General features: G+C 41.0%; 5 protein-coding genes and 1 long non-coding RNA gene across 10 annotated transcripts in view; 3 read left to right on the plus strand and 3 right to left on the minus strand.

Annotated features, from left to right (window-relative positions):
• Positions 1 to 542: 542 nt before the first annotated feature.
• On the minus strand, positions 543 to 11,075 carry xk (X-linked Kx blood group (McLeod syndrome)). Of its 2 annotated transcripts, XR_012098929.1 has the most exons (4): positions 10,596 to 11,075; positions 7,887 to 8,149; positions 5,788 to 6,973; positions 3,394 to 3,527 (listed from the first exon to the last, which is right to left on the minus strand). XR_012098929.1 is itself a non-coding variant. In XM_073045575.1 (3 exons), exons 1-3 carry the CDS (start codon positions 10,838 to 10,840, stop codon positions 2,734 to 2,736), a joined length of 1,302 nt encoding a protein of 433 aa, XP_072901676.1. In that variant the 5' UTR covers positions 10,841 to 11,073; the 3' UTR covers positions 543 to 2,733. The 2 variants fall into 2 exon arrangements, 1 of the variants encoding a protein (XP_072901676.1); XM_073045575.1 differs by lacking the exon at positions 5,788 to 6,973 and having other exon boundaries at positions 543 to 3,527; positions 10,596 to 11,073.
• On the plus strand, positions 10,306 to 66,771 carry LOC140727801 (gamma-aminobutyric acid receptor subunit rho-3-like). 2 transcript variants are annotated; one of them, XM_073045574.1, is made up of 12 exons: positions 10,306 to 10,957; positions 13,565 to 13,675; positions 16,551 to 16,678; positions 28,945 to 29,023; positions 31,406 to 31,512; positions 43,365 to 43,432; positions 43,690 to 43,913; positions 46,059 to 46,141; positions 47,619 to 47,759; positions 49,956 to 50,108; positions 56,625 to 56,821; positions 65,972 to 66,771. In XM_073045574.1, exons 4-12 carry the CDS (start codon positions 28,950 to 28,952, stop codon positions 66,272 to 66,274), a joined length of 1,350 nt encoding a protein of 449 aa, XP_072901675.1. In that variant the 5' UTR covers positions 10,306 to 10,957; positions 13,565 to 13,675; positions 16,551 to 16,678; positions 28,945 to 28,949; the 3' UTR covers positions 66,275 to 66,771. The 2 variants fall into 2 exon arrangements, with proteins under 2 accessions (XP_072901675.1, XP_072901674.1); XM_073045573.1 differs by lacking the exons at positions 10,306 to 10,957; positions 13,565 to 13,675; positions 16,551 to 16,678 and having other exon boundaries at positions 28,457 to 29,023.
• LOC140727805 (uncharacterized) lies at positions 14,460 to 30,880 on the minus strand. Its single transcript, XR_012098930.1, has 2 exons — positions 30,717 to 30,880; positions 14,460 to 17,768 (listed from the first exon to the last, which is right to left on the minus strand). It is a non-coding gene; the product is annotated as an uncharacterized lncRNA (long non-coding RNA).
• A 14,947-nt stretch (positions 66,772 to 81,718) lies between the features above and the next one.
• On the plus strand, positions 81,719 to 97,948 carry tiprl (TIP41, TOR signaling pathway regulator-like (S. cerevisiae)). 2 transcript variants are annotated; one of them, XM_073045576.1, is made up of 8 exons: positions 81,719 to 81,821; positions 87,394 to 87,513; positions 88,011 to 88,190; positions 88,485 to 88,581; positions 89,394 to 89,525; positions 90,954 to 91,049; positions 95,156 to 95,218; positions 97,148 to 97,948. In XM_073045576.1, the coding sequence occupies exons 2-8, from the start codon at positions 87,410 to 87,412 to the stop codon at positions 97,322 to 97,324; spliced, it is 849 nt and encodes a 282-aa protein (XP_072901677.1). In that variant the 5' UTR covers positions 81,719 to 81,821; positions 87,394 to 87,409; the 3' UTR covers positions 97,325 to 97,948. The 2 variants fall into 2 exon arrangements, with proteins under 2 accessions (XP_072901677.1, XP_072901678.1); XM_073045577.1 differs by lacking the exon at positions 81,719 to 81,821 and adding an exon at positions 82,366 to 82,810.
• An 11,010-nt stretch (positions 97,949 to 108,958) lies between these two features.
• Positions 108,959 to 134,402, plus strand: riox2 (ribosomal oxygenase 2). 2 transcript variants are annotated; one of them, XM_073045579.1, is made up of 10 exons: positions 108,959 to 109,027; positions 112,309 to 112,736; positions 112,820 to 112,939; positions 113,374 to 113,502; positions 116,386 to 116,489; positions 119,847 to 119,949; positions 122,540 to 122,708; positions 130,070 to 130,158; positions 132,624 to 132,725; positions 134,103 to 134,402. In XM_073045579.1, exons 2-10 carry the CDS (start codon positions 112,311 to 112,313, stop codon positions 134,259 to 134,261), a joined length of 1,401 nt encoding a protein of 466 aa, XP_072901680.1. In that variant the 5' UTR covers positions 108,959 to 109,027; positions 112,309 to 112,310; the 3' UTR covers positions 134,262 to 134,402. The 2 variants fall into 2 exon arrangements, with proteins under 2 accessions (XP_072901680.1, XP_072901679.1); XM_073045578.1 differs by lacking the exon at positions 108,959 to 109,027 and adding an exon at positions 109,109 to 109,193.
• Positions 134,403 to 135,239: 837 nt separating this feature from the next.
• LOC140727807 (uncharacterized) overlaps positions 135,240 to 143,969 on the minus strand; it is an 81,236-nt gene continuing 72,506 nt past the window's right edge. The window contains exons 20-22 of the mRNA XM_073045580.1: positions 138,219 to 138,377; positions 137,625 to 137,781; positions 135,240 to 136,061 (exon numbers count right to left, since the gene is read on the minus strand). Of these exons, the coding sequence (XP_072901681.1) occupies positions 135,970 to 136,061; positions 137,625 to 137,781; positions 138,219 to 138,377 (408 nt within the window). The 3' untranslated portion in view covers positions 135,240 to 135,969. The remainder of the gene's footprint in view (positions 136,062 to 137,624; positions 137,782 to 138,218; positions 138,378 to 143,969) is intronic.

The raw sequence follows: 143,969 nt of genomic DNA on the forward strand, positions 1-143,969 counted from the left end.
AAGTGCATGGTGTCTGATTTATATTTCTTCTCTCCTGCTGGCGATGGCTCACACTCAGCTGAGCCTTACTGCATGCTGCAAGGAGAGTTACAGAATTACCATTCCCTGCCATTGAATTATTTCAAACATTACACAACATTACAGGAGCTCTTCATGCCAATGGAGAAAAAATATGCTGAGTTCAATTGGTATTTTTCAAAATTACAGACCTCCTCAATGTTCAGGGATTGACTCCAGCTGAGATTCCATACGCCACAAGGCAAATGATCTAATTCAAAAAATGTGATCGGTGCAACAGGTAGAATATTTCACCAGTTAGTGCATGTTACGCTGGGCCCATGTTTTGCATTTTTGAACTAAATTCAATTCAGTAGGGTTTCATGCTGTTTCCACCTGGAATGTAACTTGAATAATCCTAACTGCTGTTGTAGCACCACTGATTGGAAGTTTGCTGCTATGATGGGTGTGGGGAGAGTTTTCAGTGCAGCTGCAGGATTTAGTATCTATCCTTACATAAAATGTATCTAAATAATAATGCAAAATCATTATGCATCCATTTATTTAATATCATTGTCAAGCATTTGCTACATATAGAAACTTCAGAAACACATAAAATAATATCCTTAAATAAAATACAAACTTAATCATATTAATATATACAAATTTCATTCACAATTCACTTCTGTTCCACCGCAAATATGTACAGGCTTGTTTCGTTGCCTTTGAAATGATACGTTTTCACAGATGTGTTGAAACCTTGCACTTCTGTACCTTAAGGTTGAAGTATTTAAGTTTGAATTTATTTCAAGTAATTTAGAATTATTTTTAAGGTAATATGTAATGAAGATAATGTGAAAAGATTTTCAACCTTTTTTCTCATAATATTGATTCTGTTTTACTCTAACTTGTTAATGCACTGGTTTTCCCTTGTACTGGTGATGAGTCAGGTCACTGCCCACTTGTCTGACTTGTGCAGCCCATTTCAGTAAACACAATCTAATGATATCTGGTATGTTCAACCCAACAACACGTGAAGATCTGTTGAAACATAATCTGCTAGGCAATTAGTTTGGCACACTGATGCTGCTATCATGTCAGATGTTTTACATGTGTGCAGGTCATGGAGAGCCATCAAGTAACAGTCATATAATACACACACACAGTTCTTTTGGCACCATGTCTATGCCGACTATTAAGTATGTAGTCTGCAGTCTTCCAGGAGCTGGCCATTCAAGTGCTTGCTTAAACAGTTTTTAAAGGTGTTCCAGATTTCAAACATCTTCTGGGTGAAAAAGATCTTCCTCAGATCCCCTCTAACCCTCTTACCTCTTGCCTTAAACCAACACCCATCAATTTTGGGTATCTCTACTCTAGGAACTGTTTCCGTCTATTTAGCCGATCTACACTCATAATTTCCTCCACCAGGTCTTTCCTCAGCCTGCTTTGTTCTATGGAAAACTTGCCCAGTCTCTTAGTCATACCCATAACTGAAACACTTCTTCCTATGTAACATCATAATGAATCTCCTGCAAACTGTTCCAATATAATCACATATGTAGGTGCTACTATTCACTGTATAGGCCTTAAGAGTCTTCCCGAACTGCATCACCTCACACACATCAGGATTAATTTCCATCTGCTTTTGCTCTGCCCAACAGATCGATATCATTCTGTAGTCTTGGACTATCCTTCTCAGTATGAATACTACAGACTTCCATGTCATCTGCAAACTTACAGATTATATGACCTATATATCCAAACTGGAATAGATATATGTATTCAAGTGAGAGTGTTGACTCAAATCAGACTTACCTCTCATACACAAACTCATACACAGAGACAACAAACAGTTGTGAAGTTACATTCTGAAGTTTGATTGCACTTTGATAATTAATTACTTTTTGAAAATAAAATATAATTAATTTACTTATTATTGAATGCACTTATTGTTCTACTGGAAAGCATATACTGAAATTACAAAACCTCCCTTATTATTTAGGATTTATTCGAATATTCCTTGAAGAACTTTGGCATGGGCTCTCACATTTTAATGAGAACCTTAAACAACAGTCCAGAATAAAACTACATACTTCTACTTATTATTTTAACTAAGTAAAATAAAAGCTAAGACTTATGTTGAAGATAGCAGAAAGACAATTATCAGAGGATATATAATTTTAAAGAGAATGTTTTCCAGAAATCAAGAAATATGTTCTCAATACAATTGTCATAAATACTGTACACAATTAAAAGTCAGCATTTTCTAATACTGACACAAAGAGCAGAGAAATACTTTCTCATTTATTACTTTTGTCATTAGCAGTAGTTCACTTTTTGTGAGCATCTTTAAAATGAAAGATGGATGTGGCATTATAAATATTTTGGCCTGCAGGATAGCACCAGAAGAACAAGTTATGGAAACCGAGGACACATCACAGGCAATTTCTACCTGTTCTACCAAATACGTCTGGGTGTAATAGACCCCTCCTTTTGCAAGTAGGGCTTCAAGCTGGAAAGCTGGTTTTGAAAAGTTTTCCTTAACGTCTCACTGAAATGTATTTGCAGTTGAAACGTGGCAAAACGCTCACCTTTTACGGGAATTATAAAAAACAGATTCTGTCTCAGGCACATCTGTTATTTATATGTTTACTATGTCAAAACAAAATGGATATATATATATACACATATACACACTAAAGAAATGGTCATCTCTTTTGCAGCTTAAGGTTTCATCTAACTCTGAGATTCACTGATAGGTTCGGGGCCCTGTTCATGATCATTAGCATTATTTGGCTCCAAGCCGGCCTTTTCTGTGGATCCAGAAGATTTGCAGCAGTCACATCTCAAACAAGTAAAGTGAATACAAGCCAGTAATACTTTGGAAATACTGGAGGCAAAAAGTTTTTTACATGGGTGGCAGAATTGGTAAAATACAAGCATAAAAAATATTGCAATGCAGTAGCCTACTAACAACTGCATGACCAACAGAGGGGCACATATGTAGCTATAAATATCAGTTCTGTATATATACCACAGGAGAAGAAGAACAGAATTTTCAATGAATCGAAACATATAGTAGACAGCTTGTCTATACCAGTTCTGTGACTTATTGATTAAGTCTGCATCACTTAACTTGAGTTGAACTGCAGACCAACAAAACATATTAATGCCAGCATAAAGAAATGTAAGGCAACATAATACTATAGTTGTACCCACTCTGGTAAATGCTTTTTCTATGTTCTCGGGGAAAGGGGACTTGCTCCTCCAGAACAATATCCATGGATAGAGGAAAAATGTGAAAAGGTTGAGGAGAACCACAGGAAGGATCCAGATCTGTAGGACAGAGCTGAAAAGTACCAAAACAACAACTCTGGTAGCAATCTCAAAGCTTCTCCACAAGAATATGCAAACATAGGCTGCAGGCTTCATATGCACCTCATATTCATCATACTTGATTTTGATAGCAAGGATATTGCACCGCAAGGCTCCATACACAATGGTGAGCAGGGAAATAACCATTAATACTCCTAAAAGTGAAAGAGGACATGCAATATTGACATCATGCTAACAGGCAGAGCACCAATTTACAAGGATTACAAGAATCAATTTTCAGGTAAATGTACGAAAGTCTTATCTGTCAAATTTCATAGAGTTCTTGAGGTAACAACAGCATGCATTGATGCAAGAAATACAATCAATAATCTACATTTTTTCAAAAGATAAGGCACTAGATTAAAAAGGCATTCAGAGGTAAAATCTCATCTGTTTTTTTCCCACTGGAACTTTAGGCCTAACCATACTTAAGTTTATTTCTGAGAATTTTGCACTGCATCTGTAGCTCTGATGGACAGTCATAAGAATCATCACAGAATTTTACCCACCAAAGAATTAAAATGTACAAGGAATAGACATAGGAGACGAGGAGTAGAAGGATGACCCGATTTGTAACTTACCTTTGTTTGATTTGCTGGTTACACTTTAATTAGAACATGGAACAGTATGCACTGTACAAGCAATTTGGCCCACAGTGTTGTGCCGAACTTTTAACCTGCTCCAAGATCAATCTAATAACTAAATTTCAAAATAGCAGAACAAAATCATCATTAAGAATTCAAAGTTCTGCTTTAATATATATTTTTTAGTTTCTTCAAAGTGGCCCACAAAAGAACTGCTCCCAATAAAGGAGGCTACTAGGATCACTAATAAAGAATTGTATGAGCCTTGGAGCGCTACGGAGGAAGCTATTTGTTCCAGCAAGGCTACATCATCCCTCTGCCAGACCAATCCAGTCAGTCCCATTCCCCAGCTCAGTCCCTATAACCTTCTTCTCCATTAAGTATTAATCAATTCTTTTCTGTGTCCATCGTCTGTTCAGGCAGTGAGTTCCAGATCATAGAGTCATACAGTCAGCACAGTAACAGGTCCTTTGTTCTGACTGCTCCATAGAGTCATACAGTCACAGAGTCATGTGGTGCAGTAGTAGGTCCTGACTGGTCCATGCCAATCAAGATTCACATCTAAGCTACGGTAGTTCTATTTGCCTGTTGTTTGGCCAAAATCCCTCTAAACCATTCCTCTCCACATATCTGTCCAAATATCTTTTAAATGCTGTTAATGCCTGTCTCATCCATATACGGACCACCCTCTGGGTGGAAACACTGCCTCTCAGGTTCTGATTAAATATATTCCTTCTCACCTTAAACTGACAGCTTCAATTGTTTTGATTCCCCAAGCCTGAATAAAAGACTACGTGCATTCACTAAGCTCCTCATAGTTTTACTGTATGCACCTCTATGCGATCACCCCTCATTCTCAAACACCCCAATGAAAAACGTCCCAACTTGCTCAACCTCTCTCTGTAATTCAGTTCATCAAGTTCAAACAACATCCTCATACATGTAAATCTCCTCTGCACTCTTGCCAGCTTAATGATATCTTTCCTGTAACATGGCAGCGAAAACTGAACACAGTATTCCAAATGTGGCCTCGCCAGTGTCTCGAACAACAGCAAAATATCATCTCAACAACTGCAACATATCATCCCACTATTTCATGACTCCTTGCAATGGGATAAAGCCTTCCCTCAAACCACCATGACTTTTTTTTTGTTAATTCTCTATTTCTGCCAATGGGAACATTTTATATTTTTGTTCTATTTATTAGGAGTTTTCATGATTTTGAACACCACTATCAAATCACGTCACTATTTTTGTATGCCTAGGAGAACAATCCCAGCCTCTCCACTATGAGCACGTGACTTACAGTATCATTCTTGGGACTATTCCACCGAACATTTTCTGTATCCTCTCCAGAGCCTCCACTTCCTTCCTATTGCACAATGACCAGAACTGGCCAAATTAAACTCATGAAAAGCTGTTTACAATACCACTTTTTTCATTGCAACAATCCATTAGTTCTTGCTTTTCAAAAGCAATGTATTAATTTTGTTAAAAATGCAGCCTATTTTTAAGTGTCATGTTCCTGTCCTGGCTTCTCCTTATAATAAAATCATAATTTGCTCAGTGTCCATTTCTCAGTTCACTTACATCATCAATAATAGGTTGCCTGGCCCAGCTGGTCCTACCTGGCAAGTGTGGCTACCTGGCAAGCACCTTTTTCCATTGCGGAATATTACTATATCCCTATTGTGGTAGAATTCAGTTATTAGCATCTTCAATGATGGATTTTTCTCTGGATCCCACTTCAGCATTCAGACTCAGGGCTGAAAGTACAAAGCATAGAGCATCCAGGGTGAAGACTACCATAAATTTGATGTGATTTACATACCTGAAGCAAGCTGCTGATGGGTGTGTGGGCCCTGTCAATCTATAAGTAATTGAAATTCAATAAACTACAGATGCTGGAAACCTGAAATAAAAACAGAAAATGCTGGAAGCAGTAAACAGGTCAGGAGAATCTGTGGAAAGAGAAACAGAGTTAACATTTGAGGTCAAAAATCCTTCATCAGAATTTGCTTTGATATTTCATGGAGTTCTGGTTTTGTGAGTTCCTAGTCCAGCTCAAATTACCCTACAGTAGAGGCTGAAACTCTGTCCAAACCTAATGGGACCCAACTGCATATGCTGGCTTCAGGTTGGGCCCCATTGTGTATCCAAAAAAGTTCATTCTTAGAGCTTTCTTGGGTTGGGCTGGGTTATAACTTCAAGCCTAAACAGACCTCTATGCTGCAGGTTTTAGTGACACAACAGGCTTCTGAAAGGACACATGCTTTGTGACTACTGCAGTTGTTGAGAGTAGCCTAAATAGTGAGACCGTGCAGGGATCCCAACTCTGAGCTACTCTGTAAAATTTGTTCGGTTTCAGTGTCTGAGCAGGTGGCTTGGAAAGTTAAATGAAATAATGGCATGTCTTCATCCTCACTGTCTTCATTCTCTGTCCTTGTTACCAGCTATATCAATTTAATGTCAATCATCTAAACATGCAATTGGTCATCTTGCTTTAGCTAATGCTTCTGAGACCGGAAAGTAAGAGTCACATATTATCTTCATAAGATACTTCGGAGTAACTACGTGAGTTGCATACTCTGTCCTTTACCTCCTCTCTTCAAATTGTCCAGGTGAAACCAGAATTCACTTACTCTTCTTCCAGTTTAGCATTTGCTGCTCACAATGTGGTCTCATCTACAATGGGGAAGCCAAACGCTGACTGAGTGACAGATTAGTAACAAGAGGTCTTTGACCTCAAAAACTGACCCTGCTTCTCCCTCCATAGACCTAATGAATGTTTTGGGCATTTTCTGTTGCAGATTGGGTGACTCGTTTTTGTGCAACTTCTCTCATCTCCAACTTCTTCCCGTTCTGATGAAGTAACAAACCTGAAAAATAAACCCTGTTTCTTTCTCTGCAGATGCTCTTTCCTCAGCTGAGTAGATCTGGCATCTTCTGTTTTAATTTCAGATTTCCAGCATCTAAAATAATTTGCTTTTCCTGAAGTTATTGTTGCCTGTATTATCCTGGAGGAAATTAAAAGCAATCATTAGTAAAACATGGTCTGGACCAGAAGACCCAAAATGTGATTGTCTAAGACACAGGGTGGTCACAAAGTGTCATAATAATGGGTGCAATTGATATCTGTCTGTTATGTCCTTGTTATTGGGACATTGCACACTATTGAACAGGCCTCATATCATTCAAGGGCTTTCCTTCTCACACGCCATTACTGTGAGGCACCCAAAGGAACTGACACAAGTCTGGGTCTGGGTCATGTTGCAGGATTTATGAGGAGAGAGGGGGCAGGGAGTTGGAGTTGTTGGGTGTCGTATCAGTTGAGGATGAGATCAGGTAGAAGGATTTGGCCATATAACCAGGATAGGTGGAGCAGATAGGCTGGCTGTGTTGACTGGTAAGGGTTGGGAGAGGCTTGGTGAGAGTTGGGTACGGAGATTGGGACAAAGGTTAGGCTGTGAGGTCAGTGGAAAAGGGTGAGGTCAGGCAGCTGGCCAGCGATCGGGGCAAGTCTACAGCAAGTTAATGATTAGGAGTTGGAACTTTGGGATTTGTGTCTCCAGGAAATTGGAGAGTCGCTGCATTTTTTTTAAAAGCACGTACGTACATATTATTCCTTAAAGAAACAATGATTAAGAAAACCTATTTGAAGCAAGTTGACAGCCTTAGACTGAAACCTGCTCATTGACACGTTATGAATACCTGTTTCTACCGGCAAAATTTGCATCTTGATTAATTTCCAGTAGCTATGTTTAGTTTAGTGCTGAAACAGCTAATAGATGTCCATTGTCTGTATTTGCATACCTTACCATGGAGCTCCCAACCCCACGCTTAATGATAGTAGTCCACAGCATAAAAGAGTTTGGTAACCCCCACCCTACCAAATAAAGTAATCCTTCAACTGGCCCAAATGATACCCACCTCTCCCAGGAGTGACTATCTGTTGCTTTATGCTAACATACAGCTGAAGAGTAAGTTGAGGTGCAGAGCCTATGAAAGCCTGTATCACTGACGTCCGGTTAAAGGCAGCTCTGTGTGTGAACAGTTTGCCTTCAGCTTGGCCCACTTCTTTCTCAATTTCTTCAGAAGAGCCATTTTTCTTCATCTGTTTCTTTTTGGTAATACTGACGTAAGATTCTTCGACTTTACCGACATTTAGGTAGATGCAAAAAGCTTCAAGACATCTGAAAAATATTAAACAGAAAGTACATTAGAACTTCATCAATTTTGAAAAACCTTAGAAAATCAAAGCCTGCTCTGTTTTCCACTGTCAGTGAAAGACCTCATGCGGCACAGCTGTTGAATAATTACTGTAATACCCTGCGCGGACTTAATTAGATGCTGACTAAATGACGCCAAAAGTGCAGATTCTCCAGTGGACTGTCACAGCCCTGCCAATCATTGCGTTTTGCTAATGATCCAGAAATTTTAACAGCATTTAGCAGCCTCCCATCTTCACAAATATTTCCCTCTAAAATATGACTTACTTAATACTTATTTCTGCTACAACATTGTTGGTTTTTATCAGCTTATTCTATTCATATGTGCCATCTGTAAGCAGTGGAAGTTTAATACTATCAAAGTATTTTTCTTGCCCGTGAGATAACAGATTGTGGTCCACGATATCTCAGCTCAGATACAGATCTCTATACACAAGCCTCCGATTCGCTGGTTTATTGCAAATGCATTTCACCGGATGGGTGTGGGTGCATAGATTCACTCTATTATTATTTGTAGAAGACTTTTCCATTTTGGTGAGCTTCAATTACAAGGAATCATTAGAATGATTTAAAATAGGAATATTGCTGACATGGTCCAAGTGACACTGACTGCGGAGTGATTGTTGGTGCCAGGTAGCGTGGTCTGAGTATCGCACAAACTGCTGATCTCCTGGGCACTTTCACACACAACAGTCTCTAACGTTTACAGACCTGGCACAAAACCGCCCCCCCCCAAATAAAACGTGAGTGGCAGTTATGCCTTGTTAATGAGGGGTCAGACTTGTTCAAGCTGACATGAAGGCCCTGTTTTACATCACTGGTATGCAAAGGAGCATCTCTGAATGAATGAGGAACCTTAAAATGGACGGGCTACAGCAGCAGAAGACCACGCTGGGTTCCATCCCTGTACTGAATAATGTGCCCACTGTACATGTAATAATAGGTTTATTAACAGGCAATATGACCTATACTTTTTCTGGTATTTTCGTGTTTAACCATTTTTTTCTGGTGAAGATGTGAACTAATGCCCCTTTATAATTAATATTTGTTTTTTTTTCTCAGAGCGGGAGGATAGGGTTTATAATTCTACAGCGATCCACTTTTTCACCACTACTGTTACGGACAAATCCCACAATTTGCTCATTATTACTCGTACCCCGATTCAATGCCAGGCATTGAGGATAATGAAATATTGGAAAAGAACAATGTCAGTTTAACCCATTCCGTCAGAATTAAGCCAACGCTGGCAGCTGAGGGCGAAGGGAACTGCATGTCGGAACGCGCCGTGATGGCTGCCCAACACAACGTGCGCATCTTGCGGAGTAACACACAACAAAGACCAACTGTGGACGGAACAGAAACGATCAGTTATTTTGCATTACTGCCTAATATTGACGCCAATCCCTTCATTATATGATATTTTCAGTGATCTATTACAGAAACATATTTTTCTATTTAATAGTAGGCTTTCTTAAAAACATTCGGAATAAGGTTCTTTGTGCTGATAATGGTTGAACTGGATAATGGTTAATGGTCAGTTCTGAAAAGGATAAAGACATTGGTGTTGAAAAGTACGGGAACACCGTGACAAGTCTCTTAGCAGGCGGAAGAACGGAATTAATTCAGAATTTTAGCGGTAATGTTTTTTAAAAAAAAAATCAAAGAAAATGCCGAATGTAATGTTTCGGTAAATGGTACGACAGTTTGAAACACCCTGCATGCTAGATCACTGTTCTGCCGGCTGTGTACCGTTCATTACTCGGGTTTAAATCGCTAGAATGAACAACAGCAAATGATTTAGTACATGGGCACTTCGTACTTCTGCTGTTGATAATTTTTAACGCAACTTTTAATACACGCATTTAAGAATCTAGTTGTTAACCTTCCCCAATTTGTCTAAAGGTCGCTGAAATTTAAAGGGATTGAAGGCAGGGGCGACTCCAGTGCGTTCGATGATACACATCCACCTCCCGCATCACCCCACCCCCGTAAAACAATTGCCATTCGTCCTGTGATCTTCAAAAACAAGATTCAGGTGACCACTCTTTTCCCATTGATGACCCTCCCCTGCGGTCTGCATGAGCTGCTGTCATGACGCGACAGAGGAAAATGCGTGGATTTGGTTAGTGAAGCCTAATCTCGTCACACAGTTTCGGATTAAATGCTAATTACCCACCTATTCAGACATTTTCGGTCGATGATGTGAATTCTCTTCCCAATTAATTAACATTGATACGGAGACGTTGGAATACAAGAAACTGGAACACTTGACGGCCCCATAATTACACTGTGATCCACGGTATCCCGGCCCATCCCCAATCACATCGCTGATACTGAGAGAGGCTACCGTCCCCTACAGCTGGCCAACATCCGTAAATAAAACTGATAGCCAGCTGGTTGGAAGGCCTACCTGACGAAAGGTCCCAATTGTAGCAGGTGAAGAAGGAGCACCAGCGGTCGATCCCTACTCACATCCCGATGGACGAAGGTTAGCGTGAACTGGACCAGGATCGATGGCACCAGGGCGAAGACAAGAGTGAGCCCCTGCCATATTCTGTCCCCGGCCGATCTGTAGGTGCTGCTCAGATACAAGGCTGCGACCATCTCAGCAGCGAAGAGAAACACCGACACGAAAATTCCGCCCGGGGGTTTCATCCTCAGAGCGTTCGTTCGAAAGAAATGGGGATCAAGGAAATGGGTTTAACCGCGGAAGAAGCAGAATGTTTCCATTGTCTCCAGTGCTGTTTGCCGCTGAACTACTGCAGACAGAAGGTGATTCGACAACCTCATATTGATTGTGATGTTCCACTAGAGGGAGCCATGGAGCCTCCAGACTGTATTGGACGGGACTTCGCTATGCGTTTCATTGTTATCAGTTAATAGATTAGCGATGACAATGATAAAGACCAGAGATAATCGTATATAAGAATATTTTAGTAAATCTAGAGTGCTGGCGAAAGACCAGTCTTGTTTATATTGTGCAGATTTCAATGCATTGCCTGTGGGGTTTGCAAGTCGTGCGTTACTCATATGTGCAAATATTCAGCATTTAACTATGACAGGAGTCAGGCAGAATTTTTCTTCCTTGTGCAGTTACTTAAGAATATAAAAAAATGGAACTCAAAGTATATGCACGTACTGCGTGCCATCTGGATTTGTATATTTCAGAGAGTCTGGTTTTCTAATGAAAGATCAAAACTCTTTGTTTTGCCTAATATAGCAATTTCCACAAATAACAAAAGCAGCCAAACAGTTTGTGTGTTCACTTCCACAGTCTTACCTCCAGCATTCCTCGGTGACGTTTTTGGACCTACATTTTCATTTTATTTATTTCATCACAGTTACATCTTCCAAAGCCATTTGGATGCACTGCATGCTGCTGATTGATGTCAGCCCTTTATACAGGGCTAGTACTGTGCTGGCCGCTCGTTTGCCAGGCATCTACAACCATAGGCCACGGTAGTCTCCAATTCAAGTTCAAGGCAATTAAAGCTAATATTTTCAGTGTCAACTTTAATTTTTTGTTGTCACACCCTGCAAGCCTCTTCTCACCTACTAAATTACACTAAATCAGATTGTAAAACAGGGTGTTAACCCAGCACCGAGATTCAATGGCATATATGGTTCATGACCAAAACTGCCTTTAATTTCTGAAGCTATCATTTCTTTCTTTTTTCCATTCTGATTTTAGCAATCACTGCTGAGAAAAAAAATGTTCTGTTAAGTTGTTAGGAGATTTTTATGGCACCTATTTAATGAACGAAAATTGGGATCACAAATCAACAATTTTAAGAATTATACCTTTCCTTTCAAAGATATCTGAAAACTATTCAAAGCTATAATCGTGGTCAAATTAACTCAAGTGGCCACCTTTATGAAAAATCGGGCCTTTTTTGTTTTAAGTCTCAGAGGACGATGCACGAACAGAGGGTCAGCTCTGCTCACGCTTCCTGCAATGAATGTTGTGGTGCAGGTGAAATCCACCCCTCCCCCTCCAGCTTCCGTGGAGATCAGAAGTGCAGGTAGTTCCCCCATTACCTCCCTCAATCCACTTCATATCATTCCTGGGAGCTACGCTAAACCTTTTTCTCCCTTCTCTCCCAAGTTACCTGAGGGCTCTTTCCAATGAGACAAGGAATTTTTCTACCTAAAATATGCATGATGCTGCTCAGGGTATCTTAGCTAGCTTCAACTCAAGACACTTACTGAAATAACTCACAAATTCCAACTGCTCCTGCTTTATGTCCCACCAAAACTTTGGGCAATAAATGCTAGATTTGCCAGAAATGCCAAGCTTCCAAAAAATGCATTAAGGACATCCATTTGTCAGGAATTTCAATTCCCACTTTCTATTCTTTGCTCACTTACAGAACTGCATCAGTTCCCTAGTTACCCAAACAGTGAATATATCCTTATAATCCAGCACATGCTGTTTTTCCCAAGTCCGTGGTCCTTGCCACTAAATTAAAAATTATTCTTCACAGGTAGGAGCCCACTGGACTTTGGTCAGTTGACTAGCTGGGCCGTGAGGTTACAGCCTTATGCTGCAGTTTAATGAGAATATTAAGCAATATGTAAACTGTGGATTGTTATTTAAAATTGCCTGAATATTTTCACATATGAGTAACGCCTGATGGAAAGAATGAAAAGAATCATCCTATGCCAATGTTATATAGGAGATCCCCCCTTTACAAAGGTAGAGCGTTCCTATGAAACCTTTCTTAAGCTGAAATGGCGTAAAGTGAAGAACCATTGATTTATATGGGAAAAATTTTTGTAAAAGCAAAAATCCTCTTTGTAATGCGAAAACAGGTTACTAACGTAGGTCTTTTGTAAAAGCGAAGTGGCGTAAAGCGAACATTGGTAAAGCGGGGGAAACCTGTACATGGAAATGGGTTACTTCAGTAAAAGGTCAGAAGTGTTTTCTTGGTAGTTTTTTATATCCAGGGATATTAGAATATTTTTCCTACTTTATTTGAAGTTGTTGTCATAAACAAAGAACAATGCTGCTTCCATGCAATAAAATGTTGAAATTACTCAAATCTCTATTTCAATCAAACAGTAATATTCAATTCTTTAAACAAAATATCCAGAGACCAGATGCAAACAGAACTGTTATAAATATCTTGGAACCAGAAAATAGCAAAGAAAGCTGACCAGCAGTTATGAAATGCCACACATTGCTTGGGTGATTGACTGTGCTCAACGCACAGTATGGCTCTGTTTCAGTGAGGCTGCTATAAGGTTGACACTAGACTGCTAGTCTCCAGCACCTCAGTGAATTTCACGTTCCCCCAGAGAGGCAACTAGACCATTTGTAGGTTTAAAGCTGTTTAAGTCTTCATAATATAATTTTGCTGATTGTTACTTTTGTTTCAGGTTCCATAAGATGCAGCATTGGTCCCTGTGTCTCGCTGTGCAAGCTGTATCACTGGAGGGTCAGCAGAACCATTGAACGATTTTGTTTATTTTGTCGCACAATGCCCCTTGGTGAGTGGATATCAGTGGAATATTACCTGAACATCATTGGAACCTCGGGCCTTTTGCTGAGTGCTCTTCACCAGTCCTTTCCTTCCTCTCCATCAGCTTTCCCTGCTCACCATCTTCCTTCCCATTCCCAAACATGCTGCATCCTAAGGCCAATAGTAACAAAAATTTCCCATGTCCAAGAGCTAAAGGCTGTGGCGGGGCAAAATTCTTGCTCCTGTCATGCTTTATTAACTTCGAAAGTGGCTGTAGGCCACTGTGACAAACCTTTACTTTTACTTTTCAGTATTATCTCTTACCATTTATCATAATTTCATCTTGTTGGAACTAAATAAAAACTAATGGGGACAAATGAGATTATGACAAATAGAGATACAATTGGAAAATAAAAGTCAAGGTAATTTTAAGGAATTTTAAGAAAAAGTGAATAATATTGAAAAAATGAAGTATCAGTATAAAATAATTTGTTCAATATCAGGTAGAATTTTTAAGAGGAGAGAAATATCTGTTGGAGATAAATGGAAAATCCATATTGAAATCTGCATGTGAGAAGGTCATTGCAGAGGTTGGAAACACATGCAGTTCTGGGCATGGGCAGGGCTGGTGGGGGGAGAAGGACAGGAAGTTACAGAGTATTCATGTTTCATAGAATTTTACAGTAAAGAAGCAGGCTATTTGGTCTAAAATGAAAATAAAATTGCTGGAAATGCTTAGCCATTTTGTCAGAATCAGTGAAGGCAGACATACCTAACCTGTCAGGTTAATAACTTTTCTTCAGAGCTCCAGCATCTATAACATTTTGCTTTTATTGGAAGGCTCGTTTATCTTACAACATTCATCAGCTGCACTGATTATCTTCATAAGATTTGAAGAAGCACATGAATTTTGAAATACTCACATTTAGAATGTGGTGGGGCTCTCTCCAGTTTTTTTCTGCATAGAAATGTACTAACTGAACAGCATTCCAGTAAAAAGCTTCAATAATATATTTGATGTTATGATATTCAGCAACCTAACCAATGTGACAATATATTGCTGCCTGGGTGTATCCATTGTAAAGAACTTCCAGCTAGTTGGTGTGAAATGATGCAAACCATTCTGGATTCCTGTGAAACATGACAACTTCTGGGGTGAATACTTTTTATAGTCACTGTATTCTCTATTATTCATCTATAGAATTATGTCAAATTTTTAGATGACATGATGAATTTATACATTTACGCAAACTTCTAAGGAAGTTTGTCTGATGTCCAAATGTAGTAAAATTTTCCTGGAACAACCCCATGTTCCATCATTCCCACAATATCCAAAACTCAATCACTCTTCTTCTTGAACAGAAAATGTACCTTTATGTCTTTCTCAGGTAGAGAACTTCACAGATTCACTATTCTCTGAATGATGAAATGCCGTTTTTAGTTCAGTTCTGAATGGTGGACCTCTGTGGTTGAGTCTGTGAGCTCTGATTTCAGATAACCAGTCAGGTCCCTGAATCTACTCAGTCAACCTATTGGAATTCCACGGTGTCAAAAAGGATTGCCTCTCATTTTAAATTGAAGATAATGTAAGGCCAGTCTGCTTACTCTAATCTGATAGGACAACACCTCATCCCATCCAATCATCCCCCAGTGCTTCTGGTGCACTCCTTCTGTTCAAAATACATTCTTCCTTGGGTTCAACTTGGCTGAGAAGTCCCAATTATATTTCCAAATATGCTGATGATACCAAACTAGTTGACTATGGAACAGGATGCAAAGGGGGTTCAAGGGGATATGGATAAGCTTAATGATTGTCCAGAGCACAGGAGATGAAACATAATGGAATGTGATTCTTAGATATTCAGAAAGTCAAGCGATATGAGGTTGGTGCAGGAAAGTAAGAATGATCCATGATTTTATTGAATGATGAGGCAGGTATGCAAAGCCAAATTGTGGCTGGGCAGTCACTCTTTACAGAAGGACTGAGCTCGTGCAGCTGCTCTCCTTAAATTCTGACAGAGGGATGTTTTCAATATTCTGAGAATTATGTGATTTATTTTGGACTGTACTTTATATTGGTGTCCTTCAGTTTTTGGCGTTTTCTTTCTTGTTGCCAGCTGGTGGGTGGGCGATATGTTACTTTTTGTGGAGTTGGGGTTTGATGTTCTAGTTAGCGTTTTCCAGTGTGGTTGATATGTTAGTTTTCTGTGTGTGTGAGAAGGATTGGGGGTTCGATGTTATTGTTGCTTTTTCTGTGAGGGACAGAGTTTGGGGTTTTTGATAATATTGAATTAGAATTTGAAATATGCTTTGCAAATAATTAGGTGTTGTCTGTTTCCAACATTTTCTATTTTATGAGCCAGATTACTATGGTGTTTGGTGGACATATTAATAATGCAATACTTCATGTAACAAATGTTCTTGATTTCAATCTTCAAGGATAAGAACACGTCTACAAAGACTGTGCTCTTGGCCCCTCAGCTGCAGTGAGACACAGAAAGCATTGCAAGACATTTAAAAAGGACATAAAGTGGAAATCATGAAGCCTTAGGTGTAAGGAATTGTAGAGGAGGCTTGGTCCAAATGCAAAGTAGTGGATACGATTTAGCGGTGAGCAGTAATCTTACTACTAAACTGTGAAATAACAAGATATGAGGGGGCACAAAACAAGAGAGAACAGATACCTAACACAACAAGGCAACAAGGTAGCTGAAGGCTAGGAACAAATGGTTGAGGCTGGCTGGTTTTTATGTGTGAACAAAGGTCTGTGGATGAGAGCTGGGTTTAAATAGGCTGCAGGTGATGCGTTGGATGCGAGCCGCAGGTAACTCCTGTTACCTAGGTGATGGCTGGGAGGTGCCGGCCTGTGCATGTCTGACAGGAACCCGCCCTCTCCCCCACAGGTGGCACCCGACAGCCCTGGAGAATCTGGATGAGTCCGGCTGAACTCCTCGATGAGCGAAGGATCCGAGATGGAACGGAATAGCGACTAAGACTTCTCCTCTGGGCTGGACCCTTCCCAGTTGACCAGGTAATGCACACCCCACCCATGACAATGTGAATCCACAACTGGCAAACCCTGCACACTGGACCACCTTCCACCATCCTTGGCTCTGGAGGTAACAGGTTCAGGTGTGTTGAGGGTCCATGGACAATATGTAGGACATGTGGAAGGTAGGTACGATCCTGAGGGATGATGGCGGCTGGAGACGGTAAGTAACTGGGTTGATGCAATGGGTAACCTTAAAGGGACCAGTGAACTGGGGCAAGAGTTTGTGGGAGTTGGTGTGGAGGGGCATAACTCAGTGAGTTCAGCCTGACAAGGTCCCCAGGCCAGAATTGTCTGGCTGGGTGCTAACAACCATTAGCCTGGTGCCAGTAGGTACAGTTGGCAGGTAGGATGGCCCTCCATCCCCTCTTTCAAGCATTCTGGCATAGGCGAACCAGAGGTCTGGTGGATGGGGCCTCCACCATTGACTTCTCCATGGGGTACCATGGGGTTCGGTAGCCATGAAGAATTTTAAAGGGTGATATATCCATGGCCGAGGAGGTGTGTAAACTGTGGGACAGCTCAGCTCAGAGCAGATACTTATTCCAAGGACTCGAGGTGGCGAAGCATTCAGAAGCTTCTCCACTTGCTGATTGGCTCTTTCTGATTGACCATTGGTATGCAGATGATAGCCAGAGGACAAACTCTCTGAGGTGCGGAGGAGGGAGCAAAAGGCTCGCCAGAAGTTGGAGATGAATTGTGGGCTTTGGTCTGACACAATGTCCTGAGGGAAACCGTGGAGATGAATGACATGTTGACGTGTTTGACGATGTTAAACACTGTTAGGGGATGCCAATGAAGTGGGCCACCTTGGAGAACTGGTCTACCACTGTCATGATCACTGTGGCCCCATCGGAAAGTGGAAAACCCTTGATGAAATCCATAGTGATGTGGAACCATGAGGCCTTGAGTGACTCGTAGGGGCTGCAGGAGCCCAGAGGGATGCTATTTCGAGGAATTAGACTGGGCACATTGAGGGCAGGCAGCAACGAACTGATGTACATCTGCGATCATGGTGGGCCAGCAGAACCAGTATTGCAGAAATTCCAGAGTCTACCGTGCATCTAGATGGCTGGAGAAAGGTGAGAATATGTTAACACAGTTATCAGACATGTTGGTTTTGAAATTTTTTAATACAATAAAATATGGGTTGAAGGGCGACTTCCTGTTTCCTGGAAATTAGTAGTTGTTGTCCCTATATTGAAACCTCCGAAGAATCAATCAGATCCTTCCAGTTATAAATCTATTTCACTCACTGCATACATACGTATATAAGAATGGAATGAATGGTTATAGCAAGGCGTTCTTATTTTGTGGAAAGTCATAGAAAATTAGCTATATACTAATATGGACTTTGAAAAGAGAGAATGACCATGGATTTAGTGTTAAATTTGGAATCCGATATCTGTGAACCAAAAGTTAATCAAGATTCAGTGATACCAATATTCTTTGATGTAGAAAAAGCTTATGATATGTTATGGACACAGGGATTGATGCTTAAGCTGGAAAAGATGGGATTAGTTGGTAGAATGTTCAATGTGATTCAAGATTTTTTATGTGATAGAAAAATAGAAGTTAGGGAGGGAACAGCATTCCCTAAGGAATATGAGATAGATAACGGGAATCCTTAGGCGAGTCTGTGTAGCCCACTCCTTTTTAATATTATGACAAATGATATCATTTTCTTAAACGTTGGCATAGACATTTCCAAATCATTATATACTGATAATGGTGCAGTGTGGAAGAGAGGCAGGAATATAAATGATATCGTTAGGAAAATGCAGACAGCTATTAATGAAGTAGAGGAACGGGGATGTCGGTGGGGGGTTAAATTTTCAGTTGCAAGGACTTAAGTTATTTGTTTTTCTGAAAGAAAATCCATCCACAATTGATCTCAAGTTATATGGTACTGGTAAAGTTTCTAGGTACGTGGATAGGCACAAGGTCAACATGGAAGGTATATGTGAATAAAATTCTAGCTAAGTCTATAACAGCCCTTAATGTGGTCAGGTATTTAGTTGGGTGTGATTGGGGTGCAAATAGGTAGTCACTTAAACAGATGTATATTGCTTTAGTCAGTTCAGTCTTTGATTATGTTTCAGTCGCACCATCAGTCTTAAAACCCCTAGATAAAGTTCAAGCTCAAACATTGAAGTTATGTTGTGGTGCTATTGAAGCATCCCCAATTTCAGAATTTCAGGTAGAAATGGGTGAACTACCTTTACATCTCTGCAGGTTAGCAATGGTTTATTGGGTTAATGTAAGAGGTCATAAAGTTGGTTATCTAATATTGGCAACATTAGCAGAGTGTTGGGAGCACTATATCAATAAGGCCTTCATTTCTGAATGGATGGGAAATGAGTGGGCACAGAATCTTGGGTTGTTTAATGTGGATTATGATCTCAGTTTACCTCTTTCTGTCACCCTTCCATGGCTTTTCCCTTTTGCCTGAGGATTTGGGCCTTGAAGAAAAGGTCAAGATGAGGAGTCCATTTCACTGCCCGATTTATTGGCGGACAGCGGGGAAGCTGCATGGCTTCAGTCGTGGCGAGGACTAGCCCTCGAGCCACAGTGTTACTGGTTTACAGACGCTCAGGAGAGAAGTGTCGGAGTTGGTGTGCTCCACAGTAGTGCCGGGGATTGGGATGGGGACGGGGTGGGTGGTGGTGGTGGTGTGATGTGGTGTCCAAGCTGGAGTTGGTGCTGCCCCCCAGTGTTTACTCGGCAGAAGACACTCAGTATTGTTCAGCAATGTACTGAATGAAAGGCAGATACAATGGATTCTTACATATCTACACAGATAGTTCAGTGACAGGTTGTACAAGTGTTTCTGTTTATGTTCCAAAGTTTCAGGTGACTATAAAGAAAAGGTTATCAAAATATCAGTATTCACATCTGAAAAGTTTGCTATTATTTTAACCTTGGAATGGGTTGAAGAAGTATGCCCTGGTTTTGTACTTCGGTGCTCTCATTCATTCTCAGTCTTGACATCTATTAAAACAGGTGCTTCAAATTCCAGCCAAGAAATTACTTGAAATTACAGATATAAACATAGTGGTGCCTTTGCATAAAGAGGAGATGAAAGCCATAATTAAAAAGTGAATTCAATCATTTTGGCAACAAAGTTGGGATAAAGAAAGGATGGCATTTATATAAAATTCAGAGGATGGTAGGTATTGAACTGGGAGATGGGGATAAAAGAAGAAGTTATATTACACTTTTACATATTGGACATACCAGGCTAACTCCTTGTTCAGAATTACTGCAATATGCACGATACTGGCATCTGCAGGGAGTGCACTTCTCAAGAAATGGTGCAGCACATATTTTGTTTGAAAGCCATTCCTATGAGGTGCAAAGGAAACATCTGATTGCTAAATTGAAATCTTTGGGACAAACACAGTTTAACACAGAAAGTTTGTTAGGATATCACTGCCATCGTAATGTACATAAGTGTGTATTTGACTATGAAAAGCACTGATGTTAGTGGAGTGTTTGTAGGTGTGTGGGTATTTAGTGGGCATAGTTCCTGCCTCTTTGCTCCACACTCCAACTCAGTAGGTGACAGTAAGTGCACCTTATGTTGGTCTGCCAACGGCCATTAAACATTGCAGGAAGGAGCTTGATAACTGGATAACTGGACAAAAAAGAAATCTCTTTTTCCTCAGGTTGGCAGACCATGACCAGTTGGGTACTGCAGTGATGGGCACAATCTACACAGCTGGTTGAAGGGGCCAAATACTGATGAATCAAAAATTGGGAATTGGGTGGGATTGTGAGCAGGGAGGAGATTGTGAATATACTTCAAATGAGTTGGAGAGACTATGACAGATGGAAAGTCACGCCATTAATGCATAAAAAAAGCAAAAGAGTGTTTAGGAACCCAAAGTTTAAAATGAGCAAGCGATTAGGAAGATGGTCCTTATTATGAGTTCTAAAATAAAGATGCTGTACTCTAATTATTTAGGGCCCTGATGGGTTCAGTTTTTGTCTCCTTACTTGAAGAAAGGATGTACTCAAATGGACCAGGTGCAAGAAAGATTTACTAGATACATTCCTGCAATAGTGGGTTTGGTGCAAAAGGAGAGATTCAGAGGTTTAGATTTGTACTGTCTTGAATTTAGACAGCAGGGAAGCTGCAAGAAGTGTCATCACATTAAAATTGATAGGGCAGGTGGAGGGAGGATGTTTCTCCTAGACGTAGAACCTAGAAACAAAGCATAGCTTCAGAATAATATCTAACCCATTTAGAACCGAAATAAGGACAAATTACCCCAAAGGTGGAGAATCTCTGGAATTCTCTACCTTTAATGGTCTGTGGTTCTCATTCAAAACCGAGGTTGATGGATTTCTGGATATTAAAGAAATCAAAGGATATTGCATCAGTGCAGAGAAGTGGAAGTACGATAATTTCTTTAAAAATGTCTTCAGAGTCAGAATCTGAATGGTTTATTATCAGACATGTTGTGAAATATGTTGTTTTGCAACAACAGTACCGTGCAATACATAAAAATTACAATAGGTTACAAAAAGAAATTGAAAATAAATAGTGCAAAAAGGAAGCAAAACAGTGAGGTAATTTTCATTGTTTCATGGACTGTTCAGAAATCTGATGGCAGATGGGATCTCTCTCAGTGTCACAAATACAAAGGAGCTGGTTGTGGACTACACGAGGAATGGAGACAGGCTAACCCCTATAGACATCAATGGATCTGGGGCTGAGAGGGTGAACAGCTTTAAGTTCCTCGCATGCACATCACCAAGGATCTCACGTGGTCTGTACATACCGGCTGTGTGGTGAAAAAGCCATAACAGCGCCTTTTTCACCTCAGATGGGTGAAGAAGTTTGGCATGGCCCCTCAAATTCTAAGAACTTTATAGGGACACAATTGAGAGCATTCTGACTGGCTGTACACTGCCTGGTATGGGAACTGTACTTCCCTCAATCGCAGGACTCTGCCAAGAGTGGTGTGGATAGCTCAACACATCGGCAGATGTGAACTTCCCACTATTCAGGGCATTTACAAAGACAGGTGTGTAAAACAGGCCTGAAGGATCATTGGAGATCTGAGTCACCCTGACCACAAACTGTTCCAGCTGCTACCATCCAGGAAACAGTACTGCAGCATAAAAGCCAGGACCAACAGGCTCCGGGACAGCTTCTTCCACCAGGCCATCAGACTGATTAATTCATGTTGATATAATTGTATTTCTATGTTATATTGATTGTCCTGTTGTACATTCTATTTATTATAAGTTACCATAAATTGCACAGTGCTCACTTAGATGGAGACGTAACCTAAAGATTTTTACTCCTGATGTGTATGAAGGACGTAAGTAATAAAGTCAACCCAAGAAGCTGTTCCTAAAATGGTGACTTTACTTCTTCAGACTCTTTTACCTCCACCCTGATGTTCGTAAAGGGAAGGCTGCACATCCTAAATGGTAAGGGTCCTTAATGATGGACACTTCCTTCTTGAGGCATCACTCTTTGACGCTGTTCCTGTTGGTGAGGAGCCTAGTTCCCATGCTGGAGTTGGCTGAGTCTATAACCCTTTGCAGTATTTTCCGATTCTGTGCACTGGAGCCCCCCATACCAGGCGGTGATGCAACCAATCAAAAGGCTCTTTACAGTATATCTGTAGAAATCTGCTAGTCTTTGGTGACTTATGAAATCTCCTCAAACAAATAATGTTAGAGTAGGTTCCAAAGGCTAGATTCTGATTTATTATGATGTTGGATGGTGAAGACGATCAGCTGAACCAGTCATCCTTCAAAAGCTACTTCATGTGCAACTTTGCACATGTGCATATACTTTTCATGATGTCATATTAAATGTTCAGATTTGAAGATGCTGCAAGCATGCAGGTTTGCAGGCTACATAAAGGTGTTAACACAAAGGTCTATTGTTTTCACACTTAGAGGTTTAAGCAAGTTACTCTGATAGTTCAAAATAGTTCTGAAGAGGACTCAGGCTGAATGATGTAAGTACGATTGTTTAAATATGGTTTGTGAAATCTACATTAATAATGCTGACATTTTAATTATTTGTATATGGGAAATTACAAAGGACAGGTAGTTATGTTTGTAAATAAATGCCTGTAAAGCATTTAAAATGTCAACTGTATTATGCCAAGGTACATACAAATCAGTTGTCATCAAAGACATATTTTATCACTGCTCATTTTTTAAAATGAATTTATGCCTTTTAAGAGATGTTTGGATAGGTACATGGAGCTTAGAAAAATAGAGGGCTATGGGTAAGCCTAGTAATTTCTAAGGTAGGGACATGTTCGGCACAACTTTGTGGGCCTGTGCTGTAGGTTTTCTATGTTTCCATGTTTCTATATCAGAGAGATTACAAATAAACAGCACCCTGAATGAACCTGCTGTAAACCTCCTTCCAGGAAAAGTTTTAATTCACAGATGAGTGAATGCTCTGTAGATCTGGAAAATGTCAGGCTATCTACAGAGCCACTAATAAGGCTTAGGTGGGTAAATATGAGATTGTTAATATTTTTAATCCACATTTTAATTACTACTTACCAACATGGAAACAGCAAGCGTTATGAGTAACAGTATGTGTTCCATCAGAAAATTAAAAGAGGACATACAATAGTGTGCTTAGATTTCAAGTGAAATCAGATTATATGGAAGCAGAAATCACAAGTAATTCTGTTTAATGACCCAGCAAAACCTACACTAAATAGCTGTGCCCATGAAGGAATTCTTATTGACTTAGCCTTCTACAAAAATCTATGATATTCTAATTTGCTGAGAAGGAATTCTTGATGCATTGAAGAAAGGTCCTGAGTAATATCCTAAGCGATGTGCAGCTTGCAACTTAACAAATTTTAAATTACTTGAAATAGAAAAGATGCATAGAAAGTTAATTAATGCACCAAATTTGTTTAAAAACTGCATTCATGTCTATTATCAGGCACTTGCCTTTAACGTGAAAGACAAACATTGGCTTTGCTGGAAAAAAAATAGATAATTCTGGAAATAACTGATCTGAAATGTTAACCTGTTTCTCTTTTCATAATGGGTGCTCGAGATGCTGACATTTTACATTCCTGTTAAAATATAAACTCATATGATTCCACCACATAAAGTCATACAGCATTTTAGGAGGCATTTTGTTCCAGATGTCTATTCCCAGTTCTTTGGCAAAACTATTCACTCTCCTTCTACCACTGCTGCCTTACAGACCCACATTTCTTTTTATTTAAAACACATCTGGATTTGTTTTTTAAATCTCCTTGGAATCAGATCACAAAACGTGTAAACTCCTGTGCATACACCGCCCACTTATTACAACAAAAAGGAGGCCACTCGATCCATCAGGGCTTGCAGCAGAGCCTTATTTCCCTTCTTACGAAGATGCTACACAGAAGTCTAATCTTTTTCATTCGCGCCCATTAATTCCCCTGTGATTCCTTAGTCATTTACTTCACGCTAGATGGAATTTACAATGACCATTTCACTCATTAGTACACCTTTGAGGTGTAAGAACCACCTCGAACACCTGGTAATACCTCCAGTGACATGGAGAAGATGAAACAAAGGAAATTCTGGAGATGTTCGAAATACTGAGCGACACACACAAAATGCTGTTAGAATTCAGCAGGTCAGGCAGAATCTATGGAAAGGAATAGACAGTTGTTTCAGGCTGAGACCCTTCATCAGGACCGAAAAGGAAGGGGGAGGTACCAGAATAAGAAGGTAGGGGGAGGGGAAGGAGTACAAGCTAAAAGGTGATAGGTGAAGCCAGGTGGATGGGGGAGGAAGGAATGAAGTGAGGAACTGGAAGATATAGGTGGAAAGGGTAAAAGAAGAAGGGATCTGATAGGAGGGGAGAGTAGACCATGAGGGAAAGGAAAGGAAGAGGGGCACGAGGGGTAGGTGATAGACAGGAGAGGAGAAGAGTAGTGATAAGGAAGGAGCAATAGTGAGAACTGGAAGAAGGGGAAGAGAGAGGGGGGAAAATCAGAATCAGAACCAGGTTTATTGTCACCGGCATCTATCGTGAGATTTGTTAGCTTAGCAGCAGCAGTTCAATGCAATACATAATATAGAAGGAAAATAAATATATACATAAATAAACAAATCACAGTATATGTATATTGAATAGATTAAAATCGTGCAAAAACAGAAATAATATATATAAAAACAGTGAGGTGGTGTTCAAGGGTTCAATGTCCATTTAGGAACCAGATGGCAGAGGGGAAGAAGCTGTTCCTGAATCGCTGAGTGTGTGCCTTCAGGCTTCTGTACCTCCTACCTGATGGTAACAGTGAGAAAAGGGCATGCCCTGGGTGCTGGGGGACCTTAATAATGGACGCTGCCTTTCTGAGACACTGCTCCCTGAAGATATCCAGGGTACTTTGTAGGCTAGTACCCAAGATGAAGCCAACCAAATTTATGACCCTCTGCAGGTTCTTTTAGTCCTGTGCAGTAGCCCCGCCCCCATACCAGACAGTGATGCAACCTGTAGTTTTTGAGTGTTTTTGTTGACATACCATATCTCTTCAAACTCCTAATGAAGTATAGCCACTGTCTTGCCTTCTTTATAACTGCATTGATATATTGTGACCAGGTTAGATCCTCAGAGATCTTGACACGCATGAACATGAAGCTGCTCACTCTCTCCACTTCTGATCCCTCTTAAGAGGATTGGTATGAGTTCCTTCGTCTTACCCTTCCTGATGTCCACAATGAGCTCTTTCACCTTACTGACATTGAGTGTCAGCTTGTTGCTGCGACATCACTGTACTGGTTGGTATATCTTGCTCCTGTACACCCTCTCGTCTCCATCTGAGATTCTACCAACAATGGTTGTATCATCAGCAAATTTATAGATGGTATTTGAGCTATGCCTAGCCACACAGTCATGGGTATAGACAGTGAAGCACACACCACTGAGGTGCATCAGTGTTGATCATCAGCGAGGAGGAGATATTGGTCTTCTAGTTAGGAAGTTGAGGATCCAATTGCAGAGGGATGTACAGAGGCCCAGGTTGTGTAACTTGGGAATGATGGTGTTAAATGCTGAGCTATGGTCAATGAACAACATCCTGACTTTTCCGGACTCTGAAATCACCAGACTTTAGAAATATCAATGTTCATGCTATCAGGTTGGAAGCTACCCAGACGGAATTCCTTTTAGATTCTTCTGACTTCTCCAACAGGCACCTGCATAGGCCCCAGCTATGCCTGCATTTTCCTTGGCTACATGGATCAGTCCATGTTCCAAGCCTTCACTGGTTCATTGGTAATGCTCTTCATCTCTTTGTGTTACATTGATGGCTGCATTGGTGCTGCTTTATGCACTCATGCTGAGCTTGTCAATTTCATCAACTTGTCTTCCAACTTCTACCCTGCCCTTAAGTTCACTTGGTCCATTTCTGACACCTCTCTTCCTTTTCTTGATCTCTCTGTCTCTATCTCTAGGGGCAAACTGTTCATTGATACCCTTTGTAAAACTACTGACTCTCACAGCTAACTATATGTGTGTTCCTCTTCCTACCATGTCACCTGTAAAAATGCCTTTCTCTTTTTTAAGTTCCTTCATCTCCACCTCACCTGTTGTCAAGATGAGGGTTTCCTTTCCAGGACATCGGAGATGTCCTCTTTCTTCAAAGAATAGGGGTTCTCTTCCTCCACCAATGATGCTGCCCTCACTGACATCTCCTCCATTTCCCAGGCATCTACCCTCACCCCATCTTCCCGCTGCCTTAACAAGGATAGAGTTCCTCTTGTCCTTACCTACCACTGCATCCAGCACATCATTCTCTGAAACTTACACCATCATCAAAGGAATCATACCAGCAAACACATTTTCCCTCCCCCCACTCTCTGCTTTCCACAGGGCTTGCTCTCTCCACGATCCCCTTGACAATTTATCTCTTGCCACTAATCTCACACCTGGTGCTTATCCCTGCAAGTGTAAGAAGTGCTACAACTGCCCATTCACTTCCTCTGCTCCTTCATTCAGGGCCCCAAATAGTCCTTCCAGGAAATCTGGTGGAGTCATCCCCTGTACCTGGTGCTCCTGATGCGGTCCCCAGTGTAAAGGAATCTGATAGATTGGGCACCGGCTTTGTCGAGCACCTTCGCTCCATCTTCAGCAAGTAGAACTTCCCAGTGGCCATCCATTTTAATTCCAATCCCCACTCCCATTCTGACATGTTGCTTCATGGCCTCCTTTACTGCCAAGATGAGGCCACTCTCAAATTGGAGCAGCAACACCTCATATTCCATCTGGATAGCCTCCAACCTGATGGCATGAACATCAACTTCTCTACCTTTTAGTAATTTTCCCCCTCTTCCTTCCCTCTTCTTCCACTCCCCACTCTGGCTACTCTCTTAACCTCCTCTCCTCACCTGCCCCTAGTTCCCTTCTTCCTTCCCTTTCTCCCAAGGTCCATTCATCTCTCCTATCAGATTCCTTCTTCTTCAGCCCTTTAAATTTTCTACCTATCATCTCCCAGTTTCTCACTTCCAATCCCCTCCTCCACCCACCAGACTTCTAGCTTCTCCTCGTTCCCCTGCCTCCACCTACTCATTCTGGCTTCTTCCCTTTTCCTTTCCATCCTGATGGAGGGCCTTAGCCCGGACTGTTCACTGCTTATTTCTCTCCGTAGATTCTGCCTGAGCTGTTGGGTTCCTCCAGCATTTTGCATACGTTACTCTGGATTTCCAGCATCTGCAGAATCTCTTGTGTGTACGAGGAAAACTATACAGTACTTCAAAGCACTTTGGAACACCGATGCACGAAAGGCGACATTTAATATTCCGTCCTTTCTTTGATTAAATAATCCTATTTCTTTTTTTTATTTGTTTCCCTCTACTCACACACAGCTGAGCATTAAAAATCTACTTCTGTCCAGCATTTATATTTTATTTTATTCAATGCATCTCTCACAGATCCATTGCTGGTGTAGTCTTTTACCTCACCTTTTCATCTTACTGCTACCCTCTTGCCGTTCAGCAAGGCTTGCCCGCTCTGACTCGGTTTCCATTCGGAGCAGTTTGTTCAGAACCTCCCTGTTTTTTAAAGTTTAAATGTGCTGAGCACTCCAGTGGGCGATTTTGGGGAGAGAAGTGTTTACCCACAATAGTCAAGTGCGACTGCAGGATTCCGCTTCTAATGAGCACTTATTCTGGACTGAGGAATATTTCCTCCTCACCAAGCCACTGCGTGATAAGCTGATTATTAATTCTCATTTCCAAAGGATTGGGAAGATCTGCAGAATTAAATCAGTTTGTCCCAATTCCCTGTCGCATGGTGAAAGTTTACCTTTAGATAATGATGCCAGGCTTCTAGTTAACACCCTCCCAATCATCATGAGTAAATAAATTTTCCCAATTCTGAAGATTTCAAGGTCTTCTACATCCATGATTATTAGGAGCAATTGCCTCATTCCAGTTTTAGTCTCAGAGATTAGTACTGCCATAAATTTATTTACAGATCAATGTCAACATGACATTATTATGGATATAATAACACAATTTATATTGTTACATTTATAATTTTTTCTGATAACATCACAGGAATATTTGATAAGATATATAAATACACTAGTCCAGTAAATATTAAAATGAACTCTTCCCAATGAAATACTTGACTGAATAGTGGTTTTCTAAATGGGGAGGATCCATTTGATGGTTCTAATCATATTTGCAAGATCTTTCGTGTCCAAATTTTCCCAGCTAGGAGCACAGTGAGCTTTTCTAGCAACTCCTCTTCAGCTTCATCAGATTTCACTGTTACTGGACTCTTTTCGGCATCGTATTTGGATGACGATAAAGAGGATTAAAATGAATTAAGGTCATTCCTTTTCCCCTCATTTTCTGAAATGCATTTTGCATGCATTCATTTTCAGGAATAGCACCAGAGTCGGATTTTAAAATGACTATCGTCATACAAAAATGGTAAGCCTGAATCATAAAAAAGGCCGATTCCAGCCGGGCATCAGAACAGGTTAATCCTACAAGGGTAATTGATTTATCTTGTATTTTAAGAATAAATTTCCCTGCCGGACTAAAAGCAGATCCAGAATTGAAGAATAGAAAGCAAGAAGGGGAAATGTGCCCCATATTAAGACCGACTGATACACTTCTGATGGATCTGTCGTGCAGTCTGTTTACATTGACATGACGCCTTGGTTGTCTCTGAACAGAAACCTGTGCAGTAAAAGCTATGTTTATCTTTTGTGAGCTTATATTTTTCACTCTGCTGCCAGTTGCAATGGAGATTGGAAATGCCCGTCACACCAAGGAACAGCACCAGCAGCACACAGCTCAGGCAGTCGAGCGAGAAAGGTAAGTAGCCTTTTGTGAAAAGAAAATGCTGAAGTATTTGATTTCCCATTTTGGCTTTTTTTTTAAACATGAAAAAGGTCGTTATTCTTGGTTGCAATTATTTATTCAGTTTTGCAATTTGTTTTAGCAGAATGATTTGATTTTGTTTATTTTTGTCACAGTTGGTCCGCATATTCAGTTCTATGAAGACTGTCTTATGTAAACTGTTTACCTAGAAGCTCATTTCATTTACTTGGAATAGCAATTGAGGATAGCTTTCTGATGGGGTTGTTTTATTTTCTCTTATATAACTGTCTTCATCATTCTGAACAAGTATCTTGAAGGATGCCTCTCCAGCATGGCACTTTACTACCTAACTCTGAACAATACGTGTCCATCATTAACTCTGAATCTTGCCAATCTGGTCTCCATCCTGTTCACTGAAGTGTACCCCAGCTGAATTGCAGTGCTTTAGATCATCAATCTCATTGACCTACAACTTGACTCAATGTCTACATATTCCATCGTTCTTTCATGAGACAACTCTAAGGTAAATCTTCCAAAATAAAGATGGAAGAAACGTGTGCACAGTTTTCTTCAAGAACAGTCAACTCCATGGACTAGAAATAATGGAAAGACCAACAGTCCTTTATTTTATTACCTGTCATTAATACAATTGGCTCAGTAACTTCAGCTCAAATGTAGAATTATTTTGCCAGAGTGGCTTAACCAGATATCCCAAACCACCTTTAGGTCCATGAGAGACAAGGGCATTGAAAAGCACAGAACGGCATAGTGTTACATTAACTATGTAATAGATAACTACTAAACTTTGAGTTTTGCCCAAGGGGTCTTAAGGGAGCCTACAAAAATGTATGTCTTAATTACTTCATTGCAAGCTTCATGTAGAACATATATAGAACAGTACAGCACAGTACAGGCCCCTCAGCCTATAATGTTGTGCTGACCTACTATAAGATCAACTTAACTCTTCTCTCACACATAACCCTCTCTAAAACTTCCAAATTCTTCCAATAATGAGCTGACCAGAACTGAACACAATACTTCAAGTGTGGTCTAACTTGAATTTTATAGAGCTGCAAAATTACCTCATGGCTCCTGACTAATGAAGCCCAACACTCCATACTTCTTCTCAACCACGCTTTCAACTTGCACGACAACTTTGAGGGATCAATGAATATGGACCCCAAGATCCTTCTGTTCCCCCTTACTATTAAGAATTGTACCATTAACCTCGTACTCTTCCTTTAACTTTGCCCTTCCAAAATGCATCACTTCACACTTTTCTGGATTGAACTCCATCTGTTTCTTCTCAGCCCAGCTCTGCATCCTACAAAAACCTATGACAACCTTTTACACTATCCACGACACCATCAACCTCTATGTCACCTGCAATACCCTCAGATTTTAAATATAAATGGATAATTAAAAAGGTAAAACATAGAAGTGCTTCTGTTTTTTTGTCTCTTAACCCTTTTAATCAAATCTTTCTTTCTCCCAATTTTACAGGGTTAACAATTCTGATTCACTTTCTGGTTTAGACTGTTCGGTATTTATTTGTCTTCTTAAAGAGACCACAGTTGCTTGCTCTTTTCATTCAGGTCAGAGAATCACAGAGTTATATAACACATATGTAGACACTTTGCCCAACTTGTTGAATCTGACTAAGGTACTTCACTGAGTTAGCACTTACCTCTCATCTCCTTGATGCACCATCAATAACTCTCTGAGACGTGAGGCGAGGTATAGGCTTTTATTGACTGGAAGAAAGAACAAGCAGCAATTGACCACCATACTACATCCTGGAGACTGAGGGCAGGGCTCAGGCCCCAATCGCCTTTATACCGGGGTCAGTGGGAGGAGCCACGGTCAGTGGGAGGAGCCACAGGTGCAGTCAGCGGGGGGGGGGGGGGGGGGCGTGTCCAGACAGGTATATGTAGTTCACCACACTCCTTAACCTTCCTTATCCATGTACCTGTGTCAAATGCTAATATCATGTGAATGTTTCATTAAGTTCCACGAGTGACCCTTTCATAATGATATTTTGCTCCTCGGAGAGCTATCAGTGAGAAATGTTTGCATAAACAAACTGCCTTCTGCATGTATGATAAGCTGAAGGAACAGTCAGCAAGGGATCTCAGCAGATTAAAGGTTTCATTTTCACTTGTTCCATCCTATTCTGTCAGTCTCAGTTATTAATATCACTTGCACACCCTGCAATCTTGGCCTTGTATTTGCAAGGATTATTTAAAATATTGGTGCTTTCTAATTATTTAAAAATCCATTTCTTTTATTATAATAACTGACATCCGAAGCTTCTGAATAGAGTTTGTTTTATATTTTATTCATAACATTGTAAAAACTTGTTTCACTTTCCTTCAGTCGACCAGAAAGCAAGAGATCAGATTCAACCAAAAGTCACTTAACGAAATCTGAACAACTCCTACGAATAGACGATCATGATTTTGCAATGAGACCCGGATTTGGAGGTAGGTTTATAAAAAAATAAATGAGACAAGGAAGTCTGCAGATGCTGGAAATCCAAAGCAACAGATGCAAAGTGCTGGAGGAACTCAGCCAAACCAGGCAGCATCCACGGAAAAGAGAAAACAGCCAATGTTTTGATCCGGATGAAGAGTCTCGGCCCAAAATGTCAACTGTTCACTCTTTTCCATAGATGCTGCCTGGCCTGCTGAGTTCCTCCAACATTTTGTGTGTGTTCCTTGTAAACATGGTTTACAGAATGTTAGGAGTGGCCGATGTAAATGGTAATTGTGAACTTCCCAGACATGAGATGAAAATGACCGGATTTGGGGAAAATGGTTTATCATTGGAATACAATTTACAGAGCATGTTACAGCATTTGAAGGGTGGTTTAAACAAAAGAAACCTTTCGGTATTTGGACCCATTTGGGTCAGGTAGTTTTAAGTTCAAGTTCATTCAGACAATGGGAAAACATAAATCCAGGCCTTCCTTACAGTCTGTTACAAAAGTGGCTATAAGCACGGGGAACTGTATTGCCTCCCTTCCTGCCTACCCTATATACCTCAGAATTTAGATACAGCACTGAGTCATGTCATCTGCAGAAATTCTCTGATGACTCAGCAATAGTTGGATGTATTAGGGGAAGATGGGAAGATGAATACAGGGCCCTGGTGGAGGACTCTGTCAAATGGTGCAAGCTGAATCACCTGCAGCTCTAGACAAAGGAGATGGTGTTGGACTTTAGGAAGACTAAGCCTGCACAGCTCCCTGTTACAATTGATGGTGAGGACTTGGGTGTAGTGAGGTCCTACAAGTACCTGGGGGTGAATGTGGATGATAGACTTGAGTGAATCACCAGCACAAGAAGGGCCAAGGTCACCTCTACTTCCTGAGGAGACTGATGTCCTTTGGAATATTTAGGCCTCTCCTTTACATGTTCTACTAGTCTGTTGCCGCCAGTACAATCTTCTATGTGGTGGTGTGATGCAATGGCATCAACACAGGTGAAGCCAACAGGCTCAATAAACATATTAGAGAAGTTGTCTCTGTTATAGGAGTCAAACAGGACACACTGGAGGCTGTGGTAGAACTAAGGACCTTATGGAAACTCCTGGCAATTTTGCATGCCACCTTTGCTAAACAGAGGAGCATTTTCAGTACTAGACTAAGATAGACAATAGACAATAGGTGCAGAAGTAGACCATTCGGCCCTTCGAGCCTGCACCGCCATTCTGAGATCATGGCTGATCATCTACTATCAATACCCGGTTCCTGCCTTGTCCCCATATCCCTTGATTCCCCTATCCATAAGATACCTATCTAGCTCCTTCTTGAAAGCATCCAGAGAATTGGCCTCCACTGCCTTCTGAGGCAGTGCATTCCAGACCTCCACAACTCTCTGGGAGAAGTTTTTCCTTAACTCTGTCCTAAATGACCTACCCCTTATTCTCAAACCATGCCCTCTGGTACTGGAATCTCCCAGCATCTGGAACATATTTCCTGCCTCTATCTTGTCCAATCCCTTAATAATCTTATATGTTGCAATCAGATCCCCTCTCAATCTCCTTAATTCCAGCATGTACAAGCCCAGTCTCTCTAACCTCTCTGCGTAAGACAGTCTGGACATCCCAGGAATTAACCTTGTGAATCTACGCTGCACTTCCTCTACAGCCAGGATGTCCTTCCTTAACCCTGTAGACCAAAACTGTACACAATACTCCAGGTGTGGTCTCAGTGCCCTGTACAAATGCAGAAGGATTTCCTTGCTCTTGTACTCAATTCCCTTTGTAATAAAGGCCAACATTCCATTAGCCTTCTTCACTGCCTTCTGCACTTGCTCATTCACCTTTAGTGAACAAGGACTCCTAGATCTCTTTGTATTTCTCCCTTACCTAACTCTACACCATTCAGATAATAATCTGATTTCCTGTTCTTACTCCCGAAGTGGATAACCTCACACTTATTCACATTAAACATCATCTGCCAAGTATCTGCCCACTCACTCAGCCTATCCAAGTCACCCTGAATTCTCCTAACATCCTCATCACATGTCACACTGCCACCCAGCTTAGTATCATCAGCAAACTTGCTTATGTTATTCTCAATGCCTTCATCTAAATCGTTGACATAAATTGTAAACAGCTGTGGTCCCAATACCAAGCCCTGTGGCACTCCACTAGTCACCACCTGCCATTCCGAGAAACACCCATTCACCGCTACCCTTTGCTTTCTATCTGCCAACCAGTTTTCTATCCATGTCAATACCTTCCCCCCAATGCCATGAGCTCTGATTTTACCCACCAATCTCCTATGTGGGACCTTATCAAATGCCTTCTGAAAATCGAGGTACACTACATCCACTGGATCTCCCTTGTCTAACTTCCTGGTTACACCCTCGAAAAACTCCAATAGATTAGTCAAGCATGATTTGCCCTTGGTAAATCCATGCTGGCTCGGCCCAATCCTATCACTGCTAATAAGCCACTATTTCATCTTTAATAATGGACTCTAGATAACTCCAAAGAGTGCTATATGAGGTCATTTTTACCCTTGGCTATTAGGCTCTATAATGAGTCAACCTATAGCCAGGGAAGTGATGACCTCCCTTCTGTTAGACTGTTTGAGAACCATAGAACCATAGAAGATTACAGCACAGAAACAGGCCTTTTGACCCTTTTTGGCTGTGCCGAACCACTTTTCTGCCTAGTCCCACCGACCTGCACCTGGACCATATCCCTCCATACACCTTTCATCCATGTACCTGTCCAAGTTTTTCTTAAATGTTAAAAGTGAGCCCGCATTTACCACTTCATCTGGCAGCTCATTCCACACTCCCACCACTCTCTGTGTGAAGCCCCCCCAATGTTCCCTTTAAACTTTCCCCCCTTCACCCTTAACCCATGTCCTCTTTTTTTTCTCCCCTGGCCTCAGTGGAAAAAGCCTGCTTGTATTCACTGTATCTATACCCATCATAATTTTATATACTTCTATCAAATCTTCCCTCATTCTTCTACGCTCCAGGAAATAAAGTCGTAACCTATTCAACCTTTCTCTGTAATTCAGTTTCTCAAGTCCCGGCAACATCCTTGTAAACCTTCTCTGCACTCTTTCAACCTTATTAATACCCTTCCTGTAATTCGGTGACCAAAACTGCACACAATACTCCAAATCTGGCCTCACCAATGCCTTATAAACCTCACCATAACATTCCAACTCTTATACTCAATACTTTGATTTATAAAGGCCAATGTACCAAAAGCTCTATTTACTACCCATGTACCTGTGATGCCACTTTTAGGGAATTTTGTATTCCTAGATCCCTCTGTTCTACTGCACTCCTCAGTGCCCTACCATTTACCTTGTGTGTTCTACCTTGGTTTTTCCTTCCAAAGTGCAATACCTGACACTTATCTGTATTAAACTCCATCTGCCATTTTTCAGCCCATTTTTCCAGCTGGTCCAGATCCCTCTGCAAGCTTTGAAAACCCTCCTCACTGTCCACCACACCTCCAATCTTTGTATCATCAGCAAATTTGCTGATCCAATTTACCACATTATCATCCAAATCATTGATATAGATGACAAGTAACAATGGACCCAGCACTGATCCCTGTGGCACACCAATATTCACAGCAAGTTACTTATTAGATTAGATTGTGAGGACACTCAGTCCTAGTTTATTGTCATTTAGTAATGCATGCATTAAGAAATGATTCAATGTTCCTCCAGTATGATATCACAAAAACACAAGACAGACCAAGACTAACTTACAAAAACCACATAATTATAACATATAGTTACAACAGTGCAAAGCAATGCCGTAATTTGATAAGGGCAGACCATGGACACGGTAAAAGAAAGTCTCAAAGTCCTCGATAGCCCATCATCTCACGTAGATAGTAGAAGGAAGAAAAACTCTTCCTGCCGTGAATCTCCAGCGCCGCAAAGCTTCCCGATGCAGCCTCTGGAAGCATCCGACCACAGCCAACTCTGAGTCCGTCCGAAAAACTTCGAGCCTCCGACCAGCACTCCGACACCGAGCACCGAGCACCATCTCTGCTGAGTGCTTCGACCTTGGCCCCGGCCACCAAGCAACAGGCAAAGCCGAGGATTTGGGGCCTTCCTCTCTGGAGATTTCTCGATTGCACAGTAGCAGCGGCAGAGAAACAGGCATGTCAGAAGTTTCACCAGATGTTCCTCCGTGCTTCTCACGTCCGTCCCCATCAAATCAGGATTGTGCATGGCCCCTACTTACAGATAACAGATATTCATTCCTGGAGTGGCTGCGTGCACTGCCGTCGCGCCGCCATTTTCTCATAATAATATTTTTTTATTCCTTCTTACTTCTCTTATAATATTTGTATATCTATGTACTTGTAATGCTACTGTGACTCTGTAATTTCCTTTGGGATCAATAAAGTATCTAACTATCTAAGGAAGTACAGCACTGTTGGAAATGCTGTCTTTTAGATGAAATATTTAACAGTGATCCTGTTTGTTATTTTGCAGGGATTCCATATAACTATGCTGTATAAACAATAAACAATAGAATTATGACTGGTTTCCTTTAAGGAATACTGGTCATTTCATGTTATTTTATATGAAAGCATGGATGCAATAGACTGCGGTTTCCCATACTTTAACAGTGTTTACACTTCAAAAAGCACATTAAAATATTTTTCTTTGTAGAATTATAGAACAGAAAAGATTTTTAAAGAATATTGATATGAACTTTTCAATGCTATTATGTTATATTATATAATCCAATTCATAGTCTCTGATACTAAATGCAAATGCATTTTAGTTCTGATATAAATCGCAAAATGGTGCAAACTAAATTACTTATGTAAATTCAGACATATACAGTATACTCAAATGATGAAGAAAAATAGATACATTATAAATTATTTGGTTTTCTTCATTTCTCCAATTTTGTAAAATTACTTTTGAGCTCAATTCCATGAGACAAAGGAGCAGAATTAGGCCATTAGGCCCATCGCTCCAGCTCTGTCATTTCATCATGGCTGATCAATTTTTCTTCTCACCCAATTTCCTGCCTTCTCTCTGTATCCTTTCATGCACTGACCAATCAAGAATTCAACCTCTATCAACCTCTGCCTTAGATATCCATATAGCCTTGGCCTCCACAGCTGTCGATGGCAATGAATTCCACAGATTCACCACTCTCTGGCTAAAGAAATTCCTTCTCATCTCTGTTCCCAGGAAATTTCTCCCTAGTAAACTAACATCACATACTTCATGACCCCGACATCTAGAACTTCCACCACACTGCTAGTGTCTTCCACAGTGACGACTGATGCAAAATACTTATTCAGTTTGTTAGCCATTTCCTTGTCCCCATTAGTACCTCTTCAGCATCGTTTTCCAGCAGTCTGATATCTACTCTTGCCTCTTTCATATTCCATCTTTACCTTCTTATTGACTTTTTAAATTTCCTTCTGTCAGTATTTAAAAGCTTCCCAATCCTCTAACTAACCACTAAAATTTGCTCTATTATATACCCTCTCTTTGGTTTTTATGTTGGCTTTGACATCTTAATCATAAACCTTTTAAAAAAATATTATTTGCAAATTTAAGATTTGGAATTCCACTCTCTGTTAACATAGTGCTGATTCTATTTCCATTAATTATTAAGGGTTAATGTTTTAAGCACACCTTAGAGGCCTGAAATCTATTTTTTTAAATTATCAAAATAATACTGGAGCCATTAGCTTGACTTTGTAGGGGTTTCAGAGGTCTGCTTCTCAAACTTTTTAAATGTTCTCAATGCCTGAATTCAAAGAGCTCAAAGAATGGACAAAATGGGTTGAGTAGGCAAACTCATAGACTTATAGACTTGGAAGCTATACTAATGAAGAAAATTAGAGTTTTAGTTAAACTCTTATTGAGGTAAGTGATGATTACCATTCTGTATGCTTTGCCTCAAAGTACATTTGCTTGAGCACTTGACAAAATGGACAAACTTTTCAACTTCATAGGTTTCGAAACTAATTGGCATTGTGCAAAGTTTGAAAGGGTGATCTTCATTATAAACAAGTGCAAAATGGCATTAGCAGTGGTGACAAAGCTTTTCATTTGGCATCAGTGCATTCATTCCCATCCAACTTCAGAGCAAAATGTGACAGTCAGTTAAAGGAGAAAATTTCAAGGAAATTTTCATGGGCCATTAGCATGAGGATGAAGTTCTATGGATAGTCAAAGAAGAGTCTTTTGAGGATGAACTTAAAGGAAAGCTGGGAAGAGTTGCATGACCACATGACTAGCTCATGTGATAGACGACTGATCTTTTTAAGTATCTGTCCCACCATAAGTTGCCTATTAACCATAAGACTATGAAACTCTGTAGATCAGCAACATGGTGCATCATGTTCATGCAATGTCATCTACATGTAATATTTTTTTCTATTGCATATTAGTATAATGCTACTTGTATATTTTTCTAATATACAAGGAATAGTTGTTTCGGCTCAAGATCCTCCATTAGGGAGGTATAGGATTGATATCAGAGTAATATTTAGGTAAGGCTTCAAGAAATTCAAGCATCAATATTTACTGAGGAGAAGGACATGGAGGGTAGGGAGATCAGTCTGGATAGTATAATTTGCTTGGGCTTTTCGAGATAAAGGAGCAAGTGTTGGGACTCTTATAAAACATTAAGGAACATAGATCCCCAGGACCTCATGGGATAAATCTCAGGTTTTTTAAGAGAGGTAAGAAATGAGATTGCTGGGGCCTTGATTAATATTTCATGTCCTCCCCAGCCTAAGGCAAGATCCTTTAGGACTGGTGAGTAGCAAATGTTGATCCATTATTCAAGAAGGGAAATAGTGATAATCCTGGAAACTATAGACCAAAGAGTCTCTTGTCAGTGGTAGGATGTCATTGGAAAGCACTGGTAGGGACAGGATTTGTGAGCAATTGGGAAATCATTGCCTAATTAGGGACTGTCAACATGACTTTGTACAGGGATTCAGTTCTTTGAGGAGGTGTCAAAAGTCACATTTTAAAGTCTCCCTAGCAGGGACCGCTGCTCTTTGTGATATACATAAATGGTCTGGATGAAAGTGTAAATACCTGGGTTTGTAAATTTGCAGATTATACAAAGATTGGTGGTGTTGTGGGTGAAGTGTTCTACTTTGGGCAACCAAACGTGAAGTAATGATACAATGTCGATAGCAAGACCCTTAACAGATCTTGGGGTCTAAGTGCATACTGCCTGAAAGCGGCTATAGTGGTTGGAGTGGTAAAGAAGGCATATGGCATGCTTTCCTTTATTAGTCAACAAGCTGAACTCAAGAGAAAGAAATTTTAGGTTGCAACTTTGTAACACTGTAGTTAGGGCCAATCTGGATTGGTGCTGTTACGTACCCTGTAACTGGGTGTCAGACCAGCAGAGAAAGAAGAATCCGTTGGAGTCTGGTGGTACCAAACTAAAGGTGTTTATTAGTAAACTACACAATACAATATCAAAAATGCAAATATACATATAAAACAAGTTAGCAGTAATAAACCTAAAAGTGTGGGAATAATAATAATCAATAATAAACAAATAAACAAGCTCTATCGATGTCTAGGGGTAAATGAATTGTCATAGGAAAGTATAGAGTTCAGTTCATAAATGCTGATGTAGTTATGGTTGTTGTAGAGAGAGAGAGCGAGTGAGATGTAACAGCAACTGCTGCGGCAGGCAAACCTTTTGTGGCTTTCTTAATCCGTCGTATCATTGTGGTCATTCAGTTATGACCCCTCTGGTCTTCAGCTAGACCATTCTTCTACGGTGGACTCATCACTCTGGCATGAGTGGACACACACACAAGTCCCCACCGGCCCTGCTGTAACACTGTGAGTTTAACTGACCGATCTCCTGGTTTGGTCTCTGAAGCCCCCACCTTTCTGTGGGTTCCCAACACTCAGTCAGTGTCCACTGGTGTGTCTGAAGGGTGTCTCTCCAGACCTGTCTTTTATATCCCCACTCAAGGGGTCTCAGCTATCCATCAACTCTGAATGACTGTGTCCATCAAATCAGGCCACTCCTGCTGTCTCGTAAGGAATATTAACGAACAAAGTAAAGTCCTTGTAGTGGAAGGTAAATAATCCAGGTAGAGTCATAATACAGTAAATCAACAGTCTCTCTTCCCCTCTTATCTGTAGCAGATGTTCTTGCCTGGGCTTTATCTCTCTCTCTCAATAGCAGTATAGCAACAGCAATAGTTCATAGTTCTCAGGAGGCGGGTTGGGAATGGTTAACTCTGCACCCCATTGACCATCAGGTCTGTTCATCACTCATAACAGTGCATTCAATTCTAGCCACTCCATAATAGGAAGGATGTCGAAACATTGGAGAGGGTTAGAAGAGTTTTACCAGAATGCTGCCTTGAATTAGACGGAATTTGCTATAAAGAGAGTTTGGGCAAACGTGGGTTATTTACTTTTCGGAGTGGCAGAAGCTGAGGGGAGATCTGATAAAGATTTATAAGATTGAAAGGCAGACAGTATTAAAATGTTTAATACTAAAGGGCCTGCAATTAAGATGGGGGTGGTGTAAGTTCAAAGGAGATGTGGGTGAAGTTGTTTGTGCAGGGAGGTTGTTTATGCGGGAATGTGCAGGCTGGCGGAGGCTAATGACATAGTGCTGCTCAAGAGACTCTGAGTTAGGCAGATGAACAGGCAGGAAATGAAGATACATTGAACATTGTATAGGCAGAGGGATTAGCTTAGTTGGCGGTTTGATTACTACTTGAATTAATTCAGCATAACACTGTGGGCTGAAGGGTCTGTTGCTATGTGTACTGTTCTATGTTCTACCTTCTAACTTACGTTAGCTAGAACAGCGGCCCTTTTACAACTAGCTTAAGATTGAACCACAGAGGATTTTCTCTTCTGAATGCTGGTACATTGGCTACAGAAATCATGAACATCAGTTTGCATGAGGCATGATTGATATCCTCGAATCAAATAGGAGAAAACTCCTCAGGGGAGAAAATAGGTTTCTCTTCTTAGCAATGGCCAAGGACTCTTGGCCAACAGATTTTTAGGTATAATGCTGAAGAAGAATCTGATAATCTAATAGAGCAAGGATGGTCATATGGCCATCTGATTGATAGGGTACCTGGCTGAGCACGGAAAACCTGTTCTGATCAACTGATTGGGGTGTTCACTAATATCTTTAACCTCTCACTTCGGCAGTCTGAGGCACCTGTAAGATCATAAGATATAGGAACAGAAGTAGGTCATTCAGCCTATCGAGTCTGCTCTGCCATTCAATTATGGGCTGGTCCAATTCTTCCAATTATCCCCACTCCCCTGCCTTCTCCCCATACCGTTTAATGTCCTGGCTAATCAAGAACCTATTTATCTCTGCCTTAAATGAACCCAATGACTTGGCCTCCACAGCTGCTCATGGCAACAATTTCCATAGATTTACCACCCTCTAACTAAATTAATTTTTCCTTATCTCTGTTTTAAATAGACGTCCTTCAATCTTGAAGTTGTGCCTTTTTGTCCTACCATGGGAAATAACTTTGCAATATCTAATCTGTTTGGGCCTTTTAACATTTGGAATGTTTCTATGCAATCCCCCCTCATTCTCCTGAACTCCAGGGAATACAGCCCAAGAGCTGCCAGACTTCCTCATACAGTAACCCTTTCATTCCTGGAATCATCCTTATGAATGAAACACCCACCTGTTTCAAGCAGGCTCCAATTATATGGGTGCTCAAGAGCAACATGGTAACCTGCCTCAATGACTATCATCCACTAGCACTTACATTTACTGTGATAAACTGCTTTGAGAGGTAGATGTTGAAACATATCAACTCCTGCCTGAGGAGCGAGTTGGATCTGATCCAATTTGCCTACTGGCAAACAGGTCTACAGAAGATGCCATTTCTTTGGGTTTTCACTCAACCCTGGAACAATTGCACATTGAAGATCTGGACATCAGGTTTCTCTTCATTGATACAGCTCTGCGTTCAATACTAACATCCTCTCAAAACTAATCAATAAGCTTCAAGAACTATGCTTCAATACTTCCTGGTGCAACTCAATTTCCTCACTTTCAGACCCCAGTCAGTTCAGATTGGCAACATCTCCTCCACAATCACCATGAGCACAGGTGCTCAACAAGACTGTATGCTTAGCCTTCTGTTCTACTTGCTTTATACTTATGATTGTGAGGCTGAATACAGCTCCAGTGCCATATTCAATTTTGCTGATGACACCACTGAGGTTATCTGAATCAAAGATGGTGACAAATCAGTATTTAAAGGGGAAATTGAAAATCTGGCTGAATGGTGCCACAAAAATAACTTCTCACTCAGTGTCAGCAAGACCAAAGAGCCAATTATTGACTACGGGAGGAGGAAACCAGAGGTCCATCAGCCACTCCTCATCTGGAGATCAGAGATGGAGAGAGTTGACAGCTGTAAGTTCCCCAATGTTATCCCTTCAGAGGATCTGACCGGGGTCCAGCACAAAAATGGAACAACAGTGTCCCTACTTTGTTAGAAGTTTGAGAAGATTCAGCATGTCATCTAAAACTTTGACAAATTTCTATATATACATGGTAGAGAGTATACTGACTGGTTGTATCATGGCTATGCATGGAAACACCAATGCCCTTGAACGGAAAAGATGACAAAAAATAATAGATACAGCTCACTCCATCACAAGTAAAGCCCTCCTCACCTATGAACACATCTACAAGGAGCACGGTTGCCAGAAAGCAGAATCCATCCACGAGAACCCTCCACCATCCAGGTCATGTTCCTGTCTCACAGCTGTCATCAGGAAGGGTGTACAGGAACCTCAGGGCTCACCCCACTAGGTTCAGTAAAAAGTTATTATCCCTCAACCATCAGGCTCTTGAACCAAAGGCAATAACTTCACTCAAACCAACACTGAAGTTTTCCCACTACCTATGGACTCACCTTCAAGGACACTTCATCTCATGTTCTCAATACTTATTGCTTACATATTTTCTTTGTGTTATTCTTTTTTAGTTGCACAGGATGTTGTCTTTTGCACATTGGTTTTTGCCCGTCTTGTTATGTGCATTTTTCATTGATTCTATTGTTTCTTTGTATTTACTGAGAATGCTTGCAAGAAAATAAATCTCGGGGTATATCGTGACATATATGTACTTTGATATTAAATTTACTTTGAACTTTGATAATACAGGCAATTGCTTTGCAGAATCATGTGAAATTCTTCACAGACAGACTCCTCTCAGAGATGAAGAACTGAATGATTATGAGGAGGAATAGGCAGCAAATTTAGTTTCAGAATTCGATATTCAAATCTTCTACAGATCTATTTTCTGCAAATGGTCAACAAGCTCTCCAGTACTGCTGAGGACAACTAGAATCAAATCAGCATCATCCTCTTTCATCTGGTTGAACTTGATTTTCCTTTGAACAATATTTCCTTCCACACATTTCTTCCAAATTTAAAAAAAAACTGTTGTTCTGGCAACCCAATTGTTCCTAGTAATGTGTGCCTTTCCCTAGATTGTCTGGGCCATACTTTCTGCCTGCTGTATTTATATCTCGTTCTTTATCTCATTTTGTATTACACAAGCACCAGAGTTATTAAATTTGTTCAAAATTGAAAAGTTTATCAAATTATTCTTCTTTATATTGATGCTCTCTGACATATTGTATTTTTTTACCATTTATGTTTTTATTTCAGATTTCATGCACCTGTATTTGTTTATGTTATTAAGATATCCAAAACACACACTGTAGGTCAAAAACTGTTTTTGGAACATGGGGAATTAAAATATTTTTTTTAAAGTTAAATTACAACTTATTTGTTTTTAATTGTTTTGTTTTTAAGGACCAGCAGTAAGAGTTGGTATAGATGTCCAGATTGAAAGTATTGACAGCATTTCTGAAGTTGATATGGTAAGCCTAAGGTTCAGTTATTTGCAATAAAACAATAGTACATAAATACATTGGACAGCACAATGAACTTCTCTTTTCTTGTACAATTTGCATTTGATTTAGACTGATGGATATAAGGAAAAGGTGATTGTTAAAAAAATATTGATAATCATGTTTCTCTGCTGATTATCCCCATCTCCATTAGATGGATCAAGCATTAGCAGTAATAATCTTTATTTCTTACAGTCTTTATTCACATATTTGGTTCTTATCCTCAGGACTTTACAATGACTTTATACCTGAGACATTACTGGAAAGATAGCAGACTTGCTTTTCTGAGTTCCAACAACAAAAGTATGACATTTGATGGAAGATTAGTCAAGAAAATTTGGGTTCCAGATGTATTTTTTGTTCATTCTAAGAGATCTTTCATACATGACACCACCATGGAGAATATCATGCTCAGGGTATATCCAGATGGCCACATACTCTACAGTCTAAGGTAAAATATTAATTCAAAATTTGCTTGTTGTTTTGAGGACTGATTTGTCATATTAAGATTTCATATGTTTTTCTTCTACAAATGCCGTCCAAGTGGTTTACCCTTTGATGTTGAGAACAGAAACCCTGTCTTCTGTTAATCACTAGTCTCATAATACAAATGTTTGTATTTTATCCCAGATAACATTCCCACTACACAAATTATACTACCATTATAAAACATTACATAATTCCTCTTATTTCCACAGTTTTTCAAATTTCAGTAGTAATTATATAACTTCTTTTAACTTGCTCTTTCATTATAGTGCTTCAAATCAGTCCTTAAAATAATTGCAGATTAGGTTAAAAGTAAGGAATTGCACCATTTCCAAATTTAGAAAATGCTAAACGTCCAACTTTTGATTCAGAGAAAAATTGTGGAATAGCATTGGTCCAAAGTGCAGGCACACCTATGTTCTTTTTTTTTAATGACCAGCAGAAAGAGTTGAGATAGATGTCCAGATTGAAAGCAAGAATCAGACTTTGCAACCAGAGCCCTATCTCTTCATTTGGCTAGTTTCCAGCTAAAAGGAAAACTTTCCCACTGAACTTGATCTGTCATGCATTTGATAAGGGGTTGCCTTTAAGAGCTGACAATAGCATATAAAGTCCGGCAATACTGCACAAATGAAATTCTGGTGGAGATGGAGAATGAACCAATGGTCCACAATAACACAATGAAGACATGTGGACAATGCTGAAAATTGAATTCTCCAGTGATGCAAAGATATTGAATAACATCTAGAGATAAAACATTTGTAAGAGAAATAGAAGAGTGATATTTTAATGTTTCCTGCTATTGTTGCCACCCCTTGTCACCTGCCAAGCATAGTACCAATCTACGGCAGGGACCCATACACCGTCTTTGAGATGCATTTGGATCTTTTGTGAAATAGTATTCAGAATTGTTAGAAAAACTTGCTTGGTTTTAATAGCCTAGGCAGCAGTTTGGCTTGGCATTTGTTAAGGAGATGATTGGTTAGTATGTACAAATGTTTGTATTATTTGTCATGAATATCTCGTCATATTTCACTGAATATAGTAAAGCTTTTGTTCTGAGAAAATAATAAAATTCTACTATTCCAAACAATCTGATTCAATATGAAAAACAAAATATATAGAAACATTTGAATGATACAAAATACACAATATTTTAAATTATCTTGGTTGATTCTACTTTGTGTGACAGAAATTATTACAACAGCACTCAAGATGCATTATTCCATCCAGGGCTTACTGACACTGGCTTATTCACATTGAAATTAGTAACATTGTTGAAATATACAGAATACATGAGGAATTTGCCAGGCAAGTACTGAGAAGAAGGTTCTGCTTGTGGAGAAATCCAGAAGCTGGTTCCATTTTTTTCATAATATGATGTCACCCACTTAAATTGGAGATGAGGGGGAATTTCTTCTTTTTGATGGTAATGCATCGTTGGACATCTCTACCACAGGGAACTCTAGAGGCTGGGGCTTTTAATTTATTCAGGGCTGAGAGAGATGGATTTTTAGCTTATAGGGGAGTCAGGGATGATTGGGAACAGACAGAAAGGTTGAGCTGAAACCAGGAGCAGATCAGTCATGATCTTATTGATCCATGGTACGGCATGGCTGTAGTGTGCACTCTCTACTAGATGCACTGCAGCAACTTTAGAAGGCTTCATTGAAGTTAACTCTCAAATGCCCAGACTCTACTACTCACAAGAATTAGAGAGAAAATGGTCTAGGGACATCATAACCTACAACTTTCCTTTCAAGTCAAACACCATTCAATTTTACTAATTATTCACTGATACTGGACTGAACTCCAGACAAAAGAGCATTATAATTTCAACGCACAGAAGGTAGCATTTCAAGAGACCACACACCACCACCACATTCACAGGGACAATCTGTGATGAGCATTAAATACCATAGATAACACTTAACAAATTGGCTATATTGACAGTAAAAGGCAAAACTGGATAGATCTGTCAGGGCTAATTAATCTTGAACTTTACTGTCAAATATAGCATGCATAACTCAAGATAGCTATAAGTCTGCTTTTCAAATTGTTTTGATGTTTATGAAATAGAAGTCTTATTTATTATGAATATTTTCTATAGGACAACTGTTACTGCCACGTGTTCAATGGATTTTAGCAACTTTCCTCTTGATATTCAGAACTGCTCACTTGAGCTTGAAAGCTGTAAGTAACTTTTATTCAGCTAACTTTGCATTAACTAGCATTGCTAATTCCTTCAAAACATTTAGATCAGTCCCAAAATATAGGTTTTGTTTCTAGTTTGATGCAGCCGCTATAGACAGAAATATGTGTTCTTTCTTTTACTGCTTTTTATACTTTTACTCCCAAACAAATACTGGAAAAGTCAAAAGATACCAACTTAAATAGTTTGTTTTTTTAAATTAATTCTTTTAAAGGGAGTCAGTGTGATATAAATCATATCAAAATGCATGGCTCTTTGCTGTTTCTCTGTGTGTGCATTTATTTTCAATGGAGAGATAACAGAAAGCGAATTAGAGAAAACTCTAAATTTGAAGCACGAGCTAAATAAACATCTTCAAGAGCTTTCATTGTATGATGAATTTTCAAAAAATATATTTATCTTAGCATTATTGTGGTATCATTAAAGTCGAGGCAACTTTTCTCTCTAAAAAAAAATTGACTCATTCATTATTTGTGATCTGTAAGGAATAGCAGGTACATTGCTTCCATATACATCTCTTTTATCTAAATATCCAAGTTTGAGAATGAAATCTACTTACATTGATATTTCCTTCTGTTGTGCAAGGCCTCTCTTTGGTTTCCTACCCTGAAAAACCCAGTTAATTTGAGAAACTTAGGGAAGGCACTTACTGTGATCCAAAGTCTGCTACTCTGCAGACCAGCATGCCATTACACAAAGACCATATACCAGCTGGCACTAAAATTCTAATTAAACTTAGAAAATCAGGACTCCTACAAAACCAGTGAATAATAAGCATTAAAAAGTAATGCCCTATTTGTAGTGAACTACACTGTGAAGATGGGGATGCTTCGAATGTTTTAGGAAACACTGTGATACCACAAAAGCTGCCACTAATCCCACTGTCCAAAATATTCCAGATATAAAATTTGTCAGCCCAAGGAAGGAACATTATTTCATTTGGGTCTGGCATTCTCAAATATATCAGTAATTATTTTCTATAACCAAATATTTTTATTTTGGTTTCCTTTCTAAAAACACTTGCATAAAGGGATATTTTAGCTTTAACAAATATCTGTTACAAAGTTTATGTTAAATAAATGCTCTTTTTGCCTAATTATGTTTGTATTGGTTATGATATTTTATGAAAGTGGTTTAAAACAAGAACAGTAAACACATTCTGGAATAGTCAGTTTTTGTCAGGTTCACAAATTGTTTGAATTTCAAGGGAAAGATCTAGAGAAATATATGAAAAAAATACAACATCTACCCTGAAAGTTTTTATGAAGATCTAATGAATACCCTTCATATTAGATCAAACTTTGCTAATCATGTACAAATGGTAATCCACCCAGTACCTCCATGCATTGTTGTCTTGATTGTTGGGGATTGATGAAAAAGGCAAAATTATTCTCAGGCACAGTTTGTAACCTTCTTAGTGAATTGTGGTTTGATCATATTTGTTTGTTTTTCCTGCAGATGCCTACAATGAAAAAGATCTACTGCTTCACTGGAAGAATGAAAATGAACCACTTAAAACAGATGAGCAGATTTTACTTGCTCAGTTTTTCATTGAAGAATTCCGTGCTTCGAGTGGACTTGCTTTTTATAGCAGTACTGGTAAGTTTCTGTCATTATTATAAATATATTTTTTATTCAGAATCTACATCACATCCATCATAACATCTTCAGTCCTCACCATAGTAACCCCATCTGTTTCATACTCTTGCTCTGGTAACTTTGCACTCTAGTCATTCATCTCTCTGTGCTCCTCCCCATCACTCTGATTATCATTCTCAACTTCTGACAAGGAAGACAACACAAAACAGTCATTCTTTGGGGAGAGAAAATCTGCAGATGCTGGAAATCCGAGCAACACACACAAAATGCAGGAGGAACTCAGCAGGCCAGGCAGCATCTATGGAAAAAAGTACAGTCAGCGTTTCAGGTCCTACCAAAAAGTTTTGGCCTGAAACGTCTACTGTATATTTTTCTATAGATGCTGCCTGGCCTGCTGCATTCTTCCAGCATTTTGTATGTGTTGCATTGATTGGGGAGTATAATTAACATTTGCTATGTGTTAATGGTGCATAATAATAACTGTTATGAGACTTCTACAGCTGTTTTTAAAGTTAGGGTTATTGAAAATGCAACTGGCTAATAGAGAAAGAAAAAGGTTGCTCATAAACCAGGTCCTTGTTCACAGAATGACATAAATAATAGGTTTTGAAAAGACTATGATCAAGGAAATCAATGAGCTAGCAGTATGAAGATAATGTAACCACAAGAATCTAGGCAATGGAATAGTATAACATCAGAAGTTCAATGAAACAGTGCAACTTGGTGCAGGAAGCCAGTAAGCCAGTAGAGTTCATCACAAGACAGAGCGATCAGTGGACTTTGGCAACGAGCTGATAAAGCAGCAGAAACTTAAATTCAACAAAACTTCTGTTTAGCATTTAAAGCAAACACCAGTAAACTGGAAAGCTATTAAGAACATAGCAAATAGGAGGAGAGAATTCTAAAGGTTCAGTGCCTCTGAGAAGAGAAATTCCATTTGAACTCAATTCTAAATGATTGACTCCTTAGCCTGAGATAATGCCTCATGGTTCTTGATCAGTTTCACCGCAGCTCCCAGCCCAAATGCAACTGCCTAAGAGAGAAATATCCCAAGGATTTGCAGGAATATTGCCCACCACTTCAGTCTAACTTCATAATTAAATTAATAGCTTGACTGTGGTGTATAAAACCAGGGATAAAGATTTAGGTTAATTAGTAGGAAGCTTGGGCTAACTGCAAGGAAGTTCTTGTGTTCTGTTCCTCTCGTTATTGTGGAAGGAAGATTACTTATTGCTAATTAGGAGATTATAAGCTGAGTAGAATTTAAATGAAGAGATTTTGGCCCACTGAAAAATTTGCTGGGATAGTCACACTAGCCTCATTCATTTGTGTTTTAAACAAATTTTACAATGCAATAAAAACCTTTCACCATAATACTTTAGAATAGGGGCTTAAGAATTCTGTTTGCCTCTCAGAACAATAATTTATCCACTTTTCATTGCCCTGGGTTAAAGCAATGAGTAATTAATTTATAAAACTGCCCATTTGTTATGGCCCTTTGTAACAATATTTTCTCTTCCACTTTGTTAATCTCTTTAAAGTCTGTTATAGTTCCCTTTCTAAACACACAGTATGTTATTGCCTTTAAACTGGCTTCATTATTTACCTTATCTACCACTTATAAGAACTGTAATATTTATCACATATCTTAATTTATGCCTTTTGCATCATCTGCATACTTTTGATAAATGGTAACTGATCACATAAAATTTTCTTCATGGTTTTTCCTACAATAGATTTTAGACAAAACAATTGACAGATTCTTGAATGTGTTTGTCATTCCTGTTTTGATTTGACTTTAAAAAATAATTGATAGAAGTTCAAATTGTATTATGAATAAAGTTAGTAATACCTCATCATTCTCGGTGTAATTACAACAGAACGGGAAATATTCTGTAAACCTATGTTAAAAAAAATGACTGACTGGCAATTATGTAAGTGATTACAGGAGAAGTCATTAATTTATTTTAATTTTATTGTATACTTTTGCTGTTTGAAACAAATAAAATTGTTGATTTATATAATAAGACTAACAATGATTATCATCTTTTACAGAGGTGTTTCTAGTAATTGTGCTGTATTAGTTTCTTGTAAGCAATCAAACCTTTAAACTTACTTTAATAAATTACTTCAGGAATATTATACAGGAATGTGTATGAGAGGAAAACTTTACCATAATTTATTTTTTTTCCTCAGGTTGGTACAACAGATTGTTTATTACTTTCATCCTAAGGAGGCACATATTCTTTTTTCTTTTACAAACCTACTTTCCAACCATGCTAATGGTCATGCTATCTTGGGTTTCCTTCTGGATTGACAGAAGAGCAGTCCCAGCTCGTGTTTCATTAGGTAATTTATTTTGTTTGCTTTATTATTCTTGTCTTTATCAAGATAAAGGATATCAACGTGGTCAATGTCAGCATGGCGAATAGACAAAAAGTGCAAGAACTTATCTCAAAGAATTACAAGGAGCCTTCCCACAATACTGGCTGTGATTTTCCCATTTATCCCATCAAGCATATTTTAAATTTTAATGCCAGTGGGTTCTAAATTATAACCAATTGTGTGATGGATGCCGACATTCATTAGAAATAGCACTGAGACTGATCTCTGCAGTCAAACTGATTTCAAGTAATTGGACCACTTCTTATCCTGTTTCCTGATTCTTATTGCATAAGTGAAAATCTGAAAATTAGTTGGAGATGAGGATGGAAGAGGGATCTTGCGACAAGGATAAGGTCTTAGAAATGATACAAATGTTTGGGATTAAGTAAAATCAGAAAGTTGAATGCATGACTCAATGATTGTATGAGAGAAATGGGCTTCAATTTGTAGGACACAGGCAAATGTACAGGGGAGATAGGAAGCCCTTTTGTTGAAATGGGCCTTACTTGGGTTGAGCTGGGGTCAGTGTTGAATTGAAAACAAAATAATGGAAGAGATGTGGGGGAGTTATTGAGATAGCACTTTTAGAAATTTAAAGTGAGAGGGCAAAGCAATAGTGCAAAGCGGAAAAATAGTATGATAACTAGAATCGTTAAGGAAGGGTCTGTATTAACAAGCATCGGAGTACATCTCCAATCAAGAAAAATAGTAAAAAGGCAGAACTGAAATTTCCTCAAATAAGGATGTGAGACTAGAAAATGAAAATCTACATTTGATATATAGGGGAGCCGACATGGCTAGCTTAGATCTGGTATTGTGTAATCATTAAGGGCTTTTGGGGGGGGGGGAACAAATCCTTTAGGAGGCAATGAACATAATGACAGAGATTTATTTAAAAATTGAAACTGATTCAAGCTGAAACTAAGATATGGCAGAAAACAAGCAACATTTTTAAAAGAATTAATATAAAGCTTAAAGCTATCCAAAAGGGAGGGTAGAACGTGAAGGTAATCTGGTAAGAAACACATAAGCAGGCCGTAAAAGCTTCTAAAGATAAGTGACTATGGGTTCATCACAGACTGAAATTCCATGGGAGGTATATTGGGAAAAAGGAAATGGTAGAGAGGTTAAATAAATATTTTGTATCTATCTAGAGATGACTCCTTTAAACTCCCAGATAGACTGACAAGGTACAGATGGAGAGTAAGTGAAGAGCATTTAAATAAAAGAAAACATTTGAGAAATTAATGTGACTAAAGAGCAATTGACTTCCAGTTCCTGAGGATCTGAAGGAGGTGGCTGTTTCAATAGTAGATGCACCGCCTGTCACCTTCCAAAATCCACAAAAATTCTGGAATAGTTCACGTAGATTATAAAGTAGCATATGTAACTCCACTATTTAAAGGAGAGAGAGGGAAGGAAGGCATAAGAAGATGATAAAAATATTAATATCTATTATTAGGGAGGTGATTATAGGACACTTAGAAAATAATAATAAGAATGAGCAGAGCTAATATGTAATCATGAAGAAGAACATCTGCATCTTCTCTATTTTTCCTGTACATCTGTTCTCACTCCATCTTCCCATCATTGTAATAGTGATAGATTCCACCTTGTCCTTACCTCCCAACCCATCAGCCTCCACATCCAACACATTATCCTCCACAACGTTCGCCATCTCCAAATGAACCCTACCCCTAAGCATATCTTTACTTCCCCACCCCCGACTCCACTTTCCACAGGGATCACTCCCTCCGCAATTCTCTTGTCTATTCGTCTCTCCCCACTAATCTCCCTCCAGGTACTTAACCCTGCAAGTGGCCTAAGCACTACACCTGCCCATACACCTCCTTGCTCACCTCCATTCAGGGCCCCAAATAGTCCTTCCAAGTGAGGCAGCACTTCACCTGCAAATTTGTGTGCGGTGTTCCCAATGTGGCCTCCTCTGCGTTGGTGAGATCTGCCATAAATTGGGAGCCGCTTCAAGTACCTCTGCTCCATCTGCCTCAAGAAGGACTTCCTGTTGGTCAAACATTTTAATTCCCATTCCAATTACAGTTGCAATGTGTCCACTTGTTGATCCATGGCTTCCTCTTGTGCCAAGATGAGGCCACTCTCAGAGTGGAGGAGCAATAGCTTATATTCCATCTGGGTACCCTCCAACCTGATGGCATGCATGTTAATTTCTCCTTCTGTGAACAAATTCCACTCACCTGCACCAGATGGTGTACACTCCAGGGTTTTGAAAGAGGCAGCTGAAGAGATTGTGGAGGCATTAGTACTGATACTTCAAGAATAACTAAATTCTGGAATGGTTCTAGTTCCAGACAACTGCAACATTCCAAATATCACTGACTCTTCGAGAAGGGAGAGAGGCAGAAGAAAGGAAACTAGAAGCCAGTTAGTCTGACCTTAGTGTTTGGGAGTATGTTGGAATCGATTATTAAGGATGAGGTCTCAGGATACTTGGAAGCACATGATAAAATAGGCTGTAGTCAACATGGTTTTCTCAAGGGAAAATCCTGCCTGACAAATCTGTTGGAATTCTTTGAAGAAATAACCATCAGGATAGACAAAGAAGAATCAGTGGATGTTGTGTACTTGGATTTTCAGAAGGCCTTTGACAAGGTGCCACACATGAGGCTGCTAAACAAGCTACAAGTCCATGGTATTACAGGAAAGATTCTGGCATGGATTAAATAGTAGCTGATTGGCAGTATGCAAAGAATGGGAATAAAGAGGGCTTTTTCTAGTTGGCACCCAGTGACTAGTGGTGTTAGACAGGGGTTTGTGTTGGGACAGATTCTTTTTATGTTATATGTTAATGATTTGGATGATGGAACTGATGACTTTGTTGTAAAGTTTGCCGACGATATGAAGTGGAGGGGCTGGTATTTTGGAGAAAGTAGAGAGGCTACAGAAGGACATAGACAGATTTGGAGAATGGGCAAAGAAATGGCAGATGGAATACAGTGTCAGGTCATGCCCTTTGGTAGAAGAAATTAAAGAGTTGACTACTTTCTAACTGGAGAGAAAATACAAAAAAAAGAGGCATAAAGGTACTTGGGAGTCCTTTTGCAGGATTCCCTAAAGGTTAATTTGCAGGTTGAGTTGGTGGTGAGGAAGGCAAATGCAATGTTAGCTTTCATTTCAAGAGCAGTAGAATATAAAAACAAGGATGTAATATTGAGACTTTATAAAGCATGGGTGAGGTCTCATTTGGAATATTGTGAGCAGTTTTGGGCCTCTTATCTTGGAAAGGATGTGCTGGAACTGGAGAGGGTTCAAAAGAGGTTCACAAAAATGATTCCAGGATTGAGTGGCTTTTCATATGAAGAATGTTTGATGGCTCTGGGCCTGTATTGACTGGAACTCAGAAGAATGAGTGGAGACGTCATTGAAACTTACTGAATGGTGAAAGGCTTCAATAGGTTGGATGTGGGGAGTATGCTTACTGTGATGGAAGAGTCTAAGACCGGAGGACATAGCCTCAGAATAGAGGGGTAGCCTTTTATAATGGAGATGAGGAGGAATTTCTTTAGCCAGAGTGGCGAAGCTGTGGAATTCTTTGCCATAGGAAGCTGTGGAGGCCAAGTCTTTATGTACATATATTTAAGACAGAGGTTGATAGATACTTGATTGGCCGGGGCATGAAGAGATACGGGGAGAAGGCAGGAGTTTGGGGCTAAGAGTAAAATTGGAGCAGCCATGATGAAATGGTGGAGCAGACTCAATGGGCCAAATGGCCTAATTCTGCTCCTATATCTTATGGTCTTATGGCTTGAAACATCAACTGTTTGCTCTTTTCCATCGAAGCCGCCTAACCTACTGAGTTCCTCCAGCATTTTTGTGTATTAAAGAGGAAACCATGTTTTAAAAAAATGATTAGTTTTTGAGATTGTTCTAGCATAATAGGGAAGGTTGAGCCAGTTGGTATGCTGTGATATGCATGGACTTTAGGAAGGCCATTAATAAGGTACCATATAAGAGATTTTTATCAAAATTAGAGTGCATTTTTTTGGGTCATACATCAACATGGATTGAGAGAAAGTTAATGGATAGAAAACAGAGAGTGGAATAAACTGGTATTTTCTGGGTTTGAGATGTTGTGAGATGCCCCAGTGTTTGGTGCTGAGGCCTCAAATGTTAACCATCTATACTAATGATTTGCATGAAGAGATCAAGTGTAACATATCCAAGTTCAACTATGAGACAAAGATAGGTGGTAGTGTGGGTGGTGAGGAGTTGCTGACAGACTTTGGGAGGATAAACAGGTTGAAAGAATGGGTAAGAATGTGGCTTGCATTTCATAATGTTCTTAAGCATTAAATGTTTGGGTTTTGGATTGATGAGGAATCAGAAAAATATGTATTACTGAATAAGAGAAGAATGAAGCTGCTCTCATTTAGCAAATATACTTTGACAAAATAATAGTCGAAGCAAAAAGGTCCTGAATAAAATTCAGCTTTAAACCCCTTTTGTTATGTATAGTTTGAGAATTAATGAAATTAAAGTTAAATTCCAGATTTGTATTCAATGACAAGTCTGATGTTTGAACTGAAGTTTCATAAAACTTCATTATAAGTGAGTGTGAAGGTGTTCCAATGCTAGTCTGCTGGGTCCTGATCCTTTCCTTCCTCATTAAAAGTATTGTTTTAAAGGAGTATTATATTTTCTGTTACTACCTTTCATTAAGCTTACTATATAAAATTATTATAAAATCACACAAAACATTCGACATCAAACCATAGATGTCCCCAAGAGTGAGTCCACAGCCATGAGCCGCCAGGGTGAGTAAAGGCAGTCCAGGAGCCGATGGCAATGGCCGCAGCCACCGAGTCAGTCAGATCAGTGCTGTGTCAATGGCTTCATACAACAATCACAGATCCAGTTCTGCCCTGAAGCACCACAATCAAATCACACAAATAGTAAAGCAAATTCAGTGCAGAGGACATCAAACATCAAATGACAGCCAAAAAGGAATCTATAGTCGAGAGTAACGAACCACCGAGGTGATTGAACCTTGCTGCGTGCGGCCCGAGACCCCTGCATCTTCCGCCGGCAGCAGTGACAGGGAGACCAATCAAATGCAGGCAGACGGCACTGAACACCCGTTCATTTAGGGCTCTCCTCCTCGCCGATTTTAATCTTGGTTGCTGCTTTAATCGGTACCGAGTAATGCAGCTGACCACAGGTTCATGGTCCACCATTAGGAATTGACCATTAGAAATTGACTCAGCATATAACCCCCCGTGATGGTCATAGCTGCACTCCACACTAAATCACCCAGGAGAACACAGAAGCACCTGATCGTTCAGTCGGCCCATAAATACATTCTAAAGAGGGACAGTAAAGGCTGTGATCTATCAAAGTTCAAAACAAGAAGATGAAGTATATTTCAAAAAAGAAGAAGAAATAACTGAATAACTGAGCTGAAACTGAATATTCCAGGACTGTTTTCGTTGACTTTGTGGTTTGATGTTAGATATTCTGTTTTTTTGCTGTTTGCATGATTTGTTGTTTTTTGCCTGTTGGGGGTTTGATGTTTCTCTTAGAATGGGTTCTGTTTTTTTCTTTGTTTCATGGCTGTCTGTGGGAAGACATATCTCAGGGTTATACACCACTTACGTACTTTGATAATGAATATACTTTGAGTATCCAGTAGTTTGGTAAGCTGTCTGCGAGATGTTGCCACTGGTCACTGGACATTCACTAGATATGCTGATTTCTAGAGCTGATGGGTTGTTAGTGTTTTTCTTTGAACTAAGATCATCACCCTATTTAATCAAAGTGCTGTCAATCTCAATGACACGTGATTTTTCAGGCTTTCACATTTCCAACTGCTCCATGCACCATCTGAAACGGTTTTCCTAATTGCAAACTCCTGCATTGAATAATAATGGAAAAACGGCAGCAGAGGTAAAAGATTTTTAGAATAAGTTATCAAAATTAAGTAAAAATGTGCATATTCCACTCCCTCTACTCTGTATGCACTGCAGGAAATTTAGACATAACTTTGCAATAAAGAACATTGTTGCAGAAACCAATAAATGTCATGGTATAGGTGGCTTTGGGGAACTCCCATGCATTTGCACCCAAACTAAATGATATTATTATTTATATTAGTACATTAGCCAGAACTGTCTACAATTTTAACTGATTCAATAAACTTTTGGAAGAGCTCTTTAGAATTACTATACTCTGTGCAGATTCCATAAATATGCTTAGATTTTTATGTGTATATTCTGGCTGATCACACAAGATTCAACACCATCTTGATTGTGGCAGTGTCTTAACTGGCACTATCATAAACTGTTTGATCAAAAAAGGACAAAATCCAAAAAGAACTAGAGATTCAGGCAATTGGTGGATTCTCCGCACACTCCCTTCTCCTGATTCAACCCAGGGTTTAGACGCAAGTTTGTTTAATCAATAGTGGCTTTGTACCATTAATAATCTTTGTATCTTCTTCATTTATAGGAATTACAATTATTCTGACAATGTCGACAATTATAACTGGAGTGAATGCTTCGATGCCTCGAGTATCCTATGTTAAAGCTGTGGATATCTATCTCTGGGTCAGCTTTCTTTTTGTTTTCCTTTCTATAATTGAATATGCAGCTGTAAATTATATAACCACTGTTGAAGAAAGGATGAAAATGAAACAGAGAGAGAAGGTAAGATATTTGACCTTAATTTGAAAATAGTGTATGCAACATAGATGGAGAAAGTACTTTAAATGTAAATTTCATTAATTGTATTTAGATATACAATCCAGTATATGCATCCCGTTGTGTGGTGATTTTGACAAAGTGCATCAGGATTGTTTTCCCAGTGGCAATACATTTGGAAGAAACAGCAAAAAGTAAATGGAGTTCTGCAGCATCTATTTTACTATATTAATTATCTTTCAAATCAATTCTATAAATTCCATCAGTCTTATCCTCAGTTCATTAATTTCCATTCAAATAGGAAACACCATTACTAATTGTCTTACACACAGGGGATCTTTTTTAAAAAATAATGCAAATAAAAGAAATGCATGATTTTTTTTTCTTCTTCAAGTTTTATATGTCTGGCTTAGTATTTGCTACAGTCAGAAATACACATTGCTGTTAATGAATATATCATTTAAAGTCACCACCAAGTACAGAATTTTATAAGACTGCGAAATTAATCAACTAAAGTTAACCAGTAGCACGGAAGAACAGGAAAGAAAATTAGTAAGAAAGGGGCCATAAAATGATTTTGAGTTAAACGAAGTTAGTGTGAAGAAAAGAAGAAGAATCAATATAGATCTCTGGAGTCGGGATAAACAAGTTGGAACCTGGAATTGGGGGCAAAAAGAGAGATGAGACCTTTCATTTTGTGAGCTGGAGAGGGAGGTGGCTAAACAAGTAGTAAAGAGTTTGAGGTTGAAATTGTATTTTCTGATTCAATCTGTTTTGTGGCAAAGCTGATAGTAGAGGAAAGTGAATCTAAAGCAGATTGGTCATGAGGACGATATCTGAATCTGGCTGAAATCTACCCATGGGGTGGAATCATAACTCACTTAGAAAAGCAATTTTGATTTTTAAAGGTCAACTATCACTGCAACAAGATCTCTCTTCAGGGGCTCCTTCATGCATTATCCTGGGCCCAGTCATTGGTTGCTGCTTCAAAAAAATATCTTAAGGACAGAAGAGAGAATGTTCGCAGGTGATTTTATGATGCTCAATACTTTTTGTACCTCCATTACCGAATCAACCACCTTCAACCTCTCAGGGCTGTAATTAACCTGAAATTTAACTACATCAGCTGCATAAATTGCTTAGCTAAAATGGCAGGGTATCCTGGGGAGAGTAGCTTACATCACTCAGAAGTCGAGAGTGTGATAAAATTCTCTCCACTTGTCCGAATGAATGCAGTTTGACAACGAGAGGTAGCTAACTAAGCTGCTACCTCACAGCACCAGTAACCCAGGATTCAAGTCTGACCTTGGGTAGAGACCTGCACCTCAATTCCATGCTCTCTTTAAGATGACTAAGTCCTGTTTCCAACACAACCTGTAATCCCACATAGCTGAGAAACTTATTGTGTAATTATGCAACATTAAAAATAACAGAATTAAAATTTATTGATGGTATTAATAGGAATAACATGCAATAGTAGTCCGGAAAATTTGCTTATCTAGCATTTATCAAGGTTCCAAGCTTATCAGATTTTATAATGGTAAAACACCATTATAACATGCAATAAACTCATTACTATTTAGAAAAGAACAATTCACTTGACTGGCAGCCAACTACCACCATAAACATTCACTCATCCATGACAGGCCTGTACTGTTCACTATCTACAAGAAGCATCTAGTCACCAAATCTACACTAAAGCACATCCCAAATTCCTTAGCCCTATCATCAGGAAAGACATAGTAAGCGGACTTGGAAACACCATGTTCTACAGGTGTCTCTTCAAACTTCTTGGAAATATGTTGCTGTTGTTTTGTCATCATTGGGTGTAAACTTCCTATCCAAGGGCATGTTCACAATGAAAACTGTAACTGATATCATCACCTTCTTGAAGGTAATTAGGTATGGGTAACAGTGCCAGTCCTGACGGCAATGCCCAGATCCTGTCAACAAGAAACTAAGTTCCATGCAGGAATAAATCTAAACAATGACCATCAACCAGATGCAAAGGGCAGAAATGATAAACAATAAGGATAGAGAAATACAAATAGCAAAATGCCAGATTATCAGAGTTTTATTATAGCAACACACAAGAAAATCAGCACTATCCACAGAAAGAGCAGGTCTCTTGACTGGCAGTCATCTACCATCCACAACGCCAAAAGAGGGCTGTGTTTTCACTGTATACAAAAATCCACTCATCAAATGTGAAAATGAAATGCAGATAATAGTGAAACACAAAAAAAAAGATTTAAGATACAATTATTAAAATATTAAGAGTATACTAGCCATCCACTGGGCAAAAAAAACCAGAAGAGTCATTGGTACGTGGGGCAAAAAAAGAACAGTTGCGGAAATACTGATAATCATAACAGAAGATAAAAGTTGAAAGAAGATTGTCAGTCACATGCAAAGGATATTAACTAGTCAAATGCATACAGATTTTGGTTGGAAACTGATGTCATTTCTAGCACTATTCTTCTAAAATTAAAGTAGAAATCTATGAAGAAGATGAAGATAATTCACTCCTATTAATTTCTGTTCCTGTTCAAGAAGTGAGCATTGATTTTTCGATCCATCCATGGACCAGAATGCAGGAACATGAAACCAGTTATCTGAATGGCTTAACCACTTCTTCCAGAGATGCTCTGGGGAGCAGTATAATGGTAATTATAAAAGAAATTGTGTTTGATACTGGCAATTGTCATATTACAAAATGGCACCAGCGACCAATGGTGTCATTTTACAGACAGCTCACAAACTACTAGATACTCGAGTAAATATGCTTCTTCTGAACTGAGATTGCTGAAGTCTGCAGCCCATAATTTCCCTTTTAAGGACGTTCTATTGAACCGACTGAATGATCTGGCGCTCTTGCGATCCCCGGAGGATTTGGTTATTTGATTAAAGTTATTGAGGACGAGAGCAGCAAATGAATAGATGTTCAACATCATCTGCCTGCATCTGACCAGTCTCCCTCTCTTCCTGCTACTACCATCAGGTGAGAGGTGCAGGATTCTTGGGTCCCTCACCACCAGGTTTGGGAGCAGTCGTTGCCCTGTAGCCATTGGGCTCCTGGACAGGCTTCACTTCCCTCAGTACTGCAGCTGTGGAACACTTTTGAGGACTCTACACTTCATGTTCTGTGTGTTTTTGTTCAATTTTTTAAAACTATTTGTGCAATTTGATCAAGGCGTCAAGGCTACGGGCAAAGGATGAACCAGTGTCCAGGTCTCAACTCTGTGAGGTTTTCTCACTTCAGCACTGAAATGACTCTGCTGCTGTGGTCTACAACCACTGGTACTCGCCTTGGCACTGAGCTGGTTCTGTGGCTACGGCCTGCAGCCATCGAGCTCCGAGACCGGCTTCGCTCACCTCAGCGCTGAACTGGTTCCCTGGTTACGGCCTGCAGCCATCGAGCTCCCAGACCGGCTTCGCTCACCTCAGCGCTGAACTGGTTCCCTGGCTACGGCCTGCAGCCATCGAGCTCCCAGACCGGCTTCGCTCACCTCAGCGCTGAACTGGTTCCCTGGCTACGGCCGGCAGCCATCGAGCTCCGAGACCGGCTTCGCTCACCTCAGCGCTGAACTGGTTCCCTGGCTACGGCCTGCAGCCATCGAGCTCCGAGACCGGCTTCGCTCACCTCAGCGCTGAACTGGTTCCCTGGCTACGGCCTGCAGCCATCGAGCTCCAAGACCGGCTTCGCTCACCTCAGCGCTGAACTGGTTCCCTGGCTATGGCCTGCAGCCATCGAGCTCCCAGACCGGCTTCGCTCACCTCAGCACTGAACTGGTTCCCTGGCTACGGCCTGCAGCCATCGAGCTCCGAGACCGGCTTCGCTCACCTCAGCGCTGAACTGGTTCCCTGGCTACGGCCTGCAGCCATCGAGCTCCGAGACCGGCTTCGCTCAACTCAGCGCTGAACTGGTTCCCTGCAGCCATCGAGCTCCGGGACCGGCTTCGCTCACCTCAGCGCTGAGCTGGTTCCCTGGCTACGGCCTGCCTCCATCGAGCTCTAAGACCGGCTTCGCTCACCTCAGCGCTGAACTGGTTCCCTGGCTACGGTCTGCAGCCATTGAGCTCCAAGACCGGCTTCGCTCACCTCAGCGCTGAACTGGTTCCCTGGCTACGGCCTGCAGCCATCGAGCTCCAAGACCGGCTTCGCTCACCTCAGCGCTGAGCTGGTTTCCTGGCTACGGCCTGCAGCCATCGAGCTCCAAGTCCGGCTTCGCTCACCTCAGCGCTGAACTGGTTCCCTGGCTATGGCCTGCAGCCATCGAGCTCCCAGACCGGCTTCGCTCACCTCAGCACTGAACTGGTTCCCTGGCTACGGCCTGCAGCCATCGAGCTCCGAGACTGGCTTCGCTCACCTCAGCGCTGAACTGGTTCCCTGGCTACGGCCTGCAGCCATCGAGCTCCGAGACCGGCTTCGCTCACCTCAGCGCTGAACTGGTTCCCTGGCTACGGCCTGCAGCCATCGAGCTCCGAGACCGGCTTCGCTCACCTCAGCGCTGAACTGGTTCCCTGGCTACGGCCTGCAGCCATCGAGCTCCAAAACCGGCTTCGCTCACCTCAGCGCTGAGCTGGTTCCCTGGCTACGGCCTGCAGCCATCGAGCTCCGAGACCGGCTTCGCTCACCTCAGCGCTGAACTGGTTCCCTGCAGCCATCGAGCTCCGGGACCGGCTTCGCTCACCTCAGCGCTGAGCTGGTTCCCTGGCTACGGCCTGCCTCCATCGAGCTCTAAGACCGGCTTCGCTCACCTCAGCGCTGAACTGGTTCCCTGGCTACGGCCTGCAGCCATCGAGCTCCGGGACCGGCTTCGCTCACCTCAGCGCTGAGCTGGTTCCGTGGCTACGGCCTGCAGCCATCGAGCTCCGAGACCGGCTTCGCTCACATCAGCGCTGAACTGGTTCCCTGGCTACGGCCTGCAGCCATCGAGCTCCGAGACCGGCTTCGCTCACCTCAGCACTGAGCTGGTTCCCTGGCTACGGCCTGCAGCCATCGAGCTCCGAGACCGGCTTCGCTCACCTCAGCGCTGAACTGGTTCCCTGGCTACGGCCTGCAGCCATCGAGCTCCGAGACCGGCTTCGCTCACCTCAGCGCTGAACTGGTTCCCTGGCTACGGCCTGCAGCCATCGAGCTCCGAGACCGGCTTCGCTCACCTCAGCGCTGAACTGGTTCCCTGGCTACGGCCTGCAGCCATCGAGCTCCAAAACCGGCTTCGCTCACCTCAGCGCTGAGCTGGTTCCCTGGCTACGGCCTGCAGCCATCGAGCTCCGAGACCGGCTTCGCTCACCTCAGCGCTGAACTGGTTCCCTGCAGCCATCGAGCTCCGGGACCGGCTTCGCTCACCTCAGCGCTGAGCTGGTTCCCTGGCTACGGCCTGCCTCCATCGAGCTCTAAGACCGGCTTCGCTCACCTCAGCGCTGAACTGGTTCCCTGGCTACGGCCTGCAGCCATCGAGCTCCAAGACCGGCTTCGCTCACCTCAGCGCTGAACTGGTTCCCTGGCTACGGCCTGCAGCCATCGAGCTCCGAGACCGGCTTCGCTCACCTCAGCGCTGAACTGGTTCCCTGGCTACGGCCTGCAGCCATCGAGCTCCGAGACCGGCTTCGCTCACCTCAGCGCTGAACTGGTTCCCTGGCTACGGCCTGCAGCCATCGAGCTCCGAGACCGGCTTCGCTCACCTCAGCGCTGAACTGGTTCTCTGGCTACGGCCTGCAGCCATCGAGCTCCAAGACCGGCTTCGCTCACCTCAGCGCTGAACTGGTTCCCTGGCTATGGCCTGCAGCCATCGAGCTCCGAGACCGGCTTCGCTCACCTCAGCGCTGAACTGGTTCCCTGCAGCCATCGAGCTCCGGGACCGGCTTCGCTCACCTCAGCGCTGAGCTGGTTCCCTGGCTACGGCCTGCCTCCATCGAGCTCTAAGACCGGCTTCGCTCACCTCAGCGCTGAACTGGTTCCCTGGCTACGGCCTGCAGCCATCGAGCTCCGGGACCGGCTTCGCTCACCTCAGCGCTGAGCTGGTTCCGTGGCTACGGCCTGCAGCCATCGAGCTCCGAGACCGGCTTCGCTCACCTCAGCGCTGAACTGGTTCCCTGGCTACGGCCTGCAGCCATCGAGCTCCGAGACCGGCTTCGCTCACCTCAGCACTGAGCTGGTTCCCTGGCTACGGCCTGCAGCCATCGAGCTCCGAGACCGGCTTCGCTCACCTCAGCGCTGAACTGGTTCCCTGGCTACGGCCTGCAGCCATCGAGCTCCGAGACCGGCTTCGCTCACCTCAGCGCTGAACTGGTTCCCTGGCTACGGCCTGCAGCCATCGAGCTCCAAAACCGGCTTCGCTCACCTCAGCGCTGAGCTGGTTCCCTGGCTACGGCCTGCAGCCATCGAGCTCCGAGACCGGCTTCGCTCACCTCAGCGCTGAACTGGTTCCCTGCAGCCATCGAGCTCCGGGACCAGCTTCGCTCACCTCAGCGCTGAGCTGGTTCCCTGGCTACGGCCTGCCTCCATCGAGCTCTAAGACCGGCTTCGCTCACCTCAGCGCTGAACTGGTTCCCTGGCTACGGCCTGCAGCCATCGAGCTCCAAGACCGGCTTCGCTCACCTCAGCGCTGAACTGGTTCCCTGGCTACGGCCTGCAGCCATCGAGCTCCGAGACCGGCTTCGCTCACCTCAGCGCTGAACTGGTTCCCTGGCTACGGCCTGCAGCCATCGAGCTCCGAGACCGGCTTCGCTCACCTCAGCGCTGAACTGGTTCCCTGGCTACGGCCTGCAGCCATCGAGCTCCGAGACCGGCTTCGCTCACCTCAGCGCTGAACTGGTTCTCTGGCTACGGCCTGCAGCCATCGAGCTCCAAGACCGGCTTCGCTCACCTCAGCGCTGAACTGGTTCCCTGGCTATGGCCTGCAGCCATCGAGCTCCCAGACCGGCTTCGCTCACCTCAGCGCTGAACTGGTTCCCTGGCTACGGCCTGCAGCCATCGAGCTCCGAGACCGGCTTCGCTCACCTCAGCGCTGAACTGGTTCCCTGGCTACGGCCTGCAGCCATCGAGCTCCGAGACCGGCTTCGCTCAACTCAGCGCTGAACTGGTTCCCTGCAGCCATCGAGCTCCGGGACCGGCTTCGCTCACCTCAGCGCTGAGCTGGTTCCCTGGCTACGGCCTGCCTCCATCGAGCTCTAAGACCGGCTTCGCTCACCTCAGCGCTGAACTGGTTCCCTGGCTACGGCCTGCAGCCATCGAGCTCCGGGACCGGCTTCGCTCACCTCAGCGCTGAGCTGGTTCCCTGGCTACGGCCTGCAGCCATCGAGCTCCGAGACCGGCTTCTCTCACCTCAGCGCTGAACTGGTTCCCTGGCTACGGCCTGCAGCCATCGAGCTCCGAGACCGGCTTCGCTCACCTCAGCGCTGAACTGGTTCCCTGGCTACGGCCTGCAGCCATCGAGCTCCGGGACCGGCTTCGCTCACCTCAGCGCTGAGCTGGTTCCCTGGCTACGGCCTGCAGCCATCGAGCTCCGAGACCGGCTTCGCTCACCTCAGCGCTGAACTGGTTCCCTGGCTACGGCCTGCAGCCATCGAGCTCCGAGACCGGCTTCGCTCACCTCAGCGCTGAACTGGTTCCCTGGCTGTGGACTCTGTGGTTAATGTACTGTGTGTTATTTGTTTACTTTTTTATCGTTTGCATGATTTGTTCTTCTTTTCCGCACATTGGGTGTTTGGTGGTCTTTGTTGTGTGGGTTTTTTTCTTTGTTTTGTGGCTGCCTGGAAGACGACTAATCTCAATGTTGTATACAGTATACATACTTTGATAATAAATGTACTTTGAAATAAGTAAATATTTAAAGGATGTATAAAGTTAAACAATGGCCTTGTTTATAAATATACAAATATATAAGTATATAAATATTTCTAAGGCATCTGTGAGCCTTTTAAATTGCTATTGGAGGCAAACATTTTGAATAATGATGGAGCAGTGTGGACCTTAATATTTTCCATTGATGACTGATGCATCAGAGGTATTTATGCATGAAATAGTTGACAAGGATGCTTCTTTATTATAGCTCCAGCTGATAGAGGTGGTATGGAACAGTTGCATTTTAGACACAATATGACAAGTTGGATGGATTATGAGCATTATACAAATTAACACTGTCTGCAGCACTGCATGTTCCAACACAATGATATTCATCCTGAAAGATGCAATTCAATGTTTTGAGGTGAAAGTTGTAAATGACTCAAAAGGACAGAGTGGTTATTGAACAGATGACAAAAATTTCATGTTTGCCAGCAAGAAAACCAGAACTTGTGCCAGTATGGCAGTTCGTGCTCTATCCATAAAACTCACTTGAAAATGTTTCACAGAGAAAACAGCCCCACTTTGAGCTTTGCCAACTGTCACAATTGCCGTGCTTCTATTTGTCTTGTCTCCATAAGCTAGTATTAAATGAACATGTAAATTTAAAGCCCATAAAGCATTTTCAATAATTAAAAACCTTAAGTCTAACAGAAATAATTGAAGAAAATGTAACTTTCCTCATGCAATTTTTCTTCCTTGTAGTGTTAAAATCACCATACAAATGAAGGCACTAAGAAATGCAGCACCATGTCTAAGCCAATGCAAAACTGGACATTAAAATCCCAGAGCTAGATTTGGTGCATTTTGGCAAGTGGTAGCCTTGAATTTGTTAGCATTCATTAGGATATGTGGCTGCAGTTCAGTGAGTAAATGCCAACAAAATCTAGACCTTTATGTTTAATCAATCTATTAGAATTGGCCCTAATTATCTGTCACCATTTAAACAATCCCTTTGAGATCTGATCAACAATATACAGAAATATGGTTCTACCAACATCTGATAGCTAACCAGGATCAGTTCTCAAGAAATTTCATTACATCACTGGCCAGAATCCTTTTGAATGGACTTAAAACATAAGCGGAATTATATTTCTCTATTATATGGAAAGTAGGAAGGAAGTGGATTTTAAATAAAGCTGGAAAAACTGATTTTATTGAAGTGAATTTATAGATTTGAAGATTTTTGATAAATTTAAGTGTGCTAAATAGATTTACAATTCAGAAAAGGATTACTGAATTCAAATAATTAAGCTTCCACAGTTGTCTCGGTTCTTTGTGATTCATGAAGGGATTATTATTTTTCAGTTTTCAGATTCCTTTAGGTTGAATCAGACGCAGATCATGGCTTTTGACGGTTGCTACCATGATAGTCAGCTGGATCTGTCCCACTACGCTGATGCTCACTTAAATGTACCAAACACTGAAGGCAGTGAATGTGCATCCAGCACAAATCCAGGTGGTCAACAAATAAGAAGAACTAAGTCTACAAAGGGGAACATTACCGCAATTATTATAAGGAACAATCATGCTATTGACACTTACTCAAGGGTTTTATTTCCTGCAGCATTTCTTCTTTTTAATTTCATTTACTGGTGTTTATTTTCATGAACTTTAATCAGACCCAATCATTTATTATTTTTGGATTGCAGAATTCTAGAAGTGCAATACCCATTTAAGGCTGCTCCAAAATTTCTTGATCATATAATGCTATATTGAACTAATGATAGGTACATCATACAGGAAACAGTGCTTCACTTTATAATATTTTCTGGCCCGTTCTGAGAAAATACTGTAGTTTTTAGGAGGCTGCCATGTTACAAACTTTTTATAAGCTTTCATTCTTAAAAGGATCTGAATCTATTATAGAACTTGATGGAAAATCACATGTAGACAAGTGCATGACAGCACGGAGGACAAAACAAACAAATTAACTTTCATTTGTATTTAAATCAAATACAGTTGATTTTACTGATATAGTTATACTGGAAAAAAGAACAGAATGTCAGCTTGAACTAAATTCTGTATTGTATTGTATATAATATGAATATTATTTCAAATTTCCTGGAGACTTTCTTAAATTAAAGGATAAATTTCAAAGCATAAAATACTTTATTGTATTTCTTACTAAAGGTTAGCCGATTATTCTTACAAAGGTTTTAGTTAAATATTTGCATTTACAGAACTTCTTAAGTCATCTGTACCAACCAAAGCATTCTACAAAGTTTAAAATAAAATTTATTATCAGAGTACATACATGGCACCACATTCTACCCTGAGACTCTGTTTCTGCGGGCAAACTCGGCAAATCTATAGAATAGTGACTGTAAACAGGATCAATGGAAAACAAATTGTGCAAATAAAAATGTAAATAAATAGCAATAAATAACGAGCATGAAATAACAAGATAAAGAGTCCTTAAAGTGAAACCATCGTTTGTGGGAACACCAAAAGTAGGATGAGTGTAGCTGTCGCCTTTAGTTCAAGAGCCCGATGATTGAGGGGCAGTAACTGTTCTTGATCCTAGTGGTGTGAATCCTGAGGCACTTGTACCTTCTACCTGTTGTAAAAATGACCTCTAATAACAATGATCAGTGAGGCACAAAGAGATATATACATCTACCGACAAATACCTTTATTGCTTAAACTAACAATTACATGAGTTCATACTCTAAATACCTTGTACGCACACCCGCTAAGTATCCGTGGCTCTGCTGAATAGTCAAGGAATAGCAAAGGTATTACCTGAGCAAAGGAGTCTACGCTGGCCAGGTGTTCCTTGTAATCTCGCCACGTGTCTCACGCAGGGTTGCTCATATTTGTATCTGCGATAGTTATTCTTTGAAGTTACCGCTGCCAGCACACCCAAAACATCCACTTTTATATCCATTCCTTATCAATTCAAATATTGCATTCCAGTGTCATTAGCCACAGATCATGTGTCTGACCTTTAACACCTTGTTATAGGCTCTTCTCCAAGCCTGCATCCATTTATTGCCCTCTTCCAATCAAGTTATAGTCAATATGGTTGTTGTTCTCAATCAGAAACAAGCTTGAATCACTCCAGGCAGGCACCAACCCCAACATTCACAAACCAGCATGTTATATCCAACCAAAGAACATCTCACAAATAGCTTCTTATTTGGAAATGATCTCCAGTCTAGCAGATTACATGAAGTATCGGTGTCTTCTTTAAAACATTGATCAAGCCAAACATGTCAAGCTCACAAAATGGAGAATAGAGTGTCTTCACAAAATGGCAGCCTCCATTCCCAAGCACGCGGCAAGAACAAAGACAATTAGTCTGTCTGCTTCCACTGTCCTTGATTCATTCGAAGTCACTGATTTATAGAATGTAGTTCTTTCTGGCCAACATACCTGATGGCAGCAGCGAAAAAAAAACACGGTTTGAGTGGTGAGGATCTTTGATGCTGCTTTTTGACAGCAATGTTTCATGTAGATGTGCTCAATGGTTGGGAAGATTTTACCCGTGATGTATTGGGCCAGATCCACTGCCTTTTGCAGGATTTTCCACTCAAAGGCATTGGTGCTCCCATATCAGGCCATAATGCAGCCAGTCAGCACACTTTCCACCACACATCTTCAGAAGTTTGCCAAGGTTTTTGATGACATGCCGAATCTCCATAGACTGCTGAAGAAGTAGAGGTGCTGTCGTGCTTTCTTTGCAATTATATTTATATGATGGGTCCATGACAGGTCCTCTGACATCCAGGAATTTAACGTTACTGACCCTCTCCACCTCTGATCCTCTAATGATTACTGGCTCATGGACCTCTATTTTCCCTCTCCTGAAGTCTACAATCAGTTCCTTGGTCTTATTGACATTGAGTAAGATGTTGCTATTATACCACTCAGCCAAATTTTCAATCTCCCTCCTCTATGCTGATTCATCACCACCTATGATACAGTCCACAACAGTGGTGTCATCAGCAAACTTGTATATGATGTTGGAGCTGTATACAAGCCATAAGTTGGTTTTGAAGTTGGTTCCTGTCTTTAGCAAAAAATTGCAGTAGATTTCTTTGCATCAAAGTCCCAAAAAGTTAGATGGAAGATTAGTTAATCTGTTTTTGTTGTAGAGGTTGAGGCCATTGAGAACATGAAAAGAATTTATAACTTCTTTGAAAAGTGCAAAATAGTTTTCATCTCTACCCAAAAAGAGACAGACTATTAAAAGAATTGAACCTACATACATCATTTAACAAAAGACTAAAGCTTAGAGAATAAGAGTAAAGGGGCAGATATCCAAGTCAGAGTGAAATACTGCATCGAAGTAAGCTCTTTTGCTCACCAAATGACCATCTGAGTTTAAATATTTAAGGAATTTTTTCACAGGTATACAAAAACAAAGTTATTGAATGTGTGGTAAACCACCCAAAAGAGGTGTTTAAAATGGTACATCATGCCCAATATCAACATTTTCCATATCGTTGTTTGAAATTACACATACATTAAAAAGTTTTACTTACTGTATATTTCACTATTCACAAAGTAATAGAATCCTAATAATTTTGCAGATGTAATAACAACAATTAGTTAAACTGTTGGTCTTCCCTGAAGGGTCCCTCCACAGTTATGTCTTATTGTCCCAATGTAACCAAATTAGCAAATAGGAAGTGCTTTGCAGTTACTTAGATTTATTTTTATTTCCCATTAGTGTAGGAGGCAATTAGTAAAATGTACATGCATCTCAAAGTTTAACATTAATTCATTTTTATCAAAGGAAGGATTCTATTATATCACAGTTCTATTGATGGCATGCTAGTCACGATCTTAGCAAACAATTCAACAATTGTCTAATTGTAGACTGGAATCAAGCAAAATTGATTCATCACCCCAATTTTCTCAATGTAATACTGCATCTTACCTCTACAGCATAAATGAGAAACTGTCCAATCTGTGCTATCCTCAATCCAGAATCTAAGTCACTCTAAACTCAGTCATGAAGCTGTAGCATACGGACAATGTTTACTTATGCATACATTCAGAAGCATGTCTATTATTCATAAGACCATAAGATATAGGAGCAGAATCAGGCCATTTGGCCCATCGAGTCTGCTCCACCATTTTATCATGGCTGATCCATTTTCTCTCTCAGTCCCAATCTCTTGCCTTCTCCCTGTATCCCTTCATGACCTGACTAATCAAGAACCTATCAACCTCTGCCTTAAATATACCCAATGACTTAGCTTCCACAGCTGCCTGTGGCAGGGAATTCCATGGACTCATCACTTTCTGACTAAAAGAATTCCTCTGCATCTTCCTTCTAAAAGGACACCCCTCTATTCTGAGGCTGTGTCCTCTGGTCTTAAACTTTCCCTACCATAGGAAACATCCTCTCCACATCCACTCTACCAGGGCCTTTCAATGTTCAGTAGGTTTCAACGAGGTCACCACTCGTTCTTCTGAATTCCACTCAGTAGAGGCCCAAACTCTGTCTTTCAATACCTGCTTTCTGATGGCAGCAGGGAGAAGAGAGTGTGTCTTGGAAGCAACTTCTCAACAAAGGCAGTCAAAGATGATGTAATTCACCACAGTTTGTATTACACTAACACAGCCTTTGAACATTTATGGAAAATAATGTATAAAGATTAAGATCTCAAACTTATCTCAAACGAAACCCAATTTCCCTCGGAATCAATAAAGTATGTCTGTCTGTAGTCTACTAGACAAGAGAGATCCTAACCTTCTTGTGTGCTTCTGAATCACGGACTTCCTACACCAGGCCCCTGATGCACCATCAATAACTCTCGGAGACTGGAAGTGAACGATAGGCTTTTATTAGCAGCAAAAAAGAGAGCCCACTACATCTCGGAGACTGAGGGAGGAGCAGTGCCCCAATCGCTTTTATCCAGGGGTCTGTGGGAGGAGCCACAGGAGCAGTCAGCAGAGGGGCGTGTCCAGACAGGTATACATAGTTTACCACATTCACCCCCCCCCCTTTGTTTTAAAACAGAGACCCCACGGGCGAAGTTTCTGACAAGTTGTGGTGAACTACATATACCTGTCTGGACACGCCCCCTGATGACTGCTCCTGTGGCTCCTCCCACAGACCCCTGTATAAAGGTGATGGAGGTCTGAGCCCGGCCTCTCTGTCTCCAGGATGTAGTATGGTGGTCACTCACTGCTTGTTCCTCCTTCCAGTCAATAAAAGCCGATACCTCGCTTTTACGTCTCAGAGTGAGTTATTGATGGTGCATCACAAGTATATTTACAGGTCAAGCCGGTCGAGTCTGTCGCTGCGATCTACGTAGCACCGGCTGTGATTGCACTGGTGACGGTGGTTGTGCTGGTTCTGGCCTGACTTGAGGTGTCAGCCCGTGAGGCATCAGTAATCCCTCATGCGTGTGCATGGCGCCCGGTATGGGAGGGTCGTGTGGTGTCTGTGTAGGGCTTGGTGTGCGCGGTGTCTCATGGGTATACACCTCGGTGGGTACAGGGTTCATAGTCACCATGGAGTGTTCGGGGTAGTGGTCTGCTGCTCCTGCGGGCGCCAGGTCGCGGACGGAGACCGTGTCCTCCCGCCCATCAGGTAAGACCACGTAGGCATACTGGGGGTTCGCATGAAGTAGGTGAACCCTCTCGACCATCGGGGAGTATTTATTGCTCCTCACATGTTTCTGGAGCAGCACTGGCCCTGGGGACGTCAGCCAAGCCGGTAGGGTGGTCCCAGTGGCAGACTTCCTGGGAAAAGAAAAGAGTCGCTCATGAGGGGTGGCATTGGTGGACGTGCATAACGGAGCGGATAGAGTGGAGTGCCTCTGGTTGGACCTCTTGCCAGTGAGAGACCGGCAGTCCCTTTGACCTAAGGGCTAAGAGTGTGGCCTTCCACACAGTGGCATTCTCCCTCTCCATCTGTCCATTTCCCCGGGGATTATAGCTCGAGGTCCTAGTAGTAGCAATACCCCAAGCCAGCAGGTACTGGCACAGCTCATCACTCATAAACGAGGACCCTCTATCACTGTGGATATAGCGGGGATATCCGAACAGTGTGAAGAGCTGGCGCAGGGCTTTTATGACGGACGTGGCAGTGGTATCGGGGCAGGGGATGGCAAAGGGGAACCGCGAGTACTCGTCAATTATGTTAAGAAAGTACACATTGCGGTTGGTGGAGGGAAGGGGGCCCTTAAAATCGACACTCAGTCACTCAAAGGGGCGGGTGGCCTTGATAAGTTGTGCCTTTTCAGGACGGTAGAAGTGCGGTTTGCACTCAGTGCAGACTTGGCAGTCCCTGGTCATTGTCCTGATGTCCTCAAGGGAGTAAGGCAGGTTCCGGGCTTTCACGAAATGGAAAAGCTGGGTGACCCCTGGGTGGCAAAGATCTGCATGGAGGGCGTATAGCCGGTTGAGCTGCGCGCTGGCACATGTTCCCCGGGATAAGACATCGGGGGGCTCATTGAGCCTTCCAGGCCGGTACAGGATGTCATAGTTGTAGGTAGAGAGTTCTATTCTCCACCTCAAAATTTTATCATTTTTGATTTTGTCCCGCTGTTGGTTGCTAAACATGAACGCAACTGAGCGCTGGTCGGTCAGCAAGGTGAACCTTTTGCCAGTGAGATAGTGCCTCCAGTGCCTAATAGCTTCCACTAAGGCCTGGGCTTCTTTCTCCACCGCGGAGTGTCGAATTTCAGGGCCTTGAAGGGTACGAGAGAAGAATGCTACCGGCCATCCTGCCTGATTGAGGGTAGCAGCCAGCGCAAAGTCGGAGGCGTCACTCTCTACTTGGAAGGGAATGGTCTCATCCACCGTATGCATCGTTGCTTTGGCAATGACCCCTTTAATGCAGCTGAAGGCCGCGCGGGCCTCGGCTAAGAGGGGAAATGTGGTGGACTTGACCAGGGGGCGGGCCTTGTCTGCATAGTGAGGGACCCATTGGGCGTAATAGGAAAAGAAGCCCAGGCACCGTTTGAGGGCTCTGAGGGTGTTGGGAAGAGGGAGTTCCAACAGGGGGCGCATACGGTCGGGGTCAGGGCCAATGACACTGTTCTCCACGACATACCCAAGGGTAGCAAGTTGGGTGGTTCCGAACACACACTTGTCCCTGTTATAGGTAAGGTTAAAAGCTTTGGCCGCTTGGAAAAATCGTTGGAGGTTGGTGTTGTGATCCTGCCAGTCGTGACCGCAGATAGTGATGTTATCCAGATATGAGAACGTGGCTTTCAGTTGGCACTGGTCCACCATCCGGTCCATTTCCCTCTGGAAGACAAAGACACCATTCGTGACACCGAAGGGGACGCGCAAGAAGTGATAGAGCATGCCACCTGCCTCGAAGGCGGTGTAGGGGCGGTCCTCTGGGCGGATGGGGAGCTGATGGTAAGCGGATTTCAGATCTATTGTCGAGTACACCTTGTACTGAGCTATCTGGTTGACCATATCCGCGATGCGGGGTAGGGGGTACGTGTCAAGCTGCGTGAACCTATTGATGGTCTGGCTATAGTCCACGACCATCCTATTTTTCTGCCCGGTCCGAACAACAACCACCTGGGCCTCCAAGGACTTGTGCTTGGCTCAGTGATCCCCTCCCTGAGCAGCCGCTGCATCTCCGACTTAATGAAGGCCCTGTCCCCCGCGCTGTACCTCCTGTTTTTAGTTGCCACAGGTTTACAGTCGGGGGTCAGGTTGGTGAACAGCGATGGGGGAGGGATCTTGAGGGTGGAGAGGCTGCAAGTGGTGTCAGTAGCGCGGCTGTTGGCATGGTGCTGGGTGGGATGTGTGGGTCAGTGTGTGTGTGTGGTCAGTAGCGGGGTATATGATGAAGCCCCACAAAACTGAGGATTTCTGACAGTGATTGGTGGGAGGGGCCAGTCATACTCCATTGTCAGACTTTTCAGGTGGCTCTGGAAGTTGAGCCCCAATAGCACAGGGGCACACAGTTGAGGCATGACCAGTAGTGCAAAGTTCCGATATTCTGTGCCCTGCACCACCAATGTCGCTACACAACCCCCTGGGATGTCTGTGGAATGCAACCCAGAAGCCATGGTGACCCTCTGGGTTACCGGCCGTGTCACGAGTCTGCAGCGTTACACCGTGTCCGGGTGAATAAAACTCTCAGTGCTGCCCGTGTCAAACAGGCAGCTAGTCCTGCGCCCCTCCACCAGGATGTCCATCATTGACCTTGCGATTTGGTGTGGAGCACTTTGGTTGAGGGTCACAGAGGCCAGAGCTGCATTGCCGTATTGGTGCCCGGTAAGTACCCGTGGGTTGGAGGCGGGGCAAGGTGGCACCGACAAAGATGGCCGCCCCCATGTCTCACACGCGGTGGGCAGGCAAGATGGTGGCGACCAAGACGGCGACCCCCATGCCTCGCACGTGGCGCTGCTCGTGGTTTGGACTTACAGGCCTTGGTGAAGTGGCCCTTCTTTCCGCAGCTGGAGCAAGTAGCTTCTCGGGCCGGGCAGCGTTTTCGGGGTGCTTTTCGAGTCTGCAGAAGTAACACTGTGCGGACTTGCGACTGGCAGCAGCCGAGGTCGATTCGCCGGTGGGTCGCGGGGACTTCACGGGCTTGCGACTGGCAGCAGCCGTGGTTGACTCGCCGTCGGGTTGCGGGGTCTGCGGCGTCCATGAGGCCGGCGGGAGATCGCGCACCTGGACAGCATCAGCGTTGTGCAGAGTGGCCTCCAGCGTGTCAGCCAGCTCGATCTCCGACTGTAAGGTAAGATCGGCGTGTTCCAGCAGCCACTGGCGCACGTACACTGACCTGATCCTCATAATGAAGGTGTCTCTTACTAGGAGCTCTGCATACTGTTCCACCGTCAGTCCCCTGCAGTCGCAGGCCCGCATGAGTGTCTGTAGGGCTCGGACAAACTCAGTGCTCGACTCTCCGGCCCGCTGCCGCCGTGTCACTAAACGATGTCTTGCGTAGACGGTGTTCACCGGCTGCAGGTACTGTCTTTTGAGGGCATCCATTACACTCCGGTAGTCCGTTTGGTCTCTGATCATGGAGTAGACCCTCGGACTGATTCTGGAGAGTAGAACCCTGCGCATCGTGGCAGGATCGCTCACATGAATCTCCTCCAGGTACGATTCGAAGCATACTAGCCAGAGTTCGAAAGCGTCACCGGCTCCCTGGGATTGAGGGTCGAGATCCAATCTGTCGGGTCGTAAAATGCTCTCCATGTTTTAAAATTGCTGCTAATAAAATTGATGCACCATCAATAACTCTCGGAGGCAGGAAGTGAACAATAGGCTTTTATTAGCAGCAAAAAAGGGAGCCCACTACATCTCGGAGACTGAGGGAGGAGCAGTGCCTCCAATCGCCTTTATACAGGAGCAGTCAGCAGAGGGGCGTGTCCAGACAGGTGTACATAGTTTACCACAGCCCCTCAATGCACTGGACAGGTAACACCAAATTAATCTTTGAAAAATGCTTCAAATTCACAGACATAACTGAATCAAAAGAAGCAGCCCCAGCATGAAGGCTCCATTGCAGTCAATCGGCTCTACTGGATGGGTCTCATCACCTGTAGAGATACACACCAGAAGTCCGAAGGCAGACACTTTATAATGGCAAGAGTCAACCAGGTGGAGAGGGATTACAAGGAAGTCAAAGGAAGTAATTCAACGATGTTCTAAAAACTGCTTTGAAGAAGTATAACATCCCCATTGAGTTATTGGGAATTTCTAGCTCATAACTGCCCAAAATAGAGAAGGAGGGCTTGGGATGGTATTGAGACTGTCAAGTCTTTTGTTCGGAGTATACACTAGTCCAGTATGAATGGCAGAAGGAGCCTATGACTCTCCAAACTACTCAACGACCTGGCCTGCCAGTGCTTCTGGAACCTGTGGCTGATAGCAATTATGATAAGGAAATTATCTGTAATGCTACAAATGGAGGAATGAGAGTAAGGACAAGCATTATCTGAAAAGCAATGAGCAAACTCAACAGCTACCACTCACCACAATTAAGGCCACGATTGATTTTCTCTTCACATCCTCACAAAACCTCTCATTCTCCAAGATTTTTACTCAGAAGAGTCCATTTTCAATGGGTCAGGAATGTAGAGTGCTTTGTGAAAGTATTCAGCCTCCAACCTATTGTTCACAGAAATGATTATTACTGATGCGCAATATTAGATTTACACCACGTGTACTGCTTAGAGTTGAGGCCAAGAAGTTCCACTTAAGTCTCATCTGACCTCAAGACCTTCTTCCAAATCTTTACAATATCTCCTAAATGATGCTTTGCAAAGTCTTTACAGGCAAGGATGTGCTTATTTTTTTAGCACTAGTGTACTGTACCTCTAATACTGTGTATCAGCCAGGCAACACCATCCCTACTGTAGAGTATGGTGGAGGTAGCATCATGCTGTGGGGAAGTTTTTCAACAGCAGGGACTGGAAATCTGTTCAGGATTGATGGAAAGATGAACACTGCTAAATGCAAAGAGACCCTGGATAAAAACCTGTTAGCCTCTGCCAAAATAGCTTAAACTGGGGAAGAAGTTCACCTTCCAGCAGGATAGTGACCCAACAAACACTGCCAGACAAACATGGAGTGGCTTTAAAAAAAGCAAAGCTGAAAGAGGCTGATGCAAAAGGACTACTGGCTGTTTCTGCGAGAAGTAGCTCAACTAAGTACTGAGCAAAGAATAATAAATAGGTTTGACATTTCAGTTTTTGGATTTTTAGATTTTCATGCTATACAATTTTCCTTGTTTTTTTTGGGAGCATGTGATTCAAAACTAAAAATTCCCAGTTAAATTGATCAAGATCGTTGGTTGTAATACTCATTTATGTGAACAAAGGATGGGGGCTGTATACGTTTTTCAAGGCTCTGTATGTACCTCATTTCTTAAATCCCTGATTAAGGCAATTGTTTTGAAAACATCTCTCCATATTAACAATGCAAAAACCAACTACACATTCAGAAAATCTGAAATCAAATAAAATGTACTGAATATACTGAACAGCATATGTAGAGGGAGGCAAAGAGTAATACAGTTAATGTTTTCAGCTAATAACATTTTTACATCTCCATTTCAATACTCCTGAATTGTTCGAATAACAGAACAATGTTGCATCTGTACAACTACATATCAAATAAATAAAGGCAAGCACTTGGGAGATGAAGTTAACGTGTTTATTTACTTTGCAGAGAGAGCAACAGATCAACGCACATGGGAAAATTATCAGTCAATAATTAGTGCTAAAGTCATTGTGCTAAAAGAAGTAGGCCATACCCTATGCTTCCTCCCAATTTAGATTAATGTAACATAAAACTGTATATATAACAAAAATTCTATTTCCCTTTAACAGACTATGTTCAATTAAACATGCTTTCACTATAACAGTCCATAACTATACTAAAGGGTCAGTCTCTTGGGCAGCACTCTCTTTCCTTCAGGATAGTGCCTCAGGGCCTGTAGAGTGGCATCAGGTTTGGCTGGTCTCTTGTCAAAGACAATTTTCTCTGTTGCAGATGTCACGTGGGTGTTAGTGACATGATCATCATTGAGAGATAAGTCAGGTGGATGCAATGGGTCCATCTTGTTCCAGGTGTGATCTTTGGCTGAGCATCCTGTATTTGATCCACATGACCTCTCCAAGTATGATCTCCAACATCTGCTGTGTCCATTAGTGGACTGGTTCTGGTAGCTGTCCTACTGGTGTCCATTTGTGTTTCCGGGAATCACATACTAGGACTTCCTATCCAATCTCAAAGCTCTCTATGTCGGGTCATTTCTTGTTTCTCTTTTCATTTCAGAATTTATTACCAGCAGCTGGTCCACTAACGCTGTGTGGAACACCTCTGCTAGGTCACAGAATGAAGAGTTTTCTTCTTTAGTTATCAACAGTGACAAGCCGTTAGCATTGCTGTGTTGCTTGATACCCTTGAACTCTATGCCATACGAGTGGGTTCCTCGGAAAAGTGCCCAATGTTGCATCATTGGGATTCCCTTCCTGAGATTGAAAATGGACACAAATGTCTGGTGGTCTGCCAATAGAGTAAACTTTTGTCTGTACGGGTAGTGATGGAACTTCTTTACTTCCCATACTAGACTAAGGGCCTCTTGGTCAAACTGTGCGTAGTTGTGTTCTGCATTCATCAGTGATCTTGAACCAAATGAAATTGGACGTTCAGAACCACCTTTCATAGTGTGTGACAAAACAGCACCAATGCAATAAGGGATTGAGGGTGGAGATCCAAGCACTAGGCAGTGGTGAGTCATAAAGGGTGAGCAATTCACCTGAAGTTATTATCTCTTTGTTTCCTTGAATGTTTTTTCACATCTTTCTGACCACTCCCACTTTGCTCCTGCCTGCAATAGTGCATTCAAGGGTGCAGCACTGAAGCGTGATTTGGGAGAAACCCATACAGGCCCAAGTATGACCTGAGTTGTGACACATTTTCCAGTTTGGGCGTCTGCAGTACTGCTTCAATCTTCTCTTGGGCCTTATGTAAGCCATGCTTGTCAATGACATGTCCACAATATGAGATTTCATTCTTGAAAAAACTCACGTCTCCCTCTTTGTGTGCAGACCATGCTCACTCAGCCTGGTGAGCACCTTACCAAGGTTCTGGAGGTGCTCTTCATCATCCTTGCCAGTCTTGATGATGTCATCAAGGTCACATTGTGTTCTGGGATATCTTGGAGCACTTGGCCCGTTGCTCTTTGCCAAATTGCTGGAGCTGATGCGATGCCAAAGACAAAATTATTAAACTGGAACAGTCCTTTGTGAGTGTTGATTGTGAGGAACTTCCTACTTGACTCCTCAATCTCCATTTGCAGATAGGCTTGTGACAAGTCTATCTTTGAAAATCTCTCCCTGCCTGCCAAAGACGCCAAAATGTCTTCTATTCAGTGCAGGGGATACTGCACACTACGCAGCACAGCGTCGATGCTCACCTTGAAGACCCTATATATGGACAGCTCTGGCCTTCCCTATCTTTATCACCAGGACAATGAGCATGGCCCAATCACTCTACTCAACCTTGGAGAGAATACCAAACACCTCCAAGCTCTAAATTCAGCATCCACTTTAGGCACGCTTTATGGAATTTTGGTGTTGCTGCTTCATTCAGTTCAATTCTGACCTTCATGCCTTTGAGTTTACCAATAATGTTCTCAAACACCTTCTCATTAGCATTAAGCAGCTTTGGTTAGTGGTACCATTTGGGCTACAGTTGCCTTTTGACGCCACATTGAGAGTTTTTAATGAGTGCCAGTCTAGTTCGATTTTTCTCAACCATCCAAGTCCGAAAAGTGCTGGCCTTCCACTTTTCAACACATAAAGCTCTGACTGCTGTGTTTTGACTCTGTACATCACATTCACTTTCAGTTTGCCTTTGTGAGACACTTTTTTACCTGTGTAGATCATTAGCATCACTGAGATCTTTTCTAATGGTAGCTTGTATTGTAGTCAGCCTCTGATATTACACACAATGTTGACCCTGAATCCAGCCCATTTTCCATTTCACCAGATACATCTGTTGTGATCCATATTGTAACACCTGTGTCACTCCAGCCTTATCGTGTGTGACTAGTCGTCACACTCTTTAGAGAAAATCAGATTACACTAGGTGTTCATGGGCCATCAGAAGAATCCAGGTATCGGAAGAAGGCAATGAATAGAAACCACAGTGAACAGAAAAAAAACAATTTGTACAAAATATTTACATGAGCAAGAACAATTTAAAATTCAAACATTCTGTTTACGTTCCAAATCTTAGATATCAACAAAAGCCAAACTCCTGTTTAGTCGAATCAGTTATATTCATTAGAATAACCTTTGTTACTCCAATTTCTCTAACTAATTAGATCTAGTGTTAATTCCTATTTAAAAGTTTACAGACAAACTTTCCTTTTTACTTATCCCTAGTTCAAAAACCAAATATAATTCCTATTCTCAAGTATTATAGTTAACTTCAGTTTCAGTTCCAAGCAGTATATCTACAAGTTTAAATTAAAATTCAAAAATTATATATTCAGTTTAACTCCTTTCATGACAATTCTCCAACATCTCAACTCATCTCATTCAGTAATTTATCAAAGTCTGTGCAAAAACAAATCAATTTTTGTAGAAAATCAAATTCAGATTCTTCGAATGAAAATAAACTTATACATCCAACCATATTACCGGTAAATCCTTTGCATCATTACACATTTCATTCCCGCACTGGTTCTTCATCTTGGGTGCTCGCCATCTTGGTTCGTTGGATGAAATATTTTATCATCCACAGTAAGTCAATTCACAAACTTGTACAAAATTTGACCAAATACCTTGATATGATTTTGCAGAACTGATTCCCAACTACACAGTAGGGACTTTGGACACTAGTCTCTGCCGATATTGTCCCATTAAAACTACTGCATTTTATAGCTGTAGCTTCAATAAATCTTTTATCGCTATTGTCTATCCTCCAGGGGTTTCACCCTGAGGGTTTCAAGTTAGTAGGGTAAAGATACTCATTACTAATACCACTTTTAACAGCTCATGTCTTCAGCTTCTAATCGACACTGTGTTTCTCTCCTTGTCCATCGTGTCCAGCTCGCCCCTTCCTTGCATAGCGTTTTTTTCAAAATCTTTTTTTAATATCGGTAAACTTTGTTCAATAGCAGGTACCATTGCAATTTTGGGTTAAATTTACCTTGGTTACAATATGATTTTGCAATCTGCTTCAGTAACGCTATGCAGTTCTAGGCATGATGGCTCACCTTTGTCAAGACTGTTGTCTAATTCAGTTTCACATTCAGTCAGTTTATGCATTTGTTTAGTTTTGTTTGAATCTTCACTCTGTGTGTTTTTTCTCTTTAGTTGTGCTTTTTGTTGGGCTTGCACACTCTCTCTATGAGGCCTTGTCTGTGACACTTTTAGCAAACTTTTTCTTTGAACCAACAGTCATTTGCATCATGGGAGGATTTGCCACATTGATGACATTTTTGGCTTTTTGCACCATTTAAGAACATTTTGTGTGTTTACATTCTAAACTCTTTTCCTGTAATTCTGATGCATCCTTTGCTGCTGTCTCCATTGATATTGCAATGGTCAATGCCTGTTCTGAGGTTAGGTCCCTTTCTAACAGTAGCCTCTTTTGAGTGCTTTGACTATGTATGCCACATACAAGCCTATTCCTTAATACAGCAGAAAGTCCATCTCCAAAGTATTCAGAAATGCTTTCATCCTTTGACTGGTTCCTTTAGTGAAATATAAATCTCTCAGCTTTTACTAGAAATTTGGGGCTCGTGATTTTAAAAAATTTCAACAATTTCACCAAACGTCTTGTTTGCTGTCTTTCAGAAGTTACTAAGTTGCGTAAGAGACTGTACATTTTAGCACCCATTAAGCTAAGAAGTGTGGAGACTTTCTTTTCCTCATCCACATCGTTAGCATTATAATACAGTTCAACCCTCTCGATATACGATTCTCAGTCCTCATTAGCACTATTAAGTATGTCAACTTTCCCGACTAAGGCCATCATCATGTTATTTTCACTTCTGTTACACTTCTGTACATCTCTCACTATGTACTGTGCACAGTCACTCACGCATCCTTGTGCTAGCATCCGTGATTGCCTTCTCTGTACTGGTTCACTCATTCCTCTCGCTGTCTCTCCCCCTTCCTCCGTGTTCTGTCATCTTGTTACTGTCGGTGCAGTTGGTGATACTCGCTGACATTCAGGTTTGTACTCATCGCCAATGTGTTCAGTCTGTGCAACTACATATCAGATAAATAAAGACACACGGCCAGTGGTGGTTAACTTGCATATTCACTTTGCGGAGAGAGCAACAAATCAATGTTCATGGGTAAGTTATCAGACAAAAGTTAGTGCTAAGGAGAGTCATTGCACGGAAAGAAATAGATCTGTATTCTATAGCCATCTCCTGGATTTTATCACAAACATTTTTTTCTCTTTGATTACGGTCCCAACGGACACTTTAAGCAGAAGGACCTCGGACAATTATTGAATGTTTTTCATAATTGAAATCACAAACAGGAAAAAGCCAAGAGGTAAAGTGTTTTGAATATTTTTATTAATTTTATGATGAAGTTGTCCTCTTTGTCCCGAGGGACTGTAATGTGAGAAAGCGGAACTCTCTGTCGGGAAGGGGGTGATACCGGGCTGGAATCACGTCGGACCCGGCCTCGAGAAAACACCAGAGCAACGGCGGCGCGTCGGATCTGAGCGCAAGGAGGCGGTGAGGCGAGGGGAAGGGAAAGAGGGTGACGGGCGAGGCATGAGGAGAGGAGGGGAAGGGAAGGGAAGGAAGGTGACTGGTGAGGCGAGGGGAAGCGGAGGAGGGTGACGGGTGAGGCGAGGGGAAGGGAAGGAGGGTGACGGGTGAGGCGAGGGGAAGGGAAGGAGGGTGACGGGTGAGGCGAGGGGAAGCGGAGGAGGGTGAGGGGTGAGGCGGAGGGTGACGGGTGAGGCGAGGGGAAGGGAAGGAGGGTGACGGGTGAGGCGAGGGGAAGGGAAGGAGGGTGACGGGTGAGGCGAGGGGAAGCGAAGGAGGGTGAGGGGTGAGGCGAAGGGAAGGAGGGTGACGGGTGAGGCGAGGGGAAGCGGAGGAGGGTGAGGGGTGAGGCGAAGGAAAGGGAAGGAGGGTGACGGGTGAGGCGAGGGGAAGGGAAGGGAAGGAGGGTGACGGGTGAGGCGAGGGGAAGCGGAGGAGGGTGAGGGGTGAGGCGAAGGGAAGGGAAGGAGGGTGACAGGTGAGGCCAGGGTAAGCGAAGGAAGGTGACGGGTGAGGGGGTGGTCAGGGTGTGCAAGGATCGGGGAGCAAAGGAGTCAGAAAAGGGAAGGAAATAGGAAGATGGAGGTGTGTGAAGGGGAAGGATTGGTATGATTTGGGAGTGATGGGGAAAGTGGAGAAAAAAAGATTGGGTGGTTACCAGTACATCAAAAAAAAACTGCTAGTGATAATAGGACATTGAAAAAAATACAGTAGACATAAAGAGATTGGGGTGGCATTAGAAGGGGCAAAGATTGTCCAAAGGAGACAGGGCACTTTAAAATTATTCAAGTGAATTAAACGAGTGAGTAAATAAGTTGGTAGAAGATTATGGAATTGAGTGTGTGATTTCAAATAAAACAGAGAAGTTTGTTGGGTAAAATTAGGATAGTGTGTGGTAGAGTCATATCACCAGGATAATAACATTGGTTACGAGGAGAACAGAAGATAGATTGGTAGGTGCTATTCGTATGGAGACTGAGTGATAATATTCTCAATATGGGTAAATTTGCAGCAATTGTTGGATAGTATTTGGATGATGATGAGTCCAGTAGTAGCTGGATTGGGAACGACTGTGAAGAAAGTGGATTGGAATGAACTCTGCTGGCATGGTCCCTGGATATGACATTGGACAGAGTCCAGACTGCAATATGGTTTAAATATCCCATTGATGAGGTTTTTTAAGTTTTTGTGAATATACTTACTCTGTTTGGTACCTACAAATTACAATGCTGTCACTTGGGATATTTCAATACAGAAAAGTGTTGCAAGTCCATAGCCATCAGCACCCTTATTTTCCCAATCTTTTGCTACTTGCCTACCTTGAGGGTTAGTTTACTGTGATCTGCCAGCTTGTCTTTGGAAAGTGGTAGGAAATGGAGCATATGGCAAACGTTCAAAGTAGGTTCATTATTAAAGGCCTTTCATTGATTCTATTAAGTTTCTTGGATTTACTGTGTATGCCCACAAGGAAATGAATCTCAAGGTTGTATATGGTGTTATAAGTACTTTGATAATAAATTTACTTTGATCTTTTGAACTTTGAAATACAAATGTCGCCATACTCAACCCTAAGATTCATTTTATTGTAGGAATTCACAATACATACAAAGAAACAACAATAGAATCAATGAAAAGCTGCACACAACAATATGGACAAACATCCAATGTGCAAAAGACAATAAATTGTTCAAATACAAAAAATAAAACAAACAAAATAATAATAAATAAATAATAAATATCGAGAACTTGAGATGAGTCCTTGAAAGTGTGACCATGAGTTGTGCAAACATTTCGTTGTTGGGGTAAGTGAATTTATCCCCTCTGGTTCAAGAGCCTGATCGTTAAGGGGTAATAACCATCCCTGAACCTGGTGACGTGGGTCCTGAGGCTCCTGTATCTCCTTCTTGATGGCAGCAGTGAGAAGCGAGTATGAGTGGGGGGGGGAGGTCCTTGATGGATGTTGCTTTCCTGTACTTGTTGATATGCTATGTTCAATGGTGGGGAGGACTTTACTTGTGATAGACTGGGCTGTATCCATTGCTTTTTGTAGGCTTTTACGATCAAGGGCTTTGATGTTTCTATACCAGGTTATGATGCAAACAATCAGTAGACTCTCCACTGTACATCTACAGAAGTTTGTCAAAGTTTTAGATGACATGCTGAATCTTCACAAACTTAGAAGAAAATGGAGGCACAACTGTGCTTTTTTTAGGTTGGCAGTTAGGGTCTGGATCCAGGACAGAGCTTCTGAAATGGTAATGCTGAGGAACTTGAAGTTGCTGATCCTCTCCACCTCTGACCTCCTGATGAGGACTGTCTTAGGGACCTCTGGTTTCCTCCTCCAGAAGTCAATACACAGCTCTTTGGTTTTGCTGACATTGAGTAATAAGTCGTTATAGTACTACTCAGCCAGTTTCCAATATCCTTCATTCTGCCTATGACAAGGTATCTAGTAATTTCATCAGCAAACTTGAATATGGCATTGGATCTGTGTTTAGCCACACAGTCATAGTTGTAAAGAGAGTGGAGCAGGGGGCTAAGCACACAGCCTTGTGCTGCTGATAAGAAATCGTAGAGGAGATGTTGTTGCCAATCTGAACTGACTAAGGTCAGCAAGTGAAAAATGTAGGATCCAGTTGCACAAAGGAGATAATTGTGGTTTAGGTCTTGGAGCTTATTAATTGGTTTTGAGAGATGATAATTTTGAATGCTGAGCTGTAGTCAATGAAGAGCATCATGATGTATGTATCTTCACTGTCCAGATGTTCCAGGGTTGAGTGAAGAGCCAATGAAGTGGTATCTACTGTTGACTTGTAGGCAAACTGGAGCAGATCAATGTCACTCCTCAGGCAGGAGTTGATATGTTACAATAGTGTAGTGTACGTTATATTGTAATTCTGATTTCCTCTTCCGGTTCTTACCCCTTCCCCCACTCTGATAGTGACTAGGGGTGCCAATTGTGCAGGTGGTAGCACCGGCTCCCGTTGAAGGTTGTCGGTGGGAGTTCCTTAGGAAATGGTGCTTCATAATTATTATAACCGTATCTAGTAACTTCCTCCCCCTTTCAGATCCAAAAGCATATAGTATTCCTATTTGTGCAGCAAGTTGGTCCTGGAAGTGTAGTATCTGATTTAAACACTTTGCAGGATTGCTAGTGTTACTCTTCCTTTCCTGTGTTGATTTCTGAATTGCTTTCATAGCCATCTTTACACTGTTTCCTTAATCCTTCCACTTCATCTTTTGCAGCTGCTTCCTCTTGTTTACTTTCTTCTTTAAGTAATTTCTCACACTTCAACTGAAGCTGGTTCATATGCATCGTCCATATCTCTTTGACCCTGTAAATCAGTAACACTTTCTCTACCTCCTTTAGGATCCTTTTGTGTTCTTCTAACCCCTCCTGCTCGGTTTCACCTTTATGCTGGTTTTCTAGGATTTCTGTCGTAACCTACCTCACTTGGCTTCTGCTTTTTGCTGATATCGTAGAATTTCCTGTTGTAACCCATCTCATTCAGCTTCTGCTTCATGCTGATATTCGTTTTCTGTTTCTAACCTTTGCCTTTCTGTTTTGTCATTCTGTCGTAATTCAATCAAATCCTCAGTTAAATAGCCAACTGCTACTAGTGTTTGTAATTGTTTAAGCTTCCTGCCCAACAGCTTCCCTTGGGCAATTTTCCAACGGGCATCCCCAGCAGTTTTCCCTTTGCAGCCAGGTGATTGACAGACTCCTCATATTGCGGCTGCTCCCCCAACACACATTTCTGGAGGTATCCCCCCCAATCAAAACAATTAAGTCCTTTGGATTAGCAGAATTTCCTGAATTCTTCATCCTGGATAAGTAACAGCTCATCATCCAGCCCCAGATCTCTCTGTACCTCACTCACGTGGTCCAACTCGAGTCTCCTACTGAACGAAGAGATTTATCCTTAAACCCCCAACAAGGGCACCAATTCTGTTACAAGAATCACCCCTTGTAATAATGATCAGAAAGGCATAGAGAGAATCTGAATTTACCGACAAATACCTTTATTGTCTCAACTGAAGAACGTGTGTACTTAGACAACCGATACCTGTGTGCACACAGTTTTCCTGACCTTTCATGAACAATTGAAGAACAGAAAATATAATACCAGTTAAAAAGGAGTTTCTACTGCGGACCATCTATTACTCATAGTCCCATTTTGAATCTCCATGTGTCTGTGGGGAAGCTTACATCCACAATAGTTGGTCTCCTACAGTGTACACGAACGATGAATAAATGATTTGTATTGCCGTACATAAAGAAGGTTTCGGAATTGACAGCAAGCTGCTTCAGCAACCCAATATCACAGTTGTTTACAAACTGACAGCAACTTTGAGGAGGAACCTATCAAAACTCAAAGCGCAACAAAATGTGACTGACCGAACAAATGTTATCTACAAAATCCAATGTAGTGACAGGGACAAATACTACGTCGGTCAAACAAGAAGAAAACTATCAACTAGGCTATGTGAGCATCAGCTAGCGAGCAGAAGGCACGACCCACTCTTGCTAGTATCAGCTCATGAAAACGAAGGACACCATTTCAACTGGACGACAACCAGTGTTGACTCAAGAACCAAAAAAGAGCGAAAATTTCTCGAAGTGTGGTTCTCTACAGAAGGATCCATTTACAAATACATCAACATAGATCTGATATATGAGCTCTTATGGAGAAAGGAGAAACAACAACATTAGCAATCAATGAATTGCCAGTAATTGTGGGGTCTGGACAGCAAAGCAAACACTTTCAATGGACCTCCCTCGAAGCTAGCCAATCAGAATCTTCTGCTGAACTAAAGTGCTTTGAACCAGCCGGTCGGATCAAGATGTCTAATCAATATCCATTCGGACTCTGAAGGAGTATATAATCCGGCATTCTGAGGAGACAGTACTCTCAACTGCGCACTGTTGATGGCTTCTCGATTGGAGCTGGAACATTTGCAAACATTTTGCCAAGCTTGGTGAACAAGCAAACTTCCAAATAGCCAACCTGAGCTACTAATATTCTGCAATATTTCAAATTTTACATAATAAATAGCTACTCATTTGAGAATGGTTTCAAGTTTAGCAGGTCATTACCCAAGCGCCTTGTGTCCAATCTGATTAGATTATCACAGAGCAAAAACAAGTTCAGAGTTCACAAACTGGGGAAACAAAGACAGTTAGTTTGACTGCTTCCCTGTCCTTGATTCATTCAAATCTACTAGTTCCTTTTGTCCAACAGCAGTCTGAAATTACATTTTTGGAGCTCTCGGAGTAAGTTGAAGTCTATTGCCTGATCAGCTTCTTCACTTAGCTCTCAGAAAAGAAGTTCTGCAAAACCTAATAAGTCAGATACAATTAATATTACATCAAAACTATTTTGGATTACAAGAATCTTACTGATCTCAATGTTCATTGCTGTAATCATTTAACAGATGTTTAGGTACATAATTTACTAATTGCATTATTATTTTGCATATGTGGTATAGCTGAGATAAATCAAATAGTAACTGTGATTTTTTTCTTTAATTTTAGCTGACACTTTGCCATTATGACAACGCAAAGTTTCAAAAACAGCAAACAAGAATTTAACTTTGGACCATGGAAGCTCACTGCCAACAAAAGTCATATTATGAAATCAAAGGATATTGAGAAGTAATAAATTAGAACCATCTTTCATTTTTTTAAACTGAATGTATTTATTAACTTATGGTATTTTAATATTCTGGATCAGTGTATTCAATTATTGATGAATGTAGTATGTTATTCTCCTCAATTTTCAAGAAATCTATAAACTTATCCACAATGATAAATGATCATTATCTTATATTCTTTATTTTCCATGCTTGGTGGTATGTGCTTAAATTTGAATTCAAATATAGAACAAAATTCAAAGTAAATTTATTATCAAAGTACATATATATCAACATATACTGCAGAGATTCATTATCTTGTGGACATTCACAGTAGATACAAAGTAACACAATATAATCAGTGAAAAGCAACACATGAGAAAGACCAACAACCAATGTACATACAAAAGATAACAAACTGCAAATACAAAAATGGACAAATTTGTGAGTTTGTACAGACTCTTAAACTTAAATGCATTTTATTGTTAAGCTTTTTCATAATGTAATCTGAACCAACAGGTTAGCTGAAGAAATGAAGATGCATTCCCTTCCAGAGATGTTGTTTGGTGATAATGTTTTAAGGGTTCAACATGCTGGTGGATTCGGCATTGTATTTAATGCAACAGATGCCTTGAGGACAGTGGATAATGGACATGGTACAGTTAAAGTAGCATGTGCAGAGGCTTGGCAGGAGAGCAGGTGAGCAAATAACAGTGCAAATGATGAACATTGCTTTCGGAACTAAACATGTTTTTGGCAGTATGGTGATTGTTCAGATATTTGATTAAATATATCTGGATTTACCTTTTGGAGTTTCTGATTATTTTTCAGGCATTAAAATTTGATTTTAATTATGAGGAATTTAACTAAAAATGTATCTTATGGATTTCATGATTATTCTAGTTCTCAGAAGGGATATTTTGAAATCTGATTGCTTATTAAATGATTATATTTTTGCATTATTTTAAAACTGCACAATTATTTTAATCTCAGGGCGGATTCTGAACACTCAAAGATTGTTAAACCTTATGACTGGACATTTACCACACACTATAAAGGAACATTATTTGGTGATAATTTAAAGCTGAAGGTAAGCTGTTAATTCCACTCTCCTTACTATGTCAGTGATCTTTAAGGCTTTTTTTAGAGGAGTATACTTGGCCAAATGAGCAATCGTTAAATATGTGTCATTTAATGTGATACAAAGATAATAGATACCTATTCTATGAGAAACCATCAATACTTTTTCTTTCCACAGATGTTGCATTACCTTCTATGTTTTGCCAGTATTTTCTGCTTTGAATAACTGCCTTATTCTTTGACCCTTCCTATTTCTCATCATTGTGAAGCAGAAAATTAGTTTCCTCAGGATATTCAGCACCACCATAATGGAAAGAGAATCCATTTTATATGGTACTCACTGCTACTCCATACTATAGCTATTGGAAGCTGAACTAAGTTGTTCAGTGTGTTATGTTACTTTTGATTGAGATGAGCTTTGGACTGTGCATTTAAGCTATAACATATTCTGTATTAAAATTCATCCTCAATGCCCGTTTCGTCTGAGCCAACCTTTAAATGAACTTTTTAGTCCAAGTCTCTTGAATCTACTCTCTCTACCTTTTAGCTGCCAAGTCCCCAAACTCTGTTACCAATTCCCCGCCACCTTCTTCTGTCCAACAAATCTATCTTTTTGAACACACTATTGACCATTTTTCCTACTTTTTTCCTATTGACTACTTTTTCCTTATTGTGTGGTGTCACATTTTGCTGAATTATTTCATCCTTTTGAGAAGCAACTTAAGATGTATTGTAAGTTAAAGCTGCTACATAAATGTAACCAGTTAAACAATCAATTGTCATTCTTCTTTTGGATGAATTGTATATATTCATCTCTTGTAGGTCACTCCCACAACTGAACGCATTGATTTGGAGAAGTTGAAAACAAGAGAGCAAATCATGTATTTTGAAGAAGTTCTGTTGTTTGAAGATGAACTTCATGATCATGGTGTTTCCATGCTGAGCGTAAAAGTGGTAAGATGTATCATATGTCAGTTTCCTCTTGAGGAAAAATAGTACCCATCCCTTATTGCAAAGCAAGCTAAAATAGAATTATTATTCAGCTAAGAGCATCAGAACAATGAAAACTATTTATTAACTAATAATCCACTAAGCAAATGTTGAAAATGCACTATGATAATTTTGTGATGCTTTATTGGTAGAAATTATTTATATCATGTCCATAAACCATATGGAGTTGGTGTTAACTTGCCTGAGGTGTTTTAATAATATGTCCTTCAGTGTGACTTAGTTATTGCAGCCCAGGCCTTTTATTTTGATACTAGAAATCTGAGGTCCAAAGGGACTTGGGAGTTTTGTGCAGGGTTCCTTAAAGGTTAATTTTTACAGGATGAGTCAGTGGTGAGGAAGGAAAATACATTGTTAGCTTTCATTTCAAGAGGACTAGGATATAAAGCACTGGAAAGGCCTCATGGAGAATTGTGAGCAGTTTTGGAACCCTTATCTAAGAAAACTGTTGACATTGGAGAGGATCCAAAGGATGTTCACAAAAATGAACATTCAAGCCTGGGATTGAAAGGCTTGTCCTATGAAGAGTGTTTGATGGCTTTGGGCCTATACTCACTGGAATTCAGATGCTTCAATGAGGGCACCACTCATTCTATCAAATTTTGAAAGGGAGATAGGGAAAGGGTGTTTCCTATAGTGGGGAAGTCTTACGACCTGAGGACACAATCTCAGAATAGAGGGGCATCCTTTTAGAATGGAGATGAAGAGGAATTTCTTTAGCCAGAGAGTGGTGAATCTGTGGAATTCATTGCCACAGGTGGCTGTGGAGGCTGTCGTTGGGTATATTTAAGGCGGAGGTTGTTAGATTTTTGATTAGTCAAGGCATGAAAGGATACGGGGAGAAGGCAGGAGATTGGGGCTGAGAGGTATAATGGATCCACCATGATGAAATGGTGGAGCAGACTTGATCGGCTGAATACCCTAATTCTGTTCCTGTATCTTATGGTCTACATTCTAATCCTTATGCTCTTCAAAAACTTCTGACGTAAGTTTCTGTGTATGGTGTTTTCCCAATTTATGGTTAAGATGTCTTTTTTTTTGTTGAAATTTTAAATCTTGGTGAATTTAAGTTAAAAGTTTTGTTTACAAAAAGGACAGTACTTTCAAGAAAATAGGAAGACAAGATTGTTCAGCCGGCTATTCTGCAGTTTAAAAAATTGCTAAGGTTCACCTGTGTTCATTTGTTTAAAGGGAGTCATTCTTTGTTTGAAATTATATTTTGTTGCGATACACTAATTTCTTTGTCAGAATTTTCTATTAAACTATAACTCAGATATATAAAAGAAATATGGAATTGTTGACTAAGTTCTTGTGGCATAGGAAATTGAGATTGATGTGTGTAGTATGATTAATTATTTCACTTTCCTCTTCCAGAGAGTGATGCCATCTAGTTTCTTTGTTCTGTTGAGATTTTTCTTGAGAGTTGATGGTGTACTCATTCGAACAAGTGACACAAGAGTTTATCATGAGGTAAGAATGGATAAGTAAAAGAGATTCCACAGCTGAAAATCTTGTATAACACACACAAAATGCTGAAGGAACTCAGCAGATGATGCAGCATTTATGGAGGGGAATAAATGGTGGAAATTGTAGGCCAAGACCCTTCATTAGGACTAGAAAGAAAGAGGGGAGAAGCAAAACAAATTGTGAGAAGGGGAAGGAGTACAAACTGGCAGATGATAGATGAGACTAAATGAGGGGGAAGGTGGGTGAAGTAGGAAGCTGGGAAGGGATAGCTGAAAGAGGAAACTCATAGGAGAGGAGAATGGACCATGGAAGGAAGAAAGGAAAGGAGGGAACCAGAAGGAGCTGATGGATAGGTTAGGAGAAAAGAAAGGATGAGAAGGAAACCAAAATGGGGAATGGAAAAAGAGAGAAGGAGGGAGGAGAGAAATTACTGGAAGTTCAGAGAAATTGACTTCCAGTAATTCCTATAGGTTGCCGTCAGGCTGGGGACTACTGGTGTGAAGTGTTTCTTCTCTAACCTGAGTTTGGCCTAATCGTGGCAGTTAAGGAGTTCACGGACAGACGTGTCAGAATGGGAAGTCAAATTGAAATGAGTAGCCTCCAGAAGATTTTGCCTTTTGTGGTGGACAGTGCAAAAAGGTGCTCAACAGAAGTGATCATTCTATCTTTGTTTGGTGTCTCCGATGTAGAGGAGAGAATGGATAAACAGATTTGTTTTATTCTTCATTTTTAGTAGGATAATATTAAAGTTAAGCAATTCATCAATTTCTGATTAGTTAGCTTAATGCATTCAATCTGCAATTTTAAACTTGTGATATGTAAACCTGTCACTCCTTAATTATCCTATGTACTTTTGGTTTGACCATTAAACAGGATTACTGGGTAATTATGATTAGATCATCCCCAATCCAATGCTGCATGAATTCATTCCGAAGTATTGTAACTTGCTACACTTTCTCCTACTCATTACAGAATGTTTGGCTATTTTCAGGTTTGGATTAGATAGTTCATAATTTGTTTAGTACTTTTATTCTTTGATGGGTAACAGCTATGACTATGTTGTGCTCTCATCTCTGAGTTTGGTACTAAATCATGTAAGTCTGCATAAACAAAGGAAAGTTACGCTTTTTGAAGTGCTACCTACAAGGCCTCCAATTGGATGCAAAAAAAGATCCCAGGGTATTATTTTGAAGAAGATCAGGGAGGTTATCTGAGTGTCTCAACCATTCCGAAATCAGATTAACTGGTTGTTTTCGCATTAGTGTTCGTGGGAACTTGCAATGTACAAGCCCCATTTCCAGAAAAGTTGGGATATTTTCCAAAATGCAATAAAAACAAAAATCTCTGATATGTTAATTCACGTGAACCTTTATTTAACTGACAAAAGTACAAAGAAAAGATTTTCAATAGTTTTACTGACCAACTTAATTGTATTTTGTAAATATACACAAATTTAGAATTTGATGGCTGTAACACACTCAACAAAAATTGGTACAGAGGCATGTTTACCACTGTGTTACATCACCTTTCCTTTTATTAACACTTTTTAATCGTTTTGGAACTGAGGATACTAATTGTAGAAGATTTGCAATTGGAAATTTTGTGCATTCTTGTTTGATATAAGACTTCAGCTGCTCAACAGTCGGTGGTCTCCGTTGTCTGATTCTCCTCTTCATGATGCGCCATACGTGTTCAATAGGAGATAGGTCTGGACTGGCAGCAGGCCAATCAAGCACACGCACTCTGTGTCTACAAAGCCACGCTGCTGTAGCCCTTGCAGAATGTGGTCTGGCATTGTCCTGCTGAAATAAGCATGGACATCCCGGGAAGAGACGTCACCTTGATGGCAACATATGTCTCTCTAAAATCCTAATATATGCCTCAGAGTCAATGGTACCTTCACATACACGCAACTCACCCATGCCGTGGGCACTGATGCACCCCCATACCATCACAGATGCTGGCGTTTGCACCTTTCGCTGATAACAATCAGGATGGTCGTTTTCATCTTTGGCACGGAGAACTGGATGTCCGTTTTTTCCGAAAACTAGCTGAAATGTGGACTCATCTGACCACAGCACACGGTTCCACAGTCTTTCGGTCCATCTGAGATGAGCTCGGGCCCAGAGAACTCGCCGGTGTTTCTGCATAGAGTTGATGTATGGCTTCCTCCTTGCGTAATACAGTTTCAAGTTGCATTTCTGGATGCAGTGACGGACTGTGTTAACTGACAATGGTTTTCCAAAGTACTCCCAAGCCCAGGTGGCTATAGTTGTCACAGTAGCACGACGGTTTCTTAGGCAGTGTCGCCTGAGGGCTCGAAGATCACACGCATTTAACAGTGGTTTCCGACCTTGCCCTTTATGCACTGAGATGTCTCTGAATTCTCTGACTCTTTTCACAATATTATGTACTGTAGATGTTGAAAGACCTAAATTCTCTGCCATCTTGCATTGGGAAATGTTCCTTTTGAACTGACTAACAATTCTCTCACGAATTTTGGCACAATGGGGTGAGCCACGACCCATCCTTGCTTGCAAAGACTGAGCCTTTGATGGACGCTACTTTTATACCCAGTCATGATACCTCACTTGCTACCAATTAGCCTGCTTAATGTGGAGTCTTCCAAACCGGTGTTAGTTGAATATTCTGTGCACTTTTCAATCTTATTTTAACTCTGTCCCAACTTTTGTTGAGTGTGTTGCAGCCATCAAATTCTAAATTTGTGTATATTTAAAAAATACAATTAAGTTGGTCAGTAAAACTATTGAAAATCTTTTCTTTGTACTTTTGTCAGTTAAATAAAGGTTCATGTGAGTTAACATATCACAGATTTTTGTTTTGATTGCATTTTGGAAAATCTCCCAACTTTTCTGGAAATGGGGTTTATATATAAAATAACTATTTTATGCATTAGAGTATGGCTATAATTAAAAACAGTATTCTATTTAAATCCGTAATAGTCTAGTTTTGGAGCTGAATTTATCTTCCTCTATCACGTAATCAATTTGGGTTATAATTTTATATTATCTTCCACCCTGGTATATCTTACCAAGGGTGAGATTGATCTTTTGCAAGAGGTGCATGCTGTGTTTGGCAGTTTTTATTACATGGTTTTAGAAGTCTTCTATTTTAATTTTTTAGACGTGACTTTTTAAGATACCATTTTTTGTATTGCTCTTTAGTGTTCTTAATCTTGAATCCTCTATTGGGTGTCTTAATCCCTGGTTGAAGTACTGAGAAATGTGTGAGATCATTTGAAAAAAATTGAAATAATTGAATAATGTAGGTTTGATCAGTATAAATAAATTAGAGAGGGTTTTATAATTTTCATTTATTGTTGTCTCAAGATTTTCAAAATGTAATTTGTATTACTAAGGGAAAATTTAAGTATTGCAGTTTTAAAAATTCCAATATATTTCTGTTCATTGTCGAACATAATAGTGTTTCAGATGCTGATCATCTAAAAGCTGAAAATTTTGTAAATACTCATTCCACATAAAGAAAGGAAAAATCAGAATCAGGTTTATTATCACTGGCATGTGTCATGAAATTTGTTAACTTAGCAGCAGCAGTCCAATGCAATACATGAATATAGAAGAATTAAAAATAAAATAATAAGTAAATCAATTACAGTATACGTACGTTGAATAAATTAAAAATCATGCAAAAAAAGGAATAATCTATATTAAAGAAGTGAGGTTAGGTTTAATGGTTCATTGTCCATTTAGGATTTGGATGGCAGAGGGGAAGAAGCTGTTCCTGAATCGCTGAGTGTTTGCCTTTATGCTTCTGTACCTCCTACATGATGTTGTTGTTCCTGACATTATATTTTTAAAAGAAGTCATAACTCCCATGCATTGTATCTCAGTTTTAATAGGAATTATTAATTTCTCTTTGTTCTTTAAAATCTAAGTTCTTAAAGAACAAAGAGAAATTAAATGTTGGTGTATTTTGCTGTTTCATAAGAAACCAGCCTCTATGTTGTATATTTAGAGAGAAGTCCAAAATATAATGTAAAGTTTTTTAAAAAGGTAAATTACTATAAAACGTACTTGCATTACTTAAATAAAGAATATTAGTTATTTAAACAGATTTTTCTTCCTTAGGCTGACAAAAACTACCTTCTTTCTGAGTACAGTACCCGGGAAAGTTATATATCAGCTCTTCAGGTACCTTCTTTAATAGTTGTGATTTGAAATGATAAAACCTGTGAATTAATAGATATTTGGCAGTGCATCACTAAATTACAAAATACTTTTCATCTTCTGTTTTGATTATTCTGAAATGTAGGTCGGAATTGTTGATATCTTCAAAGTGAGTGTACGCTTATTATCAAAGTGTGTATAATTATACAGCCTTGACATTCATCTCCTAATAGGCAGCCATAAAGCAAAGAAACCCAAGCGAACCCTTTTTTTAAAAAACATGTCAAACACTCAATGTGCAGAGTATGGAGGAAGAAAAAACACGTCATGCAAACAATAAACGTAAGCAAGTAGTGTACTGAACTGAAATCCACAAAAAGAGTCACTCCACAGACCCTTTGTTCAGCACAGAACTGAGCAGCGAGCTGAACCAGCCTGTCCCTCACCTCAGCCCTGACCTTTTCAATGTGGCCTGGCGCCTAAATCAACGTCCAAACATTGGGTTCGGTTGCTTCAATGCACTCTGGGGCCTGAACCCCACCACCTCAATTTAACCTTTCTAATTTGGCCTGCCACCTCGATTTGGCTTGATGCTTAAATCAATTGAACCTTGGCTCTTCCTCACTCAGCAAGGGGCCCACTGCCTCATCTTGGTACTGCCACATCAAATTGCCTCCATCCAAAGGGAAGTTACAGGCTATTGTTTGTGATGATCATTTACCAGAAAAATTGTGATTAACCAAGTATTTAGTTGTTTTCTTTGTTTCATTGGCCACCAACAAGAAGTCGCTGAAGTTCACCAATGACATCTTAAACCAGAATTTTCAAAAGCTGTCTTAGAAATAACTGAATTCATTTTTACTGAGTAGATGAATTGCAAATACCTTTCACTTGTTAACAGGAAGATCCAACATTCATATTTGGTATGTTAGTCCTTAGCTCTTTGTAGTTAAGAACTAAGGAATTGAGTTGTGCTGCAACCATACAGAGTACTGGTCAGGTGGCATCTGGAGTACTAGTACAGTTTGGTCTCCTTACATGAATAGATCTAGTCTGGAGATGAGGTAATGCTTTTCCCAGAGAGTAGTGAATCTGTTGAATTCTTTACCAGTGAAACAGTAGAGGCTACCTCATTAAATATACTTAAGACAGTTGCATATATTTTTGCATAGTAGAAGAATGAATCAATCCAGAAAACTGTGTTTATGTAATTTCAAGCTTTTTTTATTTTGTCATTCAACCATACACATGAATACAGTCAAATGAAACAGCATTCTTCTGCGGCCAAGATGCAAATCACTGTATTGTCACTAGCGTAGTGGTTAGCACAACGCTGTTACAGATTGGAATGTTCAGGAGTTTGGAGTTCAATTCAGCCCCATCTCTAAGGAGTCTGCATGTCCTCCCTGTGAAATGCATGGGTTTTCCCTAGGTTCACCTAGGTTTACACCCACATTCCAAAGACATGCCAGCTGGTTAATTGGTCACAGTAAATTGTCCCACGTAGGGGAGGATTAGTTGGGTTTGCCGGGGATTGCTGGGGTGGCATGTCTTGAAGGGCTGGAAGGGCCTACTCCGTGCCATATTGCTAAATAAATAACTGAATCAATTGAAGGTTATGGGCGAAAGATGTGTAGATGGAGCTGAGTCAATGGGCAGTTCAGCCATGATGTTACTGAATGGCTGAGCAGGCTCAATGGGCCAGGTGGCCGACTCCTGCTCCTGTTTCATGTGCCCCCATATATTGCAGTCCGTGCAGTAATAACACAAGAATGCTTAGTTTGCCATTTGTATGGAAATCAATTTTGTAATTTATGTAGATGTATTAATTCATTTTGTCTGAACTGAACAAATGAATATATTATGTATTCGTATGTTAGCATCTTGGATGGGGCTGGTGGGACATTGTATAGATTGCTCTCCAGACATAAACAATATGCTTTTTGTTTTCAGAATGTTCCACAATATCTTTTCACTGATCCAAATGAGATCTCGCAGTATTTACCTCTAAAACAACTGATCTGCGAGAAATTGGAATTTCCCGAAGGTGTGGACAACAATACCGTATTTGGAAATACACAGATCTGTGCTAATTCTGATGCAGCTGACAGAGAATCAAAACAAACGTGATATTCTGCTATGGGAAGCCGAAGAAGTTTTTAATTGATAGACCAGTATAATCCTTAAGTAACTGTCAATATACTGAAAAACTACTGCAGTAAATTATGTCTTGTAAAAAGCAGCAGGTAACGATTTAACAGTTGTAAAACAGAATTTATCGAAGGCAGAATTTATTAACTGGGTTGATTGGCAATTCAGGCTTGTTACAGTTGGAGCCAAAGTACAACCAGCAGTGCAGCTTTTGTCTGATTTTGATGTGCTGCCTTACTGTTGCTTCTAATTTGCCAGTGAAACCTTGAATAAATTTGAACTCTGAAAGGATGAATGAAATTTATAACTGGTCATTGTAATTAAGGAGAAAGTTTGTAGATATACAAAAGATAGACTTAAGCTGCACCATTGTGTTTTGATAACACTGGAATATGCGGAGTGCTGTGCCACAACATTTGTTCTTGTCTTGCACTCAGATTGTAGTAAGTTACAGTATTTGCCCATACAAATCAACATAACGGAGTCATTTGCAGCAAGTTACATTTGTGCAGTTTTGTAATGATAACTAGTCATTATAAACCAATAATGGATCTCTCTAAAACTGTGTAAACTGTAATTTAAATAAAGATTGATTTCTAAGTACCGGTAGTTCATTCTTAAAGTGACCTGAAATTTTTTAACTTGAAAACATGACTAATTGTGCAGATTTTTTTTGCATGAGCCCAATTAATATTTATGGAAGTAAACCACCAGTTCATCCCAGCATTTCGGGTGCATTGGGTTAACGAAAGGTAATACAATATAGAAAAAAAACTGTGGATAATTACATATTAGGCCATTTGGCCCATGAACTCTGCAAAAATAAAAGTTAATTCAATTTTCCAGATCGTGATCCATTTACTCGTTGCTCAACTTCATGAATATTGTAAATATTTCTACCATGCTTTAAAGCAATCAGATGAATTGTAAAAAAATGCATTGTAATTTAGAACTTGTGTAAAGTTTATGTAATTTCTGAGGAAATAAAATGATTACATTTTACTGAGGGAGATTATTAAAAACAACACAAAAATACATAACCATTGTCCCAATTAGAAAATAAGTTTAGTCACACAGTTAGCTTTATAGGAAAAACAATATTACTAGATTGGTTTTGGGGATGTGGGAATTATAGAATAAATTTAAGAAAAATTTGTTAAGGATGAGTGATTCTCCTTACCAGGAGAAATCTGATGTTGATATTTTAAATTTGAGGTCTTTTGTAGACATTCCTTAAAGTTCTTGGAGAGGACTTTTGCAAATGAAGGTAAAGCAATTTTTCTTGAATTATACCAATCTAACTAAACCCATCCATCTGCAAGTGGACTATATCCCTCTAGTCACTGTTGACTGATCACAGGTCTGTTTACAGGCCTCTTAAATGTTATTACATCTGCTTATAACACCTCACATAACACTGTTCCAGGCTCCTACCACTCTGCAATAAGAACTTACCATAAGACCATGAAGCATAGGAGTATTGGCCCATTGAGTCTGCTCCTCATTTCCATCATGGCTGATTCATTATTCCTCTCAACCCCATTCTCCTGCCTTCTCTCTGTAACCTTTGACACCCTGACTAATCGAGCATATCAACCTCTGCTTTAAATATACTCTGGCCTCCACAGCCGTTTAAACGTGAAAAGATGCAGTCCCAACACTGACCGCAGTGGAATACCACTAGTCACTGGCAGCCAACCTGAAAAGGCCCCCTTTATTCCCACTCTTTGCCTCCTGCCAGTCAGCCAATTTTCTATCCATGCTAGTATCTTTCTTGTAATACCATGGGTTCTTGTTAAGCAGCCTCATGTGCAGCACCTTGTCAAAGGCTTTCTGAAAATCCAGATAAACAATATGCAGTGACTCCCCTTTGTCTATCCTACCTGTTATTTCCTCAAAGAATTCCAACAGATTTGTCAGGCAACATTTTCCCTTAAGGAAACCATACTGACTTTGGCCTTTTGTCATGTGCCTCCAAGTAACCTGAAACTTCATCCTTAATAATGGACTCCCAACATCTTCCTGACCACTGAAGTCAGCTAGCTGGCCTATAATTTATTTCTACTGCCTTCCTTCCTCCTTAAAGAGTGGAGTGACATTTACAATTTTCTGGTCTTCTGGAACCATTCCAAATTTTCATGATTCTTGAAACGTTGTCTCCACAGTTTCTTCAGCTACCTCTTTCAAAACCTCGGGGTCCTAATCCAGGTGGTTTATCTACCTTCAAACCTTTCAGCTTCCCAAACGTCATCTCCTTAGTAATAGTTATAGCACTCATTTCTGCCTCTTATTTCAGCACTTTCACTTAACAACTAGTCCTTGATTTTGCTTGAATTAATGTCTGCTGTATTCACATAACTCTAGAATACTCCCTAACATACCTTCTTCTTGGGCCCTCAAGAGAAATCTGTGCCAGGAAGGCCAAACTTGGAGGATCTGGTTTGGTCAGCGACAATGCACTTTACTTTGGATCTCTTTCCCAATTAATATTAGTCTTCTATTTATTTACACTATCTGTCATCCCTAATTGGCTATCTACAAGAATAAGTAGAGATGGCAATAAAATGTTCCACAAATTTGATCACATTCTTTTCTTAGACACATTTGTTCTTTCTTTTTCAGTCAGTCTTTAAAATGCAGCTTTGTCATTTGTGTGCTTGTAGCCTCCTTCCATGCTGGCTCATTACACTTTAATCACATCCTTATCTTTGCCCCGTTTATCTCTATTAACTGAAACTATCAACCATAGTTACAGTAGTTACTGTGTGGGTAGCAGGCACCACCAAGGTAGCTTTGTTTTAGCTTCACGAGCAACAGTTCACATTCCATGACAGAAAATTATCAGTATCTGACAACCAGCCTCTCAGTCCCTTTGATTGATCTAAAGGAGCGTTTGGAATGGTCTCTTTAGAATAGCAGCAAGGATCTCATCCCAGTAGCACCCACACCTGGACTATCTTTTGATTGCTGGCTCAAACATCGAAAGGACCCAGCTTATTTGTGTTCACTCCCCATTAGGCTGGGGTGGCTTCAGATGCTGCATCCAATTTGTTCTCTTTCTTGATCTGCCTTGCCACCAAAGTTGTGGAAATTGATGCCTCTGCCATAACTCCGATCCCTTCCCAATTATTTTCACAATATCTTTCGATTCGGATCTATATAACTAATCTACCTCCCAGAAACAGCTTTCATTACAAAGTACCATTACTGTTATTCTTTAACACTTTATTCATGGTTTGCTGGCATGTTCTCTGTGTCTTCTGCATTCACATTCTCACTCCCTTTTCATTCACAGGTCTTCTTCAATCAGGAGGTTGATGGCCATTATTTAATTTTCTGTAGTGATGTTTTTAGGGGCTGTCTCACTTGGTCTGCCTTCTCCCTCTGGCTCTTTATGTTTAGCAATAACAAACACTATATTTTACCAGACACATGCTGGATTTCAAACACATTCTACATTTGCATTCTTGGAGATGAGAATGACCTGAGTTCTAGCATTTTATGAGACACACTCTATGACAATGTCTCAACTTCGTGAAGTTATTTCCCAAAGAATTAAAACTCAAACTGCATTAAGTTTATTTGTTCATTGTAAATTATCCCATGATTAGGCTAGGGTTAAATCGGGGTGGGGGGGGGGGGGTAGCTGGGTAGTGTTATGTGACCACGGTTTTGTTTACTGTGGGTGTCACTTTAAAATGCCTGGATGAGGAGGACTAGGGCATCAGTATAACAAGCTGCAACAGACTGCTGGGACTTTTCAGAGAAGAAAGAGAGAGAGAGAGTGGAAGTTTTTGGACTGCAAGCTGCTGGCAGTAGCTTTTTGCAACAATGGGTAAAGTTTGATACTTTCCCATGCCCAAAGGATTGGGTTGATTAATGGCACACAGTGCACATTGGATGTATGACTGTCACTTCGTATGGTTCATACGTGGATTTTATTGGAGTATTCTGTGGCGACCACTTGTGTTAACCTTTACATGGTTTTGGGTATGTTATGTGGTAACCACTTATGCTAAGGAATATTCCATAACTGTCACCTTTATGATATTTCTACGTGGATTTCAGGACCACTCGACGGATAAGATCTTCGGCGACTGTTACTCTGCTTCCCCAGCCTGGAACCTGTGGAATTCTTCATGATTGCCTCCTCTCTACATTTTAATGTGGATTTACAAGTCTCTTCCCCCCCACTTATTCCGTGGATTACTGGACCTTTCTCATTTGCCATCTTAAGACTTTAAGAACTATTCCTAAGCTTGACAGTTTGGGAGCCACACACACATATAACACTGTTAACTTCTATTTGTTTTCACTTAATTTTCTATATTTTGATTAGATACTAATAAATATAGTGGTTTAACATTAAAACCAGTCTTAATTTGTGACCTATTGCTGCTGGTTCGTAACAGCAGTGTGACTGGAAGGCCCTCTTCTGTGCTGTATCTCAACAAATAAATTTTGATATTATGGAACATTCTTGTTAAGAAAAATGAAGATTCAGTTCACTCCCCAAGTGTTAAATCTCCCTCCAAAAGCATAAATTTCAAATTTTCAATCCAAGTACACTGCACACACATCACCAGTTTCCTAAAATGCCCATTTCTTTCTAGAATGTGAGAATCTCATATCTGCAATAGAGACACACACATTTCATTTTTATCACCTTAACCTTACCAGTCCATGTCTATCCAAATACTTACACATATGGTCCCTTAGAATTCCTTTCAATAACTTCCCCATAAATGAAGGCAGGCTCACCAGCCTATTGTTTTCTGGTTTATATTTAGAGCCTCTGTTTTAACATTGAAACAACATCAGCTGCCTCCAATCCTCTGGTACCTCTCCTGTCACTGAGGATGATTTAAATATCTCTGCTGGGACCCCAGCAATTTCTGCACTTGCCTCCCATAGGGTCTGAGGAAAAACCTTGTCAGACCCTGGGAATTTATCCACCCTGATTTGCCTCAGGGTAGCAAACACCTCCTCCGCTGTAACAGGATTCATGAAGTTGATGCTGTTTTGCCTCACTCTGGAGATTCTGTGTCCATTTCCTAAGAATTCATTTAAAATCTCTCCATCTGTTTTGGCTCAACACATGGATTACCATTTTGGTCTTCCAGAGGACCAATTTTGTCCCTTGCAATCCTTTTGCTCTTAACATATCTGTAGAATCCCCTAGGATTCATGTCTTCTTATAGCTTTCCTGATTTCTTAAGTGTTATCTTGCATTTCTTGTACTCCATAAGCACCTAATCTGTTCCGACTTGCTTACACCTGCTATGCAGCTCTTTTTTTTCTTAGCCAGTGCCTCAATATCTCTTGAAAACAAAGGTTCACTACACTTATCTTTAATTCTGACAGGCACATACATGCTTTGAAATCAAAATTTTGTTTTTGAAGGCCTTCCACTTACCAAGTACACCTTTGCCAAAAAATGGCCTCTCCCAATTGACACTTGCCAGATCATTTATGATCCCATCCAAATTGGCCTTTCTCCAACTTATAGTATCAACATGCAAACCAAAACTATCTTTTTTGTATATTTACATTGAAACTAATGGCATTGTGGTCACTGTATGCAAAGTGTTCCCCTACACAAACTTCTGTCACCTGCCCTGTCTCATTCCCTAACAGCAGATCTAGTATTGCATGCTCTCTCGCTGGGACTTCTACGAACTGATAAAGGAAACTTCCCTGAACACATATGACAAACTCTATCCCATTTAGTCTTTTACAGTTTGGGATTCCCAGTCATCATGTGGAAAGTTAAAGTCACCTAATGTAACAACCTTATGTTTCTTGCAACAGTTTGTGATCTCTTTACAAATTTGTTCTCTAAATCCCAGGACTGTTGGGTGGTCCGTATTATAGCCCTATTAACGTTTCTTATTTTTCAGTTTCACGCAAAAAGTTCCACTAGTCAAGTTCTCCAGTCCATCTTGACAGAACACTACCATGACATTTACCCTGACTAGCAATGCCACCCTTTTCCTTTAATCCCTCCCGCTCTGTCACGTCTAAAACAACGGAGCCCAGGAATACTGAGCTGCCAGTCCTGCCCCTCCTGCAACCAAGTCTCACTAATGGCTACAATGTCATAATTCCAGGTGTTGATCCGTACCTTGAACTCATTTAACTTTCCTACGATACTTCTTGCATTGAAATATACGCAGCTGAGGTCACTAGTTGCACAATGCTCAACCTTTGCGGCTGTAACGAAACCCAATTTCCCTTGGGATCAATAAAATATGTCTGTCTGTCTTTTGATTCCTAACTTTGTCTGAGGTCTTACCAGTATCTGCCTCCACAACCTCTCCACTAACTGTTCTGGCACTCTGGTTCCCATCCCCCTGCAACTGTAGTTTAAACCCAACCGTGCAGTATTAAAAACCTTCCTGCTAGGACAGAGGTGTCGAACTCAATTGCACATGGGGCCAAAACTCAAAGCACACTTTAGGTCGTGGGCCGAACAGGATAAACATTTATTGAACACACTAAAACTAAACATTTTTTGAACATAAATATGAATAAAAACAGACAGGAATATTATTCCAGAAAAAATAAACTAAAACTTTAAATAACTTAAATATTTTGCTCTCCATAAAAATATCTCCTGTCAGTATTGTACAAGTTAGAAATATGAGCATGCTGCAAAAAAACCCCTGAAAATATAAATAAAATTTGTGCTTTTCAGCAAAAGTTAAAACAGCAACAAATCAAAACACTCAGTTTTCTTTGCTCTTATGCCGTTTTGTCAGAGCTGGATGCTTGGCATCTTTTCTTGGCAATAAGTTCGTTTAGGTTTGGTGTAAGGTTCTGTGTTGTGGAGATTCTCAGGATGGACTGCAGGTGTTCATCAGTGAGACGACTCCTGTGTGATGTTTTGTTAATCTTCATCACTGAGAAAAGCTTCTCACACAGACATGTGCTACCAAACATGCACAAGGTTCGAGCCGCATGTAGACGGAGCTGAGGCATTGCTTCAGGAATGGAGCGAATAAACTGTACGGGCCCTGCAGTGTCGTACTTTGCCTTTAGTGTCCCATTACACTGCAGCTCTATCAGCTCCATCTGAATCTGTACAGGTGCAGTTTCCACGTCGACGGCAAATGGGTTGCGAAGCGGCTCGAAATTAATTTTTTGTGCTTCAAAGTCACCAAAACGCCGTGCGAACTCAGTGCGAAGAATAGCGTTGTATACAGCAACAGACGCTTGTTCCCGGGTAGCCTATCGGCAGCTGTTGCGCTGCATTATGGGATCTGTAGTTTGTGTGTTATCAGCGCTTCATATCGCCGGGCCATTAATAATTAAAATAATAGATCTATGTAAAATGATCTCGCGGGCCGGATATAATTGTACGCCGGGCCGGATATGGCCCGCGGGCCTTGTGTTTGACACATATGTGCTAGGATATTGGGCCCCCCCCCCCCCTCCAGTTCAGGTGTAACTGACTCAACGTACAGGTTTCTCCTTCCCTGGAAGAGAATCCAGTGGTCCAAAAGTCTTATGATGCATTCCCTCCTACATGTTAAATCATCTATTCTTCCTAGTTATGGTCTTACTAGCACTTGGCATGGGTAGAAATCCTGAGGTCATTACCCTGGAGGTCCTGCCCTTTAACTTAGCACCTAACTCCCTGAACTCTCTTTGCAGAACTTCATCACTCGTCCTACTCATGTCATTGGTACCTACGTGGACCACAACCTCTGGCTGTTCAGCCTTCCACTTAAGAATGCTGAGGATTCGATTTGAGATATCCCGGACCCTGGCATTTGGGAAGCAACATACCATCTGGGAATTTCGTTCTCTTCCACAGTCTGTTTCCCTAACTAACAAACTCCCTAACACCACAGTACATTTCTTTTCCCCGGCTGGCCACAGGGATACTCTGCACTGGCTATTTACCCCCTTTTCCCTTCCTGACTGTCACTCAGTTTCCTTTGCCCTGCACATTAGGTGCAACTCCCTGTCGAAAGTCCTAGCATCCCTTCAGCCTCCCAAATGATCTGGATATCATCCAGTTCTAACTCCAAGTCCTTAATACGGATTGTTAGAAGCTGCAGTTGGACTACATCCTGCAAGAGGGGCATTCAACCATCCTGCTTGGCATCTCTACTGTCCTAGCTAAGCAGATATAAAGAAAGGAAGGATAAAAAAGACATTGTTTGGGGCTTTTCTTTATTTTGCTTTCTCTTACTGAAGCCTCAAGATTGCTACTCTAACTCTGTTCACTGTGATGATGGCCACTGCGCTTGTCCCTGCCTTCCTTTAATTTGGTGTTGCTAATCAATCCAAAACACCGATTGCTTGCATCTCTCAAACTTGTGATGTCCAGATTGGTTGCTGGTCAGGGCTCAATTTACTCTGCCGCGATCCAACACTGCCTTTTTCTACTCCTTAATAATTTAGAATTATCGAATTTGCTCTAATGAAAACAACTTCACTTTCAAAATCAATCTATTTACTCAAAGCAAACAGCATGTTGGTGAGTCTGCTGTGTTCACTTTGTTGACTCAATACTTATGAATGAAACTGAAAATGAGAACGTTGCAATTCCTCCTGTATTCTAGCTTGTTACAAATTCACCATAACTTTCATTTGTATTGCAACACACAGTTTGCATTCAGTTTTGGGTCTTGTCTACAGAAGGTTCTGATTGTTCTGTGAACCTAACAATTCAAGTATACTGCTTTGGGTACTGTGGGGGTGGGGGGGGGGGGGAGGAGGTGTTCGACCTAACAGAACGAAAGCCACAGTGACGTACCGATGACTTAGCTGAGAAAAGGGATGAGATCCTGAGGAGAGAATATAGGGAACTAGGTAAGAAGCTGAGTGGCAGGACCTCAAAGGTAGTAATCTCTGGATTGCTGCCTGTGCCACAACACCAGTGATGGAGGAAGTGAAGTGTGTGTGTTGGGGTGGTTGTCAGAGGTACGTTTTTTACACAGTGGTAGGTGCATGGAACGTGTTGCCAGGAGATGAGAACATGTATTGGAGGCAGATTTTTTCGAATGTGGAGCAACTCTGATGGGCCGAAGGGTGCAAAGTCCCCACCTCCTTTTTGAGAATCGCAAGATCGCTATTATTTTGGGTCTGAGACCCAGGAAATGAGAGAGATACACAGCATGTCAGTAATGAGAGACACACAGGATAACAGCAAAGGCAGTTGTTATAGACCACGCAGAATACACAAGGTTTGGAATGTCTCCTAACAAAAAGCAGAATGGAACCACTGATTACTGCTATTGTCTCTTGGAGAAGGAATTGTGTATTGAGTACTGTACTATTCATTGAAACCCCTCAGGGGACAACCAGAGTGGTCTGGTTGAGGGATTGCATCATCCCAACCTGATTGACATCTGAGACCTCGTGAGTGAGGATAAAAGACGGGTCTGGGGAACACCCCTCAGACACACCAGGAGAAATGCTAGAAATCCAGTGACAGCGTTTTATAGCGAAAGCCGGTGAGAGCTTGTGTGTGTCCTCCCTTGCCTGGGTGGTGGGCCCATCACGGAAGAACAGTTTAGCTAAAGGAGAGGTCATACTTGAATGGCCACAACAACGAGACACCGACGGATCGAAATCATAAAGGAAGGTTGGCAAAAACAATAGCGGTAACTGTTCCCATTCTTCTATCTCTCTCTCTCTCCAACAATTGCAACACAGCGACAAACAAACGACGGCAGCCTGTGTGAACTGAAACGAACTTTAGATTTCCATCGGACAATTCATTATCCCCTAGACAACGATAGAGCTTATTTCTTATTGATTATTATTATACCCGCACTTTTAGGTTTAGTATTGACGACGTATATTATCTGTATATTTGCATTGATATTATTTTTGTGTATTTTTACTAATAAATACTGTTAAAAATAGTATCAGCAGACTCCAACGGACGCCTCTATCTTTGCTGGCAAGTAACCCAGTTACGGGGTTCGAAACAAGATACATTAAGGATATTTAAAAGACTTGTGTGGCCATATGAATGAAAGGAAAATGAAAAATGAAGGGCTATGTGAATGGAAGAGTTAGATTGATCTAAGAGTAGGCTGGCAGGTAGACTGTAGAGTTCTGTGTTTATTTGCTTATCTCTATCACATCTCAGGTATTCAATGTGCCCTTTTTAGCTTGTAAATGTGGGTAAGTCTATAGCCCTAAGACTAAAAGATGGTGAATATTTTTCAGAGCCTGGTGAGTCTAAAGTCATTGATTACTTTCAACGGGTTTCTGGATATCAAAGGAAATGGTGATAGGGCATTATTACTGGTATTTAAGGTTGAAGATCAGGCACAATCTTATCGAATGATATTATATGCTTGAGGAGGAGAATGGCTTTTATCTCATTATCACGTTCATTAAGTCATGTCACCAGTGGCTGTGATATATCCAGAACCTGCTGGAAATCACAAGTCAGAAAAGTTCTGCAAAGAAACAGGCATAAATTTGCCAGATCCATAAAATATTAACCAATTACTTACTTTATTGGGTAAATTAATGGAGCTGGACTGAATTGTGGGGGAAGGTTTCGGAACCAGAATCTGAGTTAGGTTTTGATGCACAATCAATAACTCTCGGAGACTGGAAGTGAATGATAGGCTTTTATTAGCAGCAAAAGGGAGCACGACATCTCGGAGACTGAGGGAGGAGCAGTGTCCCAATTGCCTTTATACAGGGGTCTGTGGGAGGAGCCACAGGGGCAGTCAGCAGAGGGGCGTGTCCAGACAGGTATACATAGTTTACCACAGGTTTATTCTCACTGTCTTGTATGACAGTATTCAATGGATTCTGCAGTGAGTGAATATGAAAGCCTGGTATTCATTTCCAACATATTGTTTTTATTTTGAATGAAATAAATTGTTCAATTAAAAAAAGACATAGGGTAATACAGCATCCTTCAGTTAGGAGAGATTGGATATGCTTTATATTTTTCTCTTGGAACTGAAAGGAATTGGTAGTGGAACTTGAAAGAGACGCACAAAATTATGGGAGGTATGTATGGTTAGATAGTTTGAAAAAATTCTATATTAACAAGGCACAGGCTTGTTGAAGGTGATAAGAGTTTAGAAGGAATCTGAAGAAGAACATTCTTACCCAAGTGGGTGGATGGAGTACACAATATGGGTACTCACACAGTTGACAGGTAGCTTTGTGAACACTTAAAAGACATAGAAGCCAGCGTCCAAGTGCTGGTAAATGGCAATACAATAGATAGGTACATTGTTCAGGAGGAAAGGACATGATAAAACTGTTTCTTCATCATCTCACTTTATAATTACTACTTCTTATTGTACTTATTATTACAATAAACTCCAAAAGGACCGAACCTTTTAAATGACACTACTTTTGATTGCAAGGTACTGTTTTATCCTATCAAATATTGGAAAAATCGCATATAACCAGCAGAATTCAGTGCAGCACACTGTATGCTAGAGGAACCAAGCAGCATCTATAGATGGGCCGAAACGTCGACTGTACTTTTTTCCATAGATGCTGTCCGGCTTGCTGGTTCCTCCAGCATTTTGTGTGCGTTGCTTGGATTTCCAGCATCTGCAGATTTTCTGTCATTTGTGATTGAATTCGGTGCAGTTTTCTGACAGGAGGCGGAACACTTATTTGGGTTTAGTGTTTGCCGGAAGATCCGGAGAGTAACTCCGGTCCCAGACACGCTGGAGTGCGGTAGGGTGTGAGGGGATCCGGGAGGGGAAAGGGCTCTCGTTGACAGGGGCGGCGGGGAGCGCGATATAGGGAAGGGCGGCGTGGGGTACGCACTAGGAGGAGTGGAGCCGATCTGAAATGGAGAGTAACGTGGTGGTAGCGACCGCTACTTCAGTCCCCGCCGCCGGTAGCTTGTTTGCGGGTGGCCCGGCCGATTCCTGACCCGCACCCACCTTTCCATTTGTTTTATCTAATCTAAACCATCTCTTACTTCATCCTATCTGCATCCTATAGTTAAAACACCACTTTAGTTCATCCTTTTAAGTTCCGTCCTTTTACACGGTCTCTGCTGATATTGGGACCGAAGGGGTGGTATACTGGATGCAATGTATGCCTAATCAGCAAAGACCTCCAATATAAATAAAACATTTTGTGTTCTCTGTTGTGAAGAGATGATAAAGGACATTGACGAGGGCAAGGCAGTGGATGTTATCTACGTGGACTTTTTTTTAAAAAGCCATTTGATAAGGTCCCTGGTGATAGATTGATTCAGAGAATAAAGATGCAGGGACGGGATCCAGGGTGTACTGCAAGTTTGGATTCAAAACTGGCCTGCTTATAGAAGACAGAATAGGGGTGGAAGGTTGTTATTCTAGTTGCAGATCTGACCAGTGGTGTTCTGCAAGGGTCAGTGGGACCTCTCTTGTTTGTGGTACATATCAATGATTTAGATGAAGATGTTGACGGATACAACTTGAGTTGTTCGGCCTTGAGCGTCCGAGGCTGAGGGAAGACATGATAGAGATCTTTAAAATTCTGAGATTCATAGATGTGTGAGAGAGAATATTTTCCCCAGGATAGAAATGTTAAATAGGGAAGGACATGCTTTTAAGGTTAGGGTGGGGAAGTTTAAAGGTGATATAAGATCAAGTCCTTCACAGAGAGAGGTAGTGCCTGGAATGTGTTACCTGGGGTGGTCTTGGAAGCAGGCAATTTAGTGGTGTTCAAGAGACTTTTAGATAAACATATGAATATAAAGGGAATGGGAGGATATGTCTTGTATACAGGAGAAGGGCATTTCATATATATGTTGGCATGAAGATCAGTACAACATGCACAGTAGCACAGTGGTTAGCACAATGCTTTGCAGTACAGGTGACACGGGTTCAATTCCTGCCACTTGGGTTTCTTCTGTGTGTTTTGGTTCCCCCTCCCACAGTCCAAAGATGTACCATTTTTAGGTTAATTGGTCATTGTAAATTGTCCCGTGATTAGGATTGGATTGGAGGATTGCTGGGCAGTGTGGCTCGAAGCCATATCTCAATCTGTGCTGTATCTCAATTAAAAGATTTATCATGGCCTGCCCAGTGTTTACTGTTCTATGTAAATTATGCACTGAGGGAATAGTAATTATGAGGTGAATTGTTTGCTTGAAAGTCAAAGGGAATTGTGTGAGCAGATACAATCAGCTTGGTATGGTGAATGTCTTGCAAACAGCTTGATCATCATAATTGTCAGTGTTGAAGTGACATTGTATGCAAGTTGTAGGGCTAAGGCTAGGAATGATACTGCATGTAATTGTAAGGTGAGAGTCTTGAGGGCAAATGACTGATTGTAGGTATGAGTGATGGGGTGCTGCAGCTTGAACATTTGGAGACAGTAGAGCTGCTGAAATTTGACGGAGCATTCACTGAGCATGATACCTGTGTGAACTTGTGAACTTGTTGGACTATTCCTTTTGTTTAGGCTCCTGCATTGGAATCTACTGAAGCTTTCCATCTGTCTTCTGTTTAGATGAAGGCCACCTCTGTCACTTACCATATCCTCCATCAAGCTCTCCGGTGTTGTGCTCGGGAGTAGTAGTGCTTACTCTTTCTTGTTCTCCTATCCTTCACTGCTTCCCACACCAAGCAAAAACTGTGGATGTTTAAAATCTGAAATCAAAGCAGAAAGTGCTGGGAATGCTCAGCATCTATAGACAGAGACAAAGACTCAGTTGATGCTTCAGGCCAGTGAACCTTTTCCAAAGATGGCTCATTAGGCTGAAATATCAACACTGCATCTCTTTCCACGTACCTCCTGATCTATTGAGTATTCCTAGCATTTTCTGGTTTCTGTGAATTTCTCTATCAGTTATTTGTAAATGCTCCTACTGCAGTTAACAGCCTAGGCTAGTTTTTGGGTATGATAACAATTTTAAATTCAGAGCCTTTGGTGATACATCAGCCAGTTATAGTTAGCCTTGGCTATATAGTTATATTTTTCTATCAAATGAATAATGAAGTTTTGTGTGCTGTCTATAATTAAATCAGTTGGCATAGGTTAATCATGCATTGTGATTCCTGTATGTGACGTACATCTAAATGTCCAATGAATATGGCATTAATTGCATTAAAATGAAAGGTCATATCATTCCACATCACTGTCTCTTCAGTTGGTGTCTTGACTCTGTATGCCCTTTGTTGTTATTAATGAAATTTTGTTATTGTATTAATTTAGGATTCCTTAGGGTTGTCTTAGCTGGGTGAGGTAGTGGGGATAACTCCCACTCCCTATTAAATGCTCCAACTGGTGTGTGTCTCAAATAGCCTCTGACAACCAGCTCTTGGCTTTTATGTGTGGCTTAGCTACTAAGCTCGGCAGAACTATTTCTACTGAGAGGAAAAAGGGCAAAGATGGGATGCTGGCACCTTAAAAACAGTCATTTCGGGCAGATGGGTCTCATCAGTCATGGTTGGTAGCTCATCTAGGAGGAGGAAAACTCTCATCTCATGCCTCCACTGCCTTGAGGCTATACCCACTCATGGAGAAGGCATTGGTGTAAATTCTGAGGGGAAAAAGCTGGAACTGGAGTCCCTAAGTCTGACGTTGAGCTCACTGCTGTCTGGCAGCCCCTGCAATACTGGTGCCAAACTGTATCGCTCTCTGCTGTTTATTTGGATTTAACAGCTATGTGGAGAAGGGGAGCCTGGTGCATAGTAACAGCTTGCTCTCCATATCCTACTGCCCCAGCTTGTGTGTCACATAGACAGCTAGGATGCAATATCCATGGTCAACCCTGACCAACGCAGGGCCTCATATTAATGAACCCTGTTTGTACCTCTATTGTCAGATCTGCACTCAAAACACAAACATGTTTATTTTATCACATTGTAGCTGCTTTAGCATTTATCATTTGCAACCTTTTTTGATTTAATTAAATTAGCATCAGTTAGAGCCAAGAATACTAAAATTCAATAACATTTCGACACGATGACCTTTCAACTTAAAATGATGGCTAACTTTTTTTTTCTTTCATGCAGGAATGATGAAGAAGGCTTGCAGAAAATCAAAAAAAGATGATCCCGACAATTGCAAAAGAATCAAATTGGATTCAGATACTACCAACACTGTTCTCAACTTCCGGAGTCCTGACAGTTTATTTGAAAGTCTGATCTCTCCCATTAGTAATGTAGAGTTCTTCAGGGAATATTGGGAGCAAAAGCCGCTGTTAATTCAGAGGAATGATCCATCAGTAACTGCTTACTACCAGTCATTATTTAAGTTTGATGATTTAAGGGAACTCTGCATCAATGATATGTTTTACGGTCAAGATATTAATTTCTGTCGCTGTATAAATGGTAAAAAGAAGGTTTTAAATAAAGATGGGAAAGTCAATTATACACAATTAAAGAAAAACTTTGAACAAAAGAAAGCTACAATACAATTTCACCAGCCACAGAGATATAAGGTACTGTTTGAAAGATAATTTTTTTTGTTGTTTGTTACAACTTACCATTTTTTAAAATGCAAATAACATTTTTTGTTCCAAAGGATGAATTATGGAGGATCCAAGAAATATTGGAATGTTTCTTCGGCTCATTAGTTGGGTCCAATGTTTACATCACACCTCCAGATTCTCAGGGTCTTCCACCTCATTATGATGACGTCGAGGTATGACTAACAGCTGTTTTGCTGCTCTCGTTTCAATATTTTGAATAAATAAAACATTTTGCTTGAAGAATTATCTGCTTTGTATTGTTCTAAACAAAAATGGTTAGGACGTCTGTATTCCTATAATATTCTTGCAAAAAGTGATTTATGGTTAGGTGATATTATTTTCTTACATAGATAATCATTCTGGTGAGCCATTTGTTTTATCCTACATATATTTTGTCTATGAATTTGTGTTTGAGTGAATGCTCAGGCATTCATTGTACTTCACATTTTTTCTTTTCCAGAGTTTAATATTGTTGTGAACAGAGCAGAACTTCTGTTAAAGTGGAAGATTTTTTATAGCCTTTTATTAAAGGTAGTATGTTTTACTAAGGTAGTCAGAGCATTACAGAAATGTTGATATTTTTGCATTTTTGTGCATGTGTGGGTAGGTCTTTATTCTGCAGCTGGAAGGAGAGAAGCACTGGCGTCTTTATAAACCCACTAACCCTTTAGCTCGTGAATATAGCACAGAAGCTGAAGACCGGATTGGAAGTCCAACTCATGAGTTTATTTTAAAGGTACAGAATTACCATTATCAGAATATGTTCAATTAGATTTGACAATTTTCTATTTGTTGTGATTTTGTACATCTTTGATGGGACGGGTGACAATGGAATACAAAGGATTTTGGGGACAGTAAATTAATATGCCTGCTATCTTGGAGGTTATTTCTGTTAGAATCTTGGGAACCATTGGGAATAGGAGGTGCATCAGCTTTAACCCAATTATTTTGACGATGCTGTTTCTCAGGTGATGTTAGCAGTATTTGATTTACCTTTGGCATTATACAGTATTAATAGGATGTTAGTAATAATGGCAGACCATTTTGTTTCCCAAAGTAGGCCCTGAGCTTTGCAATAGCAAGAGATCAGAGGTGGACAGGGGAAATAATTCAAGGATACTTTCAAAGCCTAGTTGGTAAAAGTATGACATCTCCACACTCTCTAGCTACCCCTTGGCCCATGATTGCTCAGGATTGAAAAGCAACATTCAAGATTGTATTGAGAACCTTGAGTCCCTTTTGGAAGCATGTTGAAGCCTAGTGTAAATGGCAGGAAAGGCTCACGACCTCCCAAACTACCCATCTTCCTACTTGGAACATGACCTCCTGTTCCATCTATGAAAATGCCTTCAAGTTGCAAATTGGCTTCACTGTCCACTTCAGAACCCACTGAACTGGACACCTTGTAGAGGCAAGGCATCCTCAGCCCTGAAGCATTGCCTCATATGAAAATTTTGAATTTTTAGTTCTGCATCTTGCTAATGTGGAATGTAAACTCAAGGCCTAGGCGTTGCTTCTTAAGTTTCCTTGTGATCGCAAGACCATGTTGGACATTGGTAGTGTGCAATGCTGCAAGTCCACTTCATTGGTTTATTAGTGAATGGCAGGGGAGCTGCACGGCCTCGGTTTTAGCGAGGACGAGGCCTCAGCCCAAGGTACTGCCTGTATGCAGCTGCCCAGGGCTGGCTTCGGAATCGGGTGCTCCACCTGAGTGGGGATTCCACACTGGAGTGAGTGCCGGAGACGGTGTGGGGTTTCCACACTGGAGTGAGTGTTGGAGACGGTGTGGGGATTCCACACTGGAGTGAGTGCTGGAGACGGTGTGGGGTTTCCACACTGGAGTGAGTGCCGGAGACGGTGTGGGGATTCCACGCTGGAGTGAGCGCTGGAGACGGTGTGGGGATTCCACGCTGGAGTGAGTGCTGGAGACGGTGTGGGGATTCCACGCTGGAGTGAGTGCTGGAGACGGTGTGGGGATTCCACGCTGGAGTGAGTGCTGGAGACGGTGTGGGGTTTCCACACTGGAGTGAGTGCCGGAGACGGTGTGGGGATTCCACGCTGGAGTGAGTGCTGGAGACGGTGTGGGGTTTCCACACTGGAGTGAGTGCCGGAGACGGTGTGGGGATTCCACGCTGGTGTGAGTGCCGGAGACGGTGTGGTGGGGATTCCACGCTGGAGTGAGTGCCGGAGATGGTGTGGGGATTCCACGCCGGAGTGAGTGCCGGAGATGGTGTGGGGATTCCACGCCGGAGTGAGTGCCGGAGATGGTGTGGGGATTCCACGCTGGTGTGAGTGCCGGAGACGGTGTTGTGGGGATTCCACGCTGGAGTGAGTGCCGGAGATGGTGTGGGGATTCCACGCCGGAGTGAGTGCCGGAGACGGTGTGGGGATTCTACACTGGTGTGAGTGCCGGAGACGGTGTGGTGGGGATTCCACGCTATTGTGAGTGCTGGAGACGGTGTGGTGGGGATTCCACACTGGAGTGACTGCCGGAGATGGTGTGATGGGGATTCCACACTGGAGTGAGTGCTGACCCCTAGTGTTCACTCAGCAGCAGACACTGAGCAACTGCAGATTGCTGCATCATTCATGGACTTGGACTATCTTTTTTGTGTGACTCAGTTTCACTGTTACCTTATATGTGCTGCTGTCGTATATATGCTAAATGTTTCTTGTGCTGTTTGTGACTGTTGGTACTGTGTGTTGTACCTTGGCCTTGGAGTAACGATATTTTGATAGGGGTATTTATGTATGGTTGAATGACAATTAATCTTGCAGTACACACCTAGTATGCGTTTACATATTTTCCTCTTGTAAAGCACAAGAAAACGCATGGAACTGTGATAATTACTGAAACTGTTTACTACTTAATTAGCATTTAATCGCTTTAACTCAGATTTTGGAGAAAGTAACGCTGTTTTATGAATTTAGGAGAAATACTTTCACAATATACAGTGTGTGATTATTAATAACTTGACATACTGAAAAGTCCTTTTACATATTATCCTGAACAACCGGGTCAAGTTTTATTTTATTTTATTTGGCAAAGCAGCTCAGAGTAGGTCGTTTGGGTCCTTCAGGCCATGCCGCCTGAGCAGCCTCCAACAAACCCGATTAACCCTGACTTAATCATGGGACAATTTTCATTGACCAACTAACCCACCCAGTTTTAGATTGTGGGAGGACCTGGAGAAAATCCACGCAGTCCACACGGTGGATGTACAGAGACCGTTTTGAACTCCGAACTCCAGAATCGTGCCAACTGTTACGCTACCTTGGCAACATTTAAGTTTTATCTGTGGTGTCTTAAGTTTTGTGTTTTTTAAATTTAAGTTTTATTAATTTTTAAAGTGAATTTTAAAATCAATAACGAAGAAAATAATTGTATAATATAGCAGTCAAGTGCCAACCTTGACATTCAGAACTTATTCAGTGGTTTTGGAATTGGCTGCATTTTTCATGTTCCTGTACTTTGTGACAGGATAATCAATTAATTACAACTTGTGATAGTTCACTAAATAGTAAGTATTACAAATTGTTGTAACAGTCACAATGGATGTGAAAAGGAAATTGCATGTAAATGTGATCTAATAAAGGTGTCCTTTTGCTTCTTTTCCAGCCAGGTGATTTGTTATATTTTCCCAGAGGAACGATCCACCAGGCAGATACCCCAGTTGGAGGTTCATATTCTACCCACATTACTATAAGTACTTACCAAAACAAGTAAGTACATGTTATTTTGGCTTAAACTTTCTATATGAGGTTATCAGTTTTTTTTATTTCTTTGTGTTTAAGTACAAAAGGTGGAAGCAAGAGTAGACTTAATCTTTTAACTTTTCTCTAGTACTCAATGAGATCATAGCTGTTCAAATTACATTCATTATTGAAGTATGCATATATTATACAAACTTGAGACTCATCTCCTAACAAAGCAAAAGCAGCCACAAAGCAAAGACACCCAAAAAAACCTGTAATTTTTCCCCCCACCCCTTATGGGTGATCTGTACGTCTATTTTCCCTCAATCTTGGGTACTCCACCAGAGGCCTAGGAGCTAGAGGGTTTGGCACAGTATCCTTGCTTTTCCTAGTAGTGCACTCTTCTGGACCAAGATCTCAGATATTGTTCCTGGGATTTGTTGGAGCCACTCCACCAGTCCAGGTGTCACAGCTCTAAGCACTCCTGTCACTACCGGGATTACTCTGGCTTTAACCTTCCACATTCTTTCTATCTGCTCTTTCAAGCCCTGGTATTTCTCCAGCTTCTCGTATTCTATCTTCCTGATGTTACTGTCATTAAGGATTGTCACATCTATTACTATTGCCTTCTTCCATTCCTTGTCCAGTATTGCTATGTTTGGTTGGTTCGCCAGTACCTGCTTCTCAGCTCTGTCGTTCTCCACAGCCTTCTCAAATGTTTCCCATTTGGACTTGGGAGTGTCCAATCCATACTCAACACAGATGTTCCTGTATACAATTCCTGCAACTTGGTTGTGCCGTTCAGTGTATGCTGTCCCTGCCTGCATCTTGCACCCTGCTACTGCAAGCTGAATGGTTTCAGCAGATTGCACAGACTGCATCCTGGGTCTTGTCTGGTGTGATAGACCCCTGCTTCCATTGCTCTCGTGCAGCCAAGAGCAGCGCCTCTGTGTGCAAAGGTACATTTAATGTCAGAGAAATGTGTACAATATGCATCCTGAAATACTTTTTCTTCACAACCATCCACGAAACAGAGGGGTGCCCCTAAAGAATGAATAACAGTTAAATGTTAGAACCCTAAAGACCCCAACCAGCTCCCCCCTCCTCTCACCAGCTAAAAAAATGTACCAGCACTGCCACCGAGCACTCAAGCGTGAGCAAAGCAACAGCAAAGACACAGACTTGCAGTACTTCAAAGACTACTCATTCACCCGGTATTCGACACTCTCTCTCTCCCTAAGAAAGAGATGTCTTTGTTTCACAGCGAGAGGGGAGAAATAATGAACAACTCACTGGTTTACAATGTTAAAAGTCCGTTGTGTCGCTTTTTCCCAACTCTGTGCCCAAAGATTTCTGGCCTCTGGGCACACAGCCTTAGATCTTCCATCTCCCAAGACACACTGATATGCCCAGACACCGACCTTCAACCTGCCTGTCTCCAGAGCTATGAGATCTCAGCCCTCTGAAGGTGAGCTGAGCTCTTAGGGCGAGCACTTGGTGTGCCGAATATGGTCACCCCACCGAGAGGGGCCCCATTCCTGCGAAGAACTGTGGTCAGCGTGTAACTCTAAGTCAGTGTCTTCAAAAGAACCCTGAAAGGGAAAAATAGAGATACTAAAGATGGAAATAGAGCTGTTTCCAAAGATGCAAGCAAAGGAGTTGCCATTAGGCACCATTAATCTTTCTAAGCTCCCTCAGCCCTGTCATTTCCAGCCATTGGTAGGACTTTCTTATGTCTGGCCATGCTACCTCCCATGCAGTGGCTTGTCCTGCCATGGCCTCTGGTCCTCTGGCTCTACTTCACCCACTTCTATCCCCATAACCCCTGCTTGCTGTCTGAGGTATTCTCCTACCAGGTCCTCTTTTGGGGCCATCTTCCTGACATACTCATGGATGTTTCACATTTCTTCCAGGACTGTGGACTTGGCACTTCCAAGTTCCCATCCTCCTTTATTCCTGTGGGTGTACAGTCGCTTGATGTTAGATTTCAGGTGGAATCCTCCATGTACTGTTAGTAGTTTCTGGGTCTTGATGTCAGTGGCTTTCAGTTTGTTTCTTGGCCAGTGCAGTATTGCGGCTGGTTATCTGATGACAGTGGGGCACATTTCTTGATGGTTCTGATCTAGTTCTTCCAATTCAATTGGCTTTTTAGGATCTGTCTCACTCCGTGTCCTTCCTTGTGCCTCATCGTGGCTAGAATATCAAGAGCAAGGATGTGATGCTGAGGCTTTATAAGGCATTGGTTAGACCGCACTTGGAATTTTGTGGGCAGTTTTGGGCCCCTTATCTAAGCAAAGATATACAGGGATTGGAGAGGATCCATAGGAAGTTCATGAGAGTATTCCCAGGAATGAAAGGATTAATGTTTGAGGACCATTTGATGTCTCTGAGCATGTACCCTCTGGCGTTTAGAAGAATAAGACGGGATCTCACTGAAACCTATCGAATATTGAAAGACCTAGATAGAGTGCATATGGAGAGGATGTTTCCTGTAGTGAAGGAGTCTAGAATCAGAGGGCAGAGCCTCAGAACAGAAGGACATCCATTTAGAACAGAAATGAGGAGGAATTTATTTAGCCGGAAGGGAATGGATCAGTGGAATTCATTTCTGTAGAAGGCTGTGGAGGCCAAGTCATTAAGTATATTTAAAGTGGATGTTGAGAGATTCTTGATTAGTTAGTATGTCAGTGGTTATACAGAGAAGACAGGAGAACGGAGTTGAGAGGAATAATAAATTAGCCATAATGGAATGAATGGCAGAACAGACTTGATGGGCTGAATGGCCTAGTACTGCTTCTGTGTCTTCTGATTTTATGAGTTTGCCAAGGAGTGGGATTATCTGGTGTGCTATTATCTTTTTTGTCACAATGCTTTCAATTAAGATGCTAAACTTGCTCTAAAATTTTCTCTTTCTGTTTGAAATGTATAACTTTTCTCTCATGTAAATCCCTTATGTTTTTTTAAGATTCAGAACTTTAATCAAAATTCAAAATAAACAGTTAATATGCCGTGCCTTACAGTTCTTCACCTTATTCATCTCAAAATTATGATCTAAAGCCAAATTCAGTGGAAATTGTTGACTATCTGGTATGGTGTAATAATAATGCATGTGTTGAAAAATAGTTGAAAGTAAGAGTCTTAAAGTCATTGTTCTGAGTGATAGTATAAATTTAAAATTTGACAAAATAAAATACTGATTATGCTGAAGAACTAAAAATGTGATTACTTTCATTGAATGCAAAGGAAATCTGGAAAATATAATTTTCATCAGTTTTTGATGATGCTCAAAAATGGTTTCCCTCTGTTTCCACATTGAATATTATTAATGCAATAGCTTTTAATACATTTGCAACATGATTTTAAAAATATATTTTCTTATTGCAGTAGCTGGGGAGATTATTTACTAGATGTGATTCCTTGGCTGGTGTACGATTCGATGAAAGAAAATCTTGAACTGTCCAGAGGCCTACCTAGGCAATATCTTATGGTAATAATCTTTAATTATGTTTCATTTTTACTGTCTTTATTTTTCTTATATATTTGTATATTGAGAATATGGGCATTAAAACAATATCCTGCTTTCAATACTTCTTAATATTCTGTAATATCTATTTGAAATACATTTTTACCAATTCAGACTTTCTTTTGATTGGTTTACCATACAATTACTGATTTGATTTGATTTGGACACAAAGTTGGCATGAAGATGGTAGCCAGTTTTTTCTGTGCGCAGCTCCTTGCTGCAGTCAAATCTTGATTCTGCCGAAGGCTATCATTGGGCCTCTACGAGGCACTTCTTTCAGTTTTGGAATTGCGGAGTCAGATGGTTATCCTGTAAAATGGTTTTCCAAGTTGAAGCTTATGGATGGGAGATGACACTTTTACCCACATCCCTTGAGGGAAAGTGTGAAACCTGTGACACCCTAGAAGAGGATCCTAGTTGTGGATCCAGGTGACACACTGCTCCTCTCAGATGAAGATAAAGTACAGACATATTTAGAATTTAAAGGCTGCTATTTTGGCAGATGAAGAGCTGGTACAGTTGTGTGATGATATATCATGCTAATAACTCTTCCCATTTATATCAGAATTTTACATTTGAGATTGCATAATAACAAAAGCATCCTAAATTTATATATGTAGGGAATCAAACCAGTTGAATAGAAGACCAAAAGTCAGCAATCTCACTGTGAAGACTAGAGCATCTATATACAGTACTTATTGTGAGATGAAATTTGAAGGATGAGAAGCCTTTTTATATGTTGCAAGATGGTTATGTCTCTGCCGGTATTTTGGAATTGCAATAATGATGGAACTGTCAGTGTTTTCTGACATTATCCCATGAAATTAACAGCAGTCTCCAGATTACATTCAATCACACTTTGATGGAAGTCCAGACTTGCTTTTTGTTTACCTCCTGCACAAAGAGAGCTGTGAGGTAGTGTTCTGCACCAGTAATTTTTAGAAATTATTGGTCTGATGAAAACAATCAGTATCAACAAACTATCTTCACCATAAAAGACTCTCTTCAATGAGTTTAATTCTTTTTGTATGATGTGCTGGTGATTAATTTACAACAAACTCTTTGGCCCTTAAAATAACATATCTGTGGATTGTTATTCCACTGGATAGATGTTTCAAAATTCAGATAGTTTTTGTGAGACTTCCTTTTATTAAAATAAGATTAAAATTTCTTTTTTTTTAAACTTAACCTAGTGTCTTCAAATCTTTTTCACATTCTGAAGTATTTTAAAACATTAAGTTAATAATTGTGCATTTTTGCTTGCAGATTTTTCTTTGCCTGTGAGAACTTTGTGATGTAGTTGACTCCTGAGCTTGCTTAGAGTCATAGTCATAGAAAACAGGCCCTTTGGCCCATATAGTCTGTGCCAAGCACTTTAAACTGCCTTGTCCCATCAACCTGTGCCCGTACCATTGATCTCCATACCCCTCCCATCCACGTTCCTACCCAAACTTCTCTCAAAGGTTGAAATCAAAATTGCATCCACTATTTCCGCTGGAAGCTGGTTCCACATTCTTATCACCCACTTAGTGAAGAAGTTTCTCCTCATGTTCTCCTTAAACATCACCTTTCCACCTTAACTCTTGACTTCTAGTTGTCGTCTTACCCAGCCTCAGTGGAAAAAGCCTGATTGCATTCATCCTGTCTATACTCCTCATAATTTTGTGAACCTCTATCAAATCTCCCCTCAATCTTCTATGTTCTAGGGAATAAATTTCTAACCTATTCAACCTTTCCTTATAACTCAGGTCCTCCAGTCCCAGAAACATCTTTGTGAATTTTCTCTGTATTCTTTCAATTTTATTTACATCTTTTCTGTAGATAGGTGACCAACACTGCACACAGTACTCCAAATTAGGCCTCAACAGCATCTTAGACAACTTCAACATAACATCCCTTCTCCTGTACTCAATACTTTGATCTATGAGGCTGGGTGTGCCAAAAGCTTTCTTTATGACCCTGTGATGCCACTTTCAATGAATTGTGAACCTGTATTCACATTTCCCGTTGTTCTACAGCATTCTGCAGTGCCCTAATGTTGCTTAATGGCCACATTTTTCTGAAAAGTCAGAGGCTCCTACAGCTACTGTTTGAGAACACCTCTTTTGAATAGTGGTGTTGCAGCCTGCATATTTGGATTCCTTAATTTGCTGGGGTGTCATGAATATAAATGAACACTGTAGTTTTGATGTTAACTACTTTCAATCTCACCTTCACGTCTGGATTTTAGGTGTGCTTGGTCTATATTTGGCCTAATTTTAGAACTTAATAACCCCATCACATCTGAGGGATCATTTGACTGACACACTAATGTGAAAGATTTTAATGCAATATTTAAGGAAGTGCATAGAGTTTTCTAACCTCGTGCTGCTCACTACTCATCCTTGATGTAGTAGGATGAAACCAGTCTGACTGTTCAGTTGTCACTTTTACTTATTGTGGGACGACTTGTTTTAAGTTTGTTTTTCTAAAATAAGTGAAATTCTTTGAAGTGATTTTATATAGAAAAGGAACCATGTAAAGTTAAGAATCTTTCCTGCTCTGTGTTTTATAGCAGATGAACTCAGGAGCTAATCCAGAAAAGAGACTGAGTGGATTCCTACGAGGATTGGCAGATCAGATAGAGAATGGAAAAGAAACCAGATCATCGGAAATGAGAAAGGATTTTATTTTAAACAGGTTACCTCCATATGCAAGCAAGACATCAGGTTGTTTAACACAAGGTGATAGTTACCTTCAACACATGAATAGTTTTCCATCTGTGATTTATTTCAAAAATTTGTAAATACTTGTGAAAAACTCAAAAACTGAAAAGAATACTTTTTCTTCTCCTTATGCCCCACATACTTCACACGCATCCGAGATCTTCAAGTATTTTGATAGTAAATGCTCTCAATCGTGCATATTGCATAATACAAGATTTATGATAAATAATGTAAATATGTAGAGCTATTTAACTTGGATATGTTAAAATATCCATGATGAGATTGATCTGTTTCTCTAGCAAAGCAACTGAAGTGTGGCAGACACAATGATATATAAGCTTCTGGGATGCATAGTGTGATGGTCAGCATTTTCTGTTGATCGCCCACCATCCACAGTTTCAAGTAGTGATGACTGTAGCAGTTCATACAGATCTTTGGATTTAAGTGCTAAAATATCACGCAAATCGTTCTGTCTTTATCTGCATCTTTGGAAAGTCTGAAATCTTAGCAAGTTCATTTGTCCACAATGCTTGTTACTCAGTGATGGAGATAAATTCCCCTCAGATATTCTTGACGTCATGTCTACTGCAGTGAGCAATAATATATGATCAATATGAGTTGCTGCCACCTGGAATGATCAGAGGCCAAGAAATACAGGGTGACAGAAGATTGGAAGGTGCTCAGTCATTATGGGTAGAGCTAAGGAACTGCAAGGGTAAAAAGACCTGATGAGAGTTGTATCCAGACCTTCAAACAGTAGAAAGGATGTGGTCTACAAATTACAACGGGGGATAGAAAATGCATGCCAAAAGGGCAATGTTACAACAGTCATGGGGGATTTCATTATGCAGATAGATTGGGAAAATCAGGTTGGTGCTGGATTCCAAGAGAGGGAAATTCTAGAGTGCCTAGGAAATGGCTTTTTTTAGAGCAGCTTGTGGTTGAGCCCACTAGGGGATCAGCTATTCTGGATTGGGTGTTACTTAATGAACCAGAATTGTTTAGAGAGTTTAAGACAAAAGAACTCTTAGTAGTAAGTGATCGTAATATGATCGAATTCACCATGAAATTTGAGAAGGAGAAGCTAAAGTCAGATATATCAGTTTTACAGTGGAGTAAAGGAAATTACAGAGGCATGAGAGAGGAGTTGTCCAGAATTGATTGGAAAAGGACACTGCCAGGGATGATGGCAGAACAGCAATGGCTGGAATTTCTGGAAGCAATTTGGAAGGCACAGGATGTATACATTCCAAAGAGGAAGAAATATTCTAAAGGCAAGATGACATAACGTTGGCTAACAAGAGAAGTCAAAACCAACATAAAAGCCAAAGAGAGGGCACATAATAAAGCAAAAATTAGTGGGAAGTTAGAGAATTGGGGTACATTTAAAAATTAACAGAAGGCAATTTAAAAAGTCGTTAAGAAGGTTAAGATGGAATATGAAAATGGACTAGCCAGAAATATTAAAGAGGATGCCAAAAGTTTCTTCAGATACATAAAGTGGAAAAGAGAGGCAAGAGTGGGTATTGGCCCAATTGAAATTGATGCTGGAGATGTAGTTATAGGGGACAAATGGCAGATGAACTGAGTAACTATTTTGCATCAGTCTTCACTGTGGAAGACACTAGCAGTATGGTGGAAGTTCCAGGTGTTAGGGGTCATGAAGTGTGTGAAGTTACCACTACTAGAGAGAAGGTTCTTGGGGAAACTGAGAGGTCTGAGGGTAGACCGGATGATGTACACGACAGGGTTCTGAAAGCGGTGGTTGAAGAGATTGTGGAGGCATTAGTTATGATCTTGTAAGAATCACTAGATTCTGGAATAGTTCCAGAAGACTGAAAACTTGCAAATGTCATTCCACTTATCAAGAAGGGAGTGAAGCAGAAAAAAAAGGAAATTATGGGTTGGTTACTAACCTCAGTGGTTGCGAAGATGTTGTAGTTGATTATTAAGGATGAGGTTGGTGATTTGGTTGATGGAATTGATGGCTCTGTTGCAAAATTTGCAGACAATATGAAGTTAGGTGGAGGAGCAGGTAGTTTTGAGGAAGTAGAGAGGCTACAGAAGGACTTAGACTGATTAGGAGAATAGCAAAGAAGTGGCAGATGGCATACAGTGTCAGGAAGTGTATGGTCATGCACTTGGGTAGAAGAAATGAAAGGGTTGACTTAAATGGAGAGAAAATACAAAAAACTGAGGTGCAAAGGGACTTGGGAGTCCTTGTGCAGGATTCCTTGAAAGTTAATTTGCAAGTTGAGTCTGTAGTGAGGAAGTCAAATGCAATGTTAATATTCAAGAGGAGTCGTTTAGAAAAACAAGGATGTTATGTTGAGACTTTATAAAGCACTGGTGAGGGCTCACTTAGAGTATTGTGAGCAGTTTTGGTCTTCTTATCTTAGAAAGGATGTGCAGAAACTGGTGAGGATTCAAAGGAGGTTCACAAAAATGATTCCAGGATTGAATGGCTTATCACATGAAGAGCATTTGATGGCTCTGGGCTTGTATTCACTTAAAGTCATAAGAATGAGGGGTGATCTAATTGAAACCTATTGAATAGTGAAAGGCCTTGATAGAATGGATGTGGAGGGGATGATTCCTATGGTGGGAGAGTCTGAGACCAGCTTCAGAATAGAGGGGTGTCCTTTTAAAATGGAGTTGAGGAGGAATTTCTTTTGCTAAAGTGGTGAATCTGTGGAATTCTTTTGCCATAGGCAGTTGTGGAGGCCAAGTTTGTATGTATATTTAAGGCAGAGATTGATAGATTCTTGATTAGTCAGAGCATGAAGGGATATGGAGAGATTGGGTCTGAGAGGAAAGTTGGATTTGCTATGATAAAATGGTGGAGGCAGACTCAATGGGCCAAATGGCCTAATTCTGCTCCTATATCTTGCGGTCTTATGGACAGTGATTTGTACCTGATCAGCAAAACAGTGTAGACATGAGTTCATGACTTACCCCACTGAAAGTGGTATTTTGTTAACCCTAGTTAACAAACTTTAACCATTAGATGCAAACATGAGGAAATCTGCAGATGCTGAAAATTCAAGCAACACACACAAAATGCTGGTGGAACGCAGCAGGACAGGCAGCGTCTATAGGAGAAACACTGTCGACGTTTCAGGCCGAGACCCTTCGTCAGGACTAACTGAAAGAAAAGGTAGTAAGACAATTGAAAGTAGTAGAGGGAGGGGGAAATCTGAAATGATAGGAGAAGACAGGAGGGGGTGGGGTGAAGCCTAAGAGCTGGGAAGGTGTTTGGCAAAAGGGATACAGAGCTGGAGAAGGGAAAGGATCATGGGACGGGAGGCCGAGGGAGAAAGAAAGGGGGAGGGGCGCACCAGAGGGAGATGGAGAACAGGCAAGGAGTGATGGGCAGAGAGAGAAAAAAAAGGGGGGGAATAAATAAATAAGGGATGGGGTAAGAAGGGGAGGAGGGGCATTAACAGAAGTTAGAGAAATCAGTGTTCATGCCATCAGGTTGGAGGCTACCCAGACGGAATATAAGGTGTTGTTCCTCCAACCTGAGTGTGGCTTCATCTTGACAGTAGAGGAGGTGATGGATAGACATATCAGAATGGGAATGGGATGTGGAATTAAAATGTGTGGCCACTGGGAGATCCTGCTTTCTCTGGCGGACAGAGCGTAGGTGTTCCGTGAAACGGTCTCCCAGTCTGCGTTGGGTCTCACCAATATATAAAAGGCCGCACTGGAAGCACCGGATGCAGTATACCACACCAGCCGACTCACAGGTGAAGTGTCGCTTCACCTGGAAGGACTGTCTGGGGCCCTGAATGGTGGTGAGGGAGAAAGTGTAAGGGCAGGTGTAGCACTTGTTCCGCTTACAAGGATAAGTGCCAGGAGGGATATCGATGGGGAGGGGACAAATGGACAAGGGAGTCGCGTAGCGAGCAATCCCTGTGGAAAGCAGAAAGGGGGGGGAGGGAAAGGTGTGCTTGGTAGTGGGATCCCGTTGGAGGTGGCGGAAGTTACGAAGAATTATATGTTGGACCTGGAGGCTGGTGGGGTGGTAGGTGAGGACAAGGGGAACCCTATCCTGAGTGGGGTGGCGGGAGGATGGGGTGAGAGCAGATGTGCGTGAAGTGGGAGAGATGAGTTTGAGAGCAGAGTTGATGGTGGAGGAAGGGAAGCCCCTTTGTTTAAAAAAGGAAGACATCTCCTTCGTCCTGGAATGAAAAGCCTCATCCTGAGAGCAGATGCGGCGGAGATGGAGGAATTGGGAGAAGGGGATGACATTTTTGCAAGAGGCAGAGTGGGAAGAGGAATAGTCCAGGTAGCTGTGAGAGTCAGTAGGCTTATAGTAGATATCAGTAGATAAGCCGTCTCCAGAGTTGGAGACAGAAAGATCAAGAAAGGGGAGGGAGTTGTCGGAAATGGACCAGGTAAATCTGAGGGCAGGGTGGAAGTTGGAGGCAAAGTTAATGAAGTCAACGAGCTCAGAATGCATGCGGGAGGCAGTGCCAATGCAGTCGTCGATGTAGTGAAGGAAAAGAGGGGAACGGATATCCGTATAGGCTTGGAACATGGACTGTTCCACAAAGCCAACAAAAAGGCAGGCATAGCTGGGACCCATGCGGGTGACCATGGCTACAGCTTTGGTTTGGAGGAAGTAGGAGGAGCCAAAGGAGAAATTATTGAGAGTAAGGACTAATTCCGCTAGACGGAGGAGATTGGTGGTAGAGGGGAACTGGTTAGATCTGGAATCCAAAAAGCCAAAGCCATTAGATGCATTTCTCCTTAGACGGATGGAGCTAAGGACAGAACCTTTGAAAGGCCCAAAATGTTCAAGTATTCCTTTCCCATCTCTAAGCTTCTCTGGTAACTCCTGTTTTCTGTGGAGCCATCTATTTGTTCTGGACTTGTTGGAATGCAGGATAACCACTCCTGCAGTATGATTTGTTTTTTTAAGCAGAGGGAAACCTGTTCCTTGTGACCCACCCAGATTATATCAGCGGCTTGTAATGAAATATGATCTGCTCCAATTGCATCACCAGTACACCTGCAGTTGGTGCAATTCCTTCAGTGATGTAGAGATGAGACACATTCCTGCTGTTAGCGTCTATCATCCCGGGCCCACAAGGAATTTTACTTGCATTATTAGTTTCCCATCTGTGTGCATACTGCCTGTTCGTGTATGTGGAAGCTGCTGGTGGAGGTTTGATTTTTGTGTGCCATAAGTTATAAAATCAGTAGCACTTACAGTAAGTAGGTGATTGAATTTTCAGGCGTTGGTCTGTTTAAGCCTTGAAGGATGTTATTAGAAAGTATGAGAAAGTAAGCAACATAAGAAAGGTAAATACAGAAAATAATTTTGAGTTAGATCAGAAAAGTAGGATAAGTTTGAGGTTGGTAAAAGTAAATTTGCAACTAATGCTACTGAACAGTTAAAACAAAAAATAAGTATGAAATTCTGGAATTAAGCGTGGAATTTTTAGGGAAAAACTAAAATGACTGAGGGTAAGGCAGGGAATATTGTCTACATGGACTTTAGTAAAGGGTTTAACCAAGTCACTCCTGTTAGGCTGGCCAGAAGATTAAGTCACATTGGGAGTTAGTAAATTGGACAGAAATCTGGCTTGGTCACAGAAGACTGAGGTTATTGGGGGAGGGGCGAAGTCTGCAAAGTTCAGCTGTTTGTAATATATATGAAAATATAGGAGGTCTGATTAGTAAGTTTTCAGACAGTACAAAAACTGGTAGGATTGTGTATAGTGGGGATACATCAGGGTAGAGAGCAGTTGGAAATTTGGTCAGAGATATGGCAGATTGAGTTTAACTTGGATGAAGTGATGCATTTTTGGAGGGAAAATGTAAGAGGAAAGTTTACAGTAAGTGGCAGAACTCCTAGATGAACAGAACGATCTTAGGGTGCAACACAAGTGGATAGAGTACAGCGTACTTCCATAGAACACTACAGCACAGTACAGGCCCTTCAGCCCTCCATGTTGTGCTGACCCATATAATCCTTTAAAAAAAAGTACTAAACCCACACTACCCCATAACCCTCTATTTTTCTTTCATCCATGTGCCTGTCCAAGAGGCTCTTAAATACCCCTAATGTTTTAGCCTCCACCACCATCCCTGGCAAGTCATTCCAGGCACTCACAACCCTCTGTGTAAAAAAACTTACCCCTGATGTCTCCCCTAAACTTCCCTCCCTTAATTTTGTACATATGACTTCTGGTGTTTGCTATTGGTGCGCTGGGAAACAGGTACTGACTATCCACCCTATCAGTGCCTCTCATAATCTTGTAGACCTCTATCAAGTTCCCTCTCATTCTTCTATGCTCCAAAGAGAAAAGTCCCAGCTCTGTTAACCTTGCTTCATATGACTTGTTCTCCAAACCAGGCAACATCCTGATAAATCTCCTCTGCACCCTCTCCACAGCTTCCACGTCCTTCCTATAATGAGGTGACCAGAATTGAACCTTTGTAGTCGGGGCATTGAGTATGAAAAGCTGGCAAATCTTATTTCAGCTTGTATTAAACTTTGGCTAGGCCTTGCTGTAGGAAGGATGTGGAAGCTTTGGAAAGAATGCAGAAGTGGTTCACCAGAATGTTGCTGTAGGGAGAGGCGACTTGAATTGTTTTCTCTGAAGTGTCAAAGACTGATGGGCGACTTGATAGAAGTATATAAAATCAAGACAAAAATAGATAGGGTAGATACCCAGAGCTGCTTTTTTTTTTGCAGGGTGTAAATGTCAAATACTGGAGGCATGGATTTGATATGAGAGAGGGAAAGTTAAAAGGAGATATGTGAGGCAATTTTTTTTACACAAAGAGTAGTAGGTGTCTGGAAGTCACAGAATATGAAAGGGGAGGTGGTAGAAGCAGCTACAATAACACTGTTCAAGAGGCATTTAGACAGACACGTGAACAGGCATGGAATAGAGGGATATGGAATGTACATGTATATGGAATCAGTTACGTTGGCATTGTAGTTGGCTGAATGGCCTGTTCCTATGCTCTACTGTTCTTTGTCAGTGAGGACTTCAATAAATTGAGTAAGTGGCTGTCCTTTAGTTGTAGTCCAGAGGAAAAACAACTTCACCTATAGCTATCAGACGAAGTATTAACCCCTAACCACAGTTTTGATCCAGAACTTTCCTACATTTGAGTTGCTTTGAGCTGTTTACAGTGGATCGAATTCTGTGTTGCATTTTCTTGCTTTATACAATCATGTACATTTAAAAAAATTATAAGGAATATTAGCTAAATTACATTCTTGTAGCAAAACAAAGCAATATAAAAATATTTCAATGTGCTGTCATCTTTATGTGTGATTTTGTTTTGATGGTGCCATATCTCTGCTAGTTGGATATTTTTGTTCAGTTATTTGTGGGTTTTTTTTCCTCCTCCAGTCGGAAAACTGCCCAAACTTAATGATCAAATCAGATTAAGGTTTAAAGACCATACCATGATTTTGCTTGAAGATGATCAAGAAAGAATGGTTAGTATAGACATTAACAAAAATTGTAATTGTGTATCTGTCTCATTTGTTGGTTTAAGGACAAATACAAACATGCCATTCAAGATCACTACTTGTGAATTCCAGTACACAGAAGCAGAATTGTCAGTGTTAACTTACCCAGAACCCAGTGAAATTAGTTTGACTAATATTTTATCTTTTGAAATTAATTTTATTATAAGCAGTGAATTATTTTCTAGTAAATATATTGCTTGTAGCTAATATGACTAATGACTATTAGAAAATTTACGAAGTTGTGCACTAAAGTAATCCAAAAACATATTTAACAAGTAAATGGGCAAAAGCCAGAGATGATAAAAGAGAGTAGCAAGTATAGCAAATACAAAGTAATTGGAAAGGCAACAATGACTTAGAGAACTAAATTATTAAGAAGCGTGAGAAATTTTATGAATGGTCACTGTCAGTGGAAAATCACAATATATATAGGATTTAAATAGTTTTTATTGCCTTGCTTTGTGCCTGAACAGCTTGTAATTGGTGTCAAAAAGACTGGATAGGCATTTGAGATGAAATGAGTTGAGTATGCTGAGCTTAAATAAAGTTGGAGTGGATCTTTTTCCCAGATAGGACTGGAAAGGAAAGGGGCAGAAGCCAGAATATGAAAGTGGATGAAATACAAGCTTGCTGGTGATAGGTGAGACCAGATGAGGCGGAAGGAGGGTTGGTGGGAGAGAGAGAGAGAGACTGATGTAAGAAGCTGGAAGCTGATAGGTGCAAGAGGTAAAGGGTTGAAAAAAAGGAAATCTGACAGGAGTGGACAGTGGATTATGAATAAAGGAAAGGGTGTGGTGGGGAAACCAAAAGGAGGTGATGTGCAGGTCATGGTTATGGCCTTTCCAGCTCTGATGAAGGGTCTTGGTCTGAAATGCAGATGGTTACTTCCCTGCATAGATGCTGCTTGACCTGCTGAGTTTCTCTAGCATTTTGTGCGTGATGTACAAAAAAAAGTGTCAACTGGAAATAAGTAATATTTGATGGTCCAAATTGTGCATAAAATACGGAGAGGCTGCAGAGAGATATAGATAGGTTAAGTGAGTGGGCAAGGGTCTAGCAGATGGAGTACAGTGTTGGTAAATGCTAGGTCATCCACTTTGGGAGAAAACATGGAAGAGCAGATTATTATTTAAATGGTTAAAAAATTGCAGCATGCTGCTGTGCAGAGGGACTTGGGTGTGCTTGTGCATGAGTCATGAAAGGGTGGTTTGCAGGTGCAGCAGGCTATCAAGAAGGCAAATGGGTTGTTGGCCTTCATTGCTAGAGGGATTGAATTTAAGGGCAGGGTGGTTATGCTGCAACTGTACAGGGTACTGGTGAGGTTGCACCTGGAGTACTGTGTGCAGTTCTGGTCTCCTTACTTGAGAAAGGATATACTGGCTTTGGAGGAGGTACAGAGGAAGTTCACCAGGTTGATTCCAGAGATGACAGAGTTAGACAATGAAGAGAGATTGAGTCGTCCGGGACCGTACTTGCTGAAATTCAGAAGAATGAGAGAAGCTGTTTTAGAAACATATAAAATTATGAAAGGGATAGATAAGATAGAGGCAGGAAAGTTGTTTCCACTGGTAGGTGATACTAGAACTAGGGTACATAGCCTCAAGATTCGGGAGAGTAGATTTAGGATGGAGATGAGAAGGAACTGCTTTTCCCAGGGAGTGGTGAATCTGTGGAATTCTCTGCCCAATGAATCAGTGGAGGCTGCTTCAGTACATATTTTTAAGACAAGATTGGATAGATTTTTGCATAGTAGGGGAATTAGGGGTTATGGGGACAAAGCAGGTAGGTGGAACTGAGTCCGTGGCCAGATCAGCCATGATGTTATTGAATGGCGGAGCAGGCTCAATGGGCCAGATGGCCTATCCTGCTCCTATTTCTTATGTTCTTATGAAAGAACAGATTGATTAGTAAAATTGCTGTTATAGATGTTAAAAACAGCACACAAACTGTATAAGGCCAGAATGGTGATGTAACATTAGGATTTAGGTAACAAAACATACAGAAATTGATGTGCAATAGAGAAACTACTTAACCTTTGTTTAAACGACAATTTGGGATTGTTTTCATAATAAGAGATTACTAAATAGTGATTTGATAGAAGTGCTTAAAAAGAGATAAGGCAAATTAGTTAAAGTGTGTTTTCAGCGCTTGACATGTCTAAAAGACTTAGATATTAGATTAATGGTAAGATGCTTATGGAAAAATGTAGGAGAAAATTTTGCATAAAGGGCTTTAGGTTGTAATACTGATGTTAGTAATGGAAGTAAAGATCATTTTATCACATTCAAACAACTTGGATGACAAGAAAAAAGTGTAAGGAAGGGTTAAGAGAAAAGAAAGGATCGTGGAATAAGGATTACTCCAGATATAAAGGGTAAAATTAAACAAGTCTGGTCAGATAATTGTATTTTATGTAATTCTTGTTACTACAGGATGAATCTCGAGAAATGATGGTGTACATTTATCATTCTCTAAAAAATAGCCGAGAAAGCCACATGATGGGGGCTGAAAACAAAGAAGAAGAATGTTTTCAGGTGAGAAGTTTTTTTTCTGATCTTTCTATTGAGGTGATAAGATTTTCTTTAGGTGTCACAGGTTTAGAAAGTGAGTCATGATATGAAGGTAAGCTGCAAACAGAAGCTGTTCAGCCTCTTCATTCTATTTGGCTATGCAGTGATACCAGTGCTGATGTGGCTAAACTCAATCTGCCTTTGCTCTATATCCTTTTAAGCCTATTTTAATTCCTTTTAATTAATTTAAATCTCTCAATCACCATAGACTAACATCAGGATTTGCATATTCCAAATTTTTATCCCCTTTTTTGTTTAGAATCATTGCTTAACATTTGAAAGGTTGGGCTCTAATTTCTTGGTTTTCAACCCTAGTCTTTAAATCCGACATTGAATAGCTCTCTCGCAGCTATCAGTTTCCTTGATAACTTTAAAATTTTAATCATATGATCCCTAAATATCCCAAATTTCCTTAGAACAAAACGCAGTTTGTAAAATCCCACATTGAAATTTAATCTTTGAAATACATGTACCACTCTGGCAAATCTACACTGTACCTACCTCCTAAGAGTCTTTTTTTCAAGGTTTTCTATCCAGAATTAAACACTGTGATCCTGATGTGGTTTAATAATGGCCTGTACTGTACTGGGAGATTTACCTGCTAAAGTAAATGGCCTAATAATTTCTTTTGCAGGAAGAGTAATTTCTTTGTCATTTAATTGTTGATTGAAGATTGAAATGAATATTTTCTTTTTTTAAATTTTGTTTTCGATTTTTGAATTGGTATTTTAATGTTAGAGTGTTTTTAAATGGTTGCGCATGTCGGCCTTTCCTATCCAAACACCTGTACAAATGTCTTTACACAATGCAATTGTACCTTGCCTTTGTCACTTCTTCTGACAACCTGTTCCACGTAGTCAGCACCTACATGTCCCCTTAAATCTTTGCCTTCTCTCTAATCTGTGCCCTCATGCTTAAGACTCCTACCCCTGGAAAAACATTGTGTCCATCCATCTCATCTACACTCCTCACGATTTGTATATCTTTGTAAAGACACTCCTCAGTCTCCTACACTTCAGTTAAGAAAGCCCCAGCTTACCTCATCTCTCATCATAACTTAAGCCCTGCAGTTCCAGACTCATGAGATGAAATGTTCTTCATTCTCACAGTTGGTGCATTTACCCTGTGTTTTGCCTGCCATTTTATGAAGGAGGTTAGAGACATAGTACAATCTCTGAATATCATGGACAATAAGCATTCAATCTTACAGTGTCATATAGTTGTCATTATTTGGAGTTATGTTCCAATTTATCATTTACATCTGTTTTTGGTTTTGTACCAATAATGCCATTATTTGTATCAAAAGTCATTTCATTTAGTTATTGTTTTTCTTCCATGCAGGCCCATGGCTTGAAATTTCCTTGTTCTCACTTGGAGGCACTGAAACAGCTTTGGTCTGATGATGCCGTTTTTGTGCGAGACCTTAAAGTAGACTCTAATGAAGCAAAAGAAAATCTTGCATTGTGTTTGTGGACAGAAAATTTAATTGAAGTGCAGTGAATTGGCTCACTGTAGCTTTAGTGCTCTTTAACTGTGTCATTATAAACATAGAAATGATGTTTATTTTGTGGAATGTTACAGCACAAATACCAAGATTTTATGCCATGTGGAGGAAATAAATTAATATTCATATACAATCAACTAATGTGAATTTTCATTATTGTTTTAAAAACATATTCCAAGATATAATAAAACTGAACAATTCCAGTTTTTTTCCTTCCCTATACAGAACTGAACTGAAGAAATCATTCTGCTTGTTACTGTACCCTTCGTGTGTGCTTTATATCGACCCCAATCGTATAGTTTAACTGGTGTAAAACTTGAATGCCAGATGTTTAGATTGATTAATAGAGTGGTTATAAAGCAAATCAGTGGATGTTTTGTTCAAAGTGCAGTGCTGTAGAATTTATATTATTGATTAAGATTTGCAGATGAAAGGCTCTACAGTTTTAGATGTAGTAGAGGATAGAAGCCTGGAGGTATTGTGTGTGATTTTGGGGAATGGAGGAGCACTGGGACCTGCATGATCAGTAGGGTCATTAGAAGATGTGGTGGTGGTCAGTTAGCTGCTGAGGATCAATTTGGTGGTGGGGGGGGGGGGGGGCTTGTGTTTCAAGGCCAAGCAAAGAGATCGTAGGGTGAAGAGGGAGGCTTGGTAGCATGGCTGTGGCTGCAGAATGGACTGGTTGGGTATTTTTCATGCCCGTTCTATTTATGCAATGTCAATACCGGTAGATAGTTTAAAATGGAGACAATATAGTGACCAGTTAATTCTGAGAAAATGAGACTGTTACAGCTTGAGTGTTTAGTAAAGAAAATATTTAAATCCAGTGGTCCAAGAGATCTGCTTTAGCTAAAATTTAACACTGAATTACATTGTCAATGAGTCATCTTTGTGTAGTTTTTTTTCTGGGACCCACATATATATTTGAGGCAGATTTGAATTGAAGTAATGAAACAGCTGAAATCCCATTCTTCTATCATCTCATTTATTCTATAATTACAAGGAAACTGCAGGCAAACTTCCTCAAAAGTTAATTCGCATTGAAATATTTATCTACATATTGATCACATTTTTCTTAAACAGTATTGTACATGTACAAATACAATCTTCAGCTATTAGCAATAATTTAAAAATTAATACAAATTAACTGTAATCCAGGATAAGCTTTATAGTTTGAAGTTGCAGTTGCATTAAAAAAATTAATATAAAAGGTTAAATATCAAACTACATGGTGTTTTATCAATGCAGTAGGGTTTTTTATACTGATGCAGTGAAGCTTTTTTCAATTGTGGTTGTTTCATTTCAAGGCCTTCTAAATTCTAGTTGGATTACGTAGGCTTCTGTTACAATCTACTATTAGATTTCAGCATAATAAGTTTGGAAATCATACTAGGCTCAAGGAAACATCTGTGTCCTTTGCCCTTAACACTGAGTTGCTTTGTGGAGAATGGTGATATTGTCTGAAACGCTTTCATTCATTAGTTCATCAATTAGCAGTTCTAGTTTAAGTGAAGAATAAGCAGGTATGTTTTCTCTCAAACGCTGTGTGTTTGTCAAAATACTTGTGCTACTCAGTTGTGATTATTTGGATTGGAAATAACCTCAACTCTACGGATTTAAATTGCCCAAAATGCATTGGGGATTTATTTTGAGAGCTGAATCCAAACAATGTTTTAGGTTTCTACTTTTCAGAAGTTGTCTTCCTCATCTCAACATTTCAATGTCCCAGAACTGTGTGTGTTGTTGTTGTTCTGCCAGGTTTAAAATGATTGCATCCTTGTCATTGAAATTACCACCTGAAAAATAATACAAATATCATTAATAAGTACTATAAGTATACTGGTTTGCAATGAATAATATTTAGGTTAAGTCAGAGCTTCTCTTTTATTAGGGTAAGAGTTTTTATAATATGCTTGCATTTTTGTATTTTCCTAAATATCGGAGCCAACTTTTATAACCCCTTGAGTATCTTAGCATAATTTCTGGGAATACTGATAATTTAACCTAGATCTTGCAAAACCAAGTCAAAGATTGGAAGAGATACTTCTGCCCATTTGTTGTTTTTTTATTTTAAATGAGTCGTATTTTCAAGCGGTTTTATTTCAAACTCAGGAAATACATACGACAGTGCTTGATATTCTGCAAGGTGAAAATTATCTGATGCTAAACTTACAAAATGGCCACAATTAAAGTAAGATTTCTATTGTTACAGAATTAGCCTATAAATGCAGGCCTTCAGCCCCTTCCAGTCATACTAACCTTGTTTTTTTTTGTTTTATTCTCCTCTCATTCTCATCAACTCTGCTCAGATTCTACCACCCACATATACTAGGGACAAATTACAGTGTCAAGCTCACTTGAGAAATTGAAAGTCTCTGGGATGTGAGAATATTGTGTAAGTGCTTATCGTCATAGGGAGAATGTGCAAACTCCAAACAGGCCATTCCAGAGGTCAGGGTGAACCTGGGTCTATGATGCAGTAGCTCTTATAACAGCATCACCGTGCCATCCCGAGTTTATTTTCCATAACCTAGTCTCACTCCTGTGTCCATTAATCCCCACTCCCCTCCATCCTTAATTTTCCTGCTACTCATCTGTACCATGAATAATTTATGATAGTTAGCCCACCAGCAAATCGTGGGTAGGCAACTGGGTAGGTTCTGTAGATACAGGAGCTTTCTATAAAAACCTGTGTCGTCACAGACGGAATGTGCAAGAGCCCCAGAGGTAGAACCTGAGGTTAGGATTGTGTCTGGGTCACAAGGGAATTTGGTGTGGGTTTTTTCTGACAAGATAACACATGGGAGGTTGAAGCACATGGAATTTTGGAGTATATATTAGGACAGATCGAGAGTTGTTTAATAGATAAGAAACGGAGGGATAAATGTGACTTTGGGATAGCATGATGTGGCATGCGCTATTGCAGGAATTGGTGGCTAGCCCCAGCTAATCACAATCGATATTCAGAATTTGGCCAAGGAAATGCTTCTTGCAAAGGTATACTTCCAAGAATGGCAAATAGAAATTAATTAAATTGAATAAGGTAAAAGGGACAAAGAGAAAAATTGATAAAGATATAAATATAGCTTCTTCAAGGTGGGCGTTCTTAGAAGAGGAGTGGCAATGAGCCAACTGGGAAAAAAGGTGCAGTTCTGGAAATCAGAAATGAAGACAGAAAATCAAGAATACTCAGCAGACAATGCAATTGTGGTAACCAAACAAAAATTGATGTTGCAGGTCTATGATCTTGCATCAGAACTATGAAAATTCAAAAAACTTTCACATTTATCTAAAATGAAAGTCAACCCTTTTTGAGACAGAATATTGAGGCTTGTGCTTTGGATAATGTAACATGTTACCTTTAATATCAAGTCGAAGATTGAAATCTAGAAAAGAAGTGATGGTTCCATTGCAGTTGATTCTCCATTTCTGATGATTACGCCCATGCTCTGTCCAAAGATGTACTTTTGTTCCAGCTTTTGCTTGACCAATGATGTCTATGCATGCATGGTTAACCTGTAGGTAGATAATTTAGATTGTACTAACTTTAAAATGTTAGGTGAAAGATTAGTTAAGAAATTTGGCAAATTGGAATACTGCATGAATGTGGATATCTGGTGTTTGTTGGCTAGATTTGCCAAATGTGTTCTGGTATTGAACTTTGCATGAAGCCTAGAGTTTTAGTTCAGTACAACAGGTTACCAGCAAGGGACAATAACATAAATATTACTGTACTAAATACTAAAACCAGATTTAATTATTAAATTATTCTGTTTTATAATTTGCTGTTGGCTGAATAGCTGTTTTAAATATTTTCAGTAATCAATGTGATTATTTGAATTAATGTTTCCTGCAGTCTTATCATTTATAGGAATATAAAAATGGTCATCTTCCTCCATCTCTAATCACACATCAAAATGCTTGTGTAACTGGAGTAGTTTAGAATATACTACCTTGGATTTAATAAGTCCGTTGTAGTAAGACCACACCTGTGTAGTTGTACCATTGTAAGGACAGACAGATAACTTAGACCACTTTGGGTCTGCTGAGTCTCCACAAACCGTCAGAAATGTCCTTGTTGCCTTATTTTTAATTCTGAAGTACGCTGTGGGCTATTGGAACAAGAATAGCATAAATGAGAATTCAGTATGGTATTTAACAACATTGCAAATAGTCATTGATACTTATCAATTTATTAATTAGTCCTTCAAATGTGCTCTTGGACTACGCAAATAAATATTATCAGAAATAGAAATATAGAAAACATACAGCACAATACAGGCCCTTTGGCCCACAAAGCTGTGCCAAACATGTCCCTACCTCAGAAATTACCTAGGCTTTACCCATAGCCATCTATTTTTCTAAGCTCCACGTAGCCATCCAGGAGTCCCTTAAAAGACCCTATCATTTCTGCCTCCACTGCCACCGGCAGACTGTTCCAACGCACTCACCACTCTGCATTAAAAAAAACTCACCCCTAACAAGTTTGCTGATGATACTAAGCTGGGTGGCAGTGTGACATGTGATGAGGATGTTAGGAGAATTCAGGGTGACTTGGATAGGCTGGATGAGTGGGCAGATACTTGGCAGATGACATTTAATGTGAATAAGTGTGAGGTTATCCACTTTGGAAGTAAGAACAGGAAGGCAGATTATTATCTGAACGGTGTAGAGTTAGGTAAGGGAGAAATACAAAGAGATCTAGGAGTCCTTGTTCATCAGTCACTGAAGGTGAATGAGCAAGTGCAGCAGGCAGTGAAGAAGGCTAATGGAACATTGGCCTTTATTACAAAGGGAATTGAGTACAAGAGCAAGGAAATCCTCTTGCATTTGTACAGGGCCCTGGTGAGACCACACCTGGAGTATTGTGTACAGTTTTGGTCTCCAGGGTTAAGGAAGGACATCCTGGCTGTAGAGGAAGTGCAGTGTAGATTCACAAGGTTAATTCCTGGGATGTCAGGACTGTCTTATGCAGAGAGGTTAGAGAGACTGGGCTTGTACATGCTGGAATTAAGGAGATTGAGAGGGGATCTGATTGCAACATATAAGATTATTAAGGGATTGGACAAGATAGAGGCAGGAAATATGTTCCAGATGCTGGGAGAGTCCAGTACCAGAGGGCATGGTTTGAGAATAAGGGGTAGGTCATTTAGGACAGAGTTAAGGAAAAACTTCTTCTCCCAGGGAGTTGTGAGGGTCTGGAATGCACTGCCTCGGAAGGCAGTGGAGGCCAATTCTCTGGATGCTTTCAAGAAGGAGCTAGATAGGTATCTTATGGATATGGGAATCAAGGGATATGGGGACAAGACAGGAGCCGGGTATTGATAGTAGATGATCAGCCATGATCTCAAAATGGCAGTGCAGGCTCGAAGGGCCGAATGGTCTACTTCTGCACCTATTGTCTATTGTCTATAACATATCCTCTACCTACTTCCAAGCACCTTAAAACTATGTCCTCTCGTGCTAGCCAATTCAGCCCCAGGGAAAAGCCTCCAACTATCCACACGATCAATGCCTCTCATTATCTTGTACACCTCTGTCAAGTAACCTCTCATCCTCCATCGCTCCAAGGCGAAAAGGCCGAGTTCACTCAACCTACTCTCAAGTCATGCTCCCCAATCCAGGCAACGTCCTTGTAAATCTCTTCTGCAACCTTTCTATGGTTTCCACGTCCTTCCTATAGTGAGGCAGCCAGAACTGAGCACAGTCCTCCAAATGGGGTCTGACCAGGGTCCTGTATAGCTGCAACATTACCTCTCGGCTTTTAAACTTAATCCCACGACTGATGAAGGTCAATGCACTGTATGCCTTCTTAACCACAGAGTCAACCTGTGTAGCAGCTTTGAGTGTCCTATGGACTTGGACCCTAAGATCACACTGATCCTCCATACTGCCAAGAGTCTTACCATTAATACTATATTCTGCTATCATATTTGAACAACCAAAATGAACCATCTCATACTTATCTGGGCTCACTTCTCAGCCCAGTTTTGCATCCTATCAATGTTCTGTTGTAACCTCTGATAGCCCTCCACACGATCCACAACACACCCAACCTTTGTGTCATCAGCAAAGTTACTAACCCAACCCTCCATTTCCTCATCCAGGTCATTTATAAAAATCACAAAGAGAAGGGGTCCCAGAACAGATCCCTGAGGCACACCACTGGTCACTGACCTCCATGCAGAATATGACCCATCTACAACCACTCTTTGCCTTCTGTGGGCAAGCCAGTTCTGGATCCACAAAGCAATGTCCCCTTGGATCCCATGCCTCCTTACTTTCTCAATAAGCCTTGCACGGGGTACCTTATCAAGTGCCTTGCTAAAATCCGTATACACTACATCTACGGCTCTACCTTTATCAATGTGGTTAGTCACATTCTCAAAAAAATCAATGAGGCTCATAAGACATGACCTGCCTTTGACAAAGCCATGCTGACTATTCCTAATCATATTGTGCCTCTCCAAATGTTCATAAACCCTGCCTCTCAGGATCTTCTCCATCAACTTACCAACCACTGAAGACTCACTGGCCTATAATTTCCTGGGATATCTCTACTCCCTTTCTTGAATTAGGGAACAACATCCGCAACCCTCCAATCCCCTGGAACCTCTCCCATCCTCACAGATGATGCAAAGATCATTGCCAGAGGCTCAGCAATCTCCTTCCTCACTTCCCAGAGTAGCCTGGGGTACACCCCGTCCATTCCTGGTGACTTATCCAACTTGATGTTTTCCAAAAGCTCCAGCACATCCTCTTTCTTAATATCTACATTCTCAAGCTTTTCAGTCCACTGGAAGTCATCCCTACAATTGCCAGGATCCTTTCCCGTAATGAATACTTTGCTTCAGTATTCACTAAGTACCTCCGCTATTTCCTCTGGTTCCATACACACTTTTCCATTGTCACACTTGATTGGTCCTATTCTCTCATGCCTTATCCTCTTGTTCTTCACATACTTGTAGAATGCCTTGGGGTTTTCCTTAATCCTGTCGGCCAAGGCCTTCTCATGGCCCCTTCTGGCTCTCCTAATGTCATTCTTAAGCTCCTTCCTGCTAGCCTTATAATATTCTAGATTCATATCATTACCTTGTTTTTTGAACCTTTCATAAGCTCTTCTTTTCTTTGTGACTAGATTTACAACAGCCTTTGTACACCATGGATCTTGTTCTGTACCATCCTTTCCATGTCTCATTGGAACATACCTACTCAGAACCCCATGCAAATATCCCCTGAACATTTGCTACATTTTTTTCGGTATGTTTCCCTGAGAACATCTGTTTCCAACTTATGCTTCCAAGTTCCTGCCCGATAGCCTCATAGTTCCCCTTACTCCAATTAAATGTTTCCCTAACTTGTCTGTTCCTATCCCTCTCCAATGCTATGGTAAAGGAGATAGAATTGTGATCAGTATCTCCAAAATGCTCTCCCACTGAGAGACCTGACACCTGACCAGCTTCATTTCCCAATACCAGATCAAGTACAGCATCTCCTCTTGTAGGCTTATATACATATTGTGTCAAGAAACCTTCCTGAACACATCTAACAAACTCTACCCCATCTAAACCCCTCACACTAGGGAGATGCCAATCAATATTTGGGAAATTTAAAAATCCCACCACAATAACCCTGTTATTATTACTCCTTTCCAGAATCTGTCTCCCTATCTGCTCCTCGATGTCCCTGTTACTATTGGGTGGTCTATAAAAAACACCAAGTTATTGATCCCTTCCTGTTCCTAACTTCCACCCACAGAGACTCCGTGGACAACCCCTCCATGACTTACTCCTTTTCTGCAGCTGTGACACTATCTCTGATCAACAGTGCCACACCCCCACCTCTTTTGCCTCCCTCCCTGTCCTTTCTGAAACATCTAAAGCCTGACACTTGAAGTAGCCATTCCTACCCCTGTACCATCCAAGTCTCTGTAATGGCCACAACATCACAGCTCCAAGTGCTGATCCATGCTCTAAGCTCATCCACTTTATTCATAATACTCCTCGCATTAAAACAGACACATCTCAAACCATCGGACTGAGCGCATCCCTTCTCTATCACCTGTCTATCCTCCCTTTCACACTGTCTCCAAGCTTTCTCTATTTGTGAGCCAACCTCCCTTTCCTCCATCACTTTTGTTTGTTTCCCCGGTAATTCTAGTTTAAACTCTCCCCAATAGCCTTAGCAAACCTTCCCGCCAGGATATTGGTCCCCCTCGGATTCAAGTGCATTTCGAGTATTTATAAACAAAGCTTGCTGATGCATCTATTACATCCCTTGATTGGTGGAGATGTTTTATTGAAATGTTATTTCCTTTTTCATGATGATTCTAGTTCCCATTCCTTCCCACCTCTCTCCACTATGGTCACCTCTTTGCTCCTTACCTTGCTCACTCAAAAATCAGATTTGATTGTTTCCCAAATGAAATTTGTTGATATTTTTGAGGAAGTGTGGATTAAAACAGCCATTGTTTTCCCCTGCCTTAGAAGGAAGAGTTAAAGATGACGAGAATCTAGAAAAGTCAAGTCTGACTTTATTTACTTTGTGATCCCACTCAGCCTGGGCAAGTGTTCTGTGCCTTAGAAGTTATACTATACCACTAGTACAAATGGTAATAATGTAGTATTTTGTTCCCCTTCTATCATAATTAAGTGTTGGATTTTTTAAGTAAGATATAATGCTGATGAGGGTAAATGATCTGCAGTGGCAAGTATTGATAGAAATAATTCTCACACCAAAAAAAAAACCCATGGTATAGAAAACTTGATGCTGATATTTAATGGAATCTCCAAAATAGCAATCCCTTATAGTACAGTAATACTTTACATATGCCTGAGGCTGAACTGCATTCTTCTATAATCCTGTCCTTTGCATGTTGTAAACGTTCATGTACTCTTAAGGAAAACAATTTTTTAAAATGGAAATTAAATCAAATTCGAAAGTGTCAGGGCAGAAGTGAGTGTTGTTGCATTTACTAAGCAAGAAGGTATTTAGGAAGCTTAGAGGTGTGAAGTCACTTGGACCCTGATGGACTACACCCCAGGGTTCTGAAAGAGGTAGCTAAAGAGATTGTGGAGTCATTAGGAGAGATCTTTCAAGAATCACTAGATTCTGGAATGGTTCCAGATGACTAGAAAATTGCAAATGTCGCTCCACTCTTTAAGATGAGAGGGAGGAAGAACAAAGGAAATTATAAGCCAGTTAGTCTGACCTCAGTGGTTGGGAAGGTGTTGGAGTCATTTGTTAAGGATGTGACTTTGGGGTAGGTTTGCCTTCCTTACTACTGACTAAACCTGATTTGTGAATCTTCTCCCTGTTTAGAAAACAGTCAAGGCCTTTATTCTTCTATCTCAGGACTCTGAAAGAAGTGGCTAAAGTGACTGAGTATGCATTAGTAGTGATCTTCCCACTCCAAATCTGATACGATGGCAAAAAGCATTGCAAACATTTTTTCCTGAAACTTTGTACAATCTTCTGTATCTAACTATTGTTGGTAACACATACACACAACACACCTACCTGAACTATGAGGAAGAAAGTTAGAACTTATTTACCATCCAGTAAAAGTTTCAAACTTGCAGCTGTTATGAGATACATTTCCCTCTCAGTTACTTAGATCAACAAAATTAATGTCACCTTCAAAACCAGAAGCTGCTGGGTTCACATTTCAAGTAGAAAAGCCCTACAAAATGCAGAATCCTCTA

The sequence above is a fragment of the Hemitrygon akajei genome, chromosome 5 (genome assembly GCF_048418815.1).
Source record: "Hemitrygon akajei chromosome 5, sHemAka1.3, whole genome shotgun sequence".
Classification (NCBI taxonomy): Eukaryota; Metazoa; Chordata; class Chondrichthyes; order Myliobatiformes; family Dasyatidae; genus Hemitrygon; species Hemitrygon akajei.

Coding starts and splice junctions, on each gene's coding strand:
- riox2 (XM_073045578.1), top strand. CDS start 109,145: ATGGAGAGTAACGTGGTGGTAGCGACCGCTACTTCAGTCCCCGCCGCC. Junction 112,737..112,819: donor ACCAGCCACAGAGATATAAG/GTACTGTTTGAA, acceptor TTTGTTCCAAAG/GATGAATTATGGAGGATCCA. Junction 130,159..132,623: donor AAGATGATCAAGAAAGAATG/GTTAGTATAGAC, acceptor TTGTTACTACAG/GATGAATCTCGAGAAATGAT.
- xk (XM_073045575.1), bottom strand. CDS start 10,840: ATGAAACCCCCGGGCGGAATTTTCGTGTCGGTGTTTCTCTTCGCTGCT. Junction 8,150..10,595: donor CAATTGGGACCTTTCGTCAG/GTAGGCCTTCCA, acceptor AATATTTTTCAG/ATGTCTTGAAGCTTTTTGCA. Junction 3,528..7,886: donor GATAGTCACTCCTGGGAGAG/GTGGGTATCATT, acceptor TTTCACTTTTAG/GAGTATTAATGGTTATTTCC.
- tiprl (XM_073045576.1), top strand. CDS start 87,410: ATGACAACGCAAAGTTTCAAAAACAGCAAACAAGAATTTAACTTTGGA. Junction 87,514..88,010: donor AAATCAAAGGATATTGAGAA/GTAATAAATTAG, acceptor CTGAACCAACAG/GTTAGCTGAAGAAATGAAGA. Junction 88,191..88,484: donor GAGGCTTGGCAGGAGAGCAG/GTGAGCAAATAA, acceptor TTTTAATCTCAG/GGCGGATTCTGAACACTCAA.
- LOC140727801 (XM_073045573.1), top strand. CDS start 28,902: ATGTTTATCTTTTGTGAGCTTATATTTTTCACTCTGCTGCCAGTTGCA. Junction 29,024..31,405: donor CAGGCAGTCGAGCGAGAAAG/GTAAGTAGCCTT, acceptor ACTTTCCTTCAG/TCGACCAGAAAGCAAGAGAT. Junction 43,433..43,689: donor GCATTTCTGAAGTTGATATG/GTAAGCCTAAGG, acceptor TCTTATCCTCAG/GACTTTACAATGACTTTATA.